Below are 144,179 nucleotides of genomic sequence, written 5' to 3' on the forward strand. Positions count from 1 at the left end.
TTGACATGATTAATTCGGGACTTTCGAAATACGAGTCCATTCTGAATTTTATCGCTTGTTGAACGTAACCTTACGAATTACAATAACAACCGAGTAAACAAGCATGGGATAATTCAATTGCTATCGAATTCCTGCATTCAAATGATATTTTTCGAAGAAAGGAATCACCACAACCATTTAGAGAAAAATGCATTTGATTAAATTACGTGATTTGGCGAGGGAAATAAATCTGGGGAATATCTTGAGGATATCGGTAAAACTTCACGCCTTGCATGCCAGGATACGCGTCTAAATGCGCCTTTTTCCTTCCATCTAATTTACACCCAGGTACTAAGCACCAATAGTGACTTGGATCGTTATCGGAGGACTGCGCATAGGTCTTAACTGTAACGTCTGCTAGCTAAACACTGTTTGTATCAACGTCAACTTTGCCCTACAATTGGTAACTATCACGTGACCGCGACACTTCCTAACAGTTTCGTATTACACGGAAATCTACACAAGGGAAAAATCAAACGAGTAAGTAACACCTTTATCGATAACGAATCGTCACATAACTTATATCAACATTTGAAGAATTTTCCCAGAAACAAATCTATACTAAAATGATAGTTCTACGTGCGATAGAAGCGGGGAACACTGACACGGGTTTTTCTTTTCGTCAAAATCTTTCCCACCGCCAAAAAAAAATTGTGTCAGCTCTGAAAGTCGAACGTTATGATCTTGACCAGATTGTATCCCCTGTTGAATTTGAACTTTAAGGTCCAGATCAAATATAAGGATGGTTTTTAAATCTGAGGTTAAATGTCAAAACCACAAATATTGAAAATCCATTAGGTATATATATCAAATACAGCTTTAACAATAAGACTTATATTGAAATATTTGCATGTTTCAAGGTTTTAAAAAATATGCTTTTAATAAAACACATTTTGATTTCAACCTAGAATATTAAATTTCTGTTAGAACCACGTACTGTAGTCCTTTTTTTATATAAGAAAAACACCTTGTCTACATATTATCATGTCAAGGAAATGCATGACGTATTGTAGTAAATGCATGTAATCGATTGAATAATCTAAGGACTAAGTGCGACAACTGGCTTATCCTGAATTTTAAACGTTTGTCACTTTCTCTGATGTATGTGACATCGATTGCGAAAAAAGGCCCATATATATATATATATATATATATATGTGTGTGTGTGTGTGTGTGTGTGTGTGTGTGTGTGTGTGTGTGTGTGAAATAATAAAAAAAAAAAAACAACCTCTAAACACTTTGCATATACCCAGATGAATAAAGAATTTTTATTTTTTATTTGTGCGTCTATCTAACCAGGATACATAGAAAAATATCTATTGAAAATTTCATTGAGATACTTCTTGAAAATAAAGAAGATATAGGCCTGTGTATGTAAGTATGTTCTATTGCATTCACGACGTCAACAGGCGGTAGTTACACATCTTAATTAACACTGAATCAACCTTTTAAGATTCTGCTCTTAATTTTATTCTTCATTACTAAATTTAAAAATTAATATAGATACCACCAAACATTTATTTTCTCAAAATCAAACAGTAAACATTTAAAAGGACCAATAAATAGTTAAACAAGCAAATTCAAACAAGAGGTTCTGTGAGCAATGTTCACTAAGAATACCCCCGCTTACCCCAATCTCCCAAAGGGTGTTGTTAATAGGTTAAAATTACCTCTTTCCTGAGTGTAAAGATATGGTATGCCTTTGTAGAAAAAAATGGAAGATATAGTCCGAACACAAATCCATGGCATAAACCTATAATTATGACCTTGAGATCAAAGGTCAATGTCATAAAGAGGTTATGAATGTACATGAAACATAATCTCATGGTGATACACCCATGTCTTATGGTATGACTATGTCAAAACCCTATAATCAATTTTGACCTTGAGGTCAAAGTTCAAGGTCATATAGAGGTCATGAAGGTGCCCGACACATCGTCTCATGGTGATACACTCGTGTGTCAATTATGGTATGCCTATGTCAAAGAACAAAGAAGTCATGGCCCTGACACGAATCCATTGTAAAAACCTTTAATTTTGACCATGAGGTCAAGGTCAAATGGAGGTCATGAAGGTACATGACACATCGTCTCATGGTGATACACTCATGTGTCAAATATGGTATGCCTATGTCAAAGAACAAAGAAGTTATGGCCCGGACACGAATCCATTGTAAAAAAAAAACCCTTTAATTTTGATCTTGAGGTCAAGGGTCAAGGTCATATAGAGGTCATGAAGGTACTAAACACATCGTCTCATGGTGATCCACCTGTGTGCCAAATATGGTATGCCTAAGTCAAAGAACTTATGGCCCGGACACGAATCTGCACAGACTGACAGACAGAGTGATTCCTATAATACCCCCCCCCCCCCTCCGAACTTCGTTCGGGGGTTATAATTACATGTAGTAACAGTCCACAATTACAAGTCATTGACACACGTGTCAGATTTATAGGAAAACCAGAGAAAAACTAAGTATATCATATATAATTCATACCATTTACACTAGATGCAAGGTGAAGATAACGAACAGTGATCAATCTCATAACTCCTACAAGCAATACAAAATAGATAGCTGGGCAAACACGGACCCCTGGACACACCAGAGGTGGGATCAGGTGCCTAGGAGGAGTAAGCATCCCCTGCTGACCGGTCACACCCGCCGTGAGCCCTATATCCTGATCAGGTAAACGGAGTTATCCGCAGTCAAAATCAGTGTGCCAAGAACGGCTTAACAATCGGTATGAAACACGTCAGACAGCATTTGACCCAATGCGAGGTTGTATTGACGAACTAGATCGTTATAACGACCATAGAATTTGCGAAATGCTGACTTCAATCGAGACTGTTGAAATCTCTGTACCATCAACTTGTTTGTCAGTAGCTTACCTCGATTTAAAAACTGACTATACCCAGAACAAGCTCTTGCATATCGAATCAGTTGAGATATATAAACACCATATGCAGGTGATAATGGAATATTGCTACATAAATGTTGGAAGTTGACGATGGAGAAGCTGAAATCATCCCGTTTGTCATACAGTTGAGTTGTTAGTTTGCCGTTAATGTCTACTTTCAATAAAATATCTAAGTATGAAGCAGAAGTGGACGACTCTGTGGTGTCCTTTATTTCGAGCTCACAGGGATATATCAAATCGACATATGAATGAAAGCTATCATTGTTAATAGACAAAACGTCATCGATATATCTAAAAGTCGAATTGAAGGCCACAGCGAGAGATTTTTTCTTCTCACGTAGAAGTTTTTGAATAAATTGTGCTTCATATGAATATAAAAACAGGTCAGCTAACAAAGGAGCACAATTCGTGCCCATGGGAATTCCAACAGACTGTTGGAAGACCTGATCACCAAAGACCACGAAGATATTGTCAATGAGGAACTCTAGCATATTTTTTATTTCAACTTCAGAGTACTTGTGCGTGGAATCAGAGTGGTGTTTAACAAAGTAAGTTTTTGAATGACTGATCACTAGATATGAATATTTCCGTTTTCCGTTTTTGTTGAAGAAGCAACTGTCTATGATGTCAAAAATTCTAGTCTTGAATTTATCGTGAGGAATGGTCGTTTAAATTGAATTATAAAATTATTTCCTCAATGAACTCGTAACATCTTGAGTGCGTCAGTATAACGCCGTGCTCCCACTTTCTAATGACGTGCAGATCACAATTCAAAAAAAATAATAAGATTCCTTTATGAAAATAAAATACTGTGATGTCCACTTAAAATTTTATTATTTTTATTGATTTCTGTGGTTTTTTTTTCTTTTTCTTTCTTTCCCAAAATGCACCCGGCCGTGACAGTAACTTGGTCTAGGGCCTAGTTGTCAACAATGTAACGTATTATAATTTGTCTAATCCAAAAATAAATGATAATTGCACTGTTTATTTTAGGGGGGAACCCAGCGCCAATTACAGATGTATAAAGGAATAATATCACCAAACTATTTGTAGACAGCGACCTATATAAACATTTACTCGCAATATTGCTGTTTTCATACACGCTTTCCTCGCTATATTTGGGTATTTACATCGCTATATGTATGCACTGGTGGCGAAAACATATAAAACTCGGAAAAATTGTCAACATCGATTTGAATGTTGCCCATGGTGAATAAATTAGGCCCCTAAAAGCTGAGTTTTTGATAATATCTTACACTACTTTCACAATCCGAAGGGCGCATGTGACGTCACTGTACCACGTGACTACCTACCAAATTAATAAGGCTTTTTGAAATCGGTGCTTAGATTCAAGTCTGTATTGTGATTAATTATCGCAAAATTTCGGCGAACGAACTATTAGAATTAATTACTATACAGATAAAGATAGTTTATTGCCAAATAATGGGCCTCTAGGGTCATAGATATTTTAAACATTGCAATTAAGTACAATATGTTTGAATAACAACTAAAGGTACCAAGGGACGATGCATAGCTCTTATCCTTGGACGAATTTGGCTCCACGTTTTTGGCACGCTGTTTTTGGCTATATTTAGCTCTAAAACTTCATAGTTATCTCGGATTTCAAACATTTCGGTTGAGCATCACTGAAGAGACATTATTTGTCGAAATGCGCATCTGGTGCATCAAAATTGGTACCGTAGAAATTTTACATAGGGAACATACTGCTATAGATAAAAAAAAATATTGTTATTGTATCTATATCCATTCGCATACATCTTTCAATCTTAAAAATATAAATCATATAAAAGGTAAACAGATTTGTTCCACTTCCTGCCAAAAGTTGGGGTCCAAGAATATTCATACATTTGTAAAACCCTATGTACATGTAATACATATACATGTACATAATATGTAGACTCTCATACATGAACTAATCACAAAAAAAGTTTATGAATTTGGAAACAGATACAAGTATTCTGGATTTTCATTATTCATTAACCATATAAATTTGTCCAAGTCTTGTAGACAACTGAAATTAGAACATTCTTCATTTATTGTCTTTAACATTTCTAGCCTTTCAAAATTAAACTTGTCACAACACAATAGAAAATGCATTTCGTCACCCACAGCACCAGAATTACAATGTGAGCCTATTTTAAGATGTAAAGATATATTTCTGTATCTACCAGTTTCAATGATTAATTTATGACATGAAATTCTGAACCTGCTGAAGCTTCTTCTGTAGCCATAATTGTTAATAATTGATAAATAATTCTCTCTTTGAAAAACAACAACAAACATTTGAACTTATTTTATGTTCTAAGCTTAGAATTTAAATGTTCATGTCTAGTATCCACCAAATGGGTCAAGTATAATGATCTGAGAGCAGTATGTACTTGTTTCTTAAAAGTGTTCGCAGATACGGTCTTTGTTTTCATAGAATTTATATTTGGGAAATATGCAAGGATGGCATTTATAGAGCTAAACCAGGAAGGAATGTTATTGTCATGAAGTTCCTTAGATGTTGCGTATGCATTTGATATTATGGTGTTAAAAGGTTCTCTGTTTTCTAATCGGTACCAATAATTCAACATATTGCTTAGCAAGTTGTAGGATAGAGGAAAGCTACCAAGTTCTGAAATAACTCCAAAAGTTGATGCTTTCTTATGAGCACCCAATATTTGTCTACAAAACGTAATATGCAATTTTTTCACAATTTGAATTTTTTTAGAATATTGATTACTCTTTTATCTTTTCTAAACTTGGATGAGAATGGGTTGAAAGATCCCCAAATTTCACTACCATATAAAAGGACAGGAGTAATTGTGTGGTCAAAAATTTGTATAGCTACGTTAGTTCCAGGATTGTGAAATATAAAGTGTGAGTTCAACTTAAAATAAGCTTTCAATGCTTTTTTGTACAATTCCGTTTGTGCAAGACTGAAAGATCCAGAAGCTGTGAAATGAATTCCCAAATATTTGTATTGTTGAACACAGTCAATTGTGTTATTGTCAAACATGACCATTTCCTGAATAAATCTGCCAGCCTTGTTAAAAATAAGTACTTTGGTTTTAATGGGATTTACTGATAAGCACCAGTCATTACAAAACTATAAGCATAAAGAAGACAAAGTGCATGTAATTTTGTATACTTTGAAAGCATGAGATGTGTCCTTTAATTTAGTCATTAGATTTTTCGTTTGATATCACTGGTGTAATTAGAAACGTCTTGACGTACATGTATCTAATCAAATAAGAAAGACAAATTTGATTTCTGATTTCCCCACAAAGATAAAGAGTACTGGTCAGTCATATTCGCAGGAGGGGAAGGCAGTTCCAAATCAAAGTTTCTACACTACATGTAATTTGCTTTTGTCTTTTTAACACTTATTCTCATAGTTTTGAAAATATCTTTTGCTGTTATTTTGTTTCATACTTCCGACAAATATTTATTTACTCATTTACGTTTATTCTTTTTGTCAATTGAAGGAAATAAAGAGTTATAAGTTTCAACCCTAAGAAAACTAAAATTTTGATTTCACCCAAAAGAATGTAAAGTATCGAATGGTTACTTATGGTGTGTATAACCATGGTAACTAAATAAATCAGATATACATACATACTTTGGTCTTCTATATTTCAGTTAGGTGGTGGCTGGTTATCTCGCATGCAAGTCATTTATGAAAAGAAATGTGAGCGGCTTAATTTTCTTAAGATGTGCTCATATGTACATAATGAGCGCATCATTTATTGTGTAGACCCTAAGGTCCACACAGAAAATATATAAGCAAGCTTAAGGTTGATGAAAAGTCAGCTTGCGTATGCACAAATGTACGTCGGGACATCGTTCGGCCTTTTCCGTTTTTTCTCGACTTTGGCGGAAAAGGTCGATCGTTGTTCCGATTACACCGGAGCTTGATGAAACGATCTTTATTCATAGATTGGAACCTAGGGTTGTACGTCATGCACTGTACACAAGGGGAGGGGGACTGCACATCCACAAATACATGTTTATCGGAATCAGCAATATCTATTCTTGAAAAAAAAACAACCCAATAATATTGTAGAGTTTGATTTAATCATGACATGTGTTAAAGGGGAAGGCAACCCAAAACATTTTTACATGGTAAGTGAGAGGATTAATTATATGATAAAAATTTGTCATGCTATTCTGTTGATATACGGTCTAGATAAGCTTCAGTACTAATTTGAAAACGTTAAAAATTGAACTTCCCGCCATTTATAGAGGCTGCCATGATGTGGAGCTCTTTTGAATTCAAGACCACAAAACTCAATAATTTTGACGTTACGCCGTCTGTTCAGGTTTCGAAGAGATTCTAAGGCCATTAAAGATGTGCATATGGTAGATTTTACGAATAAATAGGTTGATGCCTTCCTGCCAAGTTGTTACGGTAATTGCACTAATGCTAAGGGGAAATGTGAAAAAAGTTTTACCCCCCGAAATTCCTGACCCTACTAAGTCATCTGAAAAGAAAAAACTGTGGACCCATCATTTGCGTAATGACAAGTTGAGGTTCCGAGACATTTGTATGAAGAAACGGGTACCGTCTGCCTGGTCTGCGACTCGAAGAAACGTCTTCTTTTTTCCAATTTCTTCTTGCGAAAGAACGGGCTCAAATCTATACGGCTCCAAGCTTAACTGTTCGTGACTTGTCATGTTTACAGTGCTGCTGATTAAATAAATCGGAACCGACGGTGTCATGTCATGAATTAAATTTCAATGCCCACTCTCTTAGTGGCGGATAATCTAAAATATATGATAGATTGATGCTGATTTAATCGTTAAGCAAGGAGTTTTGTTGTCAAAGACTGTCATTGACGATATCAGCAATACTTTATTCAGAAAAGCAGGTTATGGTTGCCTTTCCCTTTAAGGTATGAAATTCAAACGTTATTATTTAGACCAGATTGTGTCCTTTGTTGAATTTGAACTTTCAGCAATATATATTTTAATTTGGTATTCTTTTTAAAAACAAACTATAGATGTTGTGGAGTTTGATTTAATCAAGACAACATATTCACCCCAGCAATGCTCAATAAATGAAGTTGTTCATATCTTAAAATGGACATCATTTGTGAAGTTGCACTGAGATTATGAAATGTAAAACGGCAATCAAGCTTGTGAGCAACATTATTTTGTTGCCATTTATATCAGTGGATTAAGGTATGAAACTCAAACGTTATTATTTAGATCAGATTGTGTCCTTTGTTGAATTTAAACTTTCAGGTCCAAATCAAATACAAGGATGACTTTTAATTCTTAGGTTAAAAATAAACCATATCCGTTAAGCCTATATATCATTACTAATCAAGCAATAAGACTTTTATTGAAATAATTGCATGTTTCAAGATTTGAAAATCTGTTTTAAAACAAATTTGTTCATAACTATGATTCATTAAGAGGAGCCAAGTAGTGAAATGTGAAAAGTTTACACAGTGTAACCTTCACATGTATTAATGTTGAATTTACGTACTCAGAGAACCAGATTTCCTCCCAGAGAACCAGATTTCCTCCCTGAAACGTTTACACAGGGTAACCTTCACATGTATTAATGTTGAATTTACGTACTCAGAGAACCAGATTTCCTCCCAGAGAACCAGATTTCCTCCCTGAAACGTTTACACAGGGTAACCTTCACATGTATTAATGTTGAATTTACGTACTCAGAGAACCAGATTTCCTCCCAGAAAACCAGATTTCCTCCCTGAAACGTTTACACAGGGTAACCTTTACATGTATTAATGTTGAATTTACGTACTCAGAGAACCAGATTTCCTCCCTGAAACGTTTACACAGGGTAACCTTTACATGTATTAATGTTGAATTTACGTACTCAGAGAACCAGATTTCCTCCCTGAAACGTTTACACAGGGTAACCTTTACATGTATTAATGTTGAATTTACGTACTCAGAGAACCAGATTTCCTCCCTGTTTCATGCTTTTACATCCTCTATCATTAATCGTCAAAACTTCAAAACTGGTTTCAGTTTTATCTAGAAAGAAAGTGTAATATGTAAAAGAAAACAAAACCATGAACTTTTTTGTGAATAACAAGTGAAGCATGCATAGTAAGTAATTATGAAAGGGAAATGTGTTATACATGTACAATTTATTTCAATCCATCATGTAGAACGATTACTATACACTGATTTCCACTACGTTACATGCAACAGACATTTATGTCAATCTAAAGTAATTTAATCTCTTGTGACGCCATAAGATTTTGCAAAGTCAAAGATTTATGCATGATAGGAACATAGATTCTGTTGGAGTCTTTTTCGATATTATTGTAAAAAATCTTGTTAAACATAAAATATTTCAAAAGTCTTACGTGAAATATGAATAATCAATGAATATTAAATCCAAGGGCAACAACTCTATTTCATTGATTTCTTTATCAAGTCCATTATGCGATAGATTTCCTTTATTTTTCACAGACATTTTGCATATTTTTGTAAAGAAACAGTTTTATGAAATTGTTATGAATACTATATATTATATCATTATAACCAGTTTTTGTGAAATTTTGATAATGCAATTTAAGGAAAATTGGAATTTTTTTCTGATGTTAAGATATGATTCTTAAAAATTGCGATGACCTATAATATCATAATAATATCTATTTAATAATTCATTTGTTTTACCTATATCAAATGGAAATAAATGTACTTTCTATACTTTTATCAAATAATAATACGAGTATGGATTTAACCAAAAACATTTCCTTAATTTTGTGTTTTTAATTCAGCAGGTGTTATGAATAAAAACTGCCGTTTGTTGAGGGAAGGTTTGTGAAACCAAAAAATATTCAAATAGACATACATGTATGTTACCACACGCACGTATGGAAAAAACTCCATTACTTGACTGTTATATAAAGAAAAATGTACGAAAAAAGTCTTTTCTATTTTTGAGTGGACTCATGCAGTGAGCTACTCCTTGGCATCGGGCCTTTCCTGCGGATTATTCTCTCCACTACAACCCTCAGCTGATTATAGTTTGACTGGCAGTGTATGTTTATTGTTTTGTTTAATGAAATTATTGCCGTGCACATAAAATTATTAATAATTTCATAGGATTGATACCGTATAAGTTTTACATATGGAACACACACATTGGTTTTTGACAGAAGGTGAAAATATTTTAGAATCAGATATCAATAGCAGGTCTACAACGGAATACAGTTGGGAAAAGATAAAACCCTGCGATTATGAAAGCAGACACTGCATGTCTTTCATCGCGTTTTTATTAGCCGTCATTTTGTCACCAAATATTAAATTCAATGAAAATTGCTCTATATCATATATTTCAGTAATAACACCAGTATTTAATGAATTCAAACACTTTTTAATCTCAAAGCAGGCACATGAATATGTACTTTTGGTGATTAGATAATTCTTCCTTACATATTTCTTTACACTAAAAATGGTTATCTAACGTTTTTGTGCAAAATCAATGCTTTTATGTGTAAGTAATATATATTCCATTGTATGTCATTGAGAGATTTTGAGAGAAAAAGGTTGTCATCACTTTCTCAGCTGATGCCCCTTTAAGATTTTTAAATAAAGTTATGCATGATTATATTAAAATTTTAGCCAAAAACAATAGTGGCGAAAGACTTGTGAAGTCTATCGGAATAATATTTTTAATCGCACATGAATATAAGGAGGGGAGGCTTAGGAGAAAAAGGACTTCGTATTACTTGATATATTGCATTTAACTTTCCGTGAAAATAAATGATATGGCGATTATTGAACTAATATTCTAACAGAATTCTGACGAAAATATATCTGAAATAAATTAACGAATTCTATAGTTGCTTTGTGTACATAAATAAAACAACGAACGATACATACTCACGTGGTACATTGTACATGTATGCGGGAATACTTCATGTAAACAAGACGACGGAAGAGGCGATTAAGATATTTGAAGATTTCAAGAGAATAATTTTTATCAATACCTGATGTTTTGTTTTGTTTTTTGCTGTAGGCTTTTGATATCTCTTGCAGATGTGCTGGGTACATGTACCATAGATATAGTGACCTTTGATCTTGAACTTTATGTTCACACAACTTCTGCAACTTTTATTCATGGGTAAATTCCTCAAACTGATGTGTCGTGTTTCTAGTTTGTGACCTTGAAATTCCACATATATCTAGTTAAGCATAATACTTACAATGTATGCTTATACATTTTGTTTTAACATGCTTTAAAGATTCAGAATTAAAGCTCACAAGATGGTGCTGAATATACCCTCCCTGGTTGGAAATCGTGGACGTATCGACTCGGAGGCCCTTGGGACCTTAGATTATTTATCAGAAGGTCTATTGCAATGCACTTTTCGAGTATAGTGCAATTGGAGTTTCGAAACATTTAATGATTGTCGTACCATGTGGAATGCAAAAACTTAAGATTTATGTTTTGGAAACTGCATCATCTAAAGTAATTATCAGCATTATTGTGATTGTCTCATGTGGCATTTAGAGAAGAAAAGAAGGCCCTTCAGATTTAGTAGAAAATTATTTACCGTGAAATTGATTATTCTTTTAAGAGTTCCTAACCTTGACAAACACCCATTGCTAAATTGTCATAAATCCTAATCTGCTTTGTTATTGCATTCAACTATTCACCGGGCACCTCAATCAGGATGAGAATTATGATGACCATTAATGATTTGCAATTATAGCCTTATGGTTCGTGATGATCAACAGGAAACCAAAAGAAAATCAACTGGTTTTTTTTTTGTTCCCCCTTTTAGGCCGACCGGAAAAAAGCACCGACTGCAAAACTTTTAATAACTATTTCAATAATAAAACGAATATATATATTTTTTATTTTACAAAGTACGAGACCTTCTCTAAATTTCAGTTCTTAAGAGATAGAAAGGTGCAATCAAATGATCATTGAATATTCACCGTCTACATTTTTATTTTAATCTCATTAGCTGAGGAAAGGATTACCTTTTTAAAAAACCCTTTCCGTTATTTTCCGAGGATGATTATTTCGAAGTTCTGCCTGTCCATCTGTTCGTCTGTATAGATTTGTTTTAAAGGATAACATCAAAAGCAAACATAATTAATTTGAGAAGATCAATGTCTGCCATCATTCATTTCTACATTTCTGCTTGAGGACATTCGATCTGTTGCCACTTTGAAAGCATAACTGCTTGATCCGGGCTAAATTAACCCACATCACACCCAAAGCGGGTTAACTTAACCTACTTTGGAAAAGGGTAGATAATCCAGTGTGAACATATGATTATACACACAATTTGTTGAGTTAATCCTTGTTGAACCAGGCACCAAGTCAGCTTAACTCAATAGTGTGAATCGGAACCTTAGTTAGCCCGGATTAACATTTTAGTGAGTTAAACCGGATTTACGGAACCGGTCCTTCGTTAACTCGGAGTAACTTTATAATGTGAGCCAGCCCTGAAGAATTATGATTGTTCACTTTCTTTGAAAAATGAATCTAAAACTTTAACAAATATTTCTTCGCAAAAAAAAAAAAAAAATAATATAAAAAAATAAAACTTGAGGGGACGTTTCGTTTTCTATTGACATATACTAGTTTCATTTTCTATTGACATATACTATGTCTACTATATTCATCAACTCTATACTCTTTTAACTTTTATCTCATCATGGAGTTGCCCGTTTTTAATTTCAATGAATTAATTCTTTAGTATTTTAAGCATTTCAAACGCACCTATATCTGCCTATATTTCTTAACCTGAAAAATGGAGGGTATTGCTGTTTTATTTATTTAGTTTTAGTTCCCTGCCCCCCAGCATTGTTTTTGTATTTTATAACAAATTTTGAACTTATGCAGTTGTGTATATAACTTGGAATAAGTCAGACGTGCCAATAATCGATCGGCGCCATGTCAATTACGACAGCGTGAAAATGAATGATTTCGGTATTGTCCGCGATTTTACGTCTGATTTTCGTTTCAATAGAGTTTATCCACATTGCGCGGTAGGCGAACAGTTTCTTCATCAGCGTCGACAAAACGCTTGCACTTGGAGCTCCCGCTCTTTGAAAAAGATACTGGGTCTCGGCTGCAGTGAGGCACGAAAAGGTTTAACCATGCTCATTTTATTGGGTAGATATTCGTTGAAGTATGTATAATCTGTGCGGAGAATTTTCCATGTAAGAATACCGTTTACCATACATAGCAGTGGGGCGGATTTTCTAACCATGAATTAGCTATAACCATGAATTAGCTATTACACTGAAGAAAGCTGTTTTCTGTCCATACAAATAATTGAATAAGGATTCCATGAAATTTTCATAAAATATGAATTGAATCGAAAAGAGAATCTGAGATCAAGATATTATTTCAATCTGAATCTTCAGACAGAGAGAAAGAGAGAAAGAAAGAGAGAGAGAGAGAGAGATGGGGGTTGAAATACACCTGTCCGTTGTTTCTTAAAATGCAAGTATAAAGTATAAGTATATATCTAATGCCAAAGATATAAATGTCGAAGCTAAATCAAATCGGTTACATTGGTGGGTGAGCATTTCGAAGTCTACTTCAATTATGTGTTCCGAATGATACCTGAATTAGCAGTTAGAGGGTGGATTCTCCGTTCGGCGTCTTGCACAATCAACGAGAGAAATGCTCCTATTATCATTAAAGACTCTTGACAGAAGTCATCAGATGCCGTTTCTATTAATATAATTACAATTCAAGTAAAGGCTCTTATGAAACCGTTCATGATTATTACCTTCAAAAATATAACTTTTGAAATTAATCTGCTTAAAATTAATGTATATCTATGCCTGATTAAACTCCCTGCGAAATGTCATTCTTCGGAATTCCATAAATTCTCAGGACGCCATGGTAAGACTTTTTCCTTTTCACCTGGATTAGCAGACAACCGGCTGTAGTTCTTTAGGTAGCACCGATTTCACCCAGGAAAGAGTATTGAACGGATTTTGTCACAATTAAGCCGATAGCACGCTCGGCTAATGATGTACTGACTGCCATCGTGAAGCCACGGGTGTTCGGTCTTTTAAATATGGCCAATCGATTTCGCGGGGAAATTGAAGCAATCTTTGGTTGAGAAATAGATTTAGAAAGTAAATTGCAATATTGATGTTTAAAGGGCTGAAGATTATCACTGGGTAAGATTATATTCTTTATGAATTTGTAAAATTTGGGTATATTATCCACAGAGCATTCGTGGTTCACTGAATAAGAGAAGTTTATTGTTTTTGAAATAAATAATTGGTAAATCCTAACGAACAAGGTTTTTATATGTATATTTCTTATTTATTCGTTGACGTAGGATGCGTTGATAACTTGTGAAAATGAAGAGAAATTCCCTCAGAAAAATATTATAGCTTTTCCTATACTAGTACATACATGTACCAAAGACATTCAAACAATCTGGCACAATTGTAACTATCATACGAATATTGCAGTGTACTAGTGAAGACCTTACACTTACGGAAACAGTTCAATCATAATACTTATGTGTACATCCGTTGCACCCAACCGAACATAGATTCTCTCTCTCTCTCTCTCTCTCTCTCTCTCTCTCTCTCTCTCTCTCTCTCTCTCTCTCTCTCTCTCTCTCTCTCGTTTGTAAAAAAGAATTCAGTATTTGATACAGAAAATATATCCAATAATAAAAGTCAGGAAACACAAAAGTCGAAAAACACTTCACTTTGCGATATGTTGACGTTACTTAGCAATTGTATTTCATTTTACAACATTACTGTAATTGTCCTCTTTGTGATGTCATAATGAATTACAACGGTAGCGATATAAACACACAATATTAGACACCACTAGAAAACCAATTATTGATTTCTGTTGAACGTAGTTTCAATTTTAAAGAGTTATTAATGACCCTACCAAAGTTTTGCATTTTCGTGATTGTCTCCCCTTGAAGAAGGGTGTTGTCCTTCATTTGGACAAACTTGAAAACCCTTCATTCAAGAATGCTTTTTGCCAAGTTTAGTTGAAATTGGCCCATTGGTTCTGGAGAAGAAGTCTAAAACGTTAAAAGTTTACAGACCGACCGGCGGACAACCCAAGGGGGACTAGGCTATAGATCGAGCTTGCACATAAAAATGACAGGAAAAGTTTGTTGTCGAAAGAAGTGGTGGGGGATTCCCATATTTCTACATGTGCGTACATTTGAGTAACTGCAATACAGGTCGAAACTTGCAATGTAAGTTTATTTACACAAAATTTAAATTTTCAAAATATTAACTCACGTGTGAAAAAAAAATCAACAGAAAGGTTACACTATAGATACATATTCGACATAATGAACGTGTCCTGTTCATACATTTATCAACAAGTGTAACAAGTCACATGTAATATTAATTTTTCTACTTTGATTTGTATGTATAATTTCAGGCATATCTAATTGTGTTTTGTGTTTCGGTTATCGAAAATATTGATATCAATAATTTGAGTAAAACTGAGGAAGCTCCCCAAACTGTATGAAAGGTGAAGGTAACAAACAGTGATCAATCTCATAACTCCGATAAGTGTCTAACGAATGAAATATTTCATATGACGAATGACTCGCACAATGATAATTAACTTGATATGAAGTTTTTTTTCCCCCTACTATAAGGTATGTGTGACCTTCGTCTGAAAGTCATTTGCTTATTACTTATTTGTGTGATATATGATCATTACAGGTTCAAAATCTGATGAAATAAGGAACTTTTTTCCTTATGTACATTTAAGGTAAATGTTCTGAGTGACCTTAACCTTTCCAAAATGACCTAAAAGAGACCTTGGTCAAAGCGATCAATTGTTGAAGTAAAGGTATTTTTCATGAGGTATGTGTTCTGCGTGACTTTCACCTTTATAAAATGACCTCGGGTGGAACCATTTGCGTGTTGTTTCTTAGGGCTCACGGCGGGTGTGACCGGTCGACAGGGGATGCTTATTCCTCCTACAAGATCCCACTCCCGGCTCTTACGACAAGCAAGGGGGTACTGAGGACTTTCTTCTTCCTCAAACTGCTCTTTTATTTCAAGTGGTAACCAATTGATCTTTTGGAATATGATAGGTGGTGTACTGTAGATATATGATAAGGTTTTAGAATATTCAATTTTACCCTGGGGGCAAAACGGGGGTCAAAAAATGACGTTTTTTCAACAAAAACCTTGTTCCCAGAACTCCTCCTACATTTCATGCAGTAGCCCAATCATCTTTTGGAAGATGATTGGTTGGGTCCTGTAGATGTGCAATAAGGTTTAGGAATTTTCATTTTCACCCTAGGGGCCAAATGGGGGTCGAAAATGATGCTTTTTAACACAACCCTGGTTCCCAGAACTCCTCTTACAATTTACACAGTAGCCTAATAATCTTTTGGAAAATGATTGCTGGTGTCCTGTAGATGTGCAATAAGGTTTTGGAATTTTCATTTTCACCCTAAGGATCAAATAGGGGTCGAAAAATAACGATTTTGTACAAAGAAACCCTGGTTCCCAGAACTCCTCTTACATTTTACACAGTAGCCGAATAATCTTTTGGAAGATGATTGCTGGTGTCCTGTAGATGTGCAATAAGGTTTTGGAATCTTTATTTTCACCCCTGGAGTCAGATGAGGGTTGAAAAATGACGGGTTTTTTTCCACAAAAGAACCCTGGTTCCCAGAACTCCTCTTACATTTTAAGCAGTATCCTAATAATCTTTAGGGAGATGGTTGCTGGTGTCCTGTAGATGCACAATAGGGTTTCGGAATTTTTATTTTTGCCCTGGGGGCCAAGTGGGGGTCGAAAAATGACGATTTTGTACAAAAAAAAACCTTGTTCCCAGAACTCCTCTTACATTTTAAGCAGTATCCTAATAATCTTTTGGATGATGATTGCTGGTGTCCTGTAGATGTGCAATAAGGTTTTGGAATTTTTATTTTCACCCCTGGGGTCAAATGAGGGTTGAAAAATGACATTTTTGCACAAAAGAACACCCAGGTCCCCAGAACTCTTTTTACGTTTTAAGCAGTATCCTAATAATCTTTAGGAAATTGGTTGCTGGTGTCCTGTAGATGCGCAATAAGGTTTTGGAATTTTTCTTTTTGCCATGGGGGTCGAAAATAATGCTTTTTGTACAAAAAACCTTGGTTCCCAGAACTCCTCTTACAATTTATGCATTAATTAATTATAAAATAACGATTGTGGCCTCTTTGCCAGTAACGCCAATATGACGAAGAGTATATTTAAAGGCAAACACTTGTGTGCGGGTATTACTGTCTTATGACAGCATCTACAATGTAGTTATGAATTTCAACCAGTATCACCGACACAAAAAAAAAAATACACATGTATACCAAAACAATTCGAGATATTGAGAATGTCTTCCTATGTCCATAGTTTGTTATTGCTGTTTTCCGCCACACTCAACAATTTTTCAGTTATCTGGTGGCGCCCTGTTTTTATTGGTGGAAGAGAGAACCCAGATACAACGTACCTGGGAAGAGACTACCCACCTTCCGAAAGTAAACTGGGAAACTTTCTCACTTACCGGCGCGAGTGGGATTCGAACCCGCGCCGACCAGATTTCCCAGACACGACTGCATACCGTAACATGTGCCATCACCTGTAGCACTCTTGTTCATACGCACCTAAAAGCTTACAGCAACGGAAATTACTTTGTGTCAAGTGCTTTCATGATACAGATTAAAACCAACAAGGTTTTAGTAGTTTCGGATTTGGCGCCGATATCGATTTATTTTAAAGGATTTTTGTCTTAGTTTATAGAGTTTTTCAAAAATTGAAACCAGGAAAAAGTGAAATTCCATGACTTTCCATAACCTCTCTAAAAATTCCACGACGTTTTAAGACGTAAAACCAAATTCCAAGACTTTCCATGACCTGTACGAACCATGTAAAGTATTTGTGTGTGGGGTGGTATTATGCACATACAATGTATATGTATTATCCAATAATTTTTATAAATTGATTAGTCTCTTTCATAATATACTTTTTACATTTAGAATATTCCTTCTGGTTGCTTGGTTCTGCCTTTCTGCATTAACAGGCCTCTCCTTATAAATATGAGAATATGGTGCATGCAAAATAATTCTCATACGAGGGATCATTATTGTGCAAACCAAGAACACACATAGGAATTTTCACTGGTTACAAATCCATCCCATTTCAGTGCTCTCAACCATCATTAGGGTATCTCAGATCAAATATGTATGCAAGTAAAAACTACTACATGTACATCTATACATACATTAGCTCAACTCAAGTAAACAGTGTATACTTAGCCTCTATGTATGCACGATACAAATTATGAAGCGATTTCTCCTACATAGAATATTTGTTATATGTTGAGATCTGTATTTGTGTGGAAACTATTTCAAAAATGTCATCTGAGATTTATTTACAAAGTGCGATCATATAACCATGCAACCATCCTTCATATGGCTACGTTTCTGATATGAATTGGCTGAAAATGAAGCAAACCTCCTTCAATTCACCTGGAAAAAAACTTATCCCCTTCTATTTTCCTCTCGCATCGTCTCGATTAGTACACCTGTACACACTGCACCATTGCTGAATTGATAAGTTGATTAAAACGAAAGAAGCGTTTTCCATAAAATGAAACTTGCCCTGCGGAAGTATTAATCGCGTGCGCGGAGAGCAGCCCCGCCGTTACCATGAAAGGACTCAATTGTCTACAGGATCGCAAAAGTTGAATTCCTAGATATCAGCATCATTTTGGTTTTATCACCGTGAATGACAATTACGAAAGGTGAAGATAACGAACAGTGATCAATCTCATAACTCCTGATAAGCAATACAAAATAGAGAGTTGGGCAAACACGGACCCCTGGACACACCAGAAGTGGGATCAGGTGCCTAGGAGGAGTAAGCATCCACTGTCGATCGGTCACACCCGCCATGAGTCATATATCCTGATCAGGTAAACAGAGCTATCCGCAGTCAAAATCAGTGTGACAAGAACGGTCTAACAATTGGTATGAAACAGGTCAGACAGCATTTGATCCAATGATAGGTTGTATTGGCAAACTAGATCGTTATACCGACCATAGAATTTGCGAAATGCTGACTTTAATCGAGACTGTTAACACCTCTGTACCATCAACTTGTTTGTCAGTAGCTTGCCTTAAAAACTTACCATACACAGAACAAGCTCTTGCATATCGAATCAATTGAGATATATAAACACCATATGCACATGTGCAGGTGATAATGGAATATTGCTACAGTAACATAAATATGGGAAGTTGATGATGGAGAAGCTGAAATCACCTCGTTTGTCATACAATTGAATTGGCAGTTTGCCGCTACTGTCTACTTTCAATAAGATATCTAAGTATGAAGCGTAAGTGGACGACTCTGTGGTGTCTTTTATTTTGAGCTCACAGGGATATATCGAATCGGCATTGAATGATAGTTATTATTGTTGATAGACAAAACGTCGTCGATATATCTAAATGTCGAATTGGAGGCCACAGCAAGATATTTTTTCTTCTCACGTAGAAGTTTAACAGATTATTTATATTAAAACTGTTTTTTTTTTTTTTTTTTTTTTTTTTTTACAATTGATGAATTAACTTATACTTTTAGAATGCAACTTGACGTGCTCGGAGATTTACGGAGAAAGCCGAGTATCTGGTTGCACGAGACAGGGGAATTTCGAATTCTTTCGTTCCGTGGATATCTTTTGTTTTAGAATGTAACTAAAGCACGTGATTTGGCGCTTTTTAAGGCATGCTTACTTCCGGTTTATCTGACAATCAGGCGATACTCCCGTAATACGTTCATTTTTCTTACTTAACTGGATACAATGCCTAAACTTAAGAGCCAGAGTTATAGTTGTGTGGTGGAGGGATGCAATGCAGTTGACCAGAAAAGAGGGAAGGAAGTATGAGTTCATTGATTCCGTCGAGTTTTTGCTATTTCCAACAAAAGCAAAAGACCCTAAACTGAGGAAGAAGTGATTTAACCTTTTGGGTTGGAAGTACTATGAACCGAAATACCATAATAGATTATGTTCTTTGCACTTTGTACAAATGTAGACGGACGGCTGACCCCTGTTCATCCATGCTTAGAACGTTTTGCTCACAATAATCATAAACAGGAAGAAAACATCAGGAGTACGACTTTCATGATGAAGTGATCGCTGTTACATACGAGTTAAGCCGCTGAGATTATGAACAGTACCACGCGAAGCAAGGCTCTAAAGGTAACACGTATGTAAAGAAAAATGACAAAATCAGCAAATGAACAGAGATAATTCCAACATACGTTCACTGAAAACTTTGTGATCCATATGGGCGACGTCATATATTTGTTCATTAGTTCTTTCAACAGTTATTCGTGTTTTAACTTTGGATGCCAAAACCTAGAAGACCCCGGCGTGCTATTTGTCATTCAAACACTCAATTTGATTATTGTAGAAGTGTAATAGTAATACGACTAAATAGATGAACGACTTCATGAGTTTCTTTGAATAAAGATATACGATATATTTACCAATTTAAAGTTGTTGGTTAATTTTGTTTAATTTTAGCTGTCTTTTAATTGCGAACGGGATATTATGTTGTTTAAGAAGGACCGTCTTTCACTGTAACATATAGCTCCGACCCCAGTGACGTTATAAAACAAAATCTGTATGCGCGTGCACTTTGACAGAGAAACGGCACAAATAACTAGAGTCTGGACTCTCAATATGGACGCAATATCTATGATTTTTTTTATACTTACGATGATACTTATGTTTTCCATTAATGCATATAATTAATCACCGTGCAATATAAGTAGCAAAAGTTTTGTATATTATGTGAATCTCATCACTGGGTTCTATTAAATGTTTACACACACACACACACACACACACACACACACACACACACACACACACACACATATATATATATATATATATATATATGCTTAAATTTACGGTATATCATGCAACATCACGAGATTCAATAAGGAGAAATATATGTCCACGCGTTTGTATTCTAATCAACGCCATTTGGACGAACATTTTCATAGGTATGGTTTAATTTTTCATTAATTTTCCATATTTTTCTTTTCTTTTTCTATAGGAAGGGCTTCGCCCTCTATTATTGTATACTGTATAATCATTTTATTTGACCTTAAATTTTACGTAGAACATGAATGTTTGATATTGTTTGTGAATCTATTAATATCATATTTTCTTTCATGTAGCCTACTGATGCAGATATAATTACACCTGAACACCAATTTACTGTTACTATGACAAGTGAGACGGGTTCAACGAGGAATTATTTACCCCAAGATAACAAAAATAATGTACAAAACATCATTTGAATATTTGTAGATACATTTTTTAAAGCTGTATGGTCCGAATTACAATATTTTTTTTCCATCTCGTAAACACGCTATTATATCATCGCACGTATGTAGTTATGAGACTGTACGACATATCATAAATTATTTCACCTGTTTTAACCCAAATAATTTGATTTTAAATCACCCCGTCACTCTGCCATTTCAAGTGACAGTCACGTGACCAGTTCAAACTTTCAGATCATCGGTGGTCTTATCTGTGTAAAGCTGTGTATTTTGTTATATCAGTGCCGTACTATAAGTTTAATAGAAATAAAAATATCAAATACCTCTTAGTAATTCGTTGTTTTACGCTCTTTCAGCCTTAAAACTAGACAGTTGTGTATGAGTCAATACATCATGTTGGGATTCCCCTGACGCGCGTGGGTCTAAAAATAAACGTCTATTATGGGATGATTTATATATGTAGCCACTATATTTACTTTCTAAATAATATTCGCACTGTTTTCTTTTACATGCAGATGTTTTCAAGCATGTAATTAAGGGGAAGTTAATAACTTTATAAAGTAATTAATCTGCTTTAAAGTAATTATGTACAAAAATAATACATGAACATCGGGTCATACAGCTTTAAAAAAGTCCTTGTTGACTCTTTTTTTAAAAATGTATCTCAGTGCACTTCACACTTTATGACGTCACAATGAAAAAGTGTGTCATGACGAGAAGGTTTATATATAGCTGTATCGTTAGGAAAATGTAATATTTTCTCTTTTATGTAATACTACTATCAAGTGGTAAGCGGTGTCTGTTTAACTCTGCAGTGTATTGGCTTTTACTATTCAAAGAAAGATAACTCTATCATATCTAGTGTCTGACATGTTGTGTACTACAATGTACGTCATCACTATTGTAGTAGTTGAGTTAAAAATATGAATCTTGCGTGCACGTCTATGTTGATTGACTTGGATCAGTATCAGGGATTAATGACATATAAACCCAAGAGATACGACATTTATTGGCGACGAGGATGAAACTCATCAAGCCACGTTCACCTATCGGATATTGGAGGATTCCCAAATTTTATTTTGAGCGGTGATACATTATATTATTATCACGTGATATAGGGTGTACGTCATTTTTCGCCGGGTACAGGTGCGGCCAAAATTAGATGTCATCTTATATTTTTTTTGACAAATTATTGAAGGGATGGTTATTGCAAACATTATTGTATAACGATATATTTCAATATGTTAGTTTATTTCGTTCATAATTGTAGGAAAGGCTATGGAAAGATAAAAAGAGGACAAAATATAGACAATATTCACCATCTTCAATGACAAATGCTTACAAAGCAGTGATTGAGCAGAAGGTATCTGTTAGAAGAGCATCAATAAATCATGGCGTTCCTCAAAATACTCTTCGGCAAAGGGTGCTGGTAAGAGTAGACCCAGAGACTTTATCATCTGGCCCTAAACCTGTCTTAAGCCAGGAAGAGGAACATCTGAAGTCAATGGCACAAATTGGATATGGCTATACTAATTGATATGACTTCAAATTATGCTATGTATTTGAACAAACGTGAACAACAGCACCACTTCAGCATGAAATGGTTCAGATGTTTCTTGAAGCGTTGGCCAGAATTAAGGCTAAATAAACCCAGATCTTTAGCCATTTGCAGAGGGAAGGCATCGTCTGAAGAAGTGATAAGCGATTACTTTTCTCGACTTAATGACATTCTTCTCGAGTATAATCTGAAAGACAAGCCACAATGTATCTATAATGTAGATGAGAAGGGAATACAAACCGAACACACCCCTCCTTATGTCGTCACTGCAGAAAAATCAACACCAGCCGTAACTTCATCTCGCGGTGCGATCACAACTATTATTGGCTGTGGAAATGCTCTTGGGACAATGATTCACCCATATTATATATTCAAAGGCAAGAGAGTTAGAGTGGCGTTGTTGAAAGGAAGCACGGCAGGATCTTCCGGAACGGTTTCAGACAGTGGCTGGTCCAATTCAAATATATTTCTGGAATATCTTAAAAAATCACTTTTTAAAGTTTGCACAAAGAGAATCGTCAGATCAACTTGTCCTTCTTTTATACGATGGTCACAAATCGCATATCAACATACCTGTCATTAACTGGGCGAATGCAAATAATATCATTCTTTTCGTTCTTCCTGCCCATACATGTACCAGTCACATCCTCCAGCCACTTGATGTAGGTTGCTTTGGTCCTTTGCAGAGGATTTTCAACTCCGAGTGGCATAAGTTCATCAGAGATATCCCGTCCTCCCAGATTACAAGACACAATGTAGCATCACTATCTTCAAAGGCTTACGAAAACGCATTGTCACCAGCAAATCTGAAGGCATCATTTAGACGTACAGGCATTTATCCTTTTGACCCATCAGTTATTAAATCATCAGAACTGGCCCCCTCCTTAGCATTTATTCCTCCCACTAATCCGAATGAACTGAATGACAAAACTAATAATCCCGCGGAAGAGGATGCCGAACCTCTGTCAGACTCTAACAAGTCTTGTCATGGTGCAGGTAATGAAAACAGTGCAGTTGATTTTTTTAAAAGCCCTTGTACAATGCGTTACCAAAAAGCAAGAGTTGGAAATTAAAACTTCAAACAATATCAGTAAGATTGTTAGTGGGATGGCCATTACAGGAACAAAGAAAACAGCAACAAAACAAACAAAATAAAAAAAATTACAGTGCCTTTCAAATCAAAATCTTCATTACCTATCAGCTTAAAGTCTCCAAAGAAAGCGAAAAAATCTACACCCAATAAATCACCATCCCCACAGCCCGGTCCATCTGGTCTCCAAGTGCACTTTATTCCAGACAACACATACAATGACAGTGATGATGATATATCAGATGATGAAAAGTGTTGTGTTTGCAACCTTTTCCAGCCAGAACAGGTTACAAGATGTACTTCTCTTATTTTCACCAAATGGGCACAATGAGACATCGAATCCTGTAAGCATTGGACCCACCTAATATATTGTTGCAAAACAAAAGTTTTGCGGAGGCATGACAGATTTATTTGTCCATGTCATATTGAAGAATAACTATGTAAATAACTGAAAACAATGTAAATAAATTGAATGTTCAAGTGTTTATTTCATTAATTGACGTTTAGTTGCATGTTCCTCCTGTAAATACGTTTTTATAGTTAAAAACTTTTGGCAAAACCGGTATTAACAATGGTCACCGAAATAGGTGACGTCAACGTTTTAGGAGCACAAAGTGACATGTTTTTTGTTACGACAATATATTCAGTTAACGTACCAATTGATTTAGAATTTTTGGATGGAAGTAAAGGAATTTAATTACTTTAAAGGTAGGTGTATTCTTTATTTATTTAATCCAAGTGATTAATGAGAAAATTGCGGTTTATCACTAAGGTCACCGAAACTGGTCAGTCGACGATACATTTACTAGACTTGGGCTTAGTTCGATCATCAACCATAGCAGTTGTCTAGTTGACTTCCAAAACTTCATTGAGCATGTTTTTAATTAGATTGCTTTCGGACCTTCAGTGCGCATGTCTGGTTACTAAAGTTCAACCATTCTGTAAGCATAGGTTGATGTGTGGTAGACCAGACATGCGCAGTGACAACTCTTCCGGTTTCGACCAAAAGCAGTTCGATCGTACTTTGGTTCATATCGTTGATGATCGAACTAGACCTCAAATAGAAAGCACAATATTGTAATTTTGCTGATCAGAGTGAAATGATACGTCATCAAGTAATCGAAAAATGTACGTCACATAGACTTCGTAGAAAATTTACTGGAACGCGCTGACGTAACACTGGACGATGTGATTAAATTAGCACAAACTATGGAGTTTGCAGATTAGCAAGTTCATATGATTAAAGTGCCGAGGTAGGAACGGGTGATCAAGGTCAAGGTGCATCTGCAAACACAGTTAAATCAAAGAAACTGACTGTTCATACACAGCAACAGAAGACATGTTGGGTGTGTGGTAGAGTGGGACATTACCATGATATTACAAATTGCGAAAGGAAAAATGGCATACCTGTTAAATAAGTGAATGGCGTCCCGACGGAAAGTCCTGAAGAATTACAAGAATGTGACAACGTTTTTACAGTTTCAAAAAGTGTTGATGACATAGAGAGTAAAATCGACATTGAGGTAAAATGTAAGATTTCTGGCATTATTGATTCCGGTGCTACTGTTAATATTGATAGAGGCATGTGGGAATATTTGAAGAAACATAAAATCAACTATATTTCACAACTGACCAACAGGAAATTGTATCATAAAGGGGTTCAGTCGTGTATTCCCACTTATTTCAAGTTCAAGTATACACACTGTATTTCCTACAGCTATACTTCTACTATTGCATCCAAACTTTTTAATTATAAACAAACTTTGCAGTGCCTAGATATAGACCATATCATATGTAATCCACCAACGTGTTCTTGTTCTTCATCTTTTTTTAACTTTAGTCCAGCTGGACATGTCATTACTGGTGATGTTGATATACATGTAGTTGAAAATGAAGACCTCAAATCACTTATTCTAAAAGGTCCTAAATACAGAGAACCTCGGTCTTTTAATTGGCGACAGAACTTCATCTCTATTATGAATTCTGTCGAAGATGATGCCAGACGATGGGCTAAATATGAAAAAGAACTTGATACATTGTCAGAATGGATTAAATGCATAAGAAGAGTATTAAAATCCCGCATTAGACATATTAAAACAAAAGTACGTACCATCTACCCTTCTGTGTTTAGTAAACCAGAAGTGATAAAAGAATTAGATAGGTTACATGAGGAATATTTTTTGGTTCCAGCTGACAAAGCCTGTAGCAACATTGACTTTGTAAGGCTCATTATTACAACTGTATTTTAAACGAACTTGGCATTAATACCACTTTTGGTAATCGTACTGATACTCCAACTGCCCTTTCAAAAGATGAAATTCTTCAAAACCATGCTTCAGTTTTAGACACATTTAATATCCCAGTCAATGGGTCGAATGAATATGAGTTACCGTACCTATACTGTATACCTAAACTACATAAAAACCCTTACAAACAAAGATACATTGCTGGATCCAATAAGTGCCTACCAAGCTGATGAACATATTAACAGCTGTGAAGGAGAAACTTCAAACTTACTGTGCGATTACATATGCCAGAAGTGGTGTACATCAAATGCGGATTCTAAAAAATTCTAAAGAACTTTTAGTAAACTTGAAATAGCAAAACTTTACCCAAATCAATAACATCAAAACCTATGACTTTTCAACACTATACACGACCATTCCTCACGATTTAAAGACTAGACTTTTTGACATCATAGACAGTTGCTTCTTCAACAAAAATGGAAAAAAGGAAATATTCATATCTAGTGATCAGTCATCCAAAAACTTTCTTTGTTAAACACAACTCCACGCAGAAGTACTCTGAAGTTGAAATAAAAAAAATTTGCTAGAGTTCCTCATTGACAATATCTTCGTGGTCTTTGGTGATCAGGTCTTCCAACAGTCTGTTGGAATTCCCATGGGCACGAATTGCGCTCCTTTGTTAGCTGACCTGTTTCTATATTCATATGAAGCAGAATGTATTCAAAAACTTTTACGTGAGAAGAAAAAATCTCTTGCTGTGGCCTTCAATTCGACATTTAGATATATCGACGACATTTTGTCTATTAACAATAATAACTTCCATTCATATGTCGATTCGATATATCCCTGCGAGATCGAAATAAAAGACACCACAGAGTCGTCCACTTCTGCTTCATACTTAGATGTTTTATTGAAAGTACACATTAACGGCAAACTGACAACTCAACTGTATGACAAACGGGATGATTTCAGCTTCTCCATCGTCAACTTCCCATATTTATGTAGTAATAATCCATCATCACCTGCATATGGTGTTGATATATCCCAACTGTTTCGATACGCAAGAGCTTGTTCTGCGTATAGTCAGTTTTTAAATCGAGGGAAGCTAGTGACAAACAAGTTGATGGTACAGGGGTTTCAACAGTCTCGATTGAAGTCAGCATTTCGCAAATTCTATGGTCGTTAAAACGATCTAGTTCGTCAATACAACCTATCATTTGGTCAAATGCTGTCTCACGTGTTTCATACCGATTGTTAGGCCGTTCTTGGCACTCTGATTTTGACTACGGATAACTCCGTTTACCTGATCAGGATATAGGGCTCACGGCGGGTGTGACCGGTCGACAGATGATGCTTACTCCTCCTACGCACCTGATCTCACCTCTGGTATGTCCAGGGGTCCGTGTTTGCCGAACTATCTATTTTGTATTGATTTTAGAAGTTATGAGGTTGATCATTGTTCGTTATCTTCACCTTTCATGCATATGGGAGTTAAAGTTCGTTAAACGTAGCAGGCTGTTTTACAGCAAATGCATGTGAATATTTGTTGTAGTGACAAGGCTATGCTGGATGTTATATTTCATGTAATTGAAGGAAATGAACAACCTCTCCTGGGAAAGGAACAGCTACAAAATTTGGAATTTTACATATTGGTAAATCTGAAAAATTCAAATATGAAATTATGCAACAGATTACATATACGAAGGACAATTAGAAAGCTAAATACCCTGAGTGTTTTGAAAGATTGGAAAAACTAAAGGATTTCCAGTTTAAAATTTCAATAGATAATGTTAAACCTGTTGTACAACCATTAAGGTCGATATCTTACCATCTACAAGAAAATGTTGAACGTAAATTACAGGGACTAGAGTCATATGAAATTATTGAAAAAGTGGATGAACCAAGTGATTAGATGAGTCAAGTGGTATACATATAATTGTGCCAAACGTGAGTGGTGACATACAACTTTGTGTTGATGTGTGGAGAGCGATTGAGGCTGTTAATCGAGAGGGGTACGCGATACCGACTATCAATGATATTTTGAGTGACCTGAATCAGAGGCAATTGTTCTCGAAATTGGACATAAAGTGATTTAACTGGACCCTAATGCAAGAGAAATATCGACCTTCGAAAAATATGAAGGAGATGTTTGGTGCCATAAGTTAATGCTTGGAATGTCTTGTGCACAAGAATTGTATAAAAAGATTATTCACCAAGTATTGAAGGATTGTGAAGTGGTACATGTACAGAGTATTTGTTATGACATTGTACACGGGAAATCTCACGCTGAGTGAGAAAGGTCTCACAGTTGACTCGGACAAGTGTCAGTTCAACATGGCGCACCGTATATCCTTTATGGGACACATATATTTCAAGCATGGAATCAGTGTTGATGAGTACAAAGTCAAAGCTGTGTTAGAAGAGAGACATCCATTTACTGCTACAGAAATCAGGAGCTGTTTGGAGCTTGTTAATTTCAGTTTACTATTCATACCCAATCTAGCAACTATTGAAAAACCGTTACGACGACTCACAAGGAAGGGAGTGAAATTTCAGTAGTTCGGAACGTAAGCAGGATACTGCTTTTAAGAAACTGAAGGAGTTCATGGCAAAAGCATGTGCGTTATCATATTTCGAACCTACGTCTACAACTAAGGTTGTTACAGATGCCTCGCCAGTTAGACTTGGTGCCCTATTAATACAACAAGGCAAAGACGAGAGAGTTAAATGTTATGCAAGTCGTAGTTTGTCCGATGTGGAGCGCAGGTATTCACAAACTGAGAAAGAGGCACTCGCGCTAGTCTGGGCCCGTGAAAGATTCCACATGAACTTACATGGAAAGGAATTCTAACTTTTGACAGACCGCACACCTTTACAATTTATTTTTCAAATTTTATTTCTTAATTTATTGTCACTCGATTTGGTTCCTCGCTTCGCTCGGCACCAAGTCTCTTGGTACTCGAGAAAAGTTTGCCAACATATACGAGCTTATTAGTCCCCTACCGACGAAGTCGAAGGGGAATTAAAGTTTGCGCTCAGTCCGTCCGTCTATCCGTCAGTTCAGTTTTCTGCACTTTTTTCTGTTCTGGCAGATATTTATTTGATATTTGATATGTTGCTTTGCCATAACAAGTTACAGATCAAGTTTGAATTTGGTCCCGGTCCGTTAATTTGTCACTTAGTTATGGCCCTTGGACTTTGAAAAATAGCACAAATTATCAGTTTTCCACTTCTTTGTTGTGCTTGCAGATATTCATTTGATATTTGGTACATTGCTTTGCCATAACAAGTTACAGACCAAGTTCGAATTTAGTTCCGGTCCGTTGATTTTGCACTAAGTTATGGCCCTTGGACTTTGAAAAATAGCACGAATTATCAGTTTTCCAGACTTTTTTTGTTGTGCTTGCATATATCCATTTGATATTTGGCACGTTACTTTGCCATAACAAGTAACATATCAAGTTTGCATTTCGTTTTGGTTCATGAATTTTTCATTAAGTTATGGTTCTGTAGATAAGAGTACTACACTCATTAAAACTTCTAGCATAATAATACCATAATGTAGCTAACTTTTTCATGATCACCTATTTTTCACAGTTTATTGTCTTGGTTAAAAACCTAAACCTAATTATGAATTTGTATTTTTTCCTGGTCTAGTTTCTTCTTTAATAGTAGTTGATGGCCAACCATTCCTATTCTGGTTCCCCAATTTTCCCTTTTACCATAACCTACATAATGCACTTTGAATATTGTTGTGGTACAGTAATTTTTGCAACCGGTAGGGGACTATATATTGCCATACAATACTCACAGAATGCTTGTTTATCGATAAAATGATCTCCACGTTTTGTAGAATGATGACCGCAACAAACAATGTTTATCGTTTTAACGAAGATCGTACGCGTAAATTATGAATTTGATGACCGTATACTATATATCGAATTTACTTGTGTATCAAAATCAATTTAAAATAAAGTAGTCATGATGCAAACTAGCCTTGGTTGTGCATCATGACTACCCCGCGAAGTAAATCAGCAACGGAACCTTTTTGTACGAGTTTTTATGAAGGCTACTTTCACTTCTTGAATCCTAATTCAAGATTGGAGTATACGGTCATCATAAATATTTCTTACAGTCATCATACCACTATTTGGAAGTCGTTTATCGATAAATAAGTTTGCTTTCGAGAAAACTGCAGTGACTAAAATTAAGAATACTGATAATTATCGTAAAATGATGCAAATGAATAATCAATCGTTTGAAATCGTGACTATTATATTCTAACCGATGAGGTAAGCTGTCACTTTTTGATGATCGTAATATATACTACGGTCATCGGCTTATACACAGTGATGAAAGAAAGGCCTACCAAGTATGAAACATGCCAGACAGCATTCGACCTAATGACAGGTTGTATTTGCAAATAAGATCATCATATTAACCATACAATTTACCACATGCTGACTTTAAACCAGGCTGTTGAAACCCCAGTGAGAGCAACTTATTGGTCAGTACGCTGCAAAGATTTAATGATTGACCATACGTAGAACATGCTCTTGAGTATCGAATTGAGAGACATAAACACCATGTGCAGGTCGTACTGGAATATTGTTGCATAAGTATGGGATGTTGTCAGTGGAGAAGCTGAAGTTATCCCATTTATCAGAAAGTTGTTGTTTGTCGTTATCGTTTATATTTAGTAAGCATTCAAATATGAAGCAGATGTGGAAGACTGATATATTTTGAGTTCACTGTGATATATCGAATCGATATGAATGAAAGTGAATACTCTTAATAAATGAAATGTTGTCGAGATATGTGAATGTCATGTTGAAGGCCACACCAAAAGATTTTTTCTTTGTATGTAGCATCGTCGTAAACCCACGGTCGGTCGCACTTTCATCTCCCGTGGGACACAACGCCAATATTTTTTTTCTGGAAGGTGTGTCACGGCTTCTTTGTCTGATTGGTCGCTTAACCATTCCTTATTGCGATATTCAACCAATGAAAAATTTCTAGTGTTCGGCAGCACAGAAAAACAAAGATTTTGACTACGTTTAAGTTGGACAAGTTACAAAGCTTTCAGCGAAATGCTTTACAACTACTTTGTCAGTTTCTTTTGAAATTAATTTCATTCAGAATATAAACATACTTAACAACTTGTCGCTTTCCTCCTTCATCTGGTCCACTTTCGTCATCATTGACTTGTTGAGTTTGCATACCCGATTTGATTTATTCGTACAAAGGCTGTACGCAAGTTATGCGTCTGTTGGGTGAAAGTTGAGGCACTCTAGAGCATAGCTGTACCGTTCAAGTGCACTTTTTAACGACAGAGACCTGTAACCAAGATATTTGATCGTGGCACAACAAAACACACACACTTTCATGGGCACCGCCATTACTGCTGGCGCTAAGAGTTCCAGGAACACTTACGACGATTCCCATTGGTCCTCGATAGGTCACGTAAGGTCATACATTTTAATTTTAATTTGTTATGCAAAAATATCGCCGTTGTGTCCATGGGGGTAAAAGAGCGACCGATTGTGGGTTTCCGACGATGCGTATGTAGAAGCTTTCAAATAAATTATGTCTCATAAGGATACAAAATCAGGTCAGTTAATAGGGGAGCACAATTCATGCCAATGGGAATTCCAAACACTGCACAAATATTAGAAACTCCAGCATATTTTAATATAAACTTCAGAGTACTTATGCGTAGAATCCGAAGAGTACTTATGCGTAGAATCCGAATATGTTGAACAAAGTAAATTTTTGGATGAGTTATCAAAAGATATAATTATCTCCGACTTCCAAATGTATTGGAGAAGCATCAATCTGTGATGTCACGGCAGTTAATACATTGTATTTTCATGAGGAGTAAAGATAGGGGTTTGCTAGAACATTTACTGGATCCTGTAATGTATCTTTGTAAGAAGGTTTGTGAAACTTCGACATCCAGTATAGGTACGGTAACTCAAATTCATTTGTCCCATTGACTAAAATATTTGATTCAATACACCACAAAAATATATCATTTTTATATACAAAAATGCTCAAAGAATAAAAAAAATAAAGGTTTACAAAAGTCTAGAGATTGCACCGGTTGGAATAAAAAAAAAATGTAAAATTGAAATCGGATTCAACAATGCTTTAGGCATGAAATAAATGATACATCTTGATGCTTAAAATGTAATATATGCTACATAATATTATAGTACATTTTGATTTAAATGTTCAAATCAATATTTATTCGGTGGAGGAGCTGACGCGTAGGAAATATTTTCTTGTGTTGGACGGGGAGGATATGCAACGTCATTTTGACCAACGACAGAGTTGTATGGTGGCGCTGGTACGCCATAGGATAGTGGTGGAGCGTCTCCATTCTTCTGGGCCGGGGCACCCACTCCATACTGAAACGCAGTATTATACTGTCCACCATGCGCATATGGCTGTGGAGGATAGGTAACTCCTGAAGAAACATTTGCTGTAAAATTGAACAGTAAGCGTTAACTAATTTTCCTTAACCTTTCAGTTCACGTATGATTGAAATTTATTTTGGTGGGTTTTTGTTTTTGTTTTGTTTATTATCTAATAACTGATTATGAAGTATGTTAAAATTGTTGAAATTCTCTAACAAGTGAGTATATCTGTTTACAGCTTTGTAGATCACGTGAGACACTCCAGTGACCTATTGCTATTGGAAATCGACCGTCGTCTTGGGTTAAAAAGTAAACATTTATAAATTCATTTTGATAACCACCCATAAAAATCTTTTCAAATATGGTATGAAGCATCTTTGGGACAAGAGAAACATAAATTGAAATTTAAGGGGGAATGGCTAATTCTAAAACATCTTCTCTACAACCGCACATCTGTAAGGAAAAAGTATATGCATGGCCATGTACGGCAGGAGGGCTTTTACCAAAAATAATAAATTTCACAATCCCCGGGGTAGAGGTTCTGTCTCTTGTGCGGGATCAAACTTACCGTATATTGTTTATGTGTGAAAACATTTAAATTACACCTTCTTTAATGCGAAACTAATTAGATATTTAGTAGGTACAGGCAGCTCATTACCAAAATTGTATCCCAGGGATAGAGTTTTGATATCAAAATAGTAATATAGTGTTTTAACATTATCTATATGTATTATGTAAAGTTATTGAACTTCGGGGGCATCTGAGTAAAACAAAATGGTTTTATACTGCTGTTGGATATTAAAATTATTAAATACAATATATATTAAATGGGGAATGGTAAATAACCAATATGTACTTACATGTAACGATCGTGGGCGGGTTGTTTGGGTTACAGATGAAAACACCTGCATTATTTGCATTTCTTCTGGATCGTCGGACGCAACAACATATGATGATTATTGTTAATGTGATTCCAGACCCAATAGCGGACACTATACCACCAATCACCCCGCCGCTGTAACACAAAGAAGGAGAATATTACGTTTGATTTTACATATCTGCAACCACATATACATTTGCTCTCTATATATAGCGGTTAAGGCCGTACCTGTGACAAAATTGATCAACAACATTTTTATTGAATTATTAATTTCATAAATTGCGTACCTGCTGTAATACGTTGTGTAATAATACCGTCTATACGATCTGTAACCCGCATCACAATCTGTCGTAGAAACAAAAGAAAGGAGTTATCGTCAGTGAAAAACTTGTTCTTTGGTAGCTTTCCGTTCCATTTCAAAATATTTCAATCAAATAGAGACGTCACCAGCTTTAAAACAAGGGCCACAAATTTTGACCTATGGATGGCTCTTAAAGGTCGTAACAGGGAGGATTCGTAACCGTGTTAACGATTACTCACACCCAGAACTTCCGCTTTAGAAAGACATATCAGGAAGACTCTTTGACTTACAATTCTACTACCTTAGTATCGAACGCATGGCCTACCATTGTGAAGCCTGCGCCCTTAAAGGGACATGGACACGATTTGAGCTGAAAATTTTCAAATCCCCCCCCCCCCATTTTTATTGTTTAGAATACTTAACTTAGTTAATTCTAATGATCAGCAAAAATTTGAATGTCAGTTGTTGAGGTACATGTACATGGAAGATACAGAGCTCACAATTCTTTGTTATGTTAACAAGGCTCATGTCATGTTTTTTGTTTATATAGATTAAATATACTAGTAAAAGGTTCGTTTAAAGCATATTTTTTTTCAGTTTGCAAGTTCATTCTGAACACAAACAGTTTCTAGTGTTTGTCACATCTCATTTTGTTTTAAACATGCTATTTTCTATTAAGCTATCTATATATGTATGTAAACAAAAACATAGCATGAGCCTTGTTTACCTAACAAAGAATTGCGAGTGCTGTATCTCGCTTGTAACTCAACAACTGACATTCAGATTTTGGTTGACCATTAGAAATACCTTAATCAAGCATTGTAAGCAATAAAAATGGAAAAGTAAATGTTGAAAATTTTCCAGCTCAAATCGTGCCCATGCCCCTATAACAACTAGGTGAAGTGCCACTAAATTTGCTCTATGTATGGCGCAAAAGTTCATACCTGTGGCAACATTGAGCAACTACATTTTTCTTGAATTATAAATTGCAAGTATTTTATTTACTGTGGTAACACCGTGTCTCGATATCGGAAGGTGTTATTTCTATGGTTGATCAAAAGTTTGGTAGGACTCCAGTAATAAGTCTAAAAAATTCACAGAAATTGTCCTGTTGCCATAAAACATAGTTTTAAAAGCGTTCAGTCAGCAAACTTCATTCCACTGTTTACAGTTCTTATCAGGCTTTGAGTTAAAGTTTATTCACATATCAAAATCTGTCAATTTCTGAAAGCATTTAAAATGCATGTACATATATATGCAGTTACATATATAACACGGTAAATTATTTAAGAATGAAAGGTGAAGATAACGAACTGTGATCAATCTCGTAACTCCTATAAGGAATACAAAATAAAGAGTTGGGCAAACACGGACCCTTGGACATACCAGAGGTGGGATCAAGTGTCCAGGCGTGAGGCGGAGTAAGCACACATTTTTAGAAAATTATTATTTTCGAAAGGAAGATAACTCTTCAAAAAATTCTTAATAGCAAAATCCTTTAACAGTCATGTGAATTTGATCTTCTTTACTTTCATCATTATTTAACAATAAACATTTATTTTGATTTAAATCATTCAAAATTGATCATTATCCCTTTGTTATACATTGAATACCTTAAGCTAAGAACTTGCAAATACTATTCTTTTGGACATTTTTAGGCAAGATGGAAAAGACTTCCATGCGTTTTCTAGATAATTTTTGTTGTTGAAAATTATCTTAAAAACAGAGAATATTTGTATGACCTGGACGACCAAAGGATCAGACATGTTATCATAGAGTGATATATAATTTTATACTTTTGTACTGAAGTTTTAGTGCTGGGGTATAACAATACGTCAGTGAGAGCGGGGAGTATGCCCCAAAATAGATTTATATCGCTCTTTCGGCATGTCTGATCTCCTGTTACAGTTGGTTGCCCAATTACAAGCCACCCAAACGTTTGTGTGTTTTTAAATATTCACCGGTCCATACCAATTTTGTTAACTGAAACATTAGCAGGTTGGGAACACTTCGGAATCCCCTATAGCGAGATCTCGCTAAAAAGCGATTACCCCTCTTTAGCGAGAAAGTCAACATTACCATAAACAGGTGTTTTGGTGCCTTTATTGAAAATAATGGCAAATTCCGTGCAATGCTGAATAAGTGCGACACACACTCAGCATGAAGCGAGTTGTCTCTATAATTTTACAACACAGTCAAGAAATTTCATATCAATGTTGCTGCGTAAGAGGGAAGAAGTCTGACATCTAATGCACATCGTGAGTGTTTTTGTTTTGATCAATATATTTGCAGAAGTATCAGACATTTCTGCACTTTTTCGTTTTCTTTTTCACGTGAAACACGAAGAGATGTATATATACCCCACAGGTGTTTTTCTCGATTGTACGGGGTATATTTACTCTCGCTATAGTAAAATAATCGCTTTTTTGCGAGAATATCTCGCTATAGGGGGAGTGTTCCCAACCTGTTTAGAAACACGAAAACGAGAAGTAATGTTTAATTTACGCAATACATCATTTTACATATAGTGAATGGAAAACCGCAGTAGCACTAGATTTACAGCGATATATTAAATTAAATATTCAACAATGTAGGTACGATCTGGTAAACTATCCTATCTATTTCACAATCTCAGGTAAACAGTATTGAGCAATCTATCTTATTACGAACATCCTTGTGTGATTACCTTCCCGAAACAATTTTCAACGTTCTTATAGAACAAATTTAATACCAATAAATTTTCCAAATCGAATTGGAGCACCTGTGCTAGAGACAGTAATTTGATGAATTACATATTCGTTAGTCATACCTGAAATATCGTTCTTGCATTCCAATTAAACTTAGTTATTTAGATCGAAATAAAAATAAAAATACGTGATTAAACAGTTAAATATAATGGTAAGCAATAATCAACATATTAAACAACGTAATGTGTTTTCTTAATTACAATATAAGTATTTAAACATTTTGTAAAGTCCATAATGGCATACCTTCCACCAACAATAAACAAATCCAACATAAAAATACAGCGAGACATTTTTGCAAAGCCATCTTCTGTGTCTCAATCGCAGGGTTGATTTCAAAAGCTTTGTGCGTGAAGTTTGCCAACAACGTGGACACATAACTCTTTCATGCGGAACTACAATACCTCGGGGTGTCCAATTCAAGAATTTTCTATTACTAATCAGATTGTGAAATGAGCGCCGAAAATCAATTGCTCGGTCGAATAAAGATGACATTTAATTGTTCCTCTGCATAAAAACAGTTTATCTTACCGTAAAAATCTTACTTTCATATTGTAGAATATATACCACGTACGTACATTTGTAAACAGCTATCCCTTTTCTTTCCTCGTATTAATCAAAATACTTTCTTAATCACTAGCTATACATTTTGAAAATTTGTACATGCTGCCTTCGAAACGTACATTATTTTAGCGTGTATTCTCAGATACTTAATGAAAACAAATTAAAATGCACAATAACTTTCGATAATTTGAATACAATACAACCTTTGATAATTGCATATTGATAGAACAGCTATTGGTACATGATTCATTGCATTACTCCATGTGATTTTGATTTTAAACACTCTACTCATTAAAATTTATTACCGTGGGGATCCGGGTTAGGTTTTCAATACCCCTTGCTTGTCGCAAGAGGTGATTAAATGGGGCGGTCCTTCGGATGAGGCCGCAAAAACCGGGGGGCCGTGTCACTGCAGGTGTGGCACGATAAAGACCCCTCCCTGTTCCGAGGCCGCAATCGCCGGGCATAGGCATCTTCGCCGGCAATGGTGACGTATCCATACTTGTATCACGCATGAATGAAAAACTCTCGAGCGGGACATTACACAGTATATACAACTAACCATTAATATTTATTTCTGTCCTCACCTTATACAGAAGGTCCATTATAGCACAGATTCTTACAATATAAAAATAGCATATACATGTGTATGTAGTAAGAATACAAGATTCAGTCTCAGAGAGAGAGAGAGAGAGAGAGAGAGAGAGAGAGAGAGAGAGATTGTGTTTGCATGAGTTAATAAAAACTTATATTCTAAACCTCGAGAAATGGATTTACACATCAAAATATAACGATAAACAATACCAAATCGTTCCACGTACTTATCAGAGGAATGAAAGTACGTGCATATATACTATGGAATCGATAATAGCATACCTTCCACTAACAGTAGAAAAATACAAAACATGGAAAAAGATAGAATTCTTTTCAAAGCCATATTCCGTGTTCGACTGATGAAATGCGTCAGCAATGTGAGGGTATTGTTACGGCACGTGCCTTATTTAAAAACATCAGGCAAAATAGGTGCGACTTAAAGCGGAAGTAAAATTTCGGAGATGGAAAATATCAGTGGAATTTTTTTTTTTATTAAATGCCTTAGGTGCCCTATTTAAATATAGTGGCGGATCATAATGTTGTAAAGAAAACTGCGTCTGAACTGATGAGTCTTTAACTTATTTCTAAAAACAAATAAAATTATTTATTTGATTGGCTTTTTCTGTTTACACTGTATTGTTAGTAATGCAATCCACATGATCATGGTAAATGTAATGCGGACAAAAGTACAACTGTCAAGTATGTAATTGACAAGTTTACAAACAAAGATGTTAAAGTTTTAATCCGCAAAATTTCAAACACATTCCTATATACATGTATGTGTATCGACTGATTCCAGCAACATAAAACTCTGGCTAAAAGTGACTAGATCTTGGTAACTTAAATCTGAACTCTCAATCAAAAGGTCAGATTCCCAATAATTTTCAAAGTTAGAATTAATATCTCCATATGCCCTCAATGACACAACTTAGAATCCCCATCAAGGTTAGAACACGTACACTGTATGTATGAACAAAGAAATTGTTGTCAAAAAGTATATGGTTCAAAATAAGCAGACGATAGGAAAGTGACTATTTATCATTTGAACCGGCCATTTTTAAAAATCAATTTATCAAAATTTCTGTCAAAGAACAATAATCACTCAAAAATGAAATTTTGAAAGATATTTAATTAAACTCCAAATACTTCCTGACCTCTTTCGATCCCTACGGTCTAAATATGATAACGATAATGTACAGTGATGTATTGTCGAGGTTTGCAGGTAATGATAAGGACGGATTGCAAGTGGGCGTGTATCTCAAAGTATAGAAGTAGATTATATCCAATATTACTGGAATTCTGGTAAATGACCCCGTTGATTCCAGCCATCTTGGTTGAGAGGTCATCACTGGATGCTGTACTCGGGTTCGACAGACTCTTTGCTTTTCCAATGCGCATTATGCTTTTTATTTGAACATTCTGATTCATATGAAAAATCTTCTGCATCAAGTTTCCAAGACCCTATCTATAGGAACTCTGACTATTGTATATAATGAACTGTGGCCAATTGTTGTCCAGCATTTTCCTTTTTAAAAATGACTTTGATAATGCGCCAGCGAATCGCGCAAAGGAGCAAATTACAAAAATGAAAATAATGCTCGTAAAATGATATGACCAACCTAATCATCAGACAAATATTTACATTCCCATATCTTTACCAATTATCCTGATGAATGTAACCTATGTGCGTCTGAATCTTGATAAATATACCACGAATCTATTAACGGGTGAGGATATGCCGAAAGAAATCAAAGTAAAATGTAACCATAATCAATAGATAAATATTTTTTTGAAATACAGGAGGGTATGAACAGCAATGTTTCACGCCAGCATGCTTTTGTTCACCGTCTACGCACTCTTCTCCTTCAATACATATGAATATTAGATTCATAAATTTGATTTTTATAATCATTTTGTTTTTGAACATTTTACACTAAACCAAGATGTTCACACTGTCTTGCAATCGTGACGTCTATAAGGCGCCCAGTTTGTGCCCATTAGAAGTGCACGTCATGTAACTCTCTAATATCATAGGGGTACTCAATAGTTTTATTTTGTCATCTGTATTTCCCTCGTCCATGTTCTTCATGTAACTCATTCTGCATTCATTTTGAGATCGGCACTCGGTTGTCTACATACATGTACTCCTTAAAGTCAAAACATATGTAGCCTCCCTTTCTTGTTACAGTTTCAGTTTATTCTCTCACACCACTTTATGGTACATGAGGTTCTATATACAATACACACAATAAAGACAATACACACGGTACGCGTGAAAAGAGCAGAGTATGGTTAGGTGAATGAAATGAATCATGGAGGACAGATTTGGTGACATTAATTATAACCAGTCACAGAGTATAACAATTGAAAATACCGTAAAAGCATGTACTAGGAGATAGTAAGTACTTAGTACTTTTATTTTACTACTCAATAATGTGATATTTATATTTCTCTTGTCTGTTAGCCTGAAATGCGTCTCATGATCAACAGATAACTCTTTCTTACATAAACTATTTAATTAAGAGGCGTGGTTTGTGTGCATGCCAACTATTCTATGAAACTACGATGGACAAACATTTTATTTTATGTGACTTGTATTATGGTTGATATGTACACCCTAACCTTTTACATGGCGTTATCCCTCCCCTTTTGAATTATACTGTTAGCACCTTCCCCTCGGAAGTGTCAGTTTGCGACCGTTGTCGGTGGGTTTTTTTTTTTTCGGGGGGGGGGGGGGGGGTCATGTATATGCCTTCTCTACGTGTATACATTGATTATCTCGGGAAACATCTGGCTACAATTGATGCTATAGAATTACTCCTATGAACTGTATTGTGAGATCTTCCTGGATCCAAGGACAGGCTCAGCTGATTTGCCTGGCGCACTCCATCAGATGATTCATTAACATTTTGAAAGGTTACATGTATTAATTAAATGTGACCGGATTCCACCCGCGGTCACAGTGTTCAATGTATTATAGTGTAGTACTCAATTTGAAAGAACACTACAGCAGAAATTACAGGGAATAAATATCATAAATATCACTCCGGGTTTTTTTTGGTTTTTTTTTTTTCTATCACGTTTATAAACAAATATTGTAAACGTATTTTTTTATTTGCAAGGTGCAAATCTTAAAGACTTGCCACCTTTACTCCACCACACAATGACACCATTTATACTGCTCGACCTCAACAGCTCCATACTACCCGCGCTATATACAATGTACCACCGTAAACCACAGGCAATTGCATCGCTTGGGGTCGAATTTACTATATAAAGAGTACACTTTATATAGTAAATTCGACCCCAAGCGATGCAATTGCCTGTGCCGTAAACATGAAATTATTCGGATTTCCCCTAAATGCATTGGACTGCGACGGGTTTAGACGGTAATTCCCCTCACAAAAGTGTAACATTTCGCAAGCACTCCCCGATGTGAAGATTTAGAATTTATTGACATGTATCCAATAAGTGGTCTGCAAAGCGTGACGGGGTAGGACACAGGTTATATCTTCGTTTACAAAGATTAAAAATAACCGCTACCGTAGAGACATTAAAATCCTCAACCCATTGGTGATTATTATGAAATAATTTCTATTTCATGTTTCATTTTACTTGGTTGAGCCGGGAAGAGTACATTATTAGATACTTTATTCAGAATCAAATATAAAAATGTTTGTTCGTGCACATATACATACATTATCTTCTCCTTCACAATGAACATGAGGCCCATGGGTCACATCGCTTACATGGGTCGTTCAGCCATTGTGATTTAAAAAAAAAAATTTTGCTATTTTATTCCATGAAAAATGCTGACCCCATATTGTGGTCCTAACCTAGTCCCATCGGGTCGTGATATAATGGGGTTTATCTAATATGGATAAATCTGGTATTATGTTAGAAATACATCGGGTTCGTCGTACGAAATTCCTAGTTCATTGCTACGCGCATTTCATATATTACTCCTATTCATTTCGTCATTCGAACAAAAAAGATGTATACCCACTCTCCCTCTTCCCCTTAATTTTTTTTATTTCCCTTGGCATCTCTTTCATTTTTGTAATGGTGTTCTTCGATTGTCGTTTCCGGTTTGTTAATTTCTCGTTTCAGCATCATGGCGTGTATCGATGCAGACTGAGGTTCATCGACTGTCCATTACAGACTTCCAAAAATTCCTGTCCTGAGTGTTGACTGTTAAGCATAATTTTGCATAGAATGCTGTCTCCGGGATGGGGGGGGGGGTATTTTTTTTTTCAGGCTCCCTTGGATTAAGATGGTATTTATATTACTCAATATCTATATTTATGTATCTTATGCTGCCTTATTATCATCATCGGCGCACACATTGCATTATATTTGTACTTTCTCCAATGTATCATTAAATGGCCATGGCAAGGACGCCAAATCGTATTAAAGACTTGTGTTTGATTAGGTTATATTTTAGAAACAAACTTTAACCTTGTTAACGGGTTTTCTGGTGAAGTTTGTGTCTGTTGCCCATGTCAAGGCAGTCACGAAATAACCATGATACAATACCACAAGACGAAGAAAAAAAATCATGGTATGAAAGTTAAGGTCTTACCATAAGGAATCTATATACAACATTTGAAATTCCTACCTTGAACATTTCAGCTGATATTGCTTAGGTTCACTTTAACCTAGTTAACTGGGTTAAGATACAAGGTCAAAGTTGCAAGGTTAAACACTTGGTACCAACAGAGAGGTCTTGTCACAAGGAATGCATGCATGGAATACGAACGACATATCACACAGCATTCAAAAATTTTGAGATCGGTTAAAGTTTTGGTTAAAGTTTTAAAATGTGGGTCAAACTTCAAGGCTACGGTCATATGACCAAAAACGCCAAGGCATCAAAGGAAATTTCTTAATTTCTTGCCATTACCTTAAATAGTTCCAAGATATATTGCCTAGCTTAGATTTTTCTTTTCAACAGTAGGTTCCCGTGAGGATCCGGGTTAGAATAGGTCCTCAGTACCCCCTTGCTTGTCGTAAGAGGCGACTAAATGGGGCGGTCCATTGGATGAGACAGCAAAAACCGAGATCCAGTGTTACAGCAGGTGTGACACGATAAAGATCCCTCCCTGCTCAATGGGCATAAGCGCCGAGCATAGGCCTAAATTTTGCAGCCCTTCACTGGCAATGTTGACGTCACCATATGAGTGAAATATTCTTGAGAGGGACGTTAAACAATATTCAATCAATCAAAAGTAGGTTAAACTCAAAGGTCAAGATCACAAGGTCAAAACCTTTGATACCAAAAGAAATGTCTTGTTACGAAGAATACAACTATGAAATATGAGAGCCCTTTCACTCACCATTCAAGTTTTAGACACACAGTAGAAAAACAATATAACCCCCCCCCCCCCACCCCCGACTTTAGTTAGGGGGCATAAAAAATCAACATAACTTAGGAAATTTGCAGTTGATATGATTAGTGTGTTCCTTCTAATCTTGAAAATCCTGTTTATTCTCATGTCGGACCTTGCTCTCCTAAGACTGGCAAGACATGAAATATACAGCATTCGTGATGTTCATCTGTTACAGTCAAAACATTTGATGTCACAATGCAAAGCGCGGATGCTACCTCAATGCGGATTGAGTGGGAACATTTTTGAGCACGGACTCCCTAGAAAATATTGGATTGAAATTCAAATTTCTAAGTTGATTTCCACTTGTATAAAAGATACAAGATATTTTTATTGACCAATCAAGGGCCCCGGAAGGCATAGTTGACAAAAGAAGTATAATTTAAGCATTATTTCTATAGAAACTCAACAATATTGCTCACTACATAACCATAACCAGGCATCATTGTCTCTATTGTTGATGATGATGAAATATCATTATACTTTTTTGTAAAGTTAGATTTTAAAAATGTGCATATTGTACTCATACATTTAAATGTTCCATTACATCTAACAACAAGGATAAACTTCCAAAAACCTGCACATGAACATACATATGTTTATACATTGGTTCTTTTACTGTTTTCAAAAATAAATTTTCCAAGCAAACATATAATGTCTTTACTTTCATTATTTAAGATCCATATTAGTTTCTCAGTAGGTGTCAAAACAGAAAAATGTGAGTTGATTCTTGAGATGGTTTCCATTAATTGTAACCTCTCATTGTTATATTTTGGGCAAAGAAATAAGAAAAGATGTTCGTCTTCAACCTCCTGCATATCACTGAAGAGACATTATTTGTCGAAATGCGCATCTGGTGCATCAAAATTGGTACCGTATAAGTTTTACATTATGACCCCTGGGTCGAGGCCTCTGCTGGTGGACTGTTAGTCCCCGAAGGTCTCTACAGCCCAGTAGCTATGTACTTCGTTACTAGCTTGAAAATACGGATATATATTTAATTGCTGTTATAAAATTTAGAAATTCATTTCAAAATTAAGGATTATCTCCCTCACGCATAGCTCTTATCCTTGGACGAATTTGGCTCCACTTTTTTGGCACGCTGTTTTTGGCTATATTTAGCTCTAAAACTTCATAGTTATTTCGGATTTCAAACATTTCGGTTGAGCATCACTGAAGAGACATTATTTGTCAAAATGCGCATCTGGTGCATCAAAATTGGTACCGTATAAGTTTTACATTGAAAGAATATAATATTGTAATGTGAAGATCTTTGTGTTGATAATGTTAGCGCTATAAATCTACGATGTATAATACAGGAATATCTAAGAGTGTGCAGTCATCGATATATACGTAATATACATAAAACTATAAACGCTTGTGTATTTCCATTCGGAGTCTGGATAATAACCCATGACTGGTGACATGTTGTGTATTACATCGGTGCACGTGCTGGTGACTTTGGTGCAGAGATATACATCGAAATATAGCGCTTAACTCACTTTTATTAACAAAAGATACCTGCAATCAACCATTGGTGTTTCCTTACCTTGTTTGTATCAATTATAGTCACTGGCACTCAACGCTTTTACGTATTTTTGCTGTATTTTTACGTTATACAGCCTACCGAATCGACATTGGTAACTCCATACTTCCAGTTGCTAAATTTGGCACGATCACCAAAGAACGTGATGTCATGTGTGCAGTACGTCACTGTGTACATTGGTAACGTTGGGTATCCGGTGAACAAGGTATAAATACCGGCGCCAGACGACACTCGGCCCGGGGCATTGTGTTACGTTGAGTTGAAACGCCAGAGCAAGCTAACAGAGATAATTCAACATGTAAGTTGGGTAACAGTTATTAGATATTTCTTAAATTCTGAAATGGAAATTATTACCAAATTACTGTCCAGATGCAGATCCTACTTCGTTGGGTGCCAGCCGACCTTTCGTTTCCACGGGTTTCATCTTGCATTGAATGCAGTTTAACGGACAGAAAACCCGTGGGTTCCGACGATGACTCAGTTCATGAATATTCATTAACAGAGATGCAAAAATAATTTTGACGAGCCAAGCACCAGTTTTTACAACAGGGGTGTGATTTTTCCTCTTTTCAGAGGAAATCCTCTGATTTGCTCAATTTTCGAAAAAATGAAACACTCTGGATTTGATATAAAGTGGCAGAAAATGATATTTTTCCAGGTAGGGTGAGGTGTTTTCCTCCCTTTTTGACCAGTTTTCCTCTGATTTCTGAGGAATTCAGTCACATCCCTGTTACAATCATATTTTAAAAGGCCATATACACATATAGATGTTTCAACGCAATAAGCAGGTGCGTATTTCTTTGTTCACAGTTTACATGTTTTGAAATGTACGTTGAAAGCACTCGATTGAAACAATTTAAATATCAGAAGTCGTAAAGTACATTTTGCCTATTTGTTAAACCCAGTGTACATACATGTATCTTCCAATGCGATAGCTACTTTTTGAATTATAACACAGTGCAAACATACAAATTTTATACTTGTCAGTAACTATTCAAAAACGAGAGAAGAAAAGAGAACATCAGTAAGTTCTTTGATGTTACTGAATTCAGGATTTTCCCTACATCAGATGTGTACTTTAAACACGTTCTCCAACACTTCTACTAATTATAGAAAATCTAACGAAATATGACTATTTTCAAAACAGACATTAGATTTCGGGTTTACGTTTACTTCATTCTTCAGCATCTTTTTGGAGTCAAGTCAACTCGTACCCTGACCGACTCGTACCCAGGTCAACTCGTACCCAATAGGTCAACTCGTACCCAAAAGGTAAAAGTCAACTCGTACCCAAGAATCTGGTTACGTGTTGACTCCTCCTCTTCAATTGATGACAACTCGTACCTAAGCGATATGTCACTTATATGCGCATAGATATATTGCATTATGGGCAGATTCTTTGGTACGAGTTGACCTGGGTACGAGTCGGTCAGGGTACGAGTTGACTAGAAATCATATTTTTTTATCCCATGGGATCCGGGTTAGAATAGGTTCTCAGTACCCTTTGCTTGTCATAAGAGGCGACTAAATTGGGCGGTCCTTCGGATGAGACCGCAAAAACCGAGGCCCGTGTCACAGCAGGTGTGGCACGATAAAGATCCCTCCCTGCTCAATGGCCATAAACGCCGAGCATAGGCCTAAATTTAACAACCCCTTACCGGCAATGCTCACGTCCCCAAATGATTGAAAAACTCTCGATTGGCGTTAAAGTAATACTAGCTCTAATGTTTTGATGTTGAATTTTTTTGTTGTTGCAAAATTGTGATTTACTATTTCAATGACAGAAAAAAAAATGAGCTTTATAAACTTTTGTTATTAATATTTGTGTTAGTAAACCTATTCAGGGGCTCTGAATGAATCAAAATTACATTGTTGTCTTCCCATATTATTTATTTCTATATAATGCTATATATTCAATAGAACCGAAATCTTTATTTTGATAAAATCTTAAACTTAATTTTGATTTTATCAATGATTATGGATAAAGTTACATATAAAATTATCGTAATTGCATATTTTTATAACAAAATAAATTTTCATATTGAGAGCTATCATAACTTTAAAACAATATACAATCAATCAACCAATCCAGCGTATTTTCAACATTTTCTCCGTGTTCGTCCATATTCTCGTCATTCGGTGATTATATTTTCACACCTTTTGGTGTGTGAGGATCTAAAATTTACTAAGTCTCCAATCAGACCACCCTTGTACACAATATTTTCATGAATCATTTAATCTTATTCACACCAACAACTTGAGTTCCATATCGTATAAAATGTTCTGCAAGCTGGTGTCTTTAAAACTGACCGTCGTATCCAAGAGCATCAAGGAATTGCTACAGCTGGAGGTAGGAAACTAAAAGCATATAACTTTATATGCATCACATTAACTTGTGTTTTAATTAAATGCTTTTTAATTTTAAAAACAAATGAAATACACGTGTTTTTTCTAACACGCTTGGTTGACAGTGGTGATGACAACCCTTACTCTGGAAACACAGGCAAATAACTCCTCTCTGATTTTCTTGTTTGAACCGCTATGAAAATCTACTAATTTCCCTCGTCCATCCACGCCAGTTGTCACGTGTGCTCATCAAAGTCCAAAGCCCCTCGGTCCAAAGAGCCTAACATATACCTCACACCCTACCCTCTTACACCAAAGTACAATTGCATATTGTAAAGTTTTTGCAGATTTGCTTCCCAGTATTCCTTTTCCCGAAAGCCTTCATCTTCTTGATTATTTGGATCCTTTGGACATTAGAGATTTTTTTAGCCGAGTTGCAACGAAGTTGAACTCGGCTATTGGTTTGGTGATGCGGGCGGGCGTTAACAATTGGTTTCCGGATGATAACTCAAAATTTTTACAATCTAATCAAATGAAACTTTGATATATTGTTGGGTACCAGGTAATAAAGACCCCTATTAATTTTGGAGAAAAGTGGTCAAAGGTCTAGGTCACATTGACCGAAAATAGAACGAAAATTTCAGAAAAATTTGGTATCCGGATGATAACTCAGAAAGTGTAAATCTGAATCAAATGATACTCAAAAATATTGTTATGTACCAGGTAAGGAAGACCCCTATTGATTTTGGAGAAAATAGGTCAAAGGTCAAGGTCACAGTGACCGAAAATAGATTTAAAATTCCAAAACATTTTGGTTTCAGGACGATAACTCGAAATTTTTTAATTTGAATCAAATTAAACTTGGATATATTGTTGGATACCAGCAAAGCAAGGCCCCTATCGATTGTGGAGAAAAAAGGTCAAAGGTCAAGGTCACAGTGACCGAAAATAGATTGAAAACTTCAGACAAATCTGGTTTCTGGACAATAACTCGAAAAGTTTAAAACTGAAATTAGTTTTTCACAATTATAAATATGCCACATCATTCCTGACTTTACAATGTATCCCATGCAACTCGGCTCATGCACCCCTGGGTGCATATATTGATTTTTTCATTTTAAAGTCTAGTGATTTTTTTCTTCTTCTGAAATTTGTAAATCTAAGGAAAAATTTTATGTCGTGTCTCTTGTTATCGCGAAAATACTTCCGTAATCCGCAAACTACGTGATAACCTGATTTGGGCGGATGTTCACTGCCGTCTTCCTTGCGAGCGTCACATACACAGTGAATGAAATAGTACTACATATGTAGCTCATTGCGCAAAGTCCATTTGCGGAAGTTCCAGCAACATCAGGTTATCACGTAGTTTGCGGATTACAGAAGTATTTGCGCGATAACAAGAGACACGACATAAAATTTTTCCTTAGATTTACAAATTTCAGAAGAAGAAAAAAATCACTAGACTTTAAAATGAAAAAATCAATATATGCACCCAGGGGTGCATGAGCCGAGTTGCATGGGATACATTGTAAAGTCAGGAATGATGTGGCAGTTCAAGCGGCGAAGCTTATTTTGGCGTCATTTCTCGAAAACTCCCAATACCCAACAATCAGAAGTCAGGTTATATATTACAGAATGTACAACATCGTAAGCTCTCTTGAGAGGTTTTGTGCGACAAGAATAAATGCACACGTACAACATACATAAACAGCATACATACACACATAGGACTGTTTGAAGTATCTTATAAGTTATTACACGTAGTTACATATATAGTTACAGACAGACTTGTAGACCAACACAGACATTTAGCAATCATTAGATTGGACATGATTTTACTCCACACAATACTCATACATGTAATAGCACTGTCTTTGTTGTAAAAATAGATGCCATAATCATGGTTTTGTTGTATCATTTGAAGATTTTATACATGTAAAATATACAAATGAAAGCCAAAAGATCCATAGGAGTAGAAAATGACAAGTCAGAGAGGGTCCCGTAATGAATATTACCCTTCAGTGCTGCGTGTATCTAGTCGGTATGGTTGGTACATCCACCCATGATTTTTTTTTCTGGACTCGATGATGTCACGTGACATAGAAAGCGCTGTCATCTAATCAGTATTAAATAATATCATTCTTATCAATAACAAATACATCTGAAAATCGAAAAGGGTCTTCCTTTTCCTAATTCGAGCATTACTCAAGCATTACCTCTAAATTCTATGGAAATATTTTCAGGTAATCTCAAGATCTTGCATACAGTAGAAAGTGCTATTATCTTAATGATATTAACAAATTCTTAGTTGAGTAACCACGTATTAACAACTCCGAAATACAGGAAAACGGAAAAGGGTCTTTCCCTGTCAAATCCGAGTATTATGTATGAGATTTAAGAAAACATGACGTCATATTAGCTCTAGATATTAATTTTATTTTGTTGTAAAAATTTGTTATTGTGATAGGGTTGTATGTACCATATCCGTTGGTAAAATTAAAAATAAGTTTAAGATTTGATCAAACTAAAGATTTCGGTTCTATTGAATATATATAACATTATATAGCTATAAAGTAAATTTTTGTACAGGAAGACAATAATGTAATTTTGCTTCATTCAGAGCCTCTGAATAGAGTTTCTGACAAAAAAAAATTAAACCTCATTTTTTCTGTCATTGACGTAGTTAATCACAATTTTGCAACAAGCATTTTCGACACCAAAATGACAGCTAGTATTACTTTATCGCGTGCCATGAAAAAGTGCTGACAGACAGACATACCTGTAGTGTTAGACCCGTTTAAGTAAAAATGCACCATCAGTCCTTATAGGGTTCTATAGTATAGTATTGAATGCAGTATATTTTGCTCACTCGAGGATATCATACAGCCAAACTGAAACCATAGTATCAAACCACTACCAAAATGTAGAATTCGCGGACTACGTTCCTGCTTCAGAGGTAGCTATCTACATTACATACTACGAATATCATTTGATATCAATATGATCCTGAAACCTAATAAATTGAATTGAGTGCACATTACTAATAGGGCAGGGATCTCGATTAAACTAGTTGCCCTGAGGTCCAGGCCTGGAAGTTATACAATTTCTTGAGCACGTCTCCATACTTGAACTCCGTGCTCTAAATCGTACTCACACTCAAAATGAAGGTTATAAAAACTTTTATAAAATCATTCTCACACTCAAATGAAGTACATTCTCAAGATTTTTTGAGTATGCTGGGAGCTTGCTCAGAGGTGTACTCAAAACAAACATGACCTAGTTTGAGTATGAGTACGGTAAACGTTTTAAAACCTCCAGGCCAGATGGAAAACTCAGTTAAATGGTATTTTTAAAAATCTTTATACTTTAGAATATCTAGAACAGAAAATGACTGCATAGTTATTCCAATAATAGACGTCTCTGCCAACGCAAAGAAATGTCTGGTTCTTGTGTCAATATTCCATTCTCTGTGTGAGATTATATCGTGCAGTAGTGATAAGCAAAGTGACTAGTAATAGTCCCTGTCAACAATGACATATAGGAATGACCAGAAATTTATGATAAAGAGACATTAGAAACGTATACGTGGTTAAAAAGAAAGAAAGATGAAGATAAAGAGCAAGCAATTCAATCTCGTAAATCCTATAAAGAATGCAAAATTGAGAGCATGGAAAACACTTATCCTTGGAAACACCAGAAGTAAGATTAAGTACCCAGGAAGAGGAAACATCCCTTATTGACCGGTCACAACCTTCTGGAGACCTCAATCTTGATCAGGTAAACGGAGTGGCCCTATTCAAAATGAATATGTAAAGAACGGCTTAACATTTGTTATGAAAAACGTCAGACAAACGTGATATTCAAAGACTAACAGATTCTAGTATTGCCAATGAGAATCTCTAGCATCTTTTTAAATATGAACTTTTGACTAGAATCAGATTGGTGTTGAACAAAGTAATCTCTAAAATTGGATAAATTATCACAACATAAGAATAGTTCTAAGTTATTTATTGAAGAAGCAGCTGTCTATAATATCAAAGAGCCCTGGATTTCACAAATTTAGTGGAGGCTCCTGTCCTTATTACTACATGTACATCGTTCTTAATAAATTTCTTTTAAATTATGCAATTTCACTCTATGAACTGTGGAAAGCTGTCCAGTGCCTGAACCCCAGGGGCTATGAATTTCATGATTTTGGTGGGGAGTCTGTGGACTCGGTGCCTGAACCCCAGGGGCTATGAATTTTATGATTTTGGTGGGGAGTCTGTGGACTCAGTGTGGTTGTTTTGAAACCAAAGAGTAAAGGAGAATATCAGAGAAAACGTGAACTTTGCCATGAAGTTCAAAATTGTGTTAGAGGTCCAGCATTTATTTACTATTATGTGTACTTGCAGTTTGTATGATAGATGCCCCCGAGTAAAAACGATTAGTCTGTGTTTTAAAATTTTATTTCAATCTTTTCAGTTTTACACTTGGTAGAGAAACATTTTATACACTAAAACAGTGGATCGGAAAAATAATAACTTTTCTAAAATTTCTGAGATGTGTTAAAAATAATTCAACAAAACGTGAAATTCAAAATATTTCATAATAATATACATATACAAGTAATGGTAGCAATTGGTATTTTATGATTATTTCAAATTGCTTTTTCAGGAGTAAATTTCCAACAGCAAATAAAACAAATGGGTAACTGTATGTTTGCCTACTGCTGGTGACGTCTCAATATGAGTGAAATATTTCCGAAGGGACTTCAAATAAACAAACAAAACAACTTATATATCTGACTGCCATTAAGGACAATTAAAGCAAGCCCGTTTACTATTTATTCGTAAAATAAGATATCTCTTTAAATAAGAGAGATATCTCTTTACACTAGAGAGATATCTTTATTGGTTGTAGAGACATATCTGTAAGTTTGAAAGATATCTTTTCACGCTAAGGAAATATCTGTTTAACTAAAAAAAGATATATCTTTAAACAAAAGAGATATCTCTTTAAGCTAGGGCGATATCTCTTTCTTTCTGAGAAATATCTTTAAAGCTAAAGAGATATCTCTCAAAGAGAAAGATATACCTCCCTAATGTAAAGAGATATCTCTCTATCAATGTAAAAAAGATATCTCTTTAAGTTAGAGAGATATCTCTTTAAATTTTAAAAACTAGATATCTCTTTAACTTTAAGAGACATCTCTTTAAATTATACAGATTTTCACCCGGTGATCATAATGACTTCTCCCTGTTGCATTACCATTAATATGATGTAACCCTATTTTTAACCAATCAAAATACTTCTAGTGTAAAATGGCGAAAAAAGTTGAAGAGGTGGTTGAAGCAACATTATCAAGTTGCCGAGAGGCTATAAATGTAAATCCAGTCTAGCTCACACATGTTATCAATTCCTTTTTTGTTACCTGTATTCACTTCACATGCGGTAAACGCGAACTCCTCGCCCAGGATTGCAGCCATCATTTACTTTGGCGGGCTTTCGGTATAAGGAGAATTCCTCAAGTATTCAAAATAAAAGATATTGGAAAGAAAAATCTCTTTCTCTTTGAGAGATATCTCTTTTTCAATAATTAAAGAGATATATCTTATATTTTGAGAGATATATCTCTAGGAATTCTTAGAGAGATATCTCTTTAAGTGAAGAAGATATATCTTTGAGTGAAGGATATATCTCTTTAAGTGAAAGAGATATCTCTCAAAGTGAAAGATAAATATCTTTTAAGGAAAAGAGATATTTCTCAAAGTGAAAGATATATTTCTAACTGAAAGAGATATCTCTTAAAGTATAGGAGATACAAATGTATCTCTCTAAGTGAAAGAGAGAGCTCTCAAAGTGAAAGAGATATCTCTCTACGTGAAAGAGATATCTTTCTAAGTGAAAGAGATATTTCTCTAAATGTAAGAGATATCTCTAAAAGTAAAAAATATATATATCTAAGTAAAAGGGCTTGCCATAGACAATTGTTAACTTTGGAACATGTGGAAAAATTAACGATAATATAAACAGCAAAAATAAATATAATGTCATTAAGGTCACTGTATACTTTGTGTGTATATATAATGTCACCAAGTTTATCCATCACATACAAAACACAGATCAAGAAATCAATAACAACCATATGTAAAAGACAAATGATAGTGAAAAAACTGCATAATCTATCATATACAAAATGTAGTTTATATGCATACATGCACCTTAATTAAATTAAATGCTAAAAGGATTCCCTTCACATTTCTTGTAACATTTTACGTATTTTACAAACATCAGTAAAGATCGATATTAAATGTAGAGAAGGCGGGGTACAATGAATGTCCTCACTTCCTTTGATGCCGATGACGTTGTTTGAGAACTTTTTACCCCGTGCCTCAATTTCACGAGATTTCCCCTTCACAAATTGTGTCTTGGGACATCATAAAGCATATATGTGCATGCATACTGAAATTTAAACGGTCATCAACAGGTGCTAGTTGTGTCAAAATGTAGCCGCAGTTGGAAATGCTGGACTAGATGTTGTGTTCGACCACACAACTTGTATGGCAATAAATCAATGCTTATCATTGTAAATAGCATTATTCTCGACAATTCCAAATATTCAGGTGGAACGATTTTAAAATATTGTTCACTAGATTTCTTTTTTTTTTAAAATTTACAAATACGTAAACGAATAAGGACGTGATAAATTAGTAAATTACACGATGACGAGAAAGACAAAGTGGGTAATAAATCAAAGACTTAAAAATCTTATCCATTTTTCCCTCGACAGAGAGCTGCTCAGTGCCTAGACCCCAGACATTAGGGGTCTGAATTTCATGAGTTTGGTGTGGATATATATTGTATACTCAGTTTGGTTGTTTTGAAATAAAATTAAAAAAAATTGCATATCCCTTAAGCTTTACTTTTGACAGTTCAAACTGTTTTGGAAGACTTCTGGTGCAATGTGTTTAATGAATAACCAAACATTATAATTACTATGAAACTTTAAGAATAAAAAAAATATCTAAAATGATAGTTATACCACACCACTAAATACTCATAATCTATAGTCCCTTATACATATAATGTTCTAGTATTTTTTTTACAGTAACGCCATGAAATATATGTACATTTGGTGACTATCTCTTGATTTGAAGAATCATTCCTTACTTTAACGCGGAAGGGAAATTCGTTTTAATTCATTGTTCAGATCCATTTTTGCCGAACATTGATTCATAAGAGGGTGCAGATTCAGTATGCTGAGGGTTTGGTGGGTTGTATGAGGGAGGCGGATCCACTGTTTGTCCTACTGCAGGTTGAAAACCATAAGATACCGGCTGGCTGTTGTACGGAGGTGGATAGAGTCCAGGCGTGGTATTGGCTGCAAGGAATACGTAATCCACTCAAAATAGAAATAACTCAATCTGTAAGTGAACTAAATGTGATTTCAGTTCTCAGGCAAGAATAAACATGTATATGTAGTCCATATACTTGTATTCAAATATACATATATCTTTCGTCATTTGTTTAATTGACATAGAATCAAAAGCAGTGTTTTTTTTGGGGGGGTGGGGGGGGGGGTATTGTCATGTATTTCACTGAAAATAAAATAAAATCAATTGTTGAAAGTGTTTAACTTTACTTCCGCATTCACTTTAACTGAACACAAGGATTTATCTTATTTTTTTATTTATTTATTATTATTTTTTAATACACTTTTTCAAAATTTCTGCGCATTTTTGCCATGCACACTGCCATGTATTCTAACAAGGGGGTTGGTTGTATGTTGTTTAATGTCCCACTCGAGAATGTTTCACTCATATGGAGACGTCACCATTTCCGGTGAAGTGCTGCAAAATTTTGACCTACAGTATGCTTGGCGCTTACGGCCTTTGAGCAGGGAGGGATCTTTAATGTGCCACACCTGCTGTAACATTTGGGGTCTCATCCGAATGGCCGCCCAATTTAGTCGCCTCTTACGACAAGCAAGGGTTACTGAGAACATACTCTAACCAGGATCCCCACGGGATTCTAACAAAAAGGAAAGTAATAATGGTAGTAACATATGGGTTTAATGTCAAACCTTATTTCTTGAGAATAGACTTTTTATAGCTCTGTGAAAGACCTGACAAATTCAATGTGTAGATGCTCTTTCTCCCCTGACCTTTGTAGTTTAGTTTCAGGGCTAGTTTGTTTGAGTTTATATATATATATATATATATATATATATATATATATATGTGTGTGTGTGTGTGTGTGTGTGTGTGTGTGTGTGTGTGTGTGTGTGTGTGTGTGTGTGTGTGTTGTGTTGTGTGTGTGTTGTGTTGTGTTGTGTGTGTTGTGTGTGTGTGTCCTCGTCCTGAGGAAACTGACAGGTCGTCCCAAAAATTTGACAATTGAATATTGTTCGTGTCGTGGATAATTTTTAGTGCGTTTTAAACACATCCTTATTTCTTTGATCTCGTATCTACAATCAGATCCGATACTTGTTACATTTGATTAATTAGTAAACCAGAGTGCTACGTGTAGATTACTTGTGATGACGGTTTGTTGTGGTGTTGTAGAGTTGAGAAATCTAACACCGACGGGAGAGGTTCTTCTTCGTTGATGACGACAGAAGCAACACACACATAATGCCACTGCAAAGGAGATGAAAATGAGGCCAGAAATGACTCCGCCAATTACACCTCCACTGCAAGTAAACGGAAATGGAAAATGGGAAAGGTACATTGAGACTGATTGGATGAGTGTTCACAATACACACCAACTACAAAAATATTTAGCAGAACATCTAATGATGGTTAAATGATATAATTAAAATTAAAATTGGGGAAAATATGCAGTTCCAAAGTATATTCATGTCACTAGCGCTTTCTGGATTTTTAAAACAACCATCCTCAGGCGAATACAAATTCAATATGACACGAATGATATTCAATTTGTATTCACCTGCGGATGGATGTTAAAGTTCATTAAGCGCTAGTGATATTATATACTTTGGAACTGCATATTTTCCTGATTTTTTTTTTTTTTTTTTTTTTTAGTTTAATACTGTGATACCAACTCACCAACTCTTTCTTTGTGATGATACAGGGTATACTTACTATGAAGAAGTTCCAGACGAGTAGTAATAATCGTAATAACTATAGGATCGGTATGACCTGTAGGAGCGATAGGCACCATTGCAGTCTAACAAAATAGAAATTATAATTAAGATATCAGAGAGAGACAAGATATTTAAATTGAAGTGATCTTTGCTTTCAGAAATGTTAACCTACAAGAATTAGAATATACACACAAACTGATCCAAAGAAGATAAACATATATTGATAACGCGTTCTCGGATAAAAACCCGTCCAACATGACTCTCACCGAGAAGTGAAAAATTTACCTTTGAAGAAATGTACCCAAGAACAAAACATAATCCCAATTGAAAAAAAGAAAGATTTTATTCGCGACTTAAGAAACTCCTACGGAAGTAAAAACTTTTACATGATGCAAATATCGGATAAGAAATATGAGCAGATTTAATCCATATGAAAATTTGTTTGCAGAATATACATGTAGTATGATAAGGATAATGCCTTCTCGAAATAGCTAGTATATCGGTGACAGTCTCCATTGCATTGTAAGTGTAATATTCATAATTTATTCACTTCGGTTGATAACACGAATTGACATGTATTGTATACATCAATACCTACATTTCATAACATACGTAATAAGCTATATAAATAGTGGTTGATATATGCTATTGATACAAGTTATATCCTTTACATGTTATCGTCATCATTATCGATGAAATATCTTAACATCTCGTACACATTTCAAGTGTTCAACACTGATGTTTGTTTGACGTCATAAGAACATTCCACGGTGTCTCTTTGACTTTTAATGAAATTAGTTTTATTTAACATTTTCAGTGGGTTTTTTGTTGTTGATTTTTTGGTGTGTGTGCTTAATTTCGGATAATTTCAAATGTACTTTGAAAAAAAGTATCAAAGTCACAAGAACTTTGATGTCTAAAACTTTGTTTTTGGTCCTCTATAACTTGATTATCTACTGGTAGACATTGCCCAAAACAATTGGGGGGGGGGGGGGGGGGGGGGGTCAGCATTGCTAGATTCCTTCCGCGTCACCAGTTAGGTTACCCTGTGATTCAAAATGCACGAAAATGTCATCGGATCTACGTCAAATGAAGGATTTACAATGCATATTCATTTTACTAATTGTAGTATTGTAATATACATGTACAACTTAACACCGTAGGTCAGAAACATAATATTGCGTTTTATGGGTCTTTCCATAAATGTTTTCTTAGAATGATTTTTTTAAAAAATTAGTATGAGGTATTTTCTTAGAATATTTTTTTAATTAGTGTGTGGTGTTTTCTGTGAACAAAACTCTTTTTTTTTTTTAAATTGTAAGGTGTTTTTTCTTAAAATAAATCTTTTTTAAAATTAGTGTGAGGTGTTTTCTTCAAATAAATCTATTTATTTAATTAGTGTGAGGTGTTTTCTTAGAATAATTCTCTCTTTAACTAGTATACCGTTCCTTTGTGTCTGACATTAAAAAATGTCCAGAAAAGGCGAGATCTTACCTTGTAGAAATGTCAGAAAAATCCAGCAGAAAACGCCAACCTTCACTTCTGCCACTTGTGTACACAACATCCTACCACTTAACATTAAAATTAAATTAGCGATATGTACTGAGATTCATGATTTTAGTAATGATTCATTATATACAGCATAGCATGAGATAACAGTACATGTAACAATACACGGATATCAGACGTGTGTAGTTAACAACAGCTAGACTAAGTACGCGTGTACTTGTGTTTTGTTTATTGTTGTTGATAGATTAAGTATTATGTTGTGTTGTTGATTAGAAATATTTCAATATTGATCGTTGTAAAAAAAATATTTTCTTCATGCCAAAAAAACATTACATGAACAGGACTGAACTGCAGGCGCAATGCCTATCATTGTTATCTCCTTAAATCATGGTACATGTACAAGTTTGCATTTACGTGAAGAAATATACATTTATGGGTTATACTGGTAAAAAGGTTAATCTTGATTCCTACATAACCCCACCACCACCACCACCACCACCACCACCAAAAAAAAAAATTTATGGCGGCATCCATATTTTAGTGAACAACACTGCTATGATGGTACTGAAAAAATAAATCTACACGACTAAACAATGTTTGTATACATATTAATTCTGACATCATAATCTTTTGTAGTGTTAAAAATTGACGTTAAATTTTTCCCTATATTAGTGTATGTTTGTTCTGTAGTGATAATCTCTTTTGTTGATATCTTGACCATAGGGTTATAATTTGGACAAATTTGAGCGATGGATGTTTTCTTATGTTAAACTTTAATTCACACTTGTAATCTGGCCGTGTCTTTACCTTTCCCGGATCCATGAATGGAACATAACAACCCTATGCTTCAAAAGGCTACGTTCGTTTCAGCCAAATTTTATTCTTCAATAAAATATTTGTGAGGATTTTCCTACATACATAAAACAGAAATGTATCCCTGTTATGAGTGGACGTCACACTATGAAGAAACTTAAATCTACATTACATTATATTCTCCGTATTGTATGCGACACAAAATACAAAGTCTTTAAGTCGTTGTTCTTAAAATTACATGCTAAAGTAAATACGATATATACCCCATCTGATAGCGCACCATGACATTAGGAATCATGATTTGTTAACGCACCCTGACATTAGGAATCATGATTTGTGAGCGCACCCTGACACTAGGAATCATGATTTGTAAGCGCACCCTGACACTAGGAATCATTATTTGTGAGCGCACCCTGACACTGGGAATCATGATCTGTGAGCGTACCCTGACATTAGGAATCATGATTTGTGAGCGCACCCTGACAATAAGAATCATGATTTGTGAGCGCACCCTGACACTAGGAATCATGATCTGTGAACGCACCCTGACACTAGGAATCATGATTTGTGAGCGCACCCCGACACTGGGAATCGTGATCTGTGAGCGCACCCTGACACTAGGAATCATGATTTGTGAGCGCACCCTGACACTGGGAATCATGATCTGTGAGCGCACCCTGACATTAGGAATCATGATTTGTGAGCGCGCCCTAACACTGTGGGAATCATGATTTTTGAGCGCACCCTGATACTAGGAATCATGATTTGTGAGCGCACCCTGGCACTAGGAATCATGATCTGTGAGCGCACCCTGATACTAAGAATCATGTTTCGTGAGCACACCCTGACAATAAGAATCATGATTTGTGAGCACACCCTGACACTAGGAATCATGATTTGTGAGCGCACCCTGACACTAGGAATCATGATTTGTAAGCGCACCCTGACACTAGGAATCATTATTTGTGAGCGCACCCTGACACTGGGAATCATGATCTGTGAGCGTACCCTGACATTAGGAATCATGATTTGTGAGCGCACCCTGACAATAAGAATCATGATTTGTGAGCGCACCCTGACACTAGGAATCATGATCTGTGAACGCACCCTGACACTAGGAATCATGATTTGTGAGCGCACCCCGACACTGGGAATCGTGATCTGTGAGCGCACCCTGACACTAGGAATCATGATTTGTGAGCGCACCCTGACACTGGGAATCATGATCTGTGAGCGCACCCTGACATTAGGAATCATGATTTGTGAGCGCGCCCTAACACTGTGGGAATCATGATTTTTGAGCGCACCCTGATACTAGGAATCATGATTTGTGAGCGCACCCTGGCACTAGGAATCATGATCTGTGAGCGCACCCTGATACTAAGAATCATGTTTCGTGAGCACACCCTGACAATAAGAATCATGATTTGTGAGCACACCCTGACACTAGGAATCATGATTTGTGAGCACACCCTGACACTAGGAATCATGATCTGTGAGCACACCCTAACACTACGAATCATGATTTTTGAGCGCACCCTAACACTACGAATCATGATTTGATCAACGTTGAACTCCATACTGAGAGGTTCCACTCCAATCTAATTAAAATCAAGACTTCTTAGATCCGCACCGTAAACTCTGCGCATCTAAGAAGCTTGATTTTAATTCGATTGAGCTCCATCCTGACCCCAGTGACCACTATTTGAACCAACTTCTACACTATCCAAACTCGAATGTGTGTATACCGTTTAAAGACCATGTATAATGAGGCTGCTGTTACCATCATTTTTTATCACAGATTCTATCCTTGAGGGTTTTTTTCTTATTCCTGTTTTTCAAAAACTTCCAATCCGGTTCACCTTTTTTTTTTAAATATCTAGTGTCATTACATATGGAATCATCGAGTCAGCATTAAGTGCAGTGCAGTTTCCCTATTTATGTCCATTGAGTGAACATAATGGAACCTATAGAACATGGGGATATTGTAATTGGTTTTCGAAAAGCTAAAAATGTATTTTTTAAAAGATGATTTTATAGATTTTATCTAATCCATTTTCATGTCAAGATACTGCGTCTTCTCCTGTGGAAAGGGTTGTGGTTTAAATAAATATCATGAAAGTTTATTACACCATTAAACTTCAATATTTACTAATAAATATTATGCATTACACCATTAAACTTCAATATTTACTTAGCATCTCTACTTAGATGTTCCATGCCTTCATTTGGACTCCCCCCTCCCCTAATCAACAAATAGAATAGATCTACACGTAATGCAGAAAACAGTTTTAAAATGAATACAATATAATTATACATACAATGGTGGTACTAGCCAGCTATCAATTACTTACAGCGAAAATGGCATTAAACAGAAAAACATCCCCGCCAAAATCGACAAAACTGGTTTGATATATTACTAAACGATTGACTTGTGTTAAAATAAAAGACATGTTTGTATGTTGTTTTATACACCCCCCCCCCCCTTCGAGAATTTTTCACTCCTATATAGAGACGCCATCGATTTTAGATGAAGTAGATGAAGCTGATTGGTTGATTGTATCTTCTTTTACGTTCCTCTCCAGAATTTGTCACTCATATGGAGACGTCACCAAGACCGGTGAAAGGCTTCAAACTTAGGCCTATGCTCGGCGCTTACGGCCATTGAGGAATGAGGGCTCTTTAGCGTGCCACACCTACTGTGACACGGGACATCCGTTTTAACAGTGTTTAAGGCCATCTCCAAGGACCCGTGACATTCACACCTGATGCTGAGCGTTTGGCGATGGAACTGTCCCTACCTATTTTAACGACTAAGGTCTGTCGCGGCCGGGATTCGAACCCCGACATCTTTTTTACATATGCATTGAAATTAAGGCCGTAGCAATGCAAGGTGTCATCCCAACACCCGTCTCAACAAGAGCCTCCGTATTTTAAGTAACAATATCGTTAAAATAACAGCGTGTCACTTCGCTTGATAGAGCATGTAATTACACTCACGGATTGGCCGTGTGGTTTAAATGAAAGTGAATGTAGATGACCACGCTGTCATTCTTTCAATGTGATTGGTCACTGAAAACAAAAATAAAACATGTTTCATTGATATCTATGAGAAGTCTTGCCCAAACGTTTGCACGTGAACAACTCAATCACGTGAAGTGTCATGCTGTTATTGAAACGATTTTTCTTCCAGTGCCGAACGCTTGGCGAAAGAGCAGACCTGACCTCTAGGTACATGTACGTTTAAAATCTAGGTTTGATCGGTCACCATGGTTTAGTGGTAAGGGTATTCGCTTCGTGACTGGTAGGTCGTGGATTCAAATCCTGCTCGTGCCTTGGCCTAGCCACGGTGGTGAATTACGTGACTTTAGCATGGCCTACATGTACATGTAATACCCGGAAAAATTACGACAAAAGTTAACACAGGAAAATTCGAGCGAATAAGTAACACCTTTATCAATAACGAATTGTCACACAACTTAGACCAACATTTGAAGGATTTTTTCAGGAACAAATCTATACTACAATTAAGGAATGAATATAAATTATCTTTTCGGTGGATGGAGGGATCCACGAATAAAAAAGACGGAAAATTACATCATTGCGCGTAGCGCATGAGGCAAAGTTTTCCGTCTTTTTTTCGTGGAATCCCGACATCCACCGAAAATATAATATATTCATTCCTTATCATTTAAATATGTAAAGCATTGAGTTCGAATGATAAAACATGATATGATTTGAGTTCAATTAAAGATTTATTCTTGAACTACATTATACGACGCTTCATAATTGGCGTAGTAATTTATGAAAACATCAACTGAAAATCGGAAATGGTGGCTTCCACGAACTGTTTACTTTTGACCACAGGCAATTGCATCGCTTGGGGGTCGAATTTACTATATAAAGAGTAAAGGTATAGAACTCTAAATATAGGGTACCCAAATTAGCCGATGTAAAAACAATAAATTAATTGATATAAAATTCTACTGTGTATGTATTTTAATTTATTCATACATAATCAATCTACATTACTACCAAAGTTCATCCCGAAATTCCGTATACTTCCCAAGATATGCAGAAATGAACTCGGAAAATGCCTTATTATTTTTTGGTTGACTTTTAGCTGGGCCCTGACACTATACGACTACACAGAGTGTTTGCACATTGCAACAAGCTATTACATAGAATGTGCAGCATAAGATATCATTTCTAAAATGAAGTTCTTACCCCAATTCATAAAATGAAGTCTGTAATAGCTCCAAGTGACTGAACATTTTAAAACTTTCACTTATCACAGTCATTTTCATCGGTGCCACCAACTACCCACATTGACATCATTATTATAAATCGTCAAACACCTGTGATAATGTGATTTAGATAAAAAGAGACATAATAAGACATTTGTATATTTATAAAGACTTGTTATTAGCATAATTGATGTACTATAATGAATCAATTTTTTTTTATTATATATAATTTATTCTTTTTCCATATTCACATAATCATCAGTAATAGTAATGAAGATAAATATTAATCATTTTATACATTCTCACACTCTTTCACACTACTAATTCGGCATTATTGGTTGAATACTTCTTATTCTAGGTTACAGATCAAAAATAGTTTTCCAGTTTTCCCAAAGTCTGTCAAATTTCAAAACTTCACATGATTCAGCTTTGGAACAGTGATTTGAATAATGATGTGGCATTCGGGTCTGGGACATGAAGAATTTGGCGTAGGATGCGAACTGGACAATTGTCATCCCCGGTTGAGTACATTCGCTTATCCTGTGGAGCATCAGATGTGTCGAGACCACCCTGCCAATTCTTTTGCTTGGTTTCATGGGAAATCACCACATATTCTCTGTCATTCTCATCATATAAAAACTCAAATGAGTTTGTCATCAGCTGTTGATGAAACTCAAGCCCCCGTGATACAAAATGAAAAATATCATCGAAAGTACCAATATCGAAATTTCCTCCCTTGGAATCCATTTTCAGAAATTGCATAAGCAGACGTGTACGCGCGTGTGTTGTTTTTCCTTCAAATTGTCATATTTATTTTATTTTGTATAATTAATTGTTTATTTATCATTTATTTTTAATATGTTAATGTTTTTGTTGAATGAATTTATTTGGATCGATAGAGTTGTTAAGTTGTTCTTTTCAGGATTCCCAATTTATGAATAGACCATTCAGGGAAATCCCCAACATTCCAATAGAAAGTAGTTCCGGCCCTTTATTATTTTATTGTTCGGGGTATACGATATTCATATGATAAGTCAACCCATGAAAAGGCGTGTAAACATGTAAAATTAAATGATTGGTAGTTCTATGTGCGATAGAAGCAGATACCATTTGGCGGTCGGAAAGTTTTTGACTGAAAACATTATAAATTGTAAAGATATCAAAGGTAAAAACATCGAAAATGTAAATATTAGCTAGTGACAAATAGTTTATGATAAATACTTGTGTATACTACAAATACAAACGGTTGTTTATGTAGACGCTATACCCCGTGCTATCTTCGCACGCTGCGCAACAATTATGAAATTCAGTGTGATTTAGGAATTTCGCACCTCTGAAGAAGATTACGGTATAATATACTTATAAGTTACTTGTGGTTCACAATTCCAAACCTTTCTTGAAATAGCATCCCATTAAATTAAGAATTCCCGTGGTGGGCGGGGGGGGGGGGGGGGGGGTTGAACCCTGGCGTCATTGTAGATAAATGAGACCTATTGAATTAATACATGTGTTATCTTATTTCAGATAATTCACCCATGTCAGCCACAGTAAAAAAAAAACTTCCTTTCAAGATGTTGATTAGGTTGATTCTGCTTTAATACTAGAATGTTTTCCTAACAAGAGGCCCACAGGCCTTATCGGTCACCCGAGTATTAGTTAAAAGTATCACTAGTCCCGAGGGCTACAAAATCTAGAAAAAATCCATGTTCTGAATATCTTTAAGCTCAATTCCAAAATTCAGCAACAGTATGAAACAAAATGTGTTCTTAAAAATTAAATATCCTTGAAAAGTGCCTATACTGATGAAAGGTTTTACATAATATAATATATTGTAACATTAACAAGATATGAATGATTTGGATCCGTCTTGGAGTCAAAACCCTGGGGTTGCGAAATTCACGATTTTGGTACATCCTTTTCTGCTTTTCCTATATATGCATTTCGGTTTTATGCTGTAAAAGCAAACTTGAAAACGTCTTTCAAAATCAGTAGATATTTTTGACTCCCCTTTGGAACCATTAAACCCTTACCCCCTAGGATCATGACATCTACTCCTTCTAAATATCTATTGAATTTCAATTTAGTATCAAAAGTATTAATGGGACTGACTCATGTTTTCACCCAAATTTTCATCGTCGCCAACCACGGTTTCGAGTCCACATACGCTCTCCCTCAACATGATGGAGAGAATCGATGAGAAGTACCAGTGGGTAACCGTCTAATCGACGATGCCAAATTTTGTGGGTGTTTTTTTTCTAACTTTTATTTATTAATTCTCCTGTTTAGTGTCTAGTGTGTTTCACAAAAAATAATCAAGGTTATACATTATACCCAAGCTCATTATACAGAGTTTATTATTTGTTTTGAAAACAAAGATTGTGTACGACGTTTTCAATGCAAGGTGAAGATAACGAACAGTGATCAATCTCATAACTCCTATAAGCAATACAAAATAGATAGTTGGGCAAACACGGACCCCTGGACACACCAGAGCCTAGGAGGAGTAAGCATACCCTGTTGACCGGTCACACCCGCCGTGAGCCCTATATCCTGATCAGGTAAACGGAGTTATCTGCAGTCAAAATCAGTGTGCCAAGAACGGCTTAACAATCGGTATGAAACACGTCAGACAGTATTTGACCTAGCTGCAATAATGTAGCCCTCTCTGATTTTTTTTTTTTAGGGAGAGGGCTACAACTCCTTAGGATCTCCGTAATGGTGCAAATGCGGGAGTGATTCACTCCCGCAACATTTGCGCTCATTCTAAACATTTCCTGACTTTCTTTACGTAAATAAAATGATATTCTATGTTTCTTAGTCAATATATAAATTTACAACCTGCAACTTAAGATTTGTGAGGCTCTATTCTACCGTTTTCAACAATTTCGATAAATTCCAATTTCTCGATTCATATTTGTGCGCCATGTTTGATGTACTGAAGTATAAACTTCCGATTGTCAAGTCATTTGCATATGCCATATAAGGTAGTATTTACATCAATAGACAAGTATGGAGGCGAAAGCTATTTCGTGAATTTAATATCAAGTTAAAAACCGAACAGCAGAGTGTAAATTCTTTCTGCAACAATATGATTTTCCTTTCTTTGTCGAAGTGGCTCGAGTAACTACATTTTCGCGCTGATTGTCAATGTTTAGGTTTTTCATTAGATCCACCTACGAGATCTCGCGATAACAAGCATGGCGGAGCAGACGAAGAATTTTGCATGCTGTACATTATATTTAATGAAAAACACCTTTATTAGACATGCCCGAGCACAAAGTTGGTACTCCTTTTGGTGTAAACAACATTTGGGACTAATACACAGAGTATATTATCGGTTATTCATAAAATTATTTTGCACCATTACGGAGATCTTATGGAATTGTAGCCCTATCCCGAAAACGTCAGAATTTAAAAAAAATTGGATAGGGCTACATTATTGCAGCTACATTTGACCCAATGCGAGGTTGTACTGACGAAGTATATCGTTATAACGACCATATAATTTGCGAAATAAACGGATATCGATCCATGTTTATTATATCTATCACATTTCATGTATGCTTTAGGTAAATTAGGTCATTTACAACTTCAAAATTTGTGACTGTGCAAAATTAAGATACTTTAAATTACAAAATTAACATTTCACTGGTTTGTTTGTAAACATGAAAAAGATTCTCGAGTTTTTGTTTATACATAACAGAGTTAAGGCTAAAATATTATTCTTATCCTTGCATTCAAAGTCCAAATTTGGTTGTCAACATTAAATGAGTTATATGTTCCATGTTTAGTATTAAAAATGAGAAATGATTTATTAAAAAAAAAACGTGAACCAGTCCCTTTAAAGAAAATATTATTTAAATGTTTTACACACATATACTAAATACACCAAGTATATACTGACCATTTTTTGCCCCACCCTGATTTCAAAACCCCTACCTACGGGATCATGAAATTTACAATTTAGGTAAAGGTCTACTTGTTCATTCTAAATATCTATTTAGTTTCAATTTCGTATCAATCACATTAAAGAGTATGTTTTTACAAATGTTTTTACACACAAATACTACATGTGCATATACCAAGTTTGATCTGGGTTAGAATATGTCCTCAGTACCCCTGCTTGTCGTACAAGGCGACTTAATGGGGCGGTCCTTCGGATGAGACCGCAAAAACCGAGGCCCCGAGTTCCAGCGGCTGTGGCACGATAAAGATCCTTCCCTGCTGAAAGGATATAAGCAAATAAGGCCTTCCTGCTCTACACCACAATGTATTCAATAGTTTTTCTCAGGGTGCAGGAATCCTAAAACATGTCATCCTTGTTCCAAAGATATTTCAGGCCAGATTTAAAAAGACGTTTTGTATCTCATATGAAGGTAGTCTGGTTTGTACACATTTTCATATGAATCATCCTTCGTCAGAGTTGCATGAAATTTTAAGTAACTTTTCTGAATGTCATAAATTGATTATACGGCCAGCCGTTTTACTATCTATTCGGAAAATGAAATCTGATATTTCTCTAATCGAAAGAAAGGGAGATATCTCTTTAGAAAATTAAAGAGATCTTTCTCTGTGAAAGAGATGAGATGTCTCTTTAAGCGCCTAAAGGAGATATCTCTCAACAAAAAGATGGATGGATCTCTGTTTAGGATCGGTTATGTTAATTTCAGTCGAATGTAGTTGTTTAAATGAATACATGTACATGTTTGTTGCAAACTAGTTCAGTCCGGTTTTCTGGTACCAGCTGTCTGTAATATGGAGCGTCAAGATCAAATGGTACATTGGCTGTTCCGTTTAACGTAACAAATGAGTCAATCATATGATAATTTAGAACCTAATTCTAGTTTATATATTTAAAACAAAGCATAACAATATTTATATAACCAATAAAATGTCTTTCTTTGGTGTTTCATCGGGTGATAAAGGTGGCAATGACTGCAGAAAAAATTTAAATGACCCGCGTAAGCAATGCTTGCTACCTTCATCACCCGATGAAAAAAACTAAATTGTTTAATTAAACACACTTTTCTAAACTGTACATGGTCACTCCTTGGATTTTTCACGTTACATATAGTTTCTTGACAATTTTTTATTACGATACTCAGTTAAAATGATTCACCAGTTTGACATGTTATGTCTGTGTCCAGTTAACGTTCTTCTCATGCTACACTGCTAGTCAAACAATCTATTGATTTTCTTGTCTTCTATTTATAGAATGCATCGCTATGCGTTGAGCTTTTATTGATTTTCTTGACGTTGAAAGTTTTACATACATGTATCATGCCACGAGTTGGTTTTTCGTGGTCATAAAAATATATATAATAATATATAAACCTTTGACAAACACAAAATAAATACAAGACATCATATTTTATAAGAACACTTCAGCAGTAACAGACTTTTGTCCCGCTGAAACTTCCCAAATCTTAATCTTAATCGTATAATGGGTCGGCTCGAAATTCTTTATAATCATGCAGTTAACATAGAGTAATCCAGAGGATTTGCCAGTTCTTCCTTTAACTGAGAATTCTTTATAAGTCAGTTCCTTATAACCGCGTTTTATTGTATAGCGCTTGGGCATACTTACAGATAATTAAGAGTTGCAACTTTGATGTGACATATTGCCGCACACTCTCTTCTTTTCTGTGGGCATCTCCCTACAGTTGGAGCACGTGCACCAGCTGGGGGCGGTACGGCTAGACTTTGGATTATTTGAATGTCCTTGCATCGCTTAAACTTTTTTATTCAGAACAATTATGACTTGGCCCTTTATGTATTTTCCTAAATATACACCAGAAAGGTAATGATAACGTCATTTTGTCAAAACAATATTTACAACTGGAAATATACACACTTATTTCTAAACATCCCCTGATTGCAATGTCGGGCCTTGAAGGCCCAGATCCTTAAAGGTAAGTTAAGTTACTTCCATGAAGTAATAAAATGGCTTGATTGGAATTTTACACGAGAAGGATGCAGAGAAACATTTTTGAGGCGTTTGGTGATATTTGAAATGATAAACTTGAAGGAGGTTCTGAATTTCACAGCGAGAGGAGTGAATCTGATCCTGATTTTGTCCCAAACAATGGATCAGATATAGTGTACAAAGTGTAATGTAAAGACGAAAAATTGCACCATATTGTAAACAGGCGACCGCGCTTCCGAAAGCTGAAATAAAATATAATGAATAATAGTAAACTATGGTACAAGTCACTTACCCCATATAATATTGTTGATTATGTCAAGATACCCGATGGGCGTGGTCATAAAGACACTCGTGAGCTACGCTTCCTCATGTCCTTATGACCTCACCCATCGGGTATCTGCACATAACCAGTAATATTATTTGGGGTAACTACTACCTGCCTGGCTCTAGCGTTAACTAGGGCGGTTTGGTTATCCTGCCTGACTCTAGCGCTAACTAGGGCGGTTTGGTTATCCTGCCTGACTCTAGCGCTAACTAGGGCGGTTTGGTTATCCTGCTTGACTCTAGCGCTAACTAGGGCGGTTTGGTTATCCTGCCTGACTCTAGCACTAACTAGGGCGGTTTGGTTATCCTGCCTGGCTCTATCGGTAACTAGGGTGGTTTGGTTATCCTGCCTGACTCTAGCGCTAACTAGGGCGGTTTGGTTATCCTGCTTGACTCTAGCGTTAACTAGGGCGGTTTGGTTATCCTGCCTGACTCTAGCGTTAACTAGGGCGGTTTGGTTATCCTGCCTGACTCTAGCGTTAACTAGGACGGTTTGGTTATCCTGCCTGACTCTAGCGTTAACTAGGGCGGTTTGGTTATCCTGCCTGACTCTAGCGTTAACTAGGACGGTTTGGTTATCCTGCCTGACTCTAGCGTTAACTAGGGCGGTTTGGTTATCCTGCCTGACTCTAGCGCTAACTAGGGCGGTTTGGTTATCCTGCCTGACTCTAGCGCTAACTAGGGCGGTTTGGTTATCCTGCCTGACTCTAGCGCTAACTAGGGCGGTTTGATTATCCTACCTGACTCTAGCGTTAACTAGGGCGGTTTGATTATCCTGCCTGACTCTAGCGCTAACTAGGGCGGTTTGGTTATCCTGCTTGACTCTAGCGCTAACTAGGGCGGTTTGGTTATCCTGCTTGACTCTAGCGCTAACTAGGGCGGTTTGGTTATCCTGCCTGACTTCTAGCGCTAACTAGGGCGGTTTGGTTATCCTGCCTGACTTCTAGCGCTAACTAGGGCGGTTTGGTTATCCTGCCTGACTCTAGTGCTAACTAGGGCGGTTTGATTATCCTACCTGGCTCTTGCGCTAACTAGGGCGGTTTGGCCCCCGATCTCCCCTTCCACTTCTCTACTCCTGGCTCTCACTCTAGCTGCAGGGCATTCACCATATCAAATGTTAGGTAAGTATCCATGATGTTGGTCATCTGAATTTTTATTATGCCCCCGAGATCGAAGATGGGGGGGGGGGGGGGGGGGGGCATATTGTTTTTGTCCTGTCTGTCATTCTGTAATTCTGTTTGAAACTTTAACCTTGCTAATAAGTTTTGAACAGTAAATGCTAGAGCTTTGATATTTCACATGAGTAATCCTTGTGACAAGACCTTTCCGTGGGTACCAACATTTTTGACCCTGTGACCTTGGAGTTTAACCTACTTTTTAAAAAACTTTAACCTTGCCAATAACTTATGAACAGTAAGTGCTAAAGCTTTGATATTTCACATGAGTATTCCTTGTGACAAAACCTTTCCGTGGGTACTTAACGTTTTGACCTTGACATTTGACCTACTTTTAAAGAAAAAATGGCATTGATCATAACTTCTAAATGGTAAATATTAGATTCTTCATATCGTACATAAGCATTTCTTGTGACAAAATATTTCTACTGGTACCAAGATGTGTGTCATTGTGACCTTGGTCATCTTTGGAATTGATCATTATCGGGGCATTTGTGTTTCACAAACACATCTTGTCTTACACTTAAAACACATTAAAGTCATTCATGTCACCGTCACGATGTAATATCTTAAAACAAACAAAATTTATTTTACACGCGTCAGTTTCCATCTTCGTATGATATCCGTCTCAGCAACCCGATTTTGTTCGGCAATCATAGTTCCCGTGCCGCGTATATGACGATGATGTCCGAGACTCAGGGGCCCGTTTTACAAAAGAACTTACGACAAAGTCGCAAGTCTTAAATTGTATTACACAGTTATTAGTTTGAATGAAGGAATTAAAACGTTTCTGAAACTTTAAAATTTTCAACATTATTTCTTCACTATTTTACATTGGAGTGAATTATCTTACAATAAGCCGGAAAATTCCAATATGTAAAGTTGGTCGTAAGTCGTAAGTTCTTTTGTAAAATGCACCCCTGACTATGACATTTCAGAAGAAACCGCTCATATTAGTTATGCTCTAAAACAATATTCCTTAGTTTATTTTGCTGAATTTTTCATCAGATCTTGGGAATTATAATAGTTTCACTTGTAAAATTGGTGCATACTTGGGTCGTTGAAAAATACCGTCAGTTTCAGTTTGCATTACTTAACTGTAGGAGTTCCAACTACCGCATTCTTTACAACTGAACCTTCGTTAATACTTAAAGTGTATCTGGGCCTATATCAAAATTCAAAAAACCTTATTTCACATCTATATCACAGGCAATTGCATCGCTTGCCGAATTTACTATGAAAGTACTCTGCAACAGTAAATTCGACCCCAAGCGATGCAATTGCCTGTGATCTATATAAGGTATGCCTAATTATATGCACAGAGGGAGTTTGTTTGTTAGCTCTTAAAATCAATGGCAAGTAAGTTGGACAAAAGGACAGATATTGAAAATCTTCCGAAAGTGCGGTTACAATCATAAAAGACCCCACAAGACAGTCGCTACTCACCCGTTTGCGATAGTCAGGTATGTAAAATTAGGGGGAATGGGGCTGACCTCCCCACTTTTTGACAACGAACTTTTTTTTTGTAATGCAATAAAGATATATTGGGCGATTCCCCACCTCCACCACCGATATTCTTAATACTGGCAGTGAAAGAAAAGAATGTACCCATGAGGGTTGTGAATGAAAAAATCCCGAGTCAGCCATTCATATATAGTTGAAGACTTGAAACCAGCCTCCCACGTTTTGATAATCCATACTTTCAATTTTATTTTGGTGCCTCCTCCCCCAATCTAATTTAAGGGGATATGATGCTGAGATGAAAGTAATTAGATTTTTCTGAAAATCATTTTATCATAGAAAGGAGGTCTCTCCTGTTTGAAAAATGACAATTTTTATATATGTAAATGAGTTCGTTTCCATGGAAACAACCCCTGAACCTAACAATGTTGAAAAAACACAAAAGGCCAAAATTTAGGAGTTGTAGAACCAAAAATATGTACAACAAACAAGCAGGTTGTAATATGGCTATATTCAATGGCCATCATACAAGCAGTCTATGTGCAGACACTATGGTGTGAAAATATTTTCCACGTAACGCAAAAACAAATTGCCCAAAATTCAGTCCGAATTTCCTCAGCGCCTCAAAAAAATATCTTTTTGAGGATAGAGTTTTCTAGGAAAATGGTCAAAAACATTTACTGAATGTAATTAGATTTTAATTATTTTACTATGATTTAAAGATGGCATCCATAGCTACAGGACTAACCAAAAATATTGGCATTTGATACCACGACATCTGTCAAACTCTGTCTGAGGTCAACGTAAACAACGTAAACATGGCGTCAAAAATCACGCGCTTATGTCGTTACCTCATATATCCTAAAAAACACGTCATAACGGCATTCATACAAAAGTATTTAATCAAAATAAGGCTCCAACTGTTATGATTTATGCTTTTGTATTTCGAAAATATGACTTTAGTCAAAGTCATAATCAATATATTTCACGACAATCATGACCTACGTACGTTAGTTCGAGTTGCGCAGTGACTTCAAAAACGTCACAATCATATCCCCTTAATCAGATTGCCCCATCCCCCACTTTGAAAAATCGATGCTACCATGTACAACTGTATGTCTCTGACATTGTAACCACAATGCAACCTAACTCCCATTCTAGAAGTATCGCTCTTCAACATGACAGTCCATGTGTTGGAATATTCCCAATCTCTCATATTCATAATTTAGTACCCCCCCCCCCCCCCCCCCCCCCCACACACACACAGAGTTTTAGAGCTCTTGTTACAAGTTCCGTCCCCTTGTTCCCTCTTAAACACGGATGAAACTTGCATGTGTTGTCAAAACCATGCTTTATACGTGAATGTAGAGCAGAAAACTCGAAGGCGGGCTAAATAATCTAAAATTTCTGGAGAAAGAAATTATCGTAAACCTACTAAAAATCTTGTGTCACGTTGCACCTACACATCTAATGAAAACTTCCTATGTTCCAATTCAAAACCTTTTAATTCCATTCGCGTCACTGCACTTGAATAGGGGGGAAACTAGCCTTAAGACGTCAATCTAATTGTTCGTTAAACAAAATTCTTCCCTAAACACAAGGCCGTGATTTTGCAATACAAACAACCTAATTTATACCAAGAGAAATCATACAAGCGTAAACATATAAACGATAAATACATGTTATCAGCAGCACAGCTGCCACGTCGTATATATCGACCATGAATCTGAGTGACAACAGGCCATGCGTGCAGCAGTTTCTTAGGTGAACACATTGTGACGTTTGAGAAGTTTGACAGTTGTCACCATCTGACCATATGATACATGTATTGCCGATTGATAAGATAAAAACAAAGGCGGGATTAACCGTTATACAGGTGAACACTATAAGGTTTGTCATATGCATGCATGTATATATCGTGTGTTTGTTCAATATTGCATGTATTTAAATTTGTAATATTTACAGTTACTAATGTTTGGTGAGCGGTAGTCCAGTGATATTTAAATGAATTAGATATTTCGATAAAAGCACTCGTCTTTCAATTTGACATGAACAAGTCAAATTAAAAAGAACCAAGGGATTGTCTGGGTCACTTTTATAATGGGGAATGATAAAACAACGAAGGTCTGTTTTTTACATAACCCCATGATACCAAGAAATGATGTAAACCAATATTCACATGTACTTAGTGTCATTTTCATTGCATTACATATGTATATATAAGAGACACAAAGATACAGATAGTAAAACTGTCATTGTGAGTTACAAAATTATACAGATTTTGTAAACATCACGAGTACAGAACAACGTTTGTTTTAAATAGCACCGTTTCATCATATTTTGTGCAATTTTTATCATAAAGCAAAAATTCTGGTTAACAACAGAAGTAAGATGTGCTTTATTTGATACGCTATGTACATCTCAAAATATTTAAACAACACGAACCATTTAAACTAGATAAACAGCATTGCAAAATAATTTAAATCATTGAAAAATAAGTGTATACATATGATGTTCCTGTGTGCATTCACAGAGTCACCATTTTCAATGTTAGGTTTTACAACAAGTAGAAGCAATAGACAATGTTTATTGTTTTCTGATGGCGAACACAGGAATTCGTCCGTCTGTCAGAACTAAACATCAAGTCCAACATATCAAATCATTTATCGTCAACATAATTACTTGTAACATATTAAAATGTAGGCCTATTTACATATTACTTTCGGGAAAAAATCATTATTAATCATACTAGACACACACGATATAGATACAGGCTTAGATTATATTCTGATTGAGGGATCATGCATCACTTTCATGGGATTTAAACTGCTTTTGAGTTTTCGGCGCATTCTTCTGTTACGGTCAACAAGGAGGCTCCTACGTCATAGTACTCGTAGATTGTTGTGGGTGTCGCGGTGCATCAACACGCACTGGTGTCATTACAAGGCTACATATTGGACAGTTGATTTTCGGCCTAGTCCCGTGCTTTCGATCGCCAGGGTGATTGTCGACCCTAGTTACCTTTCAACCTTAATTCTCTGGATCATGTGGATAGTGCAAATGTTACATCATTTGATATTCCCAAACATTTTAAAAGACCCAAATCCTTCAAATACCTTTATTTCCATAGCTTAAAATCTAAGAGAAGATTTACATTTACTCTAGGACTTGTTGAAAGCACAGTGAAGTAAGTACATTTGGCAATTGTTTAGTATTTTTGTATATTAAAAAGCTGAAAATAGTCTTTAACTGAAATACTCTTACATGCATGTATGGGGGGAAATCGACTTTCATTAAACGTCCATGTACAACTTAGCTTTCTATACATTTAAGGAATTTAGTTCAAACACTTTGTTTGCGTTAACTGCTTCAAATCTGTGCTTATTGAGTGCATTCATGATTAATACTTATATTCTCGTGTTTCAGTGACAGATGTTGTGAAATCGATGTACTTAACGAGAAAAACAGAATATTGCTATTGACAGTAGCATATTATCAGGGTTATATTATATTCAACAGGAAAAAATATCCTATGTTATAAGAAAATTTCCTTTTTCTGATCATTGAATCAATGCAATTCAAAATGGTATGATGATCACAAAATTTCGAATTTCCTCAGCCGCGGTAGCTCAGTGTTGGAGCGTTCGCTTCGTAAACGGGAAGTTGTGAGTTCAAGCCCTGTCAAAACTAAGACGTAGACATAGGTAGTGGTTGCTCCTTCGCCAAACTCTCGGATTTGAGAAGTGAGAATCACGAGTCTTTCGGATATGACCTTAAAAACGGAGGTCCCATGTCGCGGCAGACGTTGGCACGTTAAAGAACCCTCAATGCTACGACCGTAAGCGCTCTAGCATAGGTCTAAATTTGTGGTACTTCACCTACAACTGATCTGAGTGAAAAATTCTCGACCCCCCCCCCCCTTCCATTGATAACAAACCTCAAATTAAATCTCATAAGGTCACACCAGTCTAAGCGCATTAAACAGGTTGGGAACACTTCCCCATTAGCGAGATATTCTCGCTAAAACGCGATTATCCCTCTTTAGCGAGAAATAAACATTACCACAAACAGGTGTTTTTTCGTCTTCATTGAAAATAATGTCAAATCCCGTGCAACGATGAATAAGTGCGACACGCACTCAACATGATGCGAATTGTTTCTATGAAATTGACAACATAGTCATGAAATTGCATGTCAAAGTTGCTGCGTAAAAGGGAAGCAGTCTGAAATCCAATACACATCGTGAGTGTTTTTGTTTTGATTAATATATTTGCAGAAGTATCACACATTTTAGCACTTTTTCTTCTTTTCACGTGAAACACAAAGAGATGTATTCCACGGGTGTTTTTCTCGGTTGTACGGATATATTTATTCTCGCTAGAGAGGGATAATCGCGTTTTAGCGAGAATATCTCGCTATAGGGGAAGTGTTCCCAACCTGTTAAACAGAAACTGACCACAACGTGTGAGATAAGTGTCCAGACATCATGCTTTGAATGTATTTCAGGTTTTATGGGCATTTAATGTGTTGATGTCTAGTCTTTTTATTATGCCAAATTAAAAATGTGACAGATATTTTTACTAGTTGTGGCATATTACATGTGTATACCTTATGTTTAATATTATGTATCATTTAATCAATTTGACCAATTTATGTGTTCTGTTTATATGTTATATTTTGTTTCATTGTCATATTCTTGATAAACGACCAGTTTTATCTCTTATATGAGCTGTGTATTTTATAAGAGCAGGCTGGCAAAATGGCAGATTGATTCTTTGACGGTTTTGACCCAATACATTGAAGGGTGAATAGCGAGGCTGTTGAATCATCTAAGGGTTGATTGGATTGGTGATTTATCCGTTCATTTGAAGTTCATTTAAACTTTTTTTTTTACTCTTTAGATAAAATGGAGGAAAAAATACAGATCTTAAAGAAGAGAATGGTGGATGTTACACCTATAAAGGGCGATGAAGATTTCTATCCAAATGACACCACGTAAGCAAAAGAGTTAAATATACTTGCGTGTATTTTATTCAAGAAATGTATATTTAGTAGGGGAGAATTTGTTGCAAATAATATAGTTTAGATTCTATTTCATGGTTTTAGTCCAGCCTGTTACATTTGTAGATGGATTGCAGTGTACCAACTAATGATTGGAACTATGTACAGAACTATGCTATATGTGAACGACAGAAATAGGCAGTGGTATCGCACAACTGCGTCGTCATGTAATCTATCACTAATTCACAGTTGTTAACTTCATTTGTTCAAAAATGTATAGTTAATTGTATAGAGAGATACATGTACAGCTGGTTGTAGTGCACCCGTGTGAGCAGCATCATTTAAATTCTTCAGATGTCGTATCTCTGATAGGTTATAAAACGATTAAGTTTTTTATTGCTGATGGATTCCTTTTTTGCATGTTGTACACCAGCATACATCGTACTGTTGCTATGGTATTTCTACACATATTTAACTTCAAAACCGGCTACAGAAACTAAAGGAAAGTTTACGATCTGAATATGCTTTGATTTGGGCGTACCATATACCCGGTAGCTATTCATAATAACCCTCAAATCTATTTAATAGCAGCCTTAAAATCTATCCAATAGGAAACCTTCAAATATATCTATATTCTAAAAGGAGCCATCAAATCTATTTACTAGGCACCTTCAAAACAACTGTTACGATACTTATATACATACTTGTATATTGAAATAACCAGTAAAAACCAGTGCTTTATTCTATATGAAACTTGTTCCTTGATCGAGTTATAGACACGGTGGGGCTAATGTATCAATTACAGGACATGGACCAATCAATTTTCTTCCATGTGCTTTTCATGGCAGTTCCAAACTTTTCCGGGTTTTATTACATACATGTACCATGCAATAACATTAAGCAGGGGAAATTGCACACACAACATGAGTTATTCAGGGATGCTAGGTAATGATAATTGATCACTTGTTGGAAATACCCAAAACGTTTAGAAATCTCAAGGGACTTCTTTTCTTTATATTATTACCACAAATGACGAATTCACACAATCGTATTCTTACTTATCCCGTAGGAATCCGGGTTTGAATAGGTCCTCAGTATCCCTTGCTTGTTGTAAGAGGCGACTACATGGGGCGGTCCTTCAGATGAAACCGCAAAAACCGAGGTCCCGTGTCACATCAGGTGTGACACGATAAAGACCCCTCCCTGCTCAAAGGCCGTAAGCGCCGGGTATAGGCCTACATTTTGCAGCCCTTCACCGGCAGTGGTGACGTCTCCATATGAATGAAAGATTCTTAAGAGGGACGTTAAACAATAATTAATCAATCATTGATATTCTTTCTTATTCTTCCACATGTAATGTATAGCTAAACAAGCTTCGAATTACCAGAAACAGCCCCCAGAAGCTGAGGACATTTTTCGTAATATGTAATAAAAAAATTAACGAAAATATTTGTAAGCACGTGTACAGTGCTACATTGTAGCTACGCCACTGACTGTTTGTTATCTTCACCATTTCATGTATAGAACTTGATAGAGATCATTTAAACCGTTGGTCGCCGTGGTGTTCAGGGTTTCATAAGATAATCTGATTGTTGCCTGTTTCCCATGTATCTAATATTAAAGTCTATAATTTATCTTCAGGATTGTGAGGTACCTTAAGTCACGTGACTGGAATGTTGATGAGGCCGAAAAGATGCTTCGGAACACGATAGAATACAGAAGGCGAACCAATGTCATAGACATAGACTGCAAATGGTGCCATGACAGACCAGGTTTCCACACAATGGTACGCACCTCTTGTGTTAATGCTGATACTATTCTTTAAAAGTAGTACACGAGAGCGCGTACTTTCTCCCTTGTTTACTAGTAAAGGATGAGTACAAGTGAAGTGTTGATAGAATGGACCCCAGTAAATTCAAAATTAAAAGGTTTGAAAAAGAGCATACATGTATATCTTTTATTAGCTCACCTGAGCTAAAAGCTTAAGTGAGCTTTTCTGATCACCCGTATTCCGGCGTCCGTCTGTCTGTCCGTCCGTCTGTAAACTTTCCAACATTTTTGACATCTTCTCAAAAACCACTGGGCCAATTTCAACCTAAGTTGGCACAAAGCATCCTTAGGTAAAGGAAATTCTAATTTGTTAAAATAAAGGGCCAGGCCACCTTCCAAGGGGAGATAATCAAGAAAAATTAAAATAGAGTATGGTCATTAAAAAATCTTCTTCACAAGAACCACTGGGCCAGAAAAGATTAAATTTATAGATAAACTTTATTAGGTAGTGCAGATTCTAAATTGTAAAAATCATGGCCCCCGGGGGTCGGATGGGGCCACAATAGGGGATCAAAGTTTTACATACAAATATATAGGGAACACCTTTTAAAACCATCTTCTCAAGACCCACTAAGCCAGAAAAGCTGAGATTTACATGAAAGCTTTCTGACATAGTGCAGATTCAAGTTTGTTAAAATCATGGCCCGCGGGGGTCGGATGGGGCCACAAGGCGGAATCAAATTTTTACATACAAATATATAGGGAAAATCTTTAAAAATCTTCTCAAGAACCACTAAGCCAGAAAAGCTAATATTTACATGAAAGCTTTCTGACATAGTGCAGATTCAAGTTTGTTAAAATCCTGGCTCGCTGGGGTCGAATGGGGCCACAATAGGGGATCAAATTTTATTACATACAAATATATAAGAAAAATCTTTTAAAATCGTCTTCTCAAGAACCACTGAGCCAGAAAAGCTGAGATTTATATGAAAGCTTCCTGATATAGTGCAGATTTTAAATTGTGAAAATTCTGGCCCCCCGGAGGTCGGATGGGGCCATAATAGGGGATCAAAATGTTACATACAAATATATAAGAAAAATCTTTAAACATCTTCTTCTCAAGAACCACTGAGCCAGAAAAGCTGATATTTACATGAAAGCTTTCTGATATAATGCAGATTCAATTTTGTTAAAATCCGGGGCTCGCATGGGGTCACAATAGGGGATCAAAGTTCTACATACAAATATATAGGGACAATCTTTAAAAATCTGCCAAAGAACCACTGAGCTAGAAAAGCTGATATTTTCATGAAAGCTTCCTAACATAGTGCAGAGTTAAGTTTGTTCAAATCATGGCCCCCTGGGGTAGGATGGGGCCACAATAGGGGATCAAAGTTTTACATACAAATACAATGTATATAGGGAACATCTTTAAAAATCTTCTTTTCAAGAATCACTGAGCCAGAAAAGCTGATATTTACATGAAAGCTTTCTGACATAGTGCAGATTCAAGTTTGTTCAAATCATGACCCCTGGGGGTAGGATGGGGCCACAAGGAGGGATCAAAGTTTTACATACAAATATATAGGAAAAATCTTTAAGAATCTTCTTCTCAAGAACCATTGGGCCAAAGAAGTTCACATTTACATGAAAGCTTTTTGACATAGTGTAGATTCAAGTGTGCAAAAACCATGGCCTCCAGGGGTAGGTTGGGGCCATAATAGGGACTACGACTTTACATGCAAATATATATGGAAAGTCTTCGGATATGGACCAAGGTGACTCGGGTGAGTGATGTGGCCCATGGGCCTCTTGTCTTATGATCGTATCATTATTCTATATTTAACTTCAACTTCCTTATATCAATCATATACTGATTAGCTGATATTTCGGTGTGTGATTTTCTGTACATAGTGAATACATTGTCACCTGCATTTTCACTAGTCAAGGGTTCCGATCTTCATTCACCCTTGTCAGATTTGGTCGGAATTTTGCTTCTCAAGAAACTGAATTTTAGTACATACGATGAAACGTCTCTGCATCCTATCAACATCCGTCAAACATAACGTCACGTGCAAGAGAATAAAAGCAGCCATGCTAAACAGATTATGCTGCCTGAAAGCAAGTCAATACTGCTATTAGTTTTGTTTCCTTTGATTTTCTTCAAAACAATGACAGGTTCGAATCTGATACTACATAAAAATAATCAGGATTTTCTAAACTTCAAGCATAGTAGAGCAAATATTCTTTCCAGAATCAAATTATTGAACCCTCCCTATCGCATTATGTATGACCGTAAGCGCTACGTATAGGTCACAATGTGTGGCACTTCACCAAGAGCTGATGACGTCAATACTTGAGTGAGAAATTTTGAATGAGGCGTAGCACAAAATACATACACAAAACTTGTGCATTTCAGCGTCAGGTCGGGTTCGATGAGAGTGGCCGACCTGTGATTTACTCCAACTTCAGACAGGCAGCAACTCATAGGTACAGCGCCGAGGACTCTATAACCCACGTGTCTTATATAATAGAGAACGCCATACTTACTATGAACCCCGGCATAAGTACGTGGGTGTTTGTGGTTGACTGCTCGGGTATGTATGTTGATTTCTCAGTCGTACAAAGGACAGTCATTTTTATTCTGAAATGTCTTATCCTTTTTGTGATAAAGACTTTGTAAGTTGTCAGAACTTGTGTGCAAACCGTTGGTATTGATATACAATGGAATACGTTCAAATCAAATCAAATTCAAAATGGCGGTATCTTTACTAGCTTCTGTATGATATATGTATATGATGTATTTCACTTTGTGATGCTCACACTTTGTAGGTATGACACTCCCACTGTGCAATCCCAAACTTGGGTATGGAGTGACCCAGACTTTGGCGGATCATTACCCAGAGCGATTAGGGATGGTAATCTGCTTAAACCACAATGCCGTTTTCCACGCCGTCTGGAAAGCTATTAAAATGTTCCTGCACAAGAACACGGCATCCAAAGTAAACCTTGTGCGTTCTATGTCTAAAATAAAAGAGATATTTCATGAATATTTCTCGGACGAGTTAACAGAATGGTTGCTAGAGGAGATAAAATTAAATAAACAGCCTCCACTGAGCACCACTCAACAAATGTTCTGGACGTGTCCAGAGAAGAAAGATTCCCATGATCCACGTGGCTGTCCATCTTACGTGTCCGAGTATGTGGACAGATATTTTGAGATGAAGGAAACATCCAAACAACGTGTACATGGACCTTTCCCTTCCATCATTGATAGTTTATTAGGAGAACACTGTGACGTCATGTCTACCTCTTCGATCGAACAGGCCTCTTTCGACGACTTCAGTAGAAGTTGTAGTGATGGGGAACTAGATTTGGACACGGTTAAAGAAGTAGAAATTCCAGACGAATTCAAAATTGACGGCAGTGCTGCTAAACAGAATTCTGTCTCTTAATTAGACATTGTTGTTGATAGAAGTTTATGTAGTCTTTCATTGCTTTTACGGTTGAGTGTTGCATGTGATTTTTTTGGCATTATATGTATATATAATATTGTTGATAAATAAAGTTAATCTACCTCCAATCTTGGCCTACATGCATGTAATGACACCAGTTTTCTGTAATCATTTATACGCCTGTTTATGGTGAGAGTGATTAGTTACAATGTCAAAGATTTTCTTCAAATTTTCTTTGTAAATAACTTTCACTATACACATCTATCACTAGAAATAGGTTACAAGGGTATTTTCACACACCATATTCATTTTGAAATACGAACTCAATATTTAACATAAGTTATACTGTCTGCATTTCATGTTAATCTTATTTTTTATGTAAGTATATGTATCATAGTACCCACAGCAAGATAAAGGACATGATAACGTGGCTGTCACGGCTAAAAGGTTGACAAATTTTTATTATAATTTTAGCATGTTATTAATCTTGCAGCTGTGTTTTGTGCCCTCTGGAGTTTGCTGGTGTGTTGAGAATGAACACCATAAAGCAAAACATTTCGTAATCTAATATGGATGTAACTAACGAGTTTACTAGAGTTTTACATGCTTTATCGTTGATAATGGACGGATACAGCCAATTCTGCGAATGTTAACATATGATGAGCGGGAAATAGAGAGACGGTGTTTCATATGGTAATGGATTTGTCAAAGAATACGCCCAAATTCCTTACGAAAGATGAATCACTTACAACACAGTCACCAACTTCAAGATGAAAACTGCTCATATCTTTAAGTCTTTGTTGTGGTGCGAAGACTACAAGTTCGGTTTTATCTTCATTGGGTTTTAGGAGGTTGATACCCATCCACATACGTATGCCCGATAAACAACTTGAGAGTCTTTGAGATATACCAGTCCCATTGTCACCAGGTTCAACGATGATGTAGAGCTGGGCTCCATTGGCGTATATATGATACGTCATATCATGACGTCTGCATACTTCCCCCAAGAGTTTTGGAAAAAGACAATATAGTCTCGGACCCAGGACTGAGCCTTGCGGTACACCACATTCGAGGAGACAAGCATCAGACAACGATGAACCGACGGCAACACGTTGATATATATCACTAAGATAGGATTTAATCCATTTCAATGCAGGTTCAGTGATAACAAACATGTTGTCTATACATTGCAATGGAATATTGTGGTATATGACATCGAAAGCTGCAGATCGAGCAATACAAGGATAGCGCAACTGGTATTGTCAATTGCACATACGATGTCATGATGTACCTTCATTAGTACAGTTTCTGTAGAGTGTCCCGTTCTGTACGCGGACTGAAAATTGTCATGCAGTTGATGAATCTCCAGATGAGCTTCGATTCGTTTTACAATAACTTTTTCAAGAATCTTCGAAAGGAACGAAAGATTTGACACAGGGCGATAGTTTTTGAAAATGTCTTTGTCCAACCCTGGATTTTTCAGTAATGATCGAACGATTGCTTGCTTAAAGTCACTAGGAACAATGGATTCCAACAGCGACTTGTTTATGATTAAAGTGATGGATGGCAAGAAACTCCCAGTGCATTGTTTCAATAGATGCGCAGGAACTGGGTCCAATTCACAAGATTTGGGTGCTGAGTTCATAAGGAGTTTTCGAATTTCTCCTGTAGTTGCATGTGCAAATTTCGTGAGGTGCTCACAATCAAATGGATTATCAGAGCAAAAAGGATCTTTTGCGCCATTGTTCGAGGCAATACATTCGCAAACTGATAAACGGATATTATTTATTTTTCTATGGAAATATTTAGCAAAGTTTTCCTATAATTCCTTTCTCTCAGAAGATGAAGGTAAAATGGTTTCGGACGTGTTACCGATGAGCCGATTCGTCAGACAATAGAGTCTCTGTCACACTCGGTTATTTTGTGTGAAATGAATAATATTCCTTTTTACACTGAGTTAAGGATATGCTGTATGTTCGAACTGACGCCTTATATATTTGATGGTGTACAGTCAAACGTGTTGTTGCTATGTACGTTCTGTTTTTCGCTTTGTTCGTTTTATCATATGAAGTTCCTATGTAAACCACTGGGAATTATGCCTAACGATCGCATTTTTTCTTGCAATGGCACGTGGTCATTTATCACATCACGGATACCCTCATTGTAGAAGCCAACCATGCCTTCGATTGGAATATCGCTCTTGCCTTTTGAATCAAATATTAGTTGATTATCAACGGTTGGAGCGGAATTCAGGATTGTTCTGTCATCTCTGTTAGTAATTACGTCCAGCATATGACCGCGCACATGAGTAGGATCAGTTATATGCTGTGATAACCCATGCTCTTTAAGAGAGTTCATGAACATGTGGGAATTTGGGTCCTTAACCATGTCAAGATGGAAATTCATTTCATAGGAGTAAAGTACCCCTATTGATTTTGAGGTCACATGGTCAAAGGTCAAACTGGACATAGGAAAATACTGTACGCTCAATATCTTGAGAATCCTTTGCTCGACAGGCATCAAACTTGGTACACTTGTACATCTTCAGGAGAAGATGACCCCTATTGATTTTAAGGTAACGAAGTCAAAGGTCAAGGGTTTAACTGGACATAGTAATATACTGTTTCCTATATTTTAAGAGTTATTTGCTTGATTGACTCAAACTTTGTACACTGGTACAGCATAAGGAGTAGATGACCCTTATTGATTTTTAGGTCACATGGTCAATCCACTCTTGACATAGGAAAATATTGTCTGCTCAGTATTTCAAATTGGTGATACCACTAATTAAATGATGCATGTGTATAACCCTTTTCAATTTTGCACCCGGGGGGGGGGGGGGGGTATATGTTTTACAAACATATCTTGTTTCCAATTGTGTTTTATACTTTTTTCATTTGTATTGCAAAAATTTTCATTCGTATTCTATTCTAGGGGTTGTTTATTTTCATTTATTATCAAGTATTCTATTGATCAAATTTAGCCTGTATAGTATTGAAAGCGAGCAAGATAATCCGAATGCCTTTTGAAACCACAAGATAAACTGGTTCCTCTGTTATTTCCGTGTAGGACTAGTTAAGGAGGTATGCTACACCAGAGAAATTTGATGTAGATGAAAAATGGAGGATATGTTGAACAATATTTTGAAGTTGAGAATTTTCAAATTGACTTTATTTTGTCAAAAAATTCAGTTTTAGTAGAAGGTACTCTAAAAAAAAATTAAAAAACCCCTGCTGGACTCGAACCCGAGACCTACAGTTCAGTTGTCGGTATTCTAACCTTTGAGCTACTCGGCTAGGTATTTAAATGGAAAAGGAAAAGTCAAATATTGCTGATATCGATTTTTTTATCCATGTTTTTAAAGGAAGTCAGCCATTATGACGATGTAGAGTACTACCTTAAACACACAAGGTTGATAAGAGAGGTATAGTCCTTAAAGGCCGGGAGTAACCTAGAAAAATTTACACCCCTACAGCAATTAAGCATATATGGCAAGAGGGCAGGGCTTAGCAGTGTTATCAGAATAAGCAGCAGTTTGATGCTTGACGCTACACGTGCTCTGCAGCAGACGATATTTTGAACAGGGAGACTGGCATGATTTATCAAAATAAACTAAAGTTTTCCCGCATTTTTCTACCACTCTGCTGGATCTGTGAGGCACTGAAAGGATAGGTTTTTACTTTAACAAAACTTCACCCTGGGAATTACAAAATGAATTCATCATTGTTTTATCCATGTCTTTTAAAACATGTAGTTTTTCGATAATATACACAAAATATTGGTATATATGATATAATAATACTTATGATTTTCCTCTTGGTACCTTTCAATTATGAGAAGAATTTGGGGGGAAATTGTAGCTGTGCAATGGAGGACATGTTCATTGAAGGATTATTAAGAAACACTTTGTCCATTATGATATTTGGAGACCTACTATCTGTGATTGTCTCTATTGACATTGTAATGTTCACACATAAGAGTCCAGATTGAGAGTAATTTTAAAGTGATGGTTGATCAATTGGACATTTGTCATCATTGGTGAGAGACAATGGGAGTTACACAACTGGCCTAGGAGATTGTTGCTTTAATCAGACAAACATCATGCTTGACATTATTCTAGAAAAGGTACCAGCAATCCTGCAAAACTCTGAAACAGCGATCAGACTGAACAGTCCTAATGAGTTATTTTTATAAAGTTAACAAAGTTTTTTAAAAGAATGTGATTATATATAATTAAAAAATAAAATCTGGATTTACCAATGATATATGAGTAAGTACTTTTTTCCACGTTATACAGTGATTTGATTACATGTTTCCTTTGGTGCAACCCCCCTTATCTAGAACTAGACAAGCATGCTCGTGCAATATGTGAGTCAACATCCGGTGTAAACAATAACAAAAGATAATCACACCCACAAACTGCCAATCTCTAGTTTGAAATACAAATTTAGCCCTGCTTCAGATTTTTTAGGCCAAAATTAAAACTTCATGAGAATTTATATCTAAAATAGATATGGCCAATATATGCACAGTTATGAAGGGAACAAGCATACCCATTTTAAAATTTCAGTACAACAGCTTAATTTTTATTTTTGCAAAATAAGTGCTGCAACCTGAATGTGACCAGAAAATTCATATATTCCACCATTTTCACCGATTGGCTGCTTTTATACCCAATTGCCGGCCTTTAAAATCCACATACAATGGTACACAGTAGTCATGAAAAAGATGTAGGCTATGGCTTAAAAATCGACCAATAAAATACATTGTAACAAACGAAAATAAACAATTGTCGCATACAATACAACTGAAAATTATACAATGCATACGAAAAGTTATACGATGCAAATGAAAATTATACAACACAAACGAAACTCTTGACATTAGAAATGAAAAATTATACAATACAAATGGAAAATATACATTTTCAAATGTAATATCATACAACACAATGGACAATTGGGAAAATATACATTTACAATTGAGAAATTAGACAATTGAAATGAAAAGTTATCAATGAAAATGGAAAAGATATTATACTTGTATGCAGGAAAGCAGTTCAAATATACACATATATAACAGAGAAGGGTAGATAGCTGTTGACGTTTCATATTTAAATCGTTCACATAACATACATGTACATTTGCATCTGTAACGAGAGAGAAAAAATCGCACGTTTAAAATCATAAACCACCAATGGGAAAAATCGAGAGTGGAGGTTATATGGTCTAAAGGTGAGATGACTGCGAATAAATCCTGAGAGAAGTTATGGACCAGATGATTTCAAGTATTTTGATGGATTCTGGAACAAGTATGTTGAATTTTGAAACACCGGAACATGGATCATGGGTCTGGATGATTGATGTTCTGCATGTACACACACCCATACTGAAGAAGTTTTGCATTTTCTTTTTAAAAACTGAGCACATCTTTCTTTTTATTATTTCTGCGTTACTTCGTACAATCAATAGTATGACCACTGTGAGTGTCAACTCTATAATTTACTTATACACTGATCGATTGGTTACTTTCACTTCGATCGTTTATATGTAATATCAATCTGTTAATTGTATGAAACACACAGAATTTAATACGAGAAGGTATAGTTTGACAAAATATTTAAAAAATTCACCAATCGGAAGGGTTAAACCTACGAAAGCGTATTAGTGTCACGTTTTTATTTTATTTTATTTTTTATATTTTACACTTTAATCTATAAAATTTACACTTTAATCTGTAAATTTTACACTTTAATCTGTCAAATGTACACTTTAATCTCTGAAATTTACACTTTCATCAGTAAAATTTACACTTTAATCTGTTAGATTTACATTTTAATCTGTAAAATTTATTCTTTTTTCTGTATAATTTCACTTGGTTGGGTCAAAAACCGAGAAAAATATCCACAATGTGCTCTCTCTCTCTCTCTCTCTCTCTCTCTCGCTTGACTCAACTGAACTTGTTCATATATGGTACGAAAGTGATTTTTAATTTCTCTGCGTGGGGGCAATATACTATAATATTGTTGTTGTGGTAATGAAGGTGAGGTATATCGGTTGCATTTAAAAAACAAGAATATCAGTAAAACTAATGGATGCTTCCCGAATTGTATCTAACCAATGAAATACATCATCTGGGGCATGACTTGTACAATGATCAACAACTGTTAAAATGAAGGTTTTTAATATACATATATAAGTATGTGTTGAGTGACCTTAACCTTTACAAAATGACCCTGAGGAATGACCTTCGTCTGACAGGTTATTTGCCCATTACTTGTTTGTGTGATATATGATCAATAGCTGTTCAAAAACTATTAAAATAAAGAACTTTTTTTCCTTACATAGATGTATGTTCTGAGAAACCTTTAGTTGACCTTTCCAAAATGACCTTGAGTGACCTTTGACTGACAGTCATTTGCCTGTTACTTATTTGTGCCATTTATGATCAATACTTGATCAGAAACTGTTGAAATGAGGAAGATCTTTTGAGTGGCCATGACCTTTCCAAAATGGCCAACCAACCTGATCTTGCACCTCTGGTACATATATGGGTTCGTGTTTGCCCAACTTTCTATTTTGTATTTCTTATAGGAGTTATGAGATTGATCGCTGTTCGTTATCTTTATTTTTTTTTAAAATATATATATATATTTTATTTGGAAGCATACACTTTTGGTTGGGATAAAATATCCTAGGATATTCCCGCTTATTCCTCACCTATGGTGCCAGGGCCCATTGGATTGGATGTATTTTTTTTTTTATTAATTACATACGTATATATATAAATACATACACGATATTACTTTTAAAAAAATGAATATATAAGACATATACGCATACATATAGATACACATTCATATACATTAATACAATATTCATAATACTATATCAAATATATACAAATATGGTAGAGATATTTTTCAATAAGCCATGCTGCCTGTGGGGAACAACCTTAAACACACAATATCCATATTTTCCCCTCCAGGCAGCACTACTGAAGGACAGACCCCTTCAGATAGTCTGAATATTTTCAATTATTATCATCACTAAGTCATAGAAATATCATAAAACCATTTATAATTGAAGTTGAAATTCAGTGTTTTATAAGTCTCATATTGGTACATTAAGTTTGTTTTTACAAAATCGGAAATGTCATTAATATTTTCTTCTTTATTTTCATATCTAAGCTTCATCTTTATTTTATACATGTAAAAAGCTGTATATGATAATAAATGATTTATTGAAATAGTAGTTTTATTTTCTTCATGAAAAAATCCTAATGCAACATGTTTCCATTTTAAATTAAATTTCAAACGATTTTCTAATTTCTTCCATATCAATTGTACGTTTCTACACACAAAGATTAAATGTTTTGTGTCTTCGAGTGTTTGGCAAGACGGGCATTGATTAAATACGTTCAATTCCATTAAATTTTGTGACCAGATTTACTATTATTAAGTAGATTTTGTAAGAGTTTGTAATTAAATTCTGCTAATTGCTTGTCTTTGATTTTAGTAATTTTTGACTGATAAATATTTGTTTTGTTTTCTTCAAAATTGAAGCTTTTTGCCCAAAATCTCTCACAGTAGGGTTTGATAAAGATTTTTTTGATAAAGATATCATATATTGTTTTGCTATTTATAAAGTTTAGGGGTATTCTTCTCTTGTTTTCTAATAAAATGTGACTTTGTTTTGTTATGTTTATATAGATTCCTTTTGAAGTATCGTGATATTTTTGGACAGGTTTAATAACCTTTTTCAGTGTGTTATATTCGCAAATCCAGTTAGACTTGTTGACAAGAATGTTAAAAAATAATTGATGCAAGGTGAAGATAACGAACAGTGATCAATCTCATAACTCCTACAAGCAATACAAATAGATAGTTGGGCAAACACGGACCCCTGGACACACCAGAGGTGGGATCAAGTGCCTAGGAGGAGTAAGCATCCCCTGTTGACCGGTCACACCCGCCGTGAGCCCTATATCCTGATCAGGTAAACGGAGTTATCCGCAGTCAAAATCAGTGTGCCAAGAACGGCTTAACAATCGGTATGAAACACGTCAGACAGCATTTGACCCAATGCGAGGTTGTATTGACGAACTAGATTGTTATAACGACCATAGAATTTGCGAAATGCTGACTTCAATCGAGACTGTTGAAATGATATGAAAATTTCCGTTTTCATCAAACAGGTCTTTAATGTATAAAACTCCACTTTTTATCCATTCTGTGTAGAAAAGAAGTTTACCGAGTCAAGTTGTTTAACCATATACATGTAGTTTGAGACAATATTCAACGTCAGTCATCTCTTTTATTTTATGTGTTTTACATTTGCATTCATTCAATGTACTGAGCACTTCGCAGTAAAATATTGGTAATGATTTGAAAATTTGTTTTATTTCATCAGCACTGGTTGCATTTGTCTTTATGAGATATTCTGGTGTAATGAATCTTTAAGAATACACGAATTAAAGAAAGATTTTAAAGATGATTGTTTTTCATTGAAAATTCTTGTTACACAAGCAGCCTTAAGTGCTTTTATTTTACAATCAATATCAACAATACCTATTCCTCCTTCTTCTTGTTTTCCAATTAAAGTATATCTTTATATCCTTTCTCTTTTGCCCCATAGGAAATTGAAGACTGTTTTCTTTATGGATTCTTTTCTTGGATATTGCAATATAGTTGCACTATAGTATAATTGTGTTAATGCTAAAGTATTGATTACGGTACATTTTCCATATAAGGTTAATTTTCTTGTATTCCACATTGTAAGTATTTTTTCTAGTTTATTATTTTTTTCCGTCCAGTTTTTATTGTAACATTCATTAGCATCATGACCTATATATATTCCTAAGCATTTAACTGGTGCATCGGTGATATTTATATCATATAATTTATCATGTCTGTTTTTCAAAGGACCTAATAGCATTCCTTCAGATTTATTTTTATTGCGTTGCATTCCTGATACCTTACCAAAGTGTTCAATTATTTTAATGACCTTTTCTATAGATCTGATATCCTGTTTTTAAAAAAGTGATGTGTCGTCTGCATGTTGAAGTATTTTTATTTCATTACTAAAGCCTCTAGTGAATTATGAATTTTTTTCGACATAATTTCTACGATAACTAAAAAAAGCAATGCTGAGATTAGACATCCTTGTCGAATGCCTTTGGTCATTTTACAGGTCCTAGACATCCATCCATTATTTTTTATGCGATATACAGGATTTGTATATAAAAATTTTATCCATTTTATGAATTGCTCTCCAAAATTAAATCTATTAAGGGTGTTGAACATGAAGTTCCATTCTACAGAAAAAGCTTTTTGAAAATCAAGAAGTAAAATTGATCGTTCTTTTTGTTTTGTTTCACAGTATTCAAATATATCAAGTAAAAGTCTTTCATTTTCACCGATATATCTACCTTTAATGTATGCGGATTGGTCTTTATTTATTAGTTTATCTATAACTTTTTATAGTCTTATAGCGAAAATTTGTGCTAAAATTTTATAATCACAATTTGTAAGACTAATTGGCCTATAATTTCGAAGATAATTTTTCTCTCCCTTTTTATGTATCAGAGAAATAATTGATAATTTTTGAGAAAGTCATTTCATCTTTTTCAAATGTTATAATTAGTATAAAAGTAATTTTTAATGTCATTTCAAAATATTTTATAGAATTCGATAGGTATCCCATCAGACCCGGGGGATTTGTTGTTTTTCATCTGTTTTATAGCTTTTGCACATTCGGAAACCGTTGGAAGATCACCACATATATCTTTCTCTTGATTGGTTAGTTGAGGACATTCACAATCGTCTAGATATTTTTTTATATTTTCATCTGGGACATGATTTGTTGAATACAAGTTTTCATAAAAATTGCAACGTGAATTCATTATATCTTCAGTGCTATTCATTATTGTATTGTCTTCTTTAATTTCATGTATTGTATAGGCAGATTGTTTTCTTTCTAGTCTTAAAAAGTAGGATGTGTTCCTTTCTCCATTTTCTATCCAATTTGCCTTGGCTCTAATAAATGCACCTTTAGTAGTTTTCGAATAGATTTCATCTAATTCGACTTCAAGAGATTTTTTTCTTTTCATATCTATAAATGATGCGGTGACACCTCAGTGTTTTATATTTCCTTTTCTAACACTGTAATTCTTTGTTTTCTATTTAGGCTTTTTTGTATTGAAAAATTCACCGAAAATTCTTTGATAATAGATTTCACCTTTTCCCATCGTGTTTGACTATCAATTATGTTTTCTAAATCTTCTTGTTTATCTTTTAACAGTTGTTTTAACTCGGTAGTGTAGTTTAGATCTGTTAATAGCGAGGTATTTGATTTCCAAAAACCCTTACCCCTGTTTTCTTTATTCATTAAAAGGTTTGATCTAATTGATAAATGATCCGAGCTTCTATTACCTTGCGTATTTGGAGGTTTCTAAGAAAGACATTTGACATATCTAACTCAAAATTTTCAGACATGAATATAAAGTCTATTCTACTTTTAGGTATTCCATCCCCATCATACGGTGGTATATTTAGGACACAGAATTTTTTTTTTTCAAAGATACTAGGCAAAAATTATCTCGTGCGCACGACATAATATCTCGTGCGCACGACTTATTATCTCGTGCGCACGACATAATATCTCGTGCGCACGACATAATATCTCGTGTGCACGACATAATATCTCATGCGCACGACATCATATCTCGTGCGTACGACTTATTATCTCGTGCGCACGACTTATTATCTCGTGCGCACGACTTATTATCACATGTTTTCTATATAAAAGCTTGATTATAACCCTTTCCTAGCTACATAACCGTTAGACCAGTCAGTTTCGATTTAATTTGGTACATGCAATTTGTCCTCAGTAACTAAACATTAATACTTTCTTTACAACAGTATGCTAGTGCTCTTATGCATTTGCAGGTTTACATTCAGGTTTTCCCCATTCATTGCGTGAGAGAGAGAGTGTGTGTGTGTGCGAGTGTGTGTGTGTGTGTTAAAAACTGCGCTGAATATGGTGTATATGAACAAGGTAATTATCCTTGTGTTGTATACTTTCAATTTATAATACGGTCACAAGAGGAAATTACATCATCGTTATGTGGAAACTTTACAGCCACATACAATTTTAAAAGTAGAAACAGTGAGAAATGACCAGTGACCCAGGAGCAGGATTGGCCAATAATGGCTTATAAAAATTGATTACAAGTTATTGGTATTTATTGAAATCGTTTGAATTGGGTAAGCATTGTATATAACCTATAAAAATCTTCGTTGGAAACCCACGGGCAGTCTCGCACACGTGAGCCAACACATTGAACTTTTCTCATTTTAATGAATTATCCAACAATGAGAAAGTGAAACTCGGTATGAAAACGAAGATCATGTTATGAAAAAAAAGCAGTTGTTTAAGATAAATCCGTAAGAATTAACACGATTGGAGAAATTTCCTTCACAAAAGTGTGAAGAAGCCAATCGGATTAGGGCATAAATTAATCATAAGAACAAGAAAAATTTAATGAGTTGGCCCACGGTCAGTAAGCATGTGCGAGACTGCCCTAAGGATAGCGGCAAGATGAAACCTTGCATCGCCTTTTATCTTTTCTTCAATTTGAAGCCCTATGACAACTTATTAATTTCACTTCCTTTCATATTTCTTTTTTTCATACTAGTATCTCTTGATATCGATAAAAATCTCATAAACATGTATGATATCAGTCTGCAATTATCCATAACGCACTATCTGTCATTCACTTAAACAATTTTATTGATACATTGGCTGATTTAATTCTATATCAGTACAACAACCTCCACAGATGAAGCACAGTCTGGCATTTGCCAGCCATTTTCTTCCATCAGAATGCGACAAATACTATCGAAATCCGGATCATTTGTATTTAAATTAGGGTGGTTAAAAGTACACTCATTTTTGCATGCATTTAAAAACCGATCATTAGACAGCCACAAATAATCCCTGGTGCCGTAATCTTCTGGTGACGTGTACATTATAACTGGACGTCCATGGAGTACGTGCTCGTTTCTTGACCTTCGAATCGGATGCAAATTTCAAAGAAGCTGGATGTCGTTCAATTCCTTCTGATAAAAACACATAAGAATACGAGATAATAAGTCGTGCGTACGAGATATTATGTCGTGCGCACGAGATATTATGTCGTGCGCACGAGATATTATGTCGTGCGCACGAGATGCTATGTCGTGCGTACGAGATAATAAGTCGTGCGCACGAGATATTATGTCGTGTGCACGAGATAATAAGTCGTGCGCACGAGATAATAAGTCGTACGCACGAGATATTATGTCGTGCGCACGAGATATTATGTCGTGCGCACGAGATATTATGTCGTGCGCACGAGATATTATGTCGTGCGCACGAGATAATAAGTCGTGCGCACGAGATATTATGTCGTGCACACGAGATAAGAAGTCGTGCGCACGAGATATTATGTCGTGCGCACGAGATAATTTTTGCCTAGTATCTTTGAAAAAAAAAAAATTCTGTGTCCTAAATATACCACCGTACCATCACACCTCTTTCTTTATGTTTCATTTTCCATGTATCGACTAAGTTTAAATATGATAGCAGATCTTCTAAATGTTTTGAGCTTTTATCTTTACATGTTGATTGTTATTGATGTCTATCCTGTTTGTTAAGAATCGTATTAAAATCCCCTGCAAGTATAATATTGTTTTCACTCATTGCTAGCTTTAAAATCCGCGTTTTTAATTTTTTTTGAAAAATTCTATTCTTTTATCGTCATTGGGTGCATAAACATTTACGGTGTAATAATTAGATCATTGACTTTAATATTAATCAAACGTTTACGACCATCAACAGATCTGTGTATATTTATGATTGTCAAAATTAAGCTTTTTATGAAAAAGAATGGATATTCCTCTGCTATGAGCAGAGTCAGTATTATAGTGTATGGATGTACCAAATCATCTTGAGTTATACTTAAAATTATTTTTTTTTCGCAAAAATGTGTTTCTTGTAGAAAAATCACATCAATATTGTTATCATTAAACCATTGAGATAATGTATTTCTTTTCTCATAAACATTTAAATCCCTTATATTCAGAGTAACACACTTCAAATGTTCCATAGCGAAAACATCGTGTCAGGTACAAACAAGCATGAAAGACTGTTATTTATTTGACTGAAGCCGGGCGAGGTAACCCAGATTTGGATTTGTTTTTCGATTTTTTCTTAACTTCTGTGGCTACACGTCCAAGTATCTGTCCTAGTACATTTTTACCAGGCCAGGTTGAGGTTTTTGTGTAGATGGATTGATCATAGTTGAGGCCTGCAGCCCAAAAATCACCGTAGGCGGTTTCTGCGAAAATGATATTTTTAGTAGAATTTCCAAGAACATCTCAGAAATTCTCAACTTGTTCCAATGTTTTCGAAATAATCTCTTTCATGGTTTGAACCCGTGATGAAATCCAACTATCCGATATAGTGACAAAATTGCCAATTCTTTTGGCTTCGAGTGCCAACTTAGCAGCTCGGATTTTATCGGCAGCCATGAGATCGCCGGATCTTATAGCTTTTATACACTGGAAGGCCTGTTCTGCAGAATTGAATTTTTCACCAAATACAGATATTTGGCACGGATAGAAATTTTAAAGAGCATTTTCATCGCCTTGGAATAGGGTATAGTTATTGGGGCATTTTTTAGCATGGACAGAGCATTGTTCATCAGCCGGGGGGTGCACCGGTTGAAGGCAAATTTTGCATTTAGCTTCTTCTGTGCATTCATTGGTGGGGTGATCAGAACTCCAACAAATTCGGCATTTTCGTTTTGGGGGGTTTTGGTTGACCGTAATGATAAATATATTGCTTGGAAAACGTACGAACTATTCTGGTGCTTTTATAATCGATCATTGTTTGCGAAAAATACCCCACCCCCACCCCATATGCCGAAGATCGATACTTTTGGTCAAATATTAACGTCCATGCTAGGAATGTTCAATTTCCCCAAGCATTTTGATATAAATCTAAATACCCTTTATCTCTCAAACTATTTTATATTACAAATTATTTTTACTAACTTTACGAAACACTGCTGCGAAAATGGTAACTAATGTAATAAATATGATACACGTCGGAAAGTATGCGAGAAGCAGACGTGTGAAAAAGAAAAAAGTGCAAAGTCACAACGTGTGCGACACATAAATTCCTTGAAAAATAGGATGGAGACGATCGAGTCAAGCGACACTAGCTACCCTGGCCGCGGAAGTAGGCCCTACTGTTGATCTTGTAAACGAAGTAGTAGCTTATATTGACGTTAACTAGATCTAACCCCGTGGTTTTAAGGTAGAGCTAGAGGTTTTGTCCAAAGTCATGTATAATATATACATGTAGACCTATATTTAAAAAAGATTAAAATTTTAATTTGTTTCATTAACTCAATTTTTGTTCCATGATCATGAAAATTCTAAATATTTCAATAGATTCAAAACGCATGTAGTTTCTAACAATGTATTCCAAAACAGGCACAGAGAATTAGGCTGCCCACCCCCCCCCCCTCCCCTGTCTTTGACAGTGAGCTTTTTTTTTTTTTAAATTGTAGTGCAAATGAATTGAGACTGTCCCCTCCCCCATTACTTTTAACAGTAGTTGTAGATGAAAAGAATATAAGCTTGAAAGTTATTATCAAAAACATATTCCGCCAACCCTAACTCCAAGTGAACATATCAGTGAATAACTTCAAGGACGCCTACCTCAAAATTAAGATTAGCTTCACCCCTTAATATTTCTACAGGAAGTTAGGTATATGAATATCTTTTAATTGCAGTGTTTACAAAAAAATTCATTGACAGGTTTTCGAGCAGTACTTCATTTAGTATCTGGACTACCCTGTTTTTAAGTACTAATTTCCACCCCAAATCCTTAATTTTTCCCAATTTCTTATTATACGGTTATGTTTAAGCATGTTATTATTATTTATTTTATATTTTGCATATATTCGAAAGATTATTGTAAAAGATTTATGTAAAAATTCCATCAAATTTTTTTTTGAAATGAAAATCGGAATGGTCTTGTAAAATTCACAATTTTCGAAAAGGGGGATAATTCAAAGCTTATTATCTCCCTTGTATACCTAGAAAGTGGCCATGAAATTTATACACTTTGTAAAGGACATCCTGATGGTGCTTCATGAAAAAAAGAAAAAATATTCATTGACGAGTTATTTTGGCCACATCGTCCCGCATGTCCTTAAGAACTCTATATGCGGGTGATTTTGACCCAGTGACATTGGGATATTGCTCGTATATATTGAAGTTTTGATTGTTGATATCAACCCCTTGAGTTAATAGAGTTTGTTTACTTTCATCACGGGTCAGGTATATACGCCAAAGATCACGGTCACGCTGTTCGTTATCTTAGGTTTGTCTGTTTTCCCATGCCCTTCACATTGTTCAAGTATAAATTAGGCTATCTGTAGAATGTCAATCTTATATTTCCGTCGGTAGAGTACAAAATTCTTTGTTACCCTTTTCAGAGTACGATTTCCTATGATATATCCATATAGTTCATCTAAGCATTTGATGATATCAGTGTATTTCAGACCCATTTTGAAATACTCCCCAGTTAGATTATCCCGGTCAATAGCCGTGTTTCGAGTTACTCCGGAACACAGTGTTTATTCTGTGTTTAGTCACGCCGCGTCAAAAATGTTCCACAGGGTTACTTCCGGTTTATCGTTGTTTACCAACAGTCGACACTTCGTGTATTAGGCCTAGGCTTAATTTTGTCGATCATCATGAAATTGAAATACAAATTTAATAGTTTGGGGTGTATGCGGTACATATTTGTTTATGAGCGTTTGATAAGCTACTATTGATCTACGAAATACAACGAAAGACTTCGTCAAGAACAGAAGAAGACGATGCATGTCGTGTAACTCACACAAGGCCCAGCTGTCTAGTAACCGGAGGGGTAAAGGAAAAGAACGTATTAGACTCACTGAAACCTGTCAAACAGGTAAAATGAAAATTATGACGACATTTTATATATATACAAAACACAATGTGCACTGCTTCATAAAGCAGGCATTAGGTCCACTCGGGTCCAGTACAGTCTAGGGCCTATGTGAAATAGAATTTACGTTACCAAATCAGGGCCAAAATGGGCATAAACATGTAACATATATAACCAGGTCCATTCCAAAGACTATTTCTACCTACGTAGCTATTAATAGCTACCTAGGTATTTAAAGCTACTTAAAGTAGCTACTTTTACATGTTTTTAAGGATATAAAAAAATAATAATTAAGGCACATCTTTTAAACAGGTCAGTCGTTTTATGTATCATGTTGTGCATGTGCATGACAAAATTCGGAGTGTAAATTTATATACTTTACGAGGGTGGAAAATGTAGAGGAAATTGCGTGAAAAATCGACTCAAAAACTTTTAATGTAAGAGTGCATGAATGTTAACTTTAAAATTAATAAAGATTTGTAAAACATTCTAGACTTCTTATCATGTATCTTTGATCCTAAGTTCCTAGAGAATGGAAGTGGGTGCAGTTATTGATGCAAATTTGAAAGTAATCATTTTTTGTCCAATATTTTTGTGGTATTCAATGTCAGTATAAGTGAATCAAGAAATTTGGTACACACCATGTTGCGCCGTTCCTGCGTTTGGCCACGAAATGCAAGTAAAGGAAAACGTAGGTAAAAATAGCTACCTGGAGTAGGTTTAAATACCTAGGTAGCTATAAGTAGCTACATAGGTAGAAATAGTCTTTGGACTGGACCTGATAATTATTGATATAAAATTTAGATAATGACAATACACAGTGAAAAGTAATAGATTAGCTATAATATTATAGGTATTTGAAATGGCTTTATTATTTAAAGCTAGTTTAGATTGAATTAGGCTGGGTTTCTAAGTGCAATGATATAGCCATATGTGGGCGAGGATAAAATTATCTACTTGGGTATAGTCAATATGCTGTCTAATTTGAAAATAATTATTTATCAACTAATACTTGTGTTACAGATTAAGTCTTTGGAGTTCGACTTTTAATGATATACTCATGTAATTGGAAGAATTTTTAGCATGACTATTTATTGTTGTAGTCATTTTATTGACTTTTCACAATCCAGTAGGTATTTGTGATTACTGCTCATATTTATATCACTGAACAAAATATATATCTGATCATGATTAAGGTAATATTATTCCTTTCAGCAACATAATTTCAATTATGTGCTCATAGACTGGTCCAGCACAATCTCTAGTATACTTAGCTATATAAATATGCTAATCAAGCTATATAGCTTTGTAAAGCTAATTGAAATTGCTTGATATAACTATTTCAAATCTTCTATCAAATATATTTTTAAAGCATAAAAATTGAATTTCTAAGTGAAAATATTTCATCCTTGTACTTGAAACAACACACTGTAAACAAAAAAAGCTTCTTAAACTATGTACCTTAGGAAGAATTTTGATTCAAAATTGTCAAATGTTTAGGATTATTAAGTTGTTACAGATTCCACATTGTAAAGTCATCATATACTTATCAAAGCTTCGACACACACAAGGTAGTGGACAGTTATCAATACAAAAGAAATTCTCTTTTCATGAAAATTCTTAAAATGACATATGATCTATACCTAAAATAGTGTTGTGGTTAGTTCAAAGTACATGTATATTGTTATGTGTCATTGCACTTAAGAAATTTAATCGAAACTAGCTTAATGAAGCTGTTTGAAATAGCTTTATAAAACTATATAGCTAAATATAGAGATTGTGCTGGGCCTGATAGATATAGCAATGCAGAGGAAATCCGTCATATGCATCAAAAGTTTGAAAAAGGTGAATTGACTTAAATATAAATAAAATCATGAAAACTCATACATTCACAGTTTTAATATGAATTACTTCATGTATTTAAAAATAAGTTTTAAAAAATATACATGTATGTACAGTGAACAGTATTTTTAACAAATACATGAATTATAATTTCAGCATTATTTTTTTTTTTTTTTTTTTACATCTTTGCTTCTCAAATTGACAAAAGTCTATTATCAATATTGTGGCATCCCTCCTCTTTTTCAGGTATATGGGAACAGGATCATTTTCCATGCCTTTCACTTGAGGTCTTCAGTTTCATCATTAATCATCTGAATGTCGGTATGCCAAACTCTCATGATGTCATGCCATTACTGGATATTCCTTAACAGTGGTTTATTTAAGCCACACTACCTATAACATTGCCAAAATATTTGACTGAAAATTTTCAAATACACAAGATTTGAAGCAGCAAAAGAAAAGAATTACATATGTATAACACACAAAAAAGAAGAAATTAATTCTCACCTGGCTGATATGAACTTTTTACTCCTTTTTAGCTCCCTTTCACTGCATACCAGCCAATAACTAGCAGTCATTATATGCAGATCAGCCATTGTTATCAACCTGTGTATATATATGTTGAATGAAATATGAATGAAAATTGTTGTTCTTTGTTATTCTTTTTAAAATATATATATACTCAATAGTATATTTCCTTACACAGTACTGAATCAAAGGGGTAGGAGAGCAAATACATAATATATAACCTGGCTCATGTTCAGCTGGTTCCATTCTTGTATATAAGTGGTTTGAGTGGAAATGTACATATCTGATGTACATGTACATGCAAAGTACCTTGATTGCACAGGCAATATGCATCACTTGTGTTCGAATTTACTATTAAAGAGTACCCCAAGCGATGCATATTGCCTGTGCTTGATTGGTATTAAAAGTTGGAGAAAAGATCAATGTTCTTTGATATAATTCAAAATTTTGCAATTTATGAACACCGTTGTAAAATACATACACTGCTCAGATGTGGATGAGGGTACAAGTATACCTATTCTTAAGATTGACAAGATTTTGCACAGTCTATATTACATTTTTAAGAGTCAGTACAAACCTCTTGGTTTTCCTAAAAGTTAATATAAGGAAACTTGCTAGAACAATGATGTTCCTTTGTTGGTTCAGCTTTCACGGAATGTAATAATCGCACTCAATTTCGGCTGCTCGTGGTTTTCTACACAAATGACGCCATCGTTTCCTCTGCGTGAACGCTTTTCCCGGGTTTGGGAAAAGGTAAACTTTGACATCTTCCCAAGTAAATATATATCCCTTGCTATCCTTTATCTGATTTGCGACAGTTTGTGCCGCAAAATCTATATTTTGTCAAAAACAATTTTGTTACCAGTGTAAACAAAATTAACCGGAAGTACCCCTGTGGAACATTTTGCTCATATCACGTGACCGGCGTGGCTAAATACGAAAAATCCCGGGTGTTCCGGAGGAACTCGAAACACGGCTATTACCAACACCATTACAAGGGCCATGCCAGAACACAAGGAATGAGGAATGGTCCTGATGTAAAACACGGTATGATAAAAGTGTAAATTTTTACAAATAAAAGTGTAAACAGATTAAAGAGTAAAGTTTACAGATTAAAGTGTAAATTTTACAGATTAAAGTGTAAAATATATATATTAAAAATAAAAATAAAAAGTGGCGCTAATTCGCTTCCGTAGTAAACAGTATTCAGGCCGCGTGTGTTGATAACACTTAAAACGAAAGTAGAACGTGACAACATCGCAAAAACACGTCTGAAGTTATAGGTATGTTGTATATACTTATACATTGAGTGTTAGTCCTTGTAATTCGATCAATTCTTTTTATTACCAAATAGTAAAATTACGTTAGATATACGATGTACTGTATATGGCACATTTAAAAACCAAACCTTAAATATTTCATCATTGAGATTCTTGTCATAATTTTAGTTCGCAAGATGGGGGATCATCTCCTCGTTGCTGCTATTGACTTTGGTACAACATACTCCGGCTACTCCTTTGGAATGGTCAGTGACCTGGATAAGGACCCAATGAAAATTCATGCAAATCAAGCTTGGGTTTCCGGTCAACAGAATTTGTTGTCCCTGAAGGCCCCCACGTGTCTTCTCCTGGATAAATACGAAAATTTTAAGTCGTTTGGATACGAGGCAGAGAATCACTACTGTAACATCTTGATAGACGAAGAGATGGAGGACTACTATTTCTTCTACAGATTTAAAATGAACCTACATGAAAACGAGGTAAGTTTAAATACTTCACCTGTATTTAGATGCGTGATAATATCTCATAAACTGAAATGTTAAGTGCCAATATGTATACAAAGCCCCCTCTCCGCTCAACTTTTTACAATATCAATCTTACGCTTAACAATGATTGATTTTATATTGTTTAAACGTCCCTCTCCATAGTTTTTCACTCGTATGGAGACGTTACCATTGCCAGTGAAGGGTTGCAAAATTTAGGTCTATGCTTGGTGCTTACGGCCTTGCAGCAGGGAGGGATCTTTTTTTATCGTACCACACCTGCTGTGACACGGGGCCTTGGTTTTTGCGGTCTCATCCGAATGACCACCCCCATATAGTCGCCTCTTACGACGAGAAAGGGATACTGAAAACCTATTCTAACCCGGATCCCCACAGGAACGTTTAGCAATGCATGTCTTCGTATTTAGAAATATACTTTGAATATTTCAGGAGTCGTTGGAAAACATGAAAATAAAAGATGCTGGTGGAAAACTTCTACCTGCAATTAAAGTCTTCTCGCTTTCAATCAAGGCGCTCAGAGACCATTTACTGGACATGCTAGACACTAGGGGCACAACCATGACATCGGACGAAGTGCTCTGGGTACTCACAGTGCCTGCTATTTGGACAGATTCCGCTAAAATGTTCATGAGAAAGGCAGCCATCAAGGTGATCCTCTTAAGCATATGTCTTTTATAAATATATATCATTATGAGTATACATGAACATGAATTTATATGAAAATTATTTTCAAAAGGCGGGAATTAAAGATCACCGTTTGAAGCTAGCTTTGGAACCTGAGGCGGCTTCTATATACTGTCAGTACATTCCGGTGGATCGCACAAAAGAACAGCGAGGTTTCGGGGTTTCTGCTGTGGGTACGAGATACATGGTTATTGATCTAGGGGGTAAGTGAAATTAGAAATCTGTAAATTTTGATAAAAACTAGTGGTTGAGTGTGTCGGAACTTTAGTGAAGTTAATCGAATTCCGTAGACATTTTCAGGGGGAGCATACAGAATGACGTTGATATACATGTATATAGGTGTAGAATGTTAGATTGTAGTGTTATGAATCATTAATGTATTCCGACAATGTATTGTACATTAAGATAAATTCACTTATTCAATGCCTTTGGGGGAATGTTTTATTGAGGGGGGGGGGGGGGGTCATTTTCATTTCGGCTTATATAGGAACTCACACAAACGATGAATCGTTCAATTCTTCGCAGGTGGAACTGCTGACATTACCGTTCATGAAAAGCTGGATGATAGTTTATTGAAAGAACTATACAAAGCAAGTGGCGGAGCATGCGGAGGAACCGCCATGGACACCAAATTCCTTAGTGTCATCAAGGAAATCGTAGGAGAGGTCGTCTTTAGAGAGTTCCAGAGGGTTCATGTAGAGGGCTACACGGATCTTCTGAGAGAAATCGAAGTGTTCAAGCGAAATATCAAACCAGAGAGTGAGGGCAAAATTTCTATGACCATACCTTTTGCTACCCTTCAGGAACTATGTTCCGTCATGTTAGATAAACCATTTAAGGATCTGCTAGCCGATTCTTCCATATCTAAAGATGTTTCTCTTACTGCAGGAAAACTGCGTTTCAAAGTTGACTTTGCAAAACAGCTTTTTACATCTGTTACTGATCAGATTGTTGAGTACATTAGGGTAATTTTGCTTCAACCAGAAGTGGAAGGCGTTCAGAGATTCTTACTGGTCGGCGGTTTCTCTGAAAGTCCTATGGTGCAACATGCCATAAAAACAAATTTTCCAGAAAAACGTCTTATCATCCCACAAGAAGCTGGGTTAGCCGTATTAAAAGGTGCTGTATTGTTTGGTCATAGACCAAAAACTATCAAGAGCAGAATAATTAAGTATTCATACGGCGTAAAAACCACGCCAATATTTGATCCAAAAATCCATGATCCCAAACGAAGATGTACCATTAACGAAATTGACCGATGCCAGAACGTGTTCGGTTCCTTCATGAAATCTGGTACTGCCGTTGAATTGAATCACGAGGTGGAAAAAACGTACCAAACCAACGAGGCGTTTCAGCGAATCGTTCCTCTTGATTTGTTCTTCACGGTAAAGGAGGACCCCAGGTATATTGACGAGTCATTTGTTCAGAAACTATGGAAAATGGAAATCAAAATTCCAAACCCTAGTCAGCATCCACGAAAAGTGAAAGTTCTCTACATGTTCGGTGATACTGAGTTAATATTGAATGCCGTGGAGATGGACACTGGCACGCCCTGTGAAGCAGTGATTGGTGGAATATGTTAGTTACTGTACGGATAGTTGTTGCAACCAGAATATTTCCCGCAGTTTCAAATGATACCCAGCTATTAAAACGAAAGTAATACTAATGTAAATGAATCCAGCAATTAGCCCATTCCGGGTTTCTTTAGAGGTATTGTTTTGTTCCTGAAATATTACACACTTGCCATCATTTTCTTTAAATTGGCACACGGACAATTACATGTATATCGCTTGGGTTTGAATTTATTATTAAAAAGTATTCTTTAATGGCAAAGTGGAACCCAAGCGACAAAATAGCCCGTGCTTCAGTAGCATTTTCTGCGGTGTTCAATAGGGCTTAGCTTCCTGTCATTTTCTGCGGTGTTCAATAGGGCTTAGTTTCCTGTCGTGGATACATTGATCCTGCGAGTTCAAACAGCATACTTAGTCAAAGGCTGAGGGATGAAGTTGCATTGTTTGTTTATACATGTACTTACTATTCATTAAATCAGATATATCATTTAAATTTTATTTGTCTATAGTATTCAATTCTGAAATACTTCATATATACTAAAAAAGCTATTGTACTAGAATAGCTGGAATAACATGATTGATAGACAGTAGTCGTACGTTTCTTCAATAACAATTTGTTCATGTATTTTTAAATCTTCAAACAATGCGTATATGGTTAAATACCTTATAATAATTATTACCGGATGCGGTAGCTCAGTGTGATGGCGTTCGCATCTTTGTGAGTTCGAGACTCGATCGTGCCATGTCATGGTGGCTGATTTGTTCCATTTTACAATTTGTCGTCTTTTCTATATTTCGAGGCGAAAAGTAGCTAATATTTATTTATCATATTGTCGTCTTTTCGTTATTTCGGAACAAAAAGTCGCTAAGTATTATTATTATTATTTTATTCATTTATAAAGCGCAAAATTACATATAGTTTCTATGTGCTGTACAATGTTTGTGCTAATAATCAATGATAATATACTAATAAAAGACCTGCAAGAGCTATAAAGAGCCTGGCTCAAAAAGTGCCAAAAATGGCCCATGCTGAAAACAAATAAATATTACTGTAAAATACATCTAGAGACTTCAAACTTTCTTTAGCTATCTTTCATTTTTCTGATAACGCTAAAGTTTTCTTTGTAACCGGTCTTCAAAATAGCGTGTATTACAACGATTTTGTCGTTAAACGTCGCAATTGAACAAAACGTCATCACATAACGTTGTCAACGCTTCGAAGTTTTCATGGCTATATTGGGTTGGTTATTTCTATGAAAACAAATTATTTTGAAAATATTTGATATACATTTACGTTGAACTAGTTGATAACAATTACCAAGACTACTGATCTTGGATGATTTCAAATCGGAATATGAACGAGTTTTGGTGCGAGTAAAGCCGATACCGCATCTAGTGGAATGTTATTTTTTTTTTTTTTTTTTTTTTTTTTTTTTTTTTTTAGATCGGGACAGGTAAGTTCAGAACATTGCATTATATGATTAGTAATTCTTCGGTATATGAACAATTACAATTTATTGCAAGTTCTTTATTCTGTATTTTATCAAACCTGTATAAAACGATGCTTTGAAAACATCGGACAACAACGTGTCTATTTTTCACTTTGTAAGAGTCGCCATATACATGTATGCACCACTCGGAGGACGATTTTGTCAGTTTCAATTCTAAGATCACCAGAGACATTGCCACTGATCTTAAATCATAGCAATGGCGATCTGAATCATGGATAACTGTGAAAGAGTTATATTCAAGTGCGGCATTTACTCACATGTAATACCCCGTACAACCCCCCTCCCTCCCCCCGCGAGACAGGTGAGAGTGTGAGAGTTGGGGGGGGGGGGTATCCATATTGCTATAAATACAAATAAGAAATTAATTTTTGATAAACAATATCCATAATGTTTAAATGGGTACATTATTTTTATATTAGATTCATGTGGGCCAAGCAAAAACACATACAATATACATTGTACAGAAAACAATTACTACATGCACACACCTCACAACACCCAACACCCCCCAACTCTCCCCTAGACTCTCATCCTAACAAACATTTACACACTTTATAATTACAGTAAGGTCCTTATTTAAAAAAAAAAAACCACCTGGTGTTTTGTGAATATAAATGTTTTAATATCTCAGCACACCCCAATCCACGTTTTTTATAACATGATACTCCAAGAAGTAGAGGAGTCTCTTATCAATCAAGAGAGAGAGAAAGAGAGAGGGGGAGGGGGTTATTATGATGAAACTTGATATATGATAAAAATATTGAACGAAATTCCAAACTGTGAATATCATGAAAAATATATATTGACATAATATTGTACATATGTATTTTGACATGTATGTACATTGTATCGAAATCCGAAATGAAATTACCGGTACTCAAAATAAATAAAATTTTAACTTGGGGAAACATCTCAAAGTACATGTGCATGTTTATTCTAAAGGTTGCATTCCTGATAAAGCAAGCAAGTACATGTGAAGAAGTGTTTTATTTATTTCAAGACTAGAAGTTCAAACATCTCCTTTGTGGTGCTCTCATCAATGTCGCTGTCTCAGTTTGACTCATCGTCTGTTGTAGCGTCATCCAGATAACACACCCACCCACACCCACACCCTCTCCTGAACACATATTCTATCATCTCCACATGGAAACATTTTCATCTAGCATTATATTGTACTTTCTTTTCATTTTTTATGAGTGGATATATATTTTTTAATTTGAAAAAAAAAAAAATCAAACACCTAACGTGTGTTTTATTTAATCAATATGCAAGATTTACGGCTCGTTTTCAATAAAAAAAAAATATAATAAAAACATTTGTATATGTTTTATAACGTGTAAATATTTTTTTAAAATTGCATTCTTTAAAACACTTTTAAAAACACCTTAATTGTGTTTTGCTTAAACATGATGTAAGATGACAGGATTTTTAAATGAGTGGTTTATTATTATTATTTTATTATTTCTTTATTAACATTATTTGCATCAAAATGTTTCATATTTAAAAACATTGTGCAATATTGCAGTCTCATTTTTAATAGTAATAGTATATTTATGCATTGCAAGACCACACCTTTCAAAATAGCTATGGGCGATGCCTATGTTTGAGTTGCTTCCCCTTTAAATGAACGTGTTGTAGTATTTATTTCTCTATTCATTAACTTTAATACATACATATTTATAATTTTTACATTCAAGAATAAACAATTTATGTATTTTTATGTGATGTTGTTGTATTACTTGCGGTTTGATAGATTTTGAATAAAGTCGTATGATGTCTCTCTTCACATAACTTGTACAATGTTTTATGCAAAGATACATTACCAAATAAATGCCATTGCCAATATTTTATTCATCTGTTACGTAAATAAGAAAGGACGGTACACGAACACGTATATAAGATAAATGTGATCCAGATGATGATGTGGAATGGACGTTAAAGAGACACTACAGCTCATTTTGCGCAAAAATCATGAAATGACAATTTTCCCAGCGCTTTCTCAATTTTTGTTGCATTGTTGAAAGTATGAACTTTGCGAAAATAACACTTATCTAAAGTTAAATATTATCGTTTTAACGTAAAAATTAATACTTTTTGATGGCCTATACACAAAATATCGAGTCTCCTCCTTTCAATCTTCAGACGCATGCGCATAGACAGTAAACAGTGCAGCATGTCGTCCAGAGAGAGAAAGTGTAGTTGATAGATCTAGAATTTTGACAGATTCTGTGAGAAAAGAGGTAAAATTAGAATGAGATAAAACTCATACGTGAAATAAAATTTACCTTGGTATCAGTTTGACCGTTGGAAAACAAAGAGCTCGGAGAAACACATGTAACTCGGTGGCGGATCTAGGATTTCCGAAGAGGGGTGTGAAGGTCAAAGATTAGCCAAAGTAATCGGCCATTCTGGTGCAAAATTTGGATTTCCATTCACAATCTGTGGGGTAAAAAGGGAGGGGGATCCTGGCCCCCTAAATCTGCCATTGAGACTAGCTGCGAAGACACCACGTTTAAAAGTAAGTGCTATTTTTATCTGAACACGACACGTGTTAGTTGTAAAAACATCGGTCAGTGGGAACATGGAAGGTTTCTGTTGAAATAATGATTTATAATTACTTATTATAAGGTGCAGGGAATAATCTTATACTTGAAAGGTGAGTGTGGACCCCCTTGAAGGGGAATTTAAATAATTTCCTTCAGAACACCTTTGCTGTCATTCAAAACCACGTGATGTAAATAAGCATTCAAAAGTCCGAGTCAGCATGAAGAAACCTTTGAATTCCGAACAATCTTCAAAGCGCAGTTGAGAGTAAATTGATGCATCCCAATTGTTCAAAATTGTCAGTATCGATATGAAATTTATCATTTTATCAATACATGGTTTTAAAAACACTTTATTAAAATGTGGAAAATGAGCTGTAGTGTCTCTTTAATTAATTTGATGTTGCATTATGTTTCTTGAAAGTTCATGGTTAGCTCCGCTTGGCCTCATTTCAATCAACGCAACACAGGGTCTACGACTGCGGATTGGAAATATATTGTAGATAGTAAAAATGTCCCACGATGGAAGAAACTGAGCTTGGAAGATTTTTCTTTATGTTTGAGACAACCCGTATACTATATCCCACATACATCCCCCCTCCCGAATTAGAATCTAACGCCGTATGTTATGCTTGTCAATATTTTTTAATGATTTTCTTCTGGCTGCCCCTTCCCCCTTTTTTTGAAAAACGATCAATACGTGCCTCTGAAGTGATCATTGAATACTTGTTGTAAATTTTAATGTATATATATTTGATTATCATAACCCTCGTAAAGAATGTGTAGTAAGTCGATCACTACACACACAAAGGAATCTACTAGAGGCTATTGAAGTTAACCATTATTGAATGTTTTTACATAGATAATTTGCGATAAACAAGAATTGCATCTACTAATCAATTTCTGTTGTTTTTACAGCATACAATTTTTTGGTATTTATTTTCAATGAAAATCGGGGCGTTATCTACATTTGTTCTCTTTCCTTTTCCATGCATGTGTAGCAATATTAGGTGATATAGGTCTCCATTATGTGACGTAACGTACTTTCTTTCGAAATGGAATGTTTACTGCTGTACAGAAATATATCTCTCATCCAAGCAGATTCTCATGATAGTAATATATTTTACGCTATATGTACATGTATGATTATGGTATTTATCAAGTCTTTGCATATGTTATCAACTAATCGTAGGTGAGAAAAATCGCAAGTTGTTAGAACTTGTATTCGAACCCTTTGCTTATTAAATATATGCAATAAAATATGTTCAAACCAAAATGGATTGAAATTGACTTAAAAAATTACAATTTCAATCCCATGTTTTCAAAGCGCTAAAAAATGTTCCCGTCTGTATGGCGATAGAGCTAGTACTTCGATGTTTACTAGGGAGCCCGCGCTAAGTGAGCATCCGTCTATTGCATTGTGACGTCAAATGTTTTGACTAACGGGTGGAAATCACGAATGCTATATATATTTCTTTTCTTGCCAATTTAATGTTCTACAGTTTTAACGTATAGAAAAAAGTTGTACGGGTATGATATTAAGATTTAGAATATGTTTAAGTGTCTTTTATTGATATCTTGCTAAATCCAGTAGTATTTACAAACAATGTTTTCAACTCTTGTCTCTACCCGCGCCAGAATGATGGCAAGACGACAATAGGCTTTTATTATTCTATTTTTTTTTCACATGGGGCGCGTTCTTCACGGAGAAAAAGACTAATTGTAAAAAAGACTTTTTATGGTAATACTTTGTTTTATACTTGATTTTTTCTCCTCGAAAAACGCGCCCCACTTTAAATATTGACATAAAGTTGCAAAAACACGAAAATATTCCGGAAAATTCCTATCCGTTAATGGTTTCGGCAGTTATCAATGCTAGGTAATCATCCTGTTTGACCAAAATGACCCATACATGTTATGATCAAGTAATGTAGATTAGAAAAAGGTACATAAATTCAAAGGACACGATGATTTATTTTTCAAGAAATTTTTAGGCCATTTATGACACTTTTTTAATCTAGCTCTTTAAAGGAAATGATAAAACAATAGAGAGAATTTAAATAAAACATGGTAGTAAAATGACAAATATCGTTTAGTTGCCCTTTCGCCTCGAAACAAAAAAAAAAAAGATTAATATGTTTTACGGCGTGACCGTGTTTGAGGGCGAAGCAAAAAAGTTTTGGCATTATTATCTATATCCAAAACAGGACAAAAACAACCCGAAGTTAGCACGCGGATGGAGCTGTACCAAAGCATCCTAATTTTGGACATTTGATCCGCCTATATATTGAACGCGGGAAATATAACGCAATTGATGTAAACAGTACATTGTGACGTCATATTCAGTGTCGTTATTCAGAAAATTTACAAACATACCGTTTGAACCACAACAAAAAACATGGCGTTAATTGTGGAGTGATTATATATGATTAAGAAAATAAGATTTACATGCTTTTACGGATTTTATGTGTAACATCTCAGAACGACGTTAACTAGGGTAGACGAGATTCAAAATGGAGGAATACATGTCCACGCGCTAATATTCGATTCGACGCCATTGGTACCAAACTTTTCAAGTTCCATAGGTATGGTTTAATTTTTCTATATTTTCCTTTTAAACATGTATATACGTGTTACCTATAGGGAGAGCTCCGCTCTCACGGCCCTCCGGGCCGTGAGAGGGCTTCGCCCTCTATAAAGTGTAAAGTGGCACAAATCAGCCACCATACCGAGCCCATGGGGTAGCCGCCACGATCTTGAACGCAGCCATGGTCGAGTCAAACATAAGACGAAAACATGGGTAGTAATTGTGTTCCTTCGCAAAATGCTCGAGGCATTTCGAAGTGAGAATCATTGGTCTTTCGAATGTGATATCAGGGGTGGATCCAGGAATTGCGGTGGGGTGGGGGGGGGGGGGGGCACCATTAGGCAGGGGGTCTGGGGGAAGCTCCTGGATTTTATTTGACTTGAAATATGTCTCCTACTGTAGTCATTTTTACTATTTTCTGTCATTTTTAATAAGCTGAAATTAATGACGCAAATTTGAAGGGTTTTTAGGGAAAAGGTAAGTTCTCCCAGTAAAAGTAATTGAATAAATCGAAAGATTTTGTCATTTATTTCTCCGAGAGTGAAAGAAATTATTTCTTCTTTTTTTTTATCGTTTACATCTTTCTCAACAAGAGACCACGATTTATCTTAAGTTTGAAAATGTTAGGGGGGGGGGGGGCGCCGGCTGTACCCCCCTTAAATCCGCCACTGGATATTAAAATCGGAGGTCCTGTGTCACGGCAGGCGTTGGCTACGGCCATGAGCGGTAAGCATCGGTCTAAATTTGTGGTACTTCACCTACAGCCGGTGACGTCTCAATGTGAGTGAAAAATTCCAAACGGAACGTCAAAAAAAAAATCATACATTATTTGCAAACAATAATAGTACTTTTGGTGATTAGTGGAATCCTTGATTAGGACGGATAATCATCCTCATATTTCATCCTCGTGTTTTAATGCATCAGTTCGGAGCTCTGAGAAAATATACAATCTTTAAAATCCTCATTTTCATTTAAGGTAGCTCCATTCTCATGTGACTTATCAATATTAATGGTTGAAAGTGAAAAAACTGTATTAATTTCTACTAGATATAGTTTAATTTAATTAATAACCAAAGAAAATGTGTATGTTGTCACCTTTTTAAAGGTGTCGGACATGCAAAAACAGAAGAATATGTCAACATCAGAAAATCAAACATTTTCGTTAAACAGAATGATAAAGTAGATAAAAAACCTGTTGAATTGACAAATTTTAAATGTCAGCAGTTTTAAAAGTGCTTATTCACAAATATGTATAAATCAATTGTGGATATCATGGAAATCATTGTATATAATAGACATGCAGTAAAGGAAATTCCAGCATAGGAGTTATTGCCCTTGATAACCTTTTTTTAATAATTTTTTTTATTATTATAGAGAATTGATTATCTATGGAAAATATAAACTTTTTCAGCATCAATATTTACAATATTTTTTATCTTAACAATTTTGATTCAGTGGAAGCAATGGAGTCTTCAGAGTTGTAGTTCTTTTTACATTTTTCATGATTTTCACAATTCCTCTTGCAGCATAACTTGTTGGCAGTTTGGAGGACCAAGACCAGTTTTCGGGAGATGCTGTTTTCCACCACTGGACAGAATCTGGGTTGCTGCCTCGAATCCTGCCTGCGGCCTGTTGTTGTAAGAGGTGTCCGTCTCGATGTAGACTTCGTTTCCTCGGTCGAGAAGTTGGTTCGCGGTACATCTCTGGTACATTCGGACATACCGCTGATTGTCGATCATCGATGCTATATTGATTTCCTCCACTCAGTCACACATCTAATTGAGTTTCCATTGCATAACACGGCTGTCAGGTGGATTTATGTCCAGGCAGCACATCAGGAACCGTGCATCAGACACTCCCATCTTAGACTTGATGAGGGCCAGTTCCAATCCGTCATTGAGGGCACCTGATTCCGGTCCTCGTGTCTTCTTGACAGCTGTGTAGAGTTGCATGTCTGGTGAGTGGAAATGGCAGGTTAAGCAAATGGCTCTGCCAGTCACACATAGTCCTAGCCTCTTAGAAATAGATAGAGTCATTGAAGGTCTGGCACACTGGTGAGCTGTAGAAGTTGGCCTAAGGAATGTACGTTAGCAATGATATTTTCCTTGCTGTTGATTTCTTCTTCGTCATTGCATGTACATGATTTTACAGGCTTGGCGGGTCGCAATTTGGTTGGGAGGATGAGATCTTCAGTGGGCATGCACACAGCATCCAAGTATTCGTCAAGACGTGGACGGTTTTAGTCACTTGTACTTGAACCACCAGATGTATCAGCGTCTCTGAGGGCACCAGCTCGGGCGTCAGAATGCTGAGGGAAATAGGTATGTCCTGGCTTGAAATAGTTTAGTTTTTTGCCTCGGTTTCTTCGATAGGTGTTTGTTGTTCTCATGTTTAATTCTTGAATTTCTTACAAGTATTGTGCAGATGGGGGAGATTCTTGTATTTTTTAGAGTTCTGAAGTATCTTGTTGTATAAATATTGTTCAAGAGATAAAGAAAGTGCTCAATATAGATAGTATGTCCATTACTTGTCGTTTTCAAAACACATTTCCTAGAGTCAGACCTTCAGATACCGGTAAGCATATTAATCAGTTTGGGTGAGAACACTAGTTAATTACCTCCCTTTGACCATTAACTGTTGTGCATACTACTTTTGTTTTCACCATCAGGAGGGCTTAGAAAAGAATTTAGTAAGATGATATGGATTAAAAGTTTTGTTGGAGAGTAAGTCACTTAATCAGACCATATTTCAGGTCCATACATGTAGAATATGTAAACATATAGGCAGTGAAGTTGGAAATTTTCTAGATTTTTAGAGCAGTTCTGTCCTTTCATCTTTCTTAGTTCATCTTCAACACAGGTTCTCATGATTACATGTATAGTATGTAGCACTACAAATTAGGTCACTTATACCATAGATACAATTTACATGTAATAAAATTTGTTAGACACAGGGCTCTTATCGTGAACACTCTCAGCACTCAAAAAGGACAACATCAGACACATATATTAATCAGTTTGGGTAAGATCACTAGTTCTGGTCTGTTTGTTAATTACCTCCCATTGACCATTAGCTATTGTGCATACTACTTTTGTTACCACTATCAGGAGGGCTTAGAAAAGAATTTAGGAAGATGACATGGATTATCACACAGATGCCTTATGTAAAAAACTTAGTCAGAAACTAGGTGTTTTAAGGAGATTGAGTACTTTTATGTCAAAGGAGGCACTACTCAAAATTTACAATACTATTGTTTTCCCTCATTTTAATTATTGTTGTACATTATGGCAGGATACAAAGAACAAGACAGATATTGATAGGCTTTTTAAATTACAAAAGAGGGCAACAAGGATCATTTTACACATCAAAGTACCTCATTCAATATCAACTTCTTGTGTGCTATCAAATTTGAGATGGATACCTTTGATTGACTATTTTATTTATCGAAAAATTATTCTTATGTTTAAAGTTTTACATCATATGACTCCAGAATATTTGCATGTTTTTAGATTTGTGAATGAGGTAAACACAAGAAATACAGGACAGAGCTCTACTAATTTTATCTATGTTACAAGAGCCAAATCAGAATATTTTAAAAAATCTTTTATCATTTCAGCAGCAATTTTATGAAATGCATTACCAGATTTTATAAGAAAATGCACAACTACCACATGCAAGGTGATTTAAGGAACAGTGATCAATCTCATAACTCCTATAAGCAATACAAAATAGATAGTTGGGCAAACACGGACCCCTGGACACACCAGAGGTGGGATCAGGTGCCTAGGAGGAGTAAGCATCCCCTGTGCGGTTTTTTTTAAATCAGCCTATCTCAAGCATTATTTTGATCCTCAATGATTCTGTGTGTTTATTTTCTCTTTTCATTTAGTTCTTATCTGTATGTATATAAATTGTGATATTTCCATGTTTTGTGATATATGTTCTCGATATGTATATATGTTATAGACAGGACTACAATGTAAACTAGTTTATATAACTAATTGTGCAATCCTGTATAAATAAAGTATATTATTATTATTATAGATATGTAGATATTTTTTTTTACAAAAGTTTATTACTAACACATTTAGGGCGGTCGAAGTAACGGGTTGGAGTAGTTTCACTCAGTCAAATTTCTCAAAAATGGGAATTAAAGTCCATAAGAAGGGATTTCTGGATTTTTAAAGAAAATTATTTTTTTCAAACTCCTAAAATTCAGCCAATTTTATGAATTTTATGAAATTAAATGTATCACATATTGGATACCATGTTTTTTTTTTTCAATACATGTATTTCATAAGTGTTCACAGTAGCTGTCAACTAAGTCAAGGGAGTAAGCTATGCTATATACTATGGAAAACCAGAATCTGGTCAAGTATCATAGTAACAAAAAGTCACATGTAAATCAGATTAGTGGTTAAAATAAGGGTATTTTAGGTACTTTATATACCCTCTATACTTTATATATAGATTACATGTAGATTTACATGTTGTACATGTAATTAACAGGTTTTACTCAATTACAGGTTTCCAATACAGTATATCATAACTACCACACTTGTTCACAGCACCATGGCACATATTTATGAAATAACACTTACAGACAGAGAAATAAGTCATTCTAAAGAAATTTTGAAACAAAAATCATAGTTAACACCATTTTGTCATTTATGGATAGGTGCTGTCAGCAAGTACGGTTATGACATTTATCGTCCAAGATTTAGAGGAAAACAAATTAAGGTTACAGTTCACAGATTTATTTTCTACATTAATAACATCGATAATTTTGACACACACATGCACATATCACACTTATGCCATAACGAACAGTGTATAAAGATATTGTTGTGAAGTGCTGTTAGCAGGTAGGGAAATAATAAGTTAGTAATGGTGATGGGTAACTACACGTTACAACCCACCTGAGTTGTAGACTCTGGAAGGGACAGGATGGTCCGTCTTCGTCCAGGATATGAGTACAACTAACAGCTGATTGTTATGTCCCTCTATTTATAGATCTTGATTTCATAATTCGGGGGCGGGGAGGGGTGTGTGTTGAAAACTTACGACCAACAAACCTCAATTGTTTTCCCTACCTTCGATTTCTTAATTCGGGGAGGGGGTGTTGACATGAATGTACATACGAATTCTCCTTAGATACATCTTTGCCCTATCTACCACTATAAATGAAAGTGGAGGAGGGCAGTCACTCCAATATCTCTATTTGCAAATGTTATAAATAGTTAAATTATTACCGTTGTTAAAAAAAAGAAGACGACACCCCCTATGACACAACAATAAAGCTAAACATCAGTTAAAATGTTTTTTATTAGTACAATCTAGATCTTTAAATGCCTTTGACTTCCTGAAATATTCATTATTTCACAATCATTGCCGGTAATGCCAGTACTCAATTGAATTTTCTACATAATTGTAGCAAATTGATGATACATGTGATACATGTATATTGTAGAGAAAATGACTATAGCTGTGGCAGATTTATTTCCGGTTTCCTTCACTGCGGAAAATGACCTCACGTGGTGTAAATTTGAATAACAATAACGTTAGTAGGGGGTGGAAACACCCCTAAGTGTAATTCAACATTTAGGTGCACTCATGCATGCTACATTCATATTATTCAAGGAACTGCATCCACCCTATTGCTTTATATAAGACTAAATATACTGTTATGTAATTCAGATTTTACACAAATCGGTAGGTAACGCACGTAATCTTTCTTTTCGAACAATTCCTTTATAATCTTTTGTATTACATTCCCAGACAGGATAGCGCTCATCGCGAATATGAATTCCGAAACAAACCAGAAAATTTTTGAGTTTGCCGAAATATTAACAATAATCTCGATCGTCTTTTTTACCATGAAACTTATTCTGGAATGGAAGCAAAAACCGCCTGGCCCATGGGGACTTCCGTTAGTGGGTCACCTGCCTTTTCTTGGATCAAGGCCTGTGGATAAATTTAAACAATACCAAAAAGAGTATGGCGATGTGTTCTGTTTACGATTCGGGATGTGGCCTGTTGTTGTCATCAATGGGGAAACACTGTGAAGTCAACCCTTACCCATGACTCCGATAAATTTGCTTCTCGACCACCGTTCTTCTCAATAAAAAAACCTGAACGATATGAAGGGCCTCACTTTCAGTGGGTTTGACGATAGGTTCTTACTTCATCGAAAAATTGCCAGTAGTGTAATCAGAGATATCGGAGGTTATGGTAATGCTGAATTTGAAGATGTGTTTCGAGACGAATCGAACATACTGGTGTCGAGCTTTTTGCCAAACGAAGGTAAACCTTTTAACCCTAGAGAATTAGTTTACACAACCACAGGGAGCATTATATACCAGTTCTGTTACGGAAAGGGCGAGAACATACGAGATGATCCGACATTTTTAAAATTCATGAAAGATCACGAATCATTCCAAGAATTCCTCAGCACAGGGAATTATTTTGATGTTCTCCCATGGTTCCAATACATAATGCCGAAACAATTTAGAAAATTGATGGAAATGATTGATCACTTTAAGAATGCCAGAAACGAATATGGAGCAGAAATTATGAAGACTTTTGATCCAAATAATCCTCGCCATGCGTTAGATGGTATGCTAATTGCATGTTTAAAGTACAATATAACAGATGCCCCAAATGAAGTGGGACTGACCAAGGCTCAGCCGATGGACACGATGCAAGACTTTTTTGGCGCTGGGTTTGAGACTATCGCTTCTGCCTTGAGGTGGGCGTTGATGTATTTTGCTGAGTATCAAGACGTTCATTTGAAAGTACAGAGAGAAATAGACGAAAAAATAGGAAGGAATAAAGTTCTATCTGTGAAAGACCGATATGATTTGCCTTACACCGAGGCTACTATCCTAGAGATCATGCGAATGGCTCCAGTTTTTCCCATGGCATTGCCGCACCAAGCAATCAATGATGCATTTGTAAAAGGGAACTTAATCGAGAAGGGAACTGTCGTTTTATTTAACCTTGCTTCGGTTATGTATGATGAATATTGGGGTAATCCGTACGAGTTCCAACCGGAACGATTTCTAGATGATAAAGGCACTCTGATCAAAGAAAAAGTGGACAATGTGATGGTATTCAGCGCCGGGCGACGGAACTGCGTCGGAAAGATGATGGCACAGGCCGAACTTTTTTACATAGTAGCTTCTGTGTTACAAAATTGTAGAATTTGCAAACCTTTGGACACAATCTATGACTTTGAAGGCCTGTATGAGCTGAGTTACTACCCCAAAGAATATGTAGTGTGTGTTCATCCAAGATAATGAATATATCATCACCATATGCATTACTGCTCCGATGTGATAATTTACAGTTAGATTCTAAGGTTACTGATGGAGTTACATATCCATGTTTAGTTGTGTTGGAGCATAATTGATTAATAACTTGTAAATATCTTAGTACAGTAACTATCATAAAAGTAAGTTTTTTTTAAGTTTTCATAGTTTATATTTCATACAATTACAAATAGTACCATCAGTAGTACAACAACACAACAGAATAGACACAATGCAGTACAGTGTAGAAACGACATAAATGCAAACTACAATAGTTTTATGAATTTTTCAAGACGACTTATTTTCAATGCATAAATACTATATTTTATAACTTTTCACCACAAAACTGTACACTTTTGGACATGATTTGATATGCTATATTCAATCTATCAATCAAGATTGCTTAGTCTACAAAACATTTTATATTTGTATATCTTCAAAGCAATGAAGGAAATAAAGTTATTAAGCAGGCGTGTGTTTTGATTACACTATTAAAAACAAATAACACTATTTTCCCACTGAATATTGACTTTGCACACCAGAGATACCATATTCCAAACCAATGAAATATTTTTACACTCATATATAAGATGTCTCATATCTTCTGTTTCTAGACTCATAGAACATTTGTCAGAAGATTGTTTTTTCCACTTAAACATATACTTTTTACAGGAAAGTAACATGCGTCAGTTTATAATTAAATTCAGCAACATTTCTATCCAAAGCCAACTTGATTTTCTGTTGATAAATGTGTTTCCATATTTCTTTACTGACATATTTTATTTGATACAAATTTTAATGATTAGGTGATATAAACAATTTACTCAAAAGTATTTCATATAAACATTTACATTTTTGTCTTTCAACCGTGGAATATCTATAAAGAAAATTGAATTATCTTTTATGTTTATAAATTTTTATTCCTGTCCATTGATTGGGTCTCTAATGTATTCAAAAGCTGATTTCACTATTTTATATTCACATAGCGAATTTGTCGTTTTGCAAATTTATTTGTTTAATTCGTCAATCGTCTTAAAACCGTTATCATTAAACAAATCTTTCAAATATATAATATTTTTATCCAATTTTTTTAAATATATAGCCTGGCTATTAAGCAAAAATTGCTTATTGTTCCTTATTGGTTATTGTAAGATTTCATTACTGTTCGTATTTTAGAGATTAAGGACCTTTTTTTTTTTTTTTTTTTTTTTACATTATTTAAAGTAAGTAAACACCTCTTTATGGAATTGTGGAAGTTTGATAAATATATCAAAGCTCTTTAAATAACTACAAATCATTTTCAAAACGTATTCTGAATCTATATTATAAGCTTTTTTACGTGACCAAGGTATGAACGTATGAAGTTGTGACGTTTTTTACAAATCGCGGTATCCAAGTAGCTTTCAATACGTGGAAGTTAGTACGTACATTTATTATTCTAATAACGCCATCTTCTATTTTACCAATGAATGTTTTTCTTTTTATTCTATCTTTTGACCCCATAGAAAATTAAAAATAATTCTGTATTGCTGTTTGATAAAAGTTTCACTAGGGAGAGGTAAGATTGATGCAACATAAATGAATTTGCTCATGCCTAAAGTATAAAATTATTTCAGTTTTACCAAAAATTGTAAGTTTTTTCTTTTTCCATGACTCAAAAAGTTTTGCATTCTTTCACTTTTATAAACTAATTTTTTTTGTAACATTTATATGAATATGAAATGTGTGTCCATCCAAGATAATGGATGTATCATCACATGCATTTTTCCGATGTTATAATGTACAGTTAGATCCTACGTTTACTTATGGGATTACATATGCATGTTTAAAGAATTTCAAAGTTGTGTTGAAGCATACAGTATATGTAATTGATTAATAACTTGTAAATATTTCCGTTAAGTAACTTTCATAAAAGTAAGTTTATCATTGGTATTTCATATGACAAAAGAACTACTGATGGCTCTATTTGTCATTATTTAAAGATATTTATATGTCGATTTGATATATCCCTGTGAGCTCGAAATAAAGGACACCACAGAGTCGTCCACTTCTGCTTCATAATTAGATATTTTATTGAAAGTAGTAACGGCAAACTAACAACTCAACTGTATGACAAACGGGATGATTTCAGCTTCTCCATCGTCAACTTCCCCCATTTATGTAGCAATATTCCATTATCACCTGCACATGGTGTTTATATATCTCAACTGATTCGATATGCAAGAGCTTGTTCTGGGTATAGTCAGTTTTTAAATCGAGGTAAGCTACTGACAAACAAGTTGATGGTACAGGGATTTCAACAGTCTCGATTGAAGTCAGCATTTCGCAAATTCTATGGTCGTTATAACGATCTAGTTCATGAATACAACCTCGCATTGGGTCAAATGCTATCTGACGTGTTTCATACCGATTGTTAAGCCGTTCTTGGCACACTGATTTTGACTGCGGATAACTCCGTTTACCTGATCAGGATATGGGGTTCACGGCGGGTGTGACCGGTCAACAGGGGATGCTTACTCCTCCTAGGCACCTGATCCCACCTCTGGTGTGTCCAGGGGTCTGTGTTTGCCCAACTATCTATTTTGTATTGCTTGTAGGAGTTATGAGATTGATCACTGTTCGTTATCTTCACCTTGCATGTAGTATATATTGTTGCTGTATTGATGCATATATGCATACATTACAAAAGATTTGTTCAGGAAATTTCATTTTATATCATATTCCAGCAAAACTGTACTTTAGAATTAAAGATAATTTGTTGTTTTCGCCTTTTATGAAACCATAGTGGCATCATTATGGCTAATTGCTTCCTATGCAGGAATTGTCATTCGTTTTTCACAATAATTATCATATTTTACATTTAAGTTAATTCCACCCTTCTAAAATTATAGGTTCAATGTTATATTTGATTGTTGATTCTTCAAATAATATATCTTAGTAACAAATAAAAATGATAAAATAAGTATGTTATGAAATTACCTGATCAAGATATAGGGCTCACGGCGGGTGTGACCGGTCGACAGGGGATGCTTACTCCTCCAAGACACCTGGTACATGTATATCCAGGGGTCCGTGTTTTCCCAACTATCTATTTTGTATTGCTTATAGGGGTTTTGAGATTGATCACTGTTCGTTATTTTCATACATGTATGAGGATCATATATATTCATAGGGCTCACCTCGGGTGTGACCGGTCGACAGGGGATGTGTGCTCCTCCTAGGCACCCGATCCCACCTCTGGTATATCCAGGGGTTCGTGTTTGCCCAACTCTCTGTTTTGTATTGCTTATAGGAGTTATGAGATTGATCACTGTTCGTTATCTTCGCCTTTCATCATTGACTTTGCGAAATCTTATGACGTCACAAGAGGGTTGACCTACGTTAACATCGGTGCAGCGAATGGAAGTTTGAACATTCAACTTAACAGACCATCCTAACACGTGGATAAATTTGACCTTCATGGATAGATAAATGAATGAACTTTCAGTTATGAAATTGATCACTGTTCGTTATCTTCATCTTTCACTACAAATGTTAAACGTCTGAGGTTTGATTGAGTGTCTGGATCACAAGCTTAAGGTATGATATGCATGACCATGATGAGGACAAAGATGACCTTTAGGGTGTGTATGACCATTTCGTATGTGTTGTGTGTTGATTGAATTGGTAACGTCAAACAAAAGCTTTTGGGAACTGAACCAATCAGTTCCCAACAGCATACGGAAATATCGGGTGTACACAACATCTATGAGTACTACTACAATCAGTATGCTTAAATATTGAATGACATTCCACACTCGTACGTAAAAGAAATCTGGTCGTATACACCCCATGCACAACATTCATTTTTCGTCGATATCTTTGAATACGATTGGTTTTATTCACTGACAGCATATGCATATACTTATACAGATATCACGTAATTGTTGTTCATATAAAAGTGACGATACGACAAAGCGTTGTCCTGATAGACACGCGATAGTGCCAAACTTGCCCCGATGTAAACTACAAAGTGTACAGTGAATATATTTGTTTCCATATATTCCTGAATTAATGCTTTCTTCCGTAACCATATGCTTTTCTGTGAAATATATCCATAGATTGAGATTTTATGCAAAAACGAGCCCAAACATTTATATTTCCGCTTCGGTAGCCTACACCCTGGTCACATCATAGCCTACACCCTGGTCACATCATAGCCTACACCCCGCATGTTGCGGTATACGCGGTGTCTTCGTTTTCTACATACTTCTACTAATGATGACATTCGTTGACAATCGAAAATCAGGGTCCCTGAATATTGACTTTCAAGTGAATGATTTTAGGTAGTCGTTTTCAAGTATGTCTACATTACTAGTTATGTTACTATAACGAAAGCTGAAGAACAGTAAGATGTAGTTTACAATGGTCTCTATTTAAGGCCCTGGATTGTTTGTTTGTGATGTAGTTTACAATGGTCTCTATTTAAGGCCCTGTATTGTTTGTTTGTGATGTAGTTTACAATGGTCTCTATTTAAGGCCCTGTATTGTTTGTTTGTGATGTAGTTTACAATGGTCTCTATTTAAGGCCCTGTATTGTTTGTTTGTGATGTAGTTTACAATGGTCTCTATTTAAGGCCCTGTATTGTTTGTTTGTGATGTAGTTTACAATGGTCTCTATTTAAGGCCCTGTATTGTTTGTTTGTGATGTAGTTTACAATGGTCTCTATTTAAGGCCCTGTATTGTTTGTTTGTGATGTAGTTTACAATGGTCTCTATTTAAGGCCCTGTATTTGTGTTTGTGATTTTTAAGTTTGGTGGGGTGCTTGGTTGTTTGTTTTTAGACCTGTCGAGATATCACCAGCTTTAGGACCACAAATTTAGATATACGGGACGATGCGATGCGTACTCCTCCTAGGCATCTGATGTCACCTCCGGTGTATCCAGGGTTCCGTGTTTGTCCAATTCTCCATTCAATTTTGTATTGCTTATAGGAGTTATGAGATTGATCACTGTTCGTTTTCTTGACCTTTCATACTACTGACAAATAAGTTGATGTTACAGGGTTTTAAACAGTCTCGTTTAAAGTCAACAATTCGCAATTTCTATGCTCATTGAACCGACAAATATAACCTGTCATTACGTCTAATGCTTTCTGGCGTGTTTCATACCAATTGTTAGGCCGTTCGTTACATGCTACGTATGACAATGGACTCCGTTGCTCTGATCAAGATAGAAGGCTCACGACGGATATGAACTCTCAACAGGGGATGTTTACTCCTCCTAGGCACCTGATCCCACCTCTGATGTGTCCAGTGGTCCGTGTTTGTCCTTCTCTTAATTTTTTATTCTTTATCAGATGATGGGATTGATTACTATTCGTTATCGTCAATTTTTATCTATGACATTTTATTTTTAGCAATACTCAATTTCATTCATATTTCGATTTGATATATTCTGATGAACTCTATATAAGCGACCCGATAGAGTCCCCCGTGTATACTTGATATTTGTATTGAAATTATAGAACATAGATGTTAACAGCTAACTCCTCACTCAATTTTATGACAGATGGCGTGATTTCAGCTTCTCCATCGTCAACTTCCCTAACTCATTTAACAGTATTCTATTATAACTTGCATATTGTTTCTATATCTCGCAACTAATTTGATATATGCAAAGGAGGAATTATATACTGACAATGACAAATAAGTTTATATTACGTGGGTTCCATCAGTCTCATTCAAACTCAGAATTCTGGAAAATATGTGTTCGTTAAGATAATGAAAGGTGAAGATAACGAACAGTGATCAATCGCATAACTCCTATCAGCAATACAAAAAAGAGAGTTGGGCAAACACGGACCCTAGGAGGAGTAAGCATCCCCTGTCGACCGGTCACACCCGCCGTCAGCCCTATATTTTGACCAGGTAAACAGAGTTATCTGTACTCAAAATCATTGTGGCAAGAACGGCGTACGAATCGGTATGAAAAAGGTCAGACACCATTTGACCCAATGATAGGTCGTATTGGCAAACTAGATCGTTATAACGACCATAGAATTTGCGAAATGCTGACTTTAAACGAGACTATTCAAACCCCTGCACCATCAACTTGTTTGTCAGTAGCCTGTCTCGATTTAAAACCTGATCACACGCAGAACAAGCTCTTGCGTATCGAATCAGTTAAGAGATATAGACATCATATGCAGGTGATAATGGAATATTGCTACATAAATATGGGAAGTTGACGATGAGAACCTGAAATCATCCCCTTTTTCATACAACTGAGTTGTTAGTTTGCCGTTAGTATTTATTTTCAATGAAATATCTAAGTATGAAGCAGAAGTGGATGACTCGGTGGTGTCTTTTATTTCGAGTTAACGGGGATATATCGAATCGACATATGAATGAAAATAGCATTGTTAATAGATAAAACGTCGTCGATATATTTAAATGTCACATTGAAATCCACAACATGGGATTTTTTCTTCTCACATTGAAGTTTTTGAATAAATTTTGCTTCATATGAATATTAAAACAGGTCAGCTAACAAAGGAGCACAATTTGTGCCCATGGAAATTCCAACAGACTATTGGAAGACCTGATCACCAAAGACTACGAAGATTATGTCAATGAGGAACTCCAGCATATTTTTTATTTCAACTTCAGGGTGCTTGTGCGTGGAATCAGAGTGGTGTTTAACAAAGTTATTTTTTGGATGACTAATCACTATATATGAATATTTCCGTTTTCCATTTTTTGTTAAAGAAGCAACTGTCTATAATGTCAAAACATCTAGTCTTTAATTTATTGTGAGAATGGTCGTGTAAAGTGTTGAAAATTCATACGTTTTGACGTTGCTGATTTGAGAAAAGCTTTGCAATTTCAAGTTTACTAAAGTTCTTTAGAATTCTTTAGAATCCACATTTGATTTACACCACTTCTGGCATATGTAGTGGCACAGTACGTTTGATGTTTCTCCTTCACATTTATTAATATTTTCGTGAGGAGCAAAGCTTGGCAGAACACATACTGGATTCACCAATGTATCTTTGTTAGGGCTTTTATAAAGTCTAAGAATCATCTATGTTTCAAATCCAACATGTAATTTTGTCGACTGCTGTCATACCGATTGTTAGGCATTTCTTTGACTACGCATCACTCCGTTTACCGGATCATCCCGTTGGGAATCCGGGTTAGAATAGGTCCTCAGCACCCTTTGTTTGTCATAAGAGGCGACTAAAAGGGACGGTCCTTCGGATGAAACCGAAAAAACCGAGGCCCTGTGTCACAGCAGGTCTTGCACGATAAAGATTCCTCCCTGCTCAAAGGCCGTAAGCGCCGAGCATCACCCTAAATTTTGTAGCCCATCACCGGCAATGGTGACACATCCATACGAGTGAAAGATTCTCGAGCAGGACGTTAAACAATATACAACCGTTTACCTGATTAAGATGTAGGGTGTCACCGGTGAAGCCGCAGTTTCGTAGAAAGGTGAAGACAACGAACAGTGATCAATCTCAGAACTCCTAAAAGGAATATACTAAGTAGCGAGTTATGCAAACAAAGACCCAAAGATATACCAAAAGTGGGATCAGGTGCCTAGGAGGAGTAATCATTCCCTGACGACCGGTCACACCCGCCTTGTGACCTATATCTTGATCAGGTAAACGGAGTAATCCGTAGTCAATTCATTGTGCCAAAAAACGACCTAACAATCGAAATGAAACACCTTAAACAGCATCTGTCCCAATGATAGGTTGTACTGGCAGACTACATCATTATAACATCCATAGAAGTTGAGAAATGCTGACTTTAAAGGATTGATTGAATATTGTTTAACGTCCCTCTCGAGAATATTTCACTCATATGGAGACGTCACCACTGCCGGTGAAGGGCTGCAGAATTTAGGCCTATGCTCGGTGCTTATGGTCATTGAGCAGGGAGGGGTCTTTATCGTGCCACACCTGCTGTGACACGGGACCTCGGTTTTTGCGGTCTCATCCGAAGGATCACCCCATTTACACGTAGTCGCCTCTTACGACAAGCAAGGGACTGACGTTAAAGGAGACTGTTAAAACCCTTGTTATATCAACGTGTTTGTCAGTAGCTTGCCTCGGTTCAAAAACTGATCAATCTCTCCAAATAGAATTGTTTCGCATGTCGTTATTTAATAGTAGTTTGTAATTTGTTTGGACTCCTTCGCATTTGTGACAAAGGTGGCTGGTTATAAGTCATAGTCGTGTTCGCTCAAAACTTGTTTGACACTGTATGTGATGACGCGGGGACACGGCCTGTGGAATCTTAAGCGGAAACAATTACTCTTGCGTCAAAGTAGTTTTCAATTCTGAAAAATGTAATTATTACTTTTCTTAAAACTTCGGGAAAGTTGTTTCGTTGGTTGATTGTTTACATGAATTTCCCACTCCTATTGAGACGGCACCAGATGTAGGCGAGGTACCACAAATCTAGACCTATGCTTAGCGGTTTGATATATGAATCTTCTATACAGCAGCAAAGCATGCAGGAAATACTAGTTTTGAAAAGTATGTCAAATTGAAATGTTTCACAACATAGTAATACCTGATCTGTATTGTACTAAGTTAGCGTATATTGTATTGACAGTTGTATTTACATGACCGTTTTAAATTAAAAAGCAATGCGATATTTTTGTCAAAAAATAATAAAATCTTGAATTTAACAAAAAATCATTTTGATATTGAGTGGGAAAGAAATATTATTTCACATGAACGTGTCTGTGCTGCATCTACCTATCAAATATATTTTTTCATCATAATACATGTGGTAGTCTGGAAGATAAAAAAAAAAATAAGCGGCAGAGGTCATGTTTTGACGATTGTTTGAGCAAAAACCCATCTCAATACCTCTTTTCAGCAAAGAAAGTTGGATCCCCCTTCCACTCACCCACCTAGCCCAACACAGATCTAAACAGGCAAATTTGAATGACACAAAAAACTTATAACATATTCCTTTTCTTGCTGGTGTCCTCTGAATATCCGATGATATGAAATGTGCATATAAAATCTATCTGTGAGTTCACATCCTGCAGCTCAACACATTCACAACAATTCCAATCGCATAGCTATGAAATTTTGGAGGATATCTTTAGTAGATCAAAAACTTTTATTGGAGAGGGAGTCAAATCCGATCGTGGAAGGTCCAACTTATGATATTTTGGTAATTTATTTTTATCAAATTCTAGGGATCTATACCCCCTTTTCCTCCCAACCTTTTTAGATCTACACGTGGATCTACCGTGCTGTAGGGTTAAATTGATTGTGTAAAATTAAGTCTATGAAAAATGACGGTTCAATTTCAAAGTAAATGAAATTTATCCATGAATCTAAGTGACTTAATTAAGAGGATGCGAAGGCTTGGACAAAATTTCATTCGCATTTAAAAGTTGGGATAGTGGGTGGGGGTTAAAATTTGGTTCGAACGCCGCAGCGGACGTTAGGACGGAGCAAGTTCTCGTACAAATAAAACACAAAGAAGTATTAAAAGGCATCGATTTCATTTTGATTATTATACAGTCACTATCAAATACCCCAGCTACATGTACCACTTGTAAACATGTTTTCAAATACGATAAGCATGCGTGACGGGACAGTACTGTAGATCTATTTTACCTTAAAGTTTGGGCCAAAACCCCGGCAGATACACATAATGGATTTTCCTAATAGTTTTTTGTCTTTGGGAATTTCATGAAATGAGAAAACATTTTCCCGATCATATCTCGAATTGTTTGTGCGTTGTGGTACACGGAAATAGTGTATCGTGATGTTTGCGCTGGCGCTCGCAGTAGGGAAGTCTCCAGTTGCAGTCTTTCTGGCCTCGTTCTGAGGTGGCATGCACATCAACCATGAACAAGAAGGATTGATGAACACGTGAAGATAACAAACAGGTACCTAGGAGGAGTGATCACTAATACTTTCTTGTAGTCGAAAAACTCCAGACAGATGGTACATATGTACACTGTACCTAAGCTTTCTTGCGAAAAGACATATTTTTGAGCGTTCGAAATGCGACTTATTTTAAACGAAATGTGGCTTATTTTGAACAGCTTAGTGTGAACCGTGGCAAGAGAGTGAAAATCCTATTGGCACATCAAACCTATATTTTACTGCCACACACAAATGACATGTCATATCTAAATTGCAATGTATCGGGTAATTTAGCAGTAAAAAAAACTTCATAGATATTTTCTTCATACTAGTTTGGAATTTTGTAGCTTTATTGTTTGGGGAATTTTATTCAAAGCACCCATTTCTCTATGTTAAAAATATTGATGCTTTTACCTTTGGTGAATTTTCCTCAGATGATCAAAACAAATCAACAAATACTTTCACGTCCAAAACTGCTTTATGAAACTATTCATTAAGACAATATATTTCAAACCTAGTGATATGCAATTTATATGAAATATTCGAGCAAAGCAAAATTATACATGTAGTGCACACCGCAATGAAAATTTCGATAAATCAGTGTCTGCAACTGTAATCTAAAACCAATTATACCTTACGTTTTCTAAGAATGTGTGCGAAATCAAAACAAAAACCCAGCATATTTTTCAAAATCCTAAATGATGAGGTAGGTTGCAATTGTGGGTGACGTACAACTAATTATCACAAGCTCCATTTCTTAAATCCTAGGGAGTGGGTTGGAGTAGTGACCAAGTTGCTAATAATTCTTTGTAGAATCACCTTACATGTGTTAATGTGCTGGAACTCGTGTTATATGTCATGGTCCTATTTAAATATACATATTAAATAGCCATTGGTTACTATTTTCATAAGATGGCCACAAAAAATAACAAATGAAGAACTGCACAGTAGAACGAAAACAGATATCATATGCAGAAGATGGAATTGGATTGGTCACGTGCTTACATCGGATAACAACAAGCACTATGCACTAAGTCTGACATGGAAGTCAGAAGGAAGGAGAAAAGTGGGGAGACCGTTAACAACTTTGCGAAGAACCACCGAAAAAGAGGGACCAACTTCGATGGAAAAGCTGGGGTGCAGCTAATGTGATTGACTTTTACGGGGATAAAAGGAGAAGCGACATTAGGGCCCTATGTGCGAGTGGGCATGAAGAAGGTAAGGTGACTATTTTCATTATTAATTAAGTTCCAAGCAGTAGAACACGACTTTAACACATACGGAGGCCTGGATTTACACTCTACCCACCCCACCCACCGCTCACTTACCATTTAGTGGTATGTACACAAAGCAGCACTAACAACTACAAATGTATATCCGAATCGTGCGCGGATCTAGAGTGGGGGTCCGGAAGAACCCAACCCCCTAAGAATTGAAACTATCATATTTGTGCGAAAAGTAATGAGGACAGAACAAGATCACAATATTATAATGAAATCATCTGTACAAAACTTGAATGATTGTTGATATCCTTATATTTTCAATTTACATAATTACCAGTGATTAATGTAATAATTCTGTTTATATATATATATATATATACTGCATGTAGTACTAGCGGAAAAAGAAACGCAACGTAGTGGGATTACGGCATCATGGAAAATCTTTGTACAAAAAGGTCTAGGTGACAAAAACCCCACTTGACATAACTTTATCAAAACGAAATGTCCACCTTAAAATACATATAGTACAAAGACCAGCGGATATGATGATACCAGTATAGTTCCCCGCCTTCCCAATTTCATTTGCAGGGGTATAATAAAAGATTAAGTTGTCTTTTGCGATCCCACCACTGACTATAGAAACGTACATCAATGTCACCATTTTCATAAAGTAAGAAGTACGACAATGAAAAGCTCATTAAATCCTTTATTATTTGAGCATTAAGTCTAGAATTAAGTGTTGGATGACTTTTGGCGCTGCGCTTTGAACTTTGATATTCGTTCTGGCTGCTGGATTTCCCCTAATGGAGTGGGATCTGGTTTCTTCATTGAGTGTTCTATTGGAAAACTTGGTGTAGACTCTGGTATCTTCTTCTCAACAACTAAACCAGAAAATGCCTGGAACAAATAAACATTACACATAAACAACTAAACCAGAAAACGCCTGGAACAAATAAACATTACACATAAACAACTAAACCAGAAAATGCCTGGAACAAATAAACATTACACATAAACAACTAAACCAGAAAATGTCTGGAACAAATAAACATTACACATAGACAACTTAACCAGAAAATGCCTGGAACAAATAAACATTACACATTAACAACTAAACCCGAAAATGCCTGGAACAAATACATTACACATAAACAACTAAACCAGAAAATGCCTGGAACAAATAAACATTACACATTAACAACTAAACCCGAAAATGCCTGGAACAAATAAACATTACACATAAACAACTAAACCAGAAAATGTTTGGAACAAATACATTACACATGAATAACTAAACCAGAAAATGACTGGAACAAATAAACATTACACATAAACAACTAAACCAGAAAATGACTCGAACAAATAAACATTATACATAAACAACTAAACCAGAAAATGCCTGGAACAAATAAGCATTACACATAAATAACTAAACCAGAAAATGCCTGGAACAAATAAACATTACACATAGACAACTAAACCAGAAAATGCCTGGAACAAATAAGCATTACACATAAATAACTAAACCAGAAAATGCCTGGAACAAATACATTACACATAAATAACTAAACCCGAAAATGCCTGGAACAAATAAACATTACACATAAACAACTAAACCAGAAAATGCCCGGAACAAATACATTACACATAAACAACTAAACCAGAAAATGACTGGAACAAATAAACATTACACATAAACAACTAAACCAGAAAATGTTTGTAACAAATACATTACACATAAATAACTAAACCAGAAAATGACTGGAACAAATAAACATTACACATAAACAACTAAACCAGAAAATGACTGGAACAAATAAACATTATACATAAACAATTAAATCAGAAAATGACTGGAACAAATAAATTACACATAAACAACTAAACCAGAAAATGCCTGGAACAAATACATTACACATAAATAACTAAACCAGAAAATGACTGGAACAAATAAACATTATATATCCACTCCTATCATTTGGAAATTTAAAATACAAAACTACATGTTTTAAGTAACTGCATTTTGTGCAAGCTGCTTTCTTGGGGACCAGCACTGCAAATGCAGGAATAAGGAGCCCCATAGTTATCTATATAAAAATATCTGTATTGTCTTAGAGGTCCTGATACTCATATCCAGGGTTCGAAATTAACTTTTTCAAGCACTAGTTCATACAGACTAGTCACTATTGATGTTCACTAGTCCGCAAAGCATTTCACTAGTCCATCCAGTATATCATATTAAATGATCTTCATTTTATTCAATACTATTGAATGAAACCAAACACATCAGAGTTGCAAGCAATTCAGTTTCGGACACCTAAAGACAAAAAGACCACCATACTTTATTTTGCATTCAAGATCTTCAGAAGCATACATTAACCTCCGAGTTAATCCTTTTATAAACGTCCATATGTGTGTTTGAGATCGACTTTCCCATTGTTTTCGTCCTCAGTTCTTAAAGTCACAGGAGTTCAATAAAATAAAATTCACTCGATTGACCAAGCCATAAGCTATAGTGTTATGAACTCCTGTGTTAGAGTCGCGAATGACAAGAACATCTGTGCACAAACGTGCATGTTCTTGGACTACATTACTTGCAGTTCTTACACCTCGAACCAGTTCTCATGATTCAGAATCAGCAGGAATTTATGCTCGTTCGAAGAACGCACTCCATGTTTTGGAAGATCTGGATGTCATAGTCACGAAAACACTTAACCATGCAGGTAATCAACCATAAGTTCAAACACCTGAGAGACTCAGACAAATCTTGCTAAAATCTTAACCAATTCAAGATTGATTTTCAGATTTTCACTAGTCCGTATGGACTAGTGCTATAGAGAGTTTAATAGTCCAACACGTTTTTTACTAGTCTCGGACTTACGGACATGAGGTAATTTCGAACCCCGATATCTGATATAATTGCTTACTATGACCTTCATCTGTGACCTTTTCATAGTACTCTATGAATAGTGAGTACAAAAATGTATTATTGACTATAAACTTGACCTATGACCTTTTGCAGTACTCTTTATATAAATACATGTTTTGCATACAACAATGTACTGATATTCAGAAGAAATGAACTTAACCTAATATGACCTTTTGGTACAGAAACCTGTAGCTATCTGCCATCTCTGCATACTATACTGGTAACTGATATGATAGTCTATGTATAGTATCTACAACACTGAACTATTATTACTGATTATGACCTTGACCTTGAAAATCAATAGGATCCAATCTCACACAGTGGGAAATATGCACACAGGTTTTTTTTTTTACCCTAAAAGCTTTGGCTGTTGTCTACAAGTAAATTGTATATTTCCTCTACTGACCTTTTATCCCTGAAAATCAATAGAGTTTGGTCTCTCCTCATGATCAATCAGTATGAGAGGTTTTACCTCCATCTTTGTCTAAGTTTTGCTATGAGTCTTGCCCATAATGATATTCAATGTACATTTTGAGACTCAGTGAGATTGCCTACAATCACCCCAATCTAATTAAAACTAGATGTTAGATCTGGTCACATACTCGCTATCTGTAGTGAGTATGTGAGCGGATCTAACATCTAATTTTAATTAGATTGACAATCATTCCAGCCCCCAACAAATGACAGCAATGCTACATCCCCTCCATTACAAGTAGTGAACAAAAATACAATATCAGCAGATTTGTTATGAATATTCAAAAATACAATATCAGCAGATTTGTTATGAATATTCAAAAATACAATATCAGCAGATTTGTTATGAATATTCTGAGTGTTTTCTTGATGTACATGTAATAATACTATACAGTTATTGACTGAGTTTAAGGACAACAGCTGTTTTGTTTGACCCAAGAACGGGTCTGTTGCCCGAAGCCGTAGGCCGAGGGCAACTGATCCGTTCGAGGGTCAAACAAAACAGCTGTTGTCTGAGGACCCAGTTAATAACTGTTTTGTTATACATCTTCATTTTTTAGGTTGTTTTTACTAGATGCACATGGTTTGTTGACTTTAAACGGATCAATAGTGTTATTGTGTACATTTATCACCGATTCCACTAGTTTAAAAGAAAACATACCCAATATCCTAATTGATAATTAAATTTTTCGTGTATCTGCTCTGCTTTTCATCTAATAAATTCTGTATTTCATCATCAGTCAAATCAGAGAACCTCGCCATTACGTAAACAAATCAGCTGACCAAGAATCAAGTGACTTGCGTATAACCGCTTTAACACGAATAAAATAAAAATATGTAAACTTCATCTTATACAATTGATTCTAGAAAATGATGAAGAAATTTTTTTTTTTCTCTTGCTATCCCTACTTTGAAGAATCAATTGAATTTCATCTTCCGTTGCTGTCGCAAAATGTGCATCCGCCATTTCTCTTTATCCAGACGGCGAGAAAAGATAACTCAAGTTAGCACCATATGACGTCATCGGTCAACAGTCGATTTTAACAGTTCCCGGTCCAACAGTCGCCAGAACAGTCGAAATGTTGGACTTTTTTTTGTAAGCAGTTATATAGGAACTGTTTTATAGGGGTATAACAAATGTACATATTATACTACACCAGAATTCAATTCCTATGTAAACACATATTTGTGAACTTTCACTAATTTAATGCTTGGTAAACAAAAGAATATTTACTGTTGGCACTGCAGAGTCAGTAAATGTGGCCCGCTGCTTATCAGATTTCTTCTTTACTTTCACTTTCCTGACTTCATCACTGGATTTAAGAATGGATCTTGTTTCTGTTTTACAGAGTCTGTAAATATCCCTGGGACTTTTTACTTCTGATTGTGTTTCCTGTTTAATGAAAGAATAGCAGATTAACTTGACAATTAGAAAGTCCTTTACTTTGTATCTGTAATTACTGAGATTAAGGGTAGCAGTTGATCTGTTGAATCAGACTGCAAACTTTAAGTCAAAGCCAACAATTTGTGATTTGGTCCAACAGAGCATCTGTTGTCTTGAAACTCTTTGATTATAACCCTAATACCTTATTATCCACACAGTGACAAAATAATTGAAACAAGAGGCCCATAGGCCTTTAATATCGGTTACCTGAGTATCAGTTACAGATTGTAAATGTATCATTAGCCACATAGGGTATGAAATCTATAATAATCTTTTTTTCTAAACTAATAAAACAATATGTTCTTAAAACACAATTACACCTCAAAATGCATATACTGATTAAAGATTTTACGTAATATATGTTATATTAATACTATATGACTATTTTGGACCCAACCTAAAGTGAGAATTCAAAATTTGGTACATTCCTTTCTGCTTTTCCGTACGGTAGCTCATTACAGTAAAGCTTATACTCTGTATGACACCACGTCACAAGATGGCGATTTAAATGTTTTGTGAAATTATTTGTATTGATCGATTTGTTTGTCTATCATCGTAGTTCAGTGGTTAAAGCATTGGGCTGGTGAACCGCAGATCTCGAGTTCAAATCCCCGTCTTTTGTTCATATATGTTGAAATGATTTTTTTGAAAATTATGTTTTTATCCAAATTTGTATATTTTTTGCCTTTTTGGCATATATACTTATTGTATACCATCATATCATTTATAATTAGATCAATTCGTACTGATTTGATAAACTATTTCTGGGTGTAGTGAGCCACCTTAATATGCATTTAGTTTTTATACAGTATCAGCAAACTCAAAAAGTGATTGATTGATTGTATCTTGCTTAACGTCTCTCTCGAGAATTTTTCACTCATATGGTGATGTCACCAAGACCGGTGAAGGGTTTCAAATTTAGGCCTTTGCTCAGCACTTACGGCCTTTGAGCAGTAAGGGTTCTTTAGCGTGCCACACCTACTGTGACACAGGGCATCCATTTTTTAGGTCATCTCCGAGGACCCGTGACATTCACATCTGATGCCGAGCGTTTGGCAATGGAACTGTCACTACCTGTTTTAACGACTTAGGTCTGTCGCGGCCGGGATTCGAACCCTGGTCTCCCGCATAGGGCTCAAAAAGTGTTTGAAATGATAAAGACAATGATAAATACTTTAATAAATTTGGCCACACTCTGGAATTGAAACTCTTGCCCCTGGGATCATGAAATACGCAAAAGTTTGGTTTTGAAAATAAGTTTTCTACACAAGACTTTATTTAAATACAGGTTCTAGTCCTAGCCCAGTTAGTAACATACCACTTGTTGTTGAAGTCTCTGCTCTGCTCCAGAGTGTGTGAAGTTGATGACCTGTGATTTAATCTTCCCCTGCCTCTCATCATCCTTTTCATCACTTTCATCAGTAAAATCATCACTGTCCACAACATCACTGTCTTCATCAGATTCCTCCATGGAGGATGACTCTGACTCCTCCTCCTTAAAGTGAACCCTCCTCGTTCTTTGTGGTGGGGAAGATGGAGGCAATGAGTCCTCATGTAATTTCTCTATGAAATGTGTGTCGGTAGAGGATGCTTCATCTGAAATTCTGCAGAAACAAATAATAAACTGCTGTACGCTGTGTGATGTGTGATTGTGTAATTTGAAACATTGATGTAATCATTCTCTTAAACTGTTATAATCTGATATGCATACATTATTCATCAACATACACATGTAATCCCTGTTAAAATTCTCTAGAATACCCAGAGTTTTTTTTATTCTATATATTTTACCTTTGAGGTTTTTTTTTATTCTATATTTTACCTTCTGAGGTTTTTTTATTCTATATTTTACCTTTTGAGTTTTTTTCATTCTATATTTTACCTTTGAGTTTTTTTTTATTTTATATTTTACCTTCTGAGTTTTTTTTATTCTATATTTTACCTTTTGAGTTTTTTTAATTCTATATTTTACCTTTGAGTTTTTTTATTCTATATTTTACCTTTGAAGTTCCCGACCTTCTGCTTCCTGCCTTTCCAAGTCATCCAGTCTCCTCCAGATGTCTTCATCCGTCTGAGCTGCATTTTTCTCCGCAGATTCTCTCTCTGCTTTCTCCTGATTTCTTTGTCTTTGTATGCTTTTCCTGTGTTCCTCTACATCAGAATTACAATTCTGTACATCCTTATCAATAGGCTGTTAAAACAATTCTGTACATCCTTATCAATAGGCTGTTAAAACAATTCTGTACATGCTTATCAATAGGCTGTTAAAACAATTCTGTACATCCTTATCAATAGGCTGTTAAAACAATTCTGTACATCCTTATCAATAGGCTGTTAAAACAATTCTGTACATCCTTATCAATAGACTGTTAAAACAATTCTGTACATCCTTATCACTAGGCTGTTAAAACAATTCTGTACATCCTTATCAATAGGCTGGTAAAACAATTCTGTACATCCTTATCAATAGGCTGGTAAAACATTCAACTCGGATAAAACACAAACTTTGATTTTTACCTGTAGAAATGTGGACACCTACCTCTCCACAGGTTTTCCTTTTCTGGATTATACTCCTCTGTTATTTCAAAATAATCTTCATTCTGTGATTATAAGTATGAACAAACTCAAAATAATCTTCATTATGTGATTATAAGTATAAACAAACTCAAAATAATCTTCATTCTGCAATTATAAGGTATGAACAAACTTAAAATAATCTTCATTCTGGTAATTAATTTACAGGTATGAACAAACTGCTGATTACAAAAGTCTATTAGTATTCTGTAAAAAATAAATTCACATTCCAATATCTTGTAATTATGGGGAAATATCTCATCACTTTGAGGTATGTATCTCAAAATTATGATGAACAACTCAAAAATTATGAAAAAAGAGGCCCAAGGACAACATCGCTCACCTGAGTTACCTTGGCCCATATCTGAAGACTTTCCATATATATATAAACCTTAGTCCGTATTGTGGCCCCAACCTACCCCTTGAGGCCATGATTTTTACAAACTTGAATCTGCACTATGTCAGGATATTTTCATGTAAATCTCAGCTCCTCTTGCCCATTGGTTCTTGAGAGGGTGATTTTTAAAGATTTTTTCTATTTATTCCCAATTTCCCATGTAAAACTTTGATCCCCTATTGTGGCCCCAATCTACCCCCATGGGCCATGATTTGAACAAACTTGAATCTGCACTATGTCAGGAAGCTTTCATGTAAATCTCAGCTTTTCTGGCTCATTGGTTCTTGAGAAGATGATTTTTAAAGATTTTCCCTATATATTTCTATGTAAAACTTTGATCCACTATTGTGGCCAAACCTACCCCTGGGGGCCATGATTTGAACAAACATGAATCTGTACTATGTCAGGAAGCTTTCATATAAATTTCAGCTCTTCTGGCTTATTAGTTCTTGAGGAGAAGATTTTTAAATGACCCCACCCTATTTTTGCATTTTTGTGATTATCTCCCCTTTGAAGGGGCATGGTCCTTCATTTGAACAAACTTGAAAGAACTTTACCCCAATTTAATTAAAATCAGATCCTAGGATACACTCACAATCGCTATAATGGGATCTGACATAACCCCATAGGGGGTCATATCCACATGACCTTTTGCTTGGATTATTCATGAGAACTATCAGCCAGTCAGATCGCGCCATACAGACAATGATGGCTATTCAGGCGGGTCCCAGCAATTCGTTAACAAGTTGCAGTAATCTCTCTCCTTAGAAGTTTATTCTACACTATAAAATAGTATATTCTCAGATAAGGAATTTTAAACTTTCGCAATAATGCATAATCTAATCCGTCCATGCAAACAACAAAACGTACGAGATAAAATACACCCAAATCAAATTAATTGTGAATTGCGATGGGTACGATTTGAATAGTTTTCGAAATAGTTTACTTAATTAACGTGAGGAATATAACGCCAGTTGACATAAATGGTTCATTGTGACGTCACATCTAACTGTGATGTGTTTTCTTTCAAACCAAACAATCGCAGCCGTTTTCCTTGAATTGTAAACACCGATGGTTTCAAAGCCGACGCGCTGATTGGCTGATATAAAGTTCATCTGAACATAACCCCTAATCGGGTTATGTCAGATCTTCTTACGCAGAGTATACAGCGCCGATCTAAGAAGTCTGATTTTAATTAGATTGAACTTTACCCAAGGCTGCTTTTGGCCAAGTTTGGTTATAATTGTCCCAGTGGTTCTTGAGAAGAAGATGAAAATGTTAAAAGTTTACAACGACGCTGACAACGCCAACAGACAATGGACAAATTTTGATCAGAAAAGCTCACTTGAGCCTTCGGCTCATGTGAGCTAAAAAGGTCTCATCAACATGAGAAAATATCTTGTGGTAATGAATGCTTGATCAACAATTATTAGTGTGCATTCAATGCTGAAATGACAAGAGTCTTGAACTTTCATCCGCAGTCAAATTAAACATTTTGATAGTTTATATCATCATAAAACTTGTAAAAGTTGATTTTTAAATCTATGGTGAAGAATTCCCTAATAATAAATCATTGATTTCTTTCCCCTGCATTTTAAATACATGAATAAACTTTCACAGTTAACTTTCTAATTATTCTAATGTTCTACTTGGCATGGTTTGATCAGAAAGTGATTAATTGAAAATAACATTTAAACAAGAGGCCCATGGGCCACATCGCTCACATAAGTCACCTTGGCCCATATCTGAAGACTTTCCATATATATTTGCATGTAAAACCTTGGTCCCTATTATGGCCCAAACTACCCTTTGCAAACTTGAATCTACACTATGTCAGAAAGCTTTCATGTAAATGTCAACTTCTTTGGCCCAATGGTTCTTTTAAAGCTTTTTTCTATATTTTTATGTAAAACTTTGACCCCCCCCCCCCCCCACTTGTGGCCCCATCCTACCCCCCGGGGACCATGATTTGAACAAACTTGAATCTGCACTATGTCAGAAAGTTTTCTTGTAAATATCAGCTTTTCTGACACAGTGGTTATTGAGAAAAAGATTTTAATTATATATTTGTATGTAAAACTTTGATCCCCCTTGTGGCCCCATCCTACCCCCGGAGCCCATGATTTGAAGAAACTTGAATCTGCACTATGTCAGAAAGTTTTCATGTAAAAATCAGCTTTTCTGGCTCAGTGGTTCTTGAGAAGAAGATTTTTCCTATATATTTGTATGTAAAACTTTGATCCCCTATTGTGGCCCCATCCAACCCCCGGAGCCTATGATTTGAACAAACTTGAATCTGCATTATGTCAGGAAGCTTTCATGTAAAAATCAGCTTTTCTGGCTTAGTGGTTCTTGAGAAGAAGATTTTTAAAGTTTTTCCCTATATATTTGTGTGTAAAACTTTGATCCCCCCCTTGGGGCCCCATCTTATCCCCGGGGGCTATGATTTGAACAAACTTGAATCTGCACTATGTCAGGAAGCTTTCATGTAAATCTCAGCTTTTCTGGCTTAGTGGTTCTTGAGAAGAAGATTTTTAAAGTTTTTCTCTATATATTTGTGTGTAAAACTTTGATCCCCCCTTGGGGCTCCATCTTATCCCCGGGGGCCATGATTTGAACAAACTTGAATCTGCACTATGTCAGAAAGTTTTCATGTAAAAATCAGCTTTTCTGGCTTAGTGGTTCTTGAGAAGAAGATTTTTAAAGTTTTTCCCTATATATTTGTGTGTAAAACTTTGATCCCCCCCCCCTTGGGGCCCCATCTTATCCCCGGGGGCCATGATTTGAACAAACTTGAATCTGCACTATGTCAGAAAGTTTTCATGTAAAAATCAGCTTTTCTGGTTTAGTGGTTCTTGAGAAGATTTTTAAAGATTTTTCCTATATATTTGTATGTAAAATTTGATCCCCTATTGTGGCCCCATCCAACTCCAGGGGCCCATGATTTGAACAAAATTGAATCTGCATTATGTCAGGAAGCTTTCATGTAAATCTCAGCTTTTCTGGCTTAGTGGTTCTTGAGAAGAAGATTTTTAAAGTTTTTCCCTATATATTTGTGTGCAAAACTTTGATCCACCCCTTGGGGCCCCATCTTATCCCCGGGGGCCATGATTTGAACAAACTTGAATCTGCACTATGTCAGAAAGTTTTCATGTAAAAATCAGCTTTTCTGGCTTAGTGGTTCTTGAGAAGAAGATTTTTAAAGATTTTCCCTATATATTTGTATGTAAAACTTTGATCCCCTATTGTGGCCCCATCCAACCCCAGGGGCCCATGATTTGAACAAACTTGAATCTGCATTATGTCAGGAAGCTTTCATGTAAATCTCAGCTTTTCTGGCTTAGTGGTTCTTGAGAAGAAGATTTTTAAATGACCCCACCCTATTTTTGCATTTTTGTGATCATCTCCCCTTTGAATGGGACATGGCCCTTCATTTGAACAAACTTGAAAGCCCTTCACCCAAGGATGCTTTTGGCCAAGTTAGGTTGAAATTGGCCCAGTGGTTCTGGAGAAGAAGTCGAAAATGTGAAAAGTTTACAGACAGACGGACAGATGGACAGACGGACAGACAGACAGACGGACAGACAGACAGACAGACGCCGGACAAAATGTGATCAGAATAGCTCACTTGAACCTTCGGTTCAGGTGAGCTAAAAACAATGATGGAAAGATCTGAGGAGCTCTTACATAGATACATGTATCATGTGAACAATATTCATCTATTTTCTTGTACTTATGAGATTATAATTTCCTCATAATCAAGAGATAATTATCTCATGATCACAAGATCTTTTTTAGTACCGTAATCACAAGATTTTTTCTGGTAATTATGAGATAATAATCTTTTAATTACGAGATAGTGGAATTTGAATTCATTTTTTTAGATGATACTAATAGACTTCCATATCTGATAGCATATCTTATAAAGAACCTGGACCCAGTCATACAAAAGTCATTTTAAAACAAGTTACTGACAGAAATAGATTAAGTAATACAGCTCCACCATTAACTGTGAATCATACTTTACTAACTTTTGTGTATATAAGTCTAGGAATAAATATGTACACAATTTGAATAATGAATTGCAGTTCTTAAAACCAGACTACAGTAAAAATTTAGTCATTTCATTCTTTCGATTTTGTGAATAGTTTGTTTACAGGAAGAGTTTTATACATATATATATTTAAAATGTTGAGTGCATGTGTATTGAAATTTCACTCAAAAGCATTCTTAACTCTTAGTTTACTGTAGATCCCATTTGATTTACAAGGCCTTTTATCTTGTGTACAGTTATCATGAAGTGATCACAAACTTGTATGAATTTGCTTGTGCAATTTGGATGGTTATTTATGTTTCTTAACAAAAAACTTTTTCCTAAGTGCAAAATTTAAAAAACAAAATCAATGATCATGTTAAAATTTAGTAAGAGGAAGATTCTACAATAAATGAAATTACCACAGATCCTCCTGGTAGGTTCTTTGTGAACTCCAGTCTGGGTTCCAGAAGATGCTTCTGAGCCTGTAATTCTTCTATTTGTTTCTGTACAGCTGCGGAAAACCCAAAAACTATCACTGTACTTCGTAATGCAATGTCATTATAAATATTGGTCAGAACTTTTTAGCACAGAGGCAGGAAAAGTAGGATGAACAAGTGGACAAAAATTGTCCCATTCATATCAGATATGTGTGTCAGCAGTATATACACATGTAATATCTATCCTGGATGCGATACTTTATTGGTTAAATGAATGTTTATCTATAGAATCATCAAATATCTTTCCTTCATTTAGCCATATCATTGGATACTAATATTTAAAAAATTGCCATGATAACAAATTTGCCTGTCATTTCTCACACAGTTTGAATTACGCACCAATGTCATATCTTCATAAATACATATAAATCAATGATATTTGAGAATTTCATAAAATAGATATCATTAATACACACTCTTTATTCTCCTTCCTATGATTTCTGTTGCTTGCTTAGCGGACCTGTCTACAAACCAGTTGTCTCCAAGCAATACAAGTATTTCATTTGTGTGAACCAGTTTTCCAGGCATAAATGCTAAAGGCCCAAATGGTACCTGAAACCAACATTATATCAAAAATATATAACGTATATAATTAATAATGCAGATGTTTGTACACATGCAGTGGGTACAAATGATTATCATTGCATTCATGTATTAATAATCAGCTGGTATGCAACCACCTAAATTGTAGGGACACTCAGATCTAGTGAGTTCATGAGTATTTGAGAACAAAATTCATCATCTTTCCTTCTTAAAGTACAGATTGTTCAAAAGAGGAAAAAAATTTATGATAATAACATGTTTCATTTAATGGCCTAATTCAAACACTTTCTTCTTGATGTATACCACAGGCAGATATAAACAAAATTCAAACGTTCATCATCATTTAGATAACCTGGGTCTATGATAAATGCATACACCTTGTTCCCATCCAAGCATTATTGTACTCCCTAACCAGAGATGGGGTAATCGTAATCTGTAATCGTAATCGGCTGTAATCGATTACAGTTTTTCATGTAATCAAATGTAATCTGTAATCGTGTACTTTTTAGATTACATGTAATTGTAATCGATTACATTAATTTTACCCTGTAATCATGATTATTTTTAGATTACTTTTTTGATTACTTTCATTAATTTTGTATATTTTTCATGTTTTGTTTTTTTTAATTATCAAAAAGTTTTCTTCTAATGATTTTTTTTATAAATACAGTGGAGCCTCGGTAATCCAGATGCCATTAATCCGGACGCTTCACCTTCCGGACGATTTTTCTAGGGAACGGAATTTTTATACGTTATTTTGCATCATTAATCCGGAAATTCGCGTTCCGGATTCGGACGGTCACTTTTTACTACAAAACGTTATAATGCATTGAAAATTGTACCGTTAATCCGGACGGTAATTTTGTTTAGGGAAGATCTGTGTCGGCCTATTTTAGCAAGGCGTAAATTATAAAGAAAACAAGCCAAACTGTCTAATTGAAGCGATTACCTGTACCCTGTCAACACCTCCCTCCAATTAGGTGGTGTGTGATGATAAGTCCGTTAGATAGCACGTGCCGATCGAGACATTGGATTGCCAATTTTCGCACATAATATCTTTATTGCGTGTAGGGGTGAATTTTGTAAATAAATCTGTAGCATATTATTTTATAGTCTTGATCAATACCCTAATAGTATTAATAAATTAAACATCATGCCGTAATGATAATTTTTTAACTGCAACACATATCAGTTGTACTGATTCATAAATTGATATCGGCTTATTCACATCCAAAGAGTGTAGATTATACTTCTAGATTCTGGATTTTATACTGTTGATTGGCGTGAAATATGTGTATGTTCATGCACATGTATATGTAGTATAATTTTTTAACGTTTAGAATGTCACGCATGTAGAAAGTACCTTTGTACGATTGATTCTTGTTACGATGTTGTAGAGCTTTATTGCTTTCGAATTTTTAAACTCTGGGTAGAAGTGAGAAAATTACCATTTTAAGAAAAATGACAATTAAATTCTGTATGTACCTGTAATGTTAGTTTCACCCGAGTTTTGTTCCGTTATTATCGCATCATGAAAATAATACATGCGCGTGGCTAGATCAAAGCAGTAGTAGGTCTTGATATTACAAGCTTAAATGATTTTGTTCTCCCGATATTGTCTTGGATAATTATAGAATAAGAAATATAAACTCTGGCAGATTGAATTTTGATAAAAGAATGTTGTCAACTGACATGATAATCACGAAATTCTTATACCAACTTTGGACGATGAAGATTGTTAAGAAGTAAAAGTGTGATGAAATGTTTGAAGTGTAAATGATTATGTTAGTTACTAATGGTATATTTACTTATAGTTACATAAAGTGCTTCATTATTTGTTTTAGTGCAGACGGTACACAGTTTTGTATATTTATTTTATAATATGTGGGTTTTAATTATGAGACAAATAACAGCTAAATAAGATAACTTTAAGATAAAGTTATGATAAAAAATGTTTACAGTTGTTATGTTTTCAATTGTAGGACCCTTGCGGTAGTAAAGATAAAGCTTTGCACAGCAAAAGTATCTAAAAGTAATCTGTAATTGTAATTGATTACTTTT

At 35.6% G+C, this 144,179-nt stretch overlaps 5 protein-coding genes, 3 long non-coding RNA genes and 1 pseudogene across 12 annotated transcripts in view; 5 read left to right on the top strand and 4 right to left on the bottom strand.

Moving 5' to 3' along the window:
• Nucleotides 1–32,198: 32,198 nt before the first annotated feature.
• Nucleotides 32,199–38,126, bottom strand: LOC125683223 (uncharacterized). Of its 2 annotated transcripts, none has more exons than XM_048924156.2 (4): nucleotides 37,960–38,126; nucleotides 33,762–33,819; nucleotides 33,455–33,609; nucleotides 32,199–32,659 (listed from the first exon to the last, which is right to left on the bottom strand). In XM_048924156.2, exons 1-4 carry the CDS (start codon nucleotides 38,018–38,020, stop codon nucleotides 32,415–32,417), a joined length of 519 nt encoding a protein of 172 aa, XP_048780113.2. In that variant the 5' UTR covers nucleotides 38,021–38,126; the 3' UTR covers nucleotides 32,199–32,414. The 2 variants fall into 2 exon arrangements, with proteins under 2 accessions (XP_048780113.2, XP_048780104.2); XM_048924147.2 differs by lacking the exon at nucleotides 37,960–38,126 and adding an exon at nucleotides 36,766–37,015.
• Nucleotides 38,127–51,388: 13,262 nt separating this feature from the next.
• LOC125683228 (uncharacterized) lies at nucleotides 51,389–68,290 on the bottom strand. Its single transcript, XM_048924170.2, has 5 exons — nucleotides 68,201–68,290; nucleotides 57,539–57,615; nucleotides 56,043–56,127; nucleotides 55,473–55,630; nucleotides 51,389–54,319 (listed from the first exon to the last, which is right to left on the bottom strand). Exons 2-5 carry the CDS (start codon nucleotides 57,606–57,608, stop codon nucleotides 54,138–54,140), a joined length of 495 nt encoding a protein of 164 aa, XP_048780127.1. The 5' UTR covers nucleotides 57,609–57,615; nucleotides 68,201–68,290; the 3' UTR covers nucleotides 51,389–54,137.
• A 4,748-nt stretch (nucleotides 68,291–73,038) lies between these two features.
• LOC125683219 (phosphatidylinositol transfer protein 3-like) lies at nucleotides 73,039–81,853 on the top strand. Of its 3 annotated transcripts, none has more exons than XM_048924109.2 (5): nucleotides 73,039–73,375; nucleotides 76,401–76,494; nucleotides 78,142–78,286; nucleotides 80,690–80,867; nucleotides 81,103–81,853. In XM_048924109.2, the coding sequence occupies exons 2-5, from the start codon at nucleotides 76,406–76,408 to the stop codon at nucleotides 81,723–81,725; spliced, it is 1,035 nt and encodes a 344-aa protein (XP_048780066.2). In that variant the 5' UTR covers nucleotides 73,039–73,375; nucleotides 76,401–76,405; the 3' UTR covers nucleotides 81,726–81,853. The 3 variants fall into 3 exon arrangements, with proteins under 3 accessions (XP_048780066.2, XP_048780077.2, XP_048780088.2); XM_048924120.2 differs by having other exon boundaries at nucleotides 73,175–74,686; XM_048924131.2 differs by having other exon boundaries at nucleotides 73,175–73,389.
• A 15,535-nt stretch (nucleotides 81,854–97,388) lies between these two features.
• LOC125662795 (uncharacterized) lies at nucleotides 97,389–100,241 on the top strand. Its single transcript, XR_007365527.2, has 2 exons — nucleotides 97,389–97,759; nucleotides 99,845–100,241. It is a non-coding gene; the product is annotated as an uncharacterized LOC125662795 (long non-coding RNA).
• LOC125662796 (uncharacterized) lies at nucleotides 99,641–101,107 on the bottom strand. Its single transcript, XR_008801340.1, has 2 exons — nucleotides 100,106–101,107; nucleotides 99,641–99,991 (listed from the first exon to the last, which is right to left on the bottom strand). It is a non-coding gene; the product is annotated as an uncharacterized LOC125662796 (long non-coding RNA).
• A 206-nt stretch (nucleotides 101,108–101,313) lies between these two features.
• LOC125683177 (heat shock 70 kDa protein 12B-like) lies at nucleotides 101,314–104,657 on the top strand. Its single transcript, XM_048924036.2, has 5 exons — nucleotides 101,314–101,409; nucleotides 101,575–101,885; nucleotides 102,339–102,557; nucleotides 102,646–102,796; nucleotides 103,119–104,657. The coding sequence occupies exons 2-5, from the start codon at nucleotides 101,583–101,585 to the stop codon at nucleotides 104,174–104,176; spliced, it is 1,731 nt and encodes a 576-aa protein (XP_048779993.2). The 5' UTR covers nucleotides 101,314–101,409; nucleotides 101,575–101,582; the 3' UTR covers nucleotides 104,177–104,657.
• A 7,431-nt stretch (nucleotides 104,658–112,088) lies between these two features.
• Nucleotides 112,089–114,814, top strand: LOC125664860 (uncharacterized). Its single transcript, XR_007366093.2, has 3 exons — nucleotides 112,089–112,762; nucleotides 112,957–113,126; nucleotides 114,425–114,814. It is a non-coding gene; the product is annotated as an uncharacterized LOC125664860 (long non-coding RNA).
• Nucleotides 114,815–116,606: 1,792 nt separating this feature from the next.
• Nucleotides 116,607–119,784, top strand: LOC125676686 (cytochrome P450 1A1-like; annotated as a pseudogene).
• Nucleotides 119,785–129,912: 10,128 nt separating this feature from the next.
• Nucleotides 129,913–144,179, bottom strand: part of LOC125683072 (unconventional prefoldin RPB5 interactor-like) — a 15,509-nt gene continuing 1,242 nt past the window's right edge. The window contains exons 3-9 of one of the 2 annotated variants that reach the window (XM_048923797.2): nucleotides 141,992–142,127; nucleotides 141,498–141,589; nucleotides 136,611–136,671; nucleotides 136,072–136,222; nucleotides 135,390–135,675; nucleotides 133,862–134,020; nucleotides 129,913–130,121 (exon numbers count right to left, since the gene is read on the bottom strand). In XM_048923797.2, coding sequence (XP_048779754.2) covers nucleotides 129,957–130,121; nucleotides 133,862–134,020; nucleotides 135,390–135,675; nucleotides 136,072–136,222; nucleotides 136,611–136,671; nucleotides 141,498–141,589; nucleotides 141,992–142,127 — 1,050 coding nt within the window. In that variant the 3' untranslated portion in view covers nucleotides 129,913–129,956. Of the gene's footprint in view, nucleotides 130,122–131,076; nucleotides 131,122–133,861; nucleotides 134,021–135,389; nucleotides 135,676–136,071; nucleotides 136,223–136,610; nucleotides 136,672–141,497; nucleotides 141,590–141,991; nucleotides 142,128–144,179 lie in introns of those variants that run through there. The other variant, XM_048923805.2, reaches the window with a different exon arrangement.

This window comes from Ostrea edulis, chromosome 1 (assembly GCF_947568905.1).
Source record: "Ostrea edulis chromosome 1, xbOstEdul1.1, whole genome shotgun sequence".
Classification (NCBI taxonomy): domain Eukaryota; kingdom Metazoa; phylum Mollusca; class Bivalvia; order Ostreida; family Ostreidae; genus Ostrea; species Ostrea edulis.

Excerpts from the sequence above, each read along its gene's own strand:
- LOC125683177 (XM_048924036.2), top strand. The coding sequence starts at position 101,583 with ATGGGGGATCATCTCCTCGTTGCTGCTATTGACTTTGGTACAACATAC. Across the intron at positions 101,886-102,338 it reads TGAACCTACATGAAAACGAG|GAGTCGTTGGAAAACATGAA; the intron begins GTAAGTTTAAAT and ends TGAATATTTCAG. Across the intron at positions 102,558-102,645 it reads TGAGAAAGGCAGCCATCAAG|GCGGGAATTAAAGATCACCG; the intron begins GTGATCCTCTTA and ends TATTTTCAAAAG.
- LOC125683219 (XM_048924109.2), top strand. The coding sequence starts at position 76,406 with ATGGAGGAAAAAATACAGATCTTAAAGAAGAGAATGGTGGATGTTACA. Across the intron at positions 78,287-80,689 it reads GACCAGGTTTCCACACAATG|CGTCAGGTCGGGTTCGATGA; the intron begins GTACGCACCTCT and ends TGTGCATTTCAG. Across the intron at positions 80,868-81,102 it reads GTTTGTGGTTGACTGCTCGG|GTATGACACTCCCACTGTGC; the intron begins GTATGTATGTTG and ends CACACTTTGTAG.
- LOC125683223 (XM_048924156.2), bottom strand. The coding sequence starts at position 38,020 with ATGGCTTTGAAAAGAATTCTATCTTTTTCCATGTTTTGTATTTTTCTA. Across the intron at positions 33,610-33,761 it reads TACACAACGTATTACAGCAG|CGGCGGGGTGATTGGTGGTA; the intron begins GTACGCAATTTA and ends TTTGTGTTACAG. Across the intron at positions 32,660-33,454 it reads CCCGCCCACGATCGTTACAT|CAAATGTTTCTTCAGGAGTT; the intron begins GTAAGTACATAT and ends TCAATTTTACAG.
- LOC125683228 (XM_048924170.2), bottom strand. The coding sequence starts at position 57,608 with ATGTTGTGTACACAAGTGGCAGAAGTGAAGGTTGGCGTTTTCTGCTGG. Across the intron at positions 55,631-56,042 it reads TCGTCTGGAACTTCTTCATA|TGGAGGTGTAATTGGCGGAG; the intron begins GTAAGTATACCC and ends GTTTACTTGCAG. Across the intron at positions 54,320-55,472 it reads ACAACAAACCGTCATCACAA|CCAATACCACGCCTGGACTC; the intron begins GTAATCTACACG and ends TATTCCTTGCAG.